Source organism: Palaemon carinicauda, chromosome 17 (genome assembly GCF_036898095.1).
Source record: "Palaemon carinicauda isolate YSFRI2023 chromosome 17, ASM3689809v2, whole genome shotgun sequence".
NCBI lineage: Eukaryota > Metazoa > Arthropoda > Malacostraca > Decapoda > Palaemonidae > Palaemon > Palaemon carinicauda.
This window is the reverse complement of record NC_090741.1, coordinates 102509674-102653852: the sequence shown is the minus strand read 5'-3', so window position 1 is coordinate 102653852 and position 144179 is coordinate 102509674. Positions and strand designations below refer to the sequence as shown.

The window sequence follows — 144179 nt, the reverse complement described above, 5'->3', positions numbered from 1 at the left end:
CCAGGTGTTGAGCAACTTTCCCTTCAATCAATTTTCTCGCTTGCGGGAAGAATTGCAGACAGCGGCAACAGAGGTTGGTCACCTTTCCCGTCCATGGGAGAGACTGCCTTCATCTGTGTGGTTTTTTCCTTCGTTGGATTTCTGATTATTCCTCCTTCGAGAATTTGATTCCTCCATGCCCTGCCCTTGCTCTTCGGATCTTGTCAACGAGTGAGTTAGGTGATTGCTTGCAGTTCCAACTCATCGCTGCCAGACCCTCATGGTACAATCTTTTTGCAACTCCCTCTGCTATTGTTGCCTCAGATGGTGATGACTGCTGGCTGCTTGTGTCCGCATCCTCTCCCATCGACAAGTTTCGTAGGCCTTAACGCTTCAGGATTATTTCCACATCATGCCTTTGGGCATAACAAAGCTCATGGATCTTTGTGAGGCCAAGCCCTTCGGGACCTGTGCCTCATGGTTTCAACCTCTGATGAGGGAGAAATGGCTGGTCTTCAAGTCCAGCATGGCCTTTATTGTTCCCTCCCGAGGGGATGACATAAGGCTACTCACCTCCTGCTTTTGGCCTGGTAGGATGTTAGCAGGAGTACTTACCAAGGACCTTAGTTTCGCAGAGAAGTCATGTGCAGTGTTGCGCACCCACCCACCCACTTAGCTCTAGCGAAGTGGATGGGCGAGCTCTTCTGGCCGACGAAAGTCTACGAGCAACCCAGGTTGTTCGCCTTAGTACCCATGGTGAAACCTACTCACCAGCTTCCACTACTATTTCAGCTTGCTGTTTTCTCTAGTGCTCTCTACTTCGGTAGCTCGCAGACCTTCAGCTTACTGTTACCACAAGTGAGTACTACTTTAGTAGGGCACACTTACTTGGTCTAGCTGTAAAGTTAAGATTCAAAGCTCTCCTAGCCAGTGCTCACTGGCGTTCGCTAGTAGCAGATAGCGTTCGCTGATTCTTGCCAACGAACAAGCGTTCGGTGGCAAGCCTATATGTACCTTCCTAGTGTTTAGGTTCTTTGCGTTTTGGCCTAACAAACCCTTACACGCGAGACTACGCTTCTTTACTGGAAACTATTCCCTGAGAAGGTTTACAAAACTACAGGCGTTCGTAAAAACTCCATGAAAAGGATGAAACGAATTTCTTCGGTGGCGCATTCTCTCGCCAATACAAAATCTCAGGGTTATTGCCACAAATACAGTTTACTACCAATGGCTTGAGTCTGCCGCATGCGGTCATTGTGCTCCTGGGTACTACGAGTTTTTATTAAATGCCAAGTTTCATGAAACAACTCTTTTATGGTTATTTTCTCTGGCTTTGTTTCCTTACGGAATGGATAGCATTTTGGAGCACTTGCACAAAGAGATGGTGAGACATAAACTTGGAAGGTTATTTTCTCAAGCCTCTAGTTCCAAGGGAACAGTATTAGGTCATGCTAACGTTTACGAACAATAGCAAGCCGCTCCCACAAGGTGGCTAGCAAATGATGTCAGCTTCTCAATTCGTTTAGAAACGTTAACAAGCCCCACCCACAAGGTGAGCAGGCAAGCCGACGTAGGTATGATCGCTGTCTTGACGGTATGTTTTTCTACTTGTGGCCCATGCTCACATCTTAAAAATGCTACAGCTAGTCGACGATCAAAGTCCATGGGCAATAACGTAGCAATCCATTGCACATACATTATTCCCGCAACCGCAGACGAACAGCGAGCAAGCGATCTGTATGCCGACAGGGGCTATAGACCATCTTACAATTAGAACTTAGTTCTAATAAATCCTTAGTGTTGATGGCTGTATGCCTTACAGGAAATCAGGTTATGCATTACCCTTCTACCTTCCAGTAACCAGACATTGGCAGTCTACCAGCAAGTAGTTTCTGCCTTCATTCCAGCCAGTTCCTTCCTAACTTTCCGATCTGATGTCTTAGTCTTCTAAAATATACTTAGACTCCAAAATTTACACATAAGTGAATCTGTTTCCAGGAAGAAACCCTCCAAAACTTATGCCAGTTTTTATGATTGGAAATAAAGAAATGTAAATGTTTTCGTCTTTCATAGGAAGGAGGAGGTTTCGATTGGGATCGTTGATCAGCGTTCTCCAACCGAGTTCCGGACACAACTAATAATTCGGGCTACGTTTGTATATTTGTCCGTCTCCCTGGTCTGTGTTACTGATTTGTAGATGGACTTAAGCATACATAACTTGTCCAACAACAATTACATTTCGGATGTAGTTATGTGCGATTGGTCGTTACCAACCGGTCTCTTACCGAACAGTGATTACTGTACTAAGGAGATTTTCTGTAATAACATCCTCCTCTAAGGAGTACTGGCTAACCTGGTATTACTAATATGTAAGCATACTTCCTTGGCCAACTCCCACTGGATTGGAGGCAGTTGGAGGACAGGATCTTTCCCCCCTGTCATAGCAGGTGCATGCAACTGGTTGCTCGTAAATAGTTTCTTATAACTGCTTGCATGTCTGGATATCAACTTGAAATGTCGCTTGCTATGCAATCTCTTGATCCCTGTGGAGTAACCGAGGAGAATTGACTTTTCTCTTGAGAGTCAAGGTCTCTTGTTCCACCCAGTGGAAATTGCTAACCCGTAGGGGTAACAACAGTCACAGTCCCTGGGAATTATTGACTATCCTACTGGGTAATTGGTTAACCAAGTAATTCAGAGCCCTTCCCATTTTCCATAGGTGCTGGTAAAACCCATCTCAGCAGCCTTAATAGCCTTTTACCAGTAGGAGCGCATAACGCTACTCACCAGGCTGGTGTGGGAGACAGGTTGTACAAAAATACTCTGGTCCATCCTATCTGGGCATGAAGCACAGACCCGAGTTTCGCAAGGAAATTTTGTCCAGCGTTGCGCAACCATTCACCGAGCACTAGTGAAGTGGGTGGGAGAGTTCCTAAATCTGACGGAGGGTTGTGTGCGATCTAGGTCGGCCGTTATTTTAACGGTAGAGCTGGATTTTTCACAAGGACCAAACCTCAGTCCATCTCCGCACTCAAAGAGGGATATATCCTCCTCCTACCCTACATCAGATTATGTCAGATTCCTTCGCGAGGCAGCACGCTATTCGGAATGTAGCAGACAACCATTGCGTAGCATGGTGCACCCGACCACCTATCAAGCTGGGTCGGCGAGCTTGTTTGCCTGACTAAGAGGCGCGCCTCACTGCTGCTAGGCGCTTCTTGCTCTCTTGGGTGAGTCTTTCCATCAAGACCCGCACACACAAAAAGCATTGTCAAGATTGTAGAATAAAGGGGAGTTCTACCTCATGAGCGTGCGCAGGGAGACAGATGCATACAGGTAGACTACTACTTACCTGCGCGAGCTGAGAAGAGCGAGCATGCCAGCGCGCTCTATCAACCCTCGCCTCGCCAATGTGCACTGTCCCCTTGAAAGCACACTCTATCAACTCTCACCTCGCTAATGCGCAAAGGTAGATTGGTTGCCTGTGCAAGCAGGCTCTCCCAGTTGAGCGAACTGAAAGGGCCGCACTTTACCAGCTCTCTCCCCACAAACGTGGACACACTCTTAGCAAGTGCACACAAGTAGCAATTACCTGTAAGAACTTAGAAAGGCGTGTAAGCCGGTTCTCCCCTCACGAACACACCCTCCCAGCAGGACGAACTGGAAGAGGTGCGCTAGCCAGCGTACCTTACCAGCCTTTGCCTTGCCAATGCGCTCTGTGCAGTCGGTCTGCATTGCAAAGAGGAGTGGCAGGTTCCTTTGCAAGGTAAGATAGCCTCTCCTTCACAGACCCACCATCCTCAGACAGTTTCACCTTTGGTCAAGATCACAATAGACAAGGTCTTTCCATTAGGGGATTGAGTACTGTCTGAGGATTGGATAAAGAGACTGAAAGAGATAGTCAGAGCTTTCTTTCGAGAGACAAATTGTCAGCACACCAGTGGCAAAGCTGCTGGGGCACCTAACATCTCTTGAGAAGTTAGTGCCCCACATCTGTCTCCACATTTGGTCTTTACAGTGGTGGTAGCTGAAGATGTTCGGGTCAGCACAGAGACCCATCGAGTACCCTAGTACTGGTGGGACCCAAGTGGAAGAGAGACCTGAGATGGTGGGTGTTAGACACCAACCCTCTCAGAGGAGTAAATCGCCTCTCTCCTTCCCTGGATTTGTTGCTCTTCACAGACACATTCAAAGAAGGGTGGGGGTTTCATCCGTTACACCTGACGGCATCCAGGCTTTAATCCGAATCCAAAAGGCGATGCCACATAAGCCTCCTGGAAATGAGGGCAGCCTACCAAGCCCTCAAGCACTTCTATCGACTTCAGGGCATTATGCATTGCTGATGAGCAATTAACACTACAGTAGTGTCCCACATAAACAACCAACGAGATAACTTTTCACAACACCTGTGCCAGCTAGCTGTAAAAATCCTCAGAGGGACAGAAGAAAATTTGCTAGTCATAACAGCCCGCTTCATCTTGGACAAGAAGAACGTGCTAGCGGACAATCTGAGCAGGAGGACTTGGATAGTTGGCTCCGAATGGTCCTTGAATCAATAGACAGTCAACAGAGTCTTAACTTTGTGGGGTTTGCTGACAATCGACCTGTTCACGATTTTCCTCAATCAGAAACTACCAGGGTACTGCTCACCAGTACCGGTCCTACAAGCATTCTGGCAGGATGCTTTCCAATACTCCAGGGACAGGATGGACGTATATGCATTCCCCCCCTTCTGCCTAGTAAGGCGGTTATTGAAGGTGAGAGCTTCGCAAGATCTAGCAATGACCCTCATAGCTCTGCTGTAGCCACATGCAGAATGGATTGGACCTTCTGCATCTGCTCACAGAGGCACCAAGAGAGCTCCCTCCACTTTCCAAGCTACTGACACAACCACACACGAAGATATTCCATTAATCAATACCATTGGTACGACTTTACGCCTGGAGGTTATCCAGCAACTCCTCGCAAAGTGAGGCTTTTTTAAGCCAGTTCCTAAGGACATGGCAGGATACCTCCGGAAGTCTTCATCTGCAGTGTAAGAGCTGAAGTGGTCCATCTTTTGTGGTTTGTGTTGTGAATGGGGTATCTCAACACTCAGTGCCTCTATACTAACAGTAGTGGAGTTTCTACTTTACCTCAGGTAGGAAAAACTCTTCGGTGTTGGTGGTGAGAGGCTTTTGCTCAGCCTTGAGCCTTGTCTTTGAATTGAATGGAGTTATCATTTCCTACTCTGTGGAATTGTCACTCCTCATACGGAATTTTGAGCATTCTTACCCTCAGGTGGAAGTTAGACCACCCCTTTGGAACACTGTCAAGGTCTTACGTTCATTGAAAGGAGCCTCTTATGAGCTCTGTCAAGCCTCAGACAAAGACTTGACCTTAAAGACAGCTTTTCTTCTAGCTTTGTCCTCTAAAAAGAGAGTCATCAAGCTACACGGTCTTCCGTCCGATATCGCCCATGCAAGGGGATGTCAGCAGATCACACTCATTTTCGTTCCTGAGTTTGTTACAAATACTCTAAATCTGTCTGTAGTGGATCCTGAATTTTGGCCCTTTCGGGCTGAGAGCCACTGATCTATAACAGTCAATACTGATCAACTGTTACTATACCCCGTAAGGGCATTGAGGTTATATCTCAAGAGAAGGAGAAGAACTTGTCCCCATATCAATAGGCTCTTCGTTAGCATGGGGAAGACCAAGAGGAGAATCACGAAAAACTCGATGTCCTCATGGATCAGACGGGTAACAGAAAGAGTATTGGCTTCAGACTGCTCACTGTCTGGCAGATGCCCCCATGCATACGATGTCAGGGGAGTAAGTACTTCCCTTGCATTCCATAAGAATTTTTCTGAGGCAGGTACTACAAGCGGACAAATGGAAACTTCAAACAATGTTCACTGCCCACTACCTGCAAGCCATGACCCACAGGAGCCTAGACCCCTTTTTAATAGGTCCTGCGGCGGCTCTCTCAAAACGTGACCTAAATGCCTTGCCTCCCATGTAGGACAAGTAGCATAGGGTCGAGGGCGGATGTTACTCGCGAGTAAGTCTATGGTGAATGTGTGAGTGACTGGCCACTTCCTACTTCCTCTTCCCCTCTCTTTGGAGGGCAGCATCCAAGGGACTGAACAGCTGACCTTGTCTCTATGTGGGCTAGTATCACACTCTTTGGACAACCTGATATATATGTATATACAGTATTTATGTCCCCATCCTCCTGTTAGGGGGGAGTTCGGAAAAAGCGTGAATTAGTAAGGGGCATGGCCCGAACGTGTACTAATCCCCTTGCACAGAATGTTCTTTATTTCCGGCAATGATTGCCCAGGCCGTCATCCTACGGGATAACGTGGTGTGGGTTCCATCAAGGTCAACTTGTACAAGAGGCTATCCTGGGACAGTTACCAGTCAGTTGGTTCACAGACTTCCATCCACCTAAAGGTTAGTCTCCATAGTAAAGAGCGGAAGTTTTGTATTTTGCGCAGGAAGAAATGACAAATTTGGAAATAATTTGTATTTTTAAATATTAAACTTAGCCGGTGAATATATAATAGCTGACGTCTCCGACGGCTCAACAGATTCCAAAAACTCGCGAGCGATCGCCGTGAAGGTTGCGGGTGTGACCACCAGCGCCGACTATAGGCCAGATACCGCATATACTTGTCAATTTCTCCAGTTCTTCTCTGTCGGTCTTGTCGACAAGTTAGTTCCGCTCGCTTTATGACCTCGAGTTTTCGACCAAATTGGTGAAGTACTCGGTTTTGGTTTTATTGCTTTCGCCGTGTTGGATTATTCAATACTATCTTCAAAAGAAATGCTTTTGAAAGGAGAGGAAAAGTGTTTTGCCCTTGCTTTTTTTTTTTAATCTCTGGTTTTTCCATAGAGAAAAGATGGCCGACCCTTCCCTCAGTGTACGGAAGTGTGTTAAAGGCTTTTAGTAATTATTTTATCACTTTATAAATTATTGTTGATATTTATAGATTTACCTCCATATATTTTATATTTTATATCTCACCCGCCTTTATTAGGCCTCTTCGATTAGCTTTCCATTTATACTGAACATCAAGATAAATTTTGTTTTTGTTTATATGCGGCCTTTACCTATTCTTTGTAGGCGGTCCTAACTTGGAAAACGAAGTTAAACAACGTCGAGCCCATTCAACTTTTATTTTTGTTTAGTTTAAAACAGTTGCTCTGTAAGAGTGATGAGATGAATATTTTTTAGAAAATATTTTAAGAAATATATTCTTTGAATAGTCTTCGTGCTGTTTTTTCAAAGATGAACTAACGTTTGGTTTATTTATGCTACGCAGTTTGCGCTCTATCGTTACGATAGAGAAAGAGAGAATCACGGTTTCACTTTGCAGAAAGAGTAAATCGATTTTGACGTTTTGTTCATTCTTCTTTCAAACTGAAGTGTTTTAGATACTAATTTAAAGGAACTTGTTAATTTTCAATTTCTTAGTCCTTTCAGTTTTTTCCTTTAGTCAAATAACCTGTTATTGACGAAGGGTGAGTGGGCCATTCTCTTGTGAGTGACAAGAGAGAGAGAGAGAGAGAGAAAGAGAGAACGATCCGATTTTTATTCTCGTCCCAAGTCTCTGTACAAGGAGTTTGGGAGCGAGTAACGTTGTTCTCGATTCAGTTTTTTACTCTCGTCCCAAGTCTCTGTACGGGGAGAGAGGATAAAACGTTTTAGTTTTTATTCTCGTCCCAAGGCACTGTACGGTGAGAGATTGAAAACGTAGTCCTTAGTGAACTAGTGTTTAGTCTCCTCCCCAGTCACTGATCTTTTTAACTTTATATATTTCCGTTTTATTCGATATATATGTATATGTTTATTGATTTTTGCATGTGTGTTTCATTTTGTACTAATGTGCTTACATTATACGACTCTTTTTAAATATTAAACTTAGCCGGTGAATATATAATAGCTGACGTCTCGGACGGCTCGACAGAAACCCAAAAACTCGCGAGCGATCGCCGTGAAGGTTGCGGGTGTGCCCACCAGCGCCGACTATCGGCCAGATACCGCATATACTTGTAAACAGCTCCAGTTCTTCTCTGTCGGTCTTATCGACAAGTTGATTCCGCTCGCTGTTGACATTGAGTTTTCGTCATTTTTGGTGAAGTACTTTATTTTGGTTGTTTTGAGCTTTCGCTGTGACGGGTGTTTTTCTCTTCAATTAAAACTCTTGAACCCTATTTTGGCTAGTGTTTATTGTTGATGACTTTGGATTTGTTTTGGATTTTTCTCTGATTGTTCAATATGGCTGACCCTTCTATCCCTGGACCTAAATTTCGCAAATGTAATGCTAGGGATTGTAACAAACGTCTTCCCAAGGCCTCTCTTGACCCACATACCGTTTGTTCTAATTGCCGGGGTAAATCCTGTCAATTAGGAGATCGGTGTGATGAGTGCGTGGTCTTGTCGGAATTCGACTGGCTTGAATTTGATAAATATTCACGTAAGCTGGAGAGAGATAGGGTGAGGAGAAGCTCCTCTAGGTCATTGGAATTTTCCTCCTCCCATGCCCCTGAACCTAATCCTTTCCCTGTAGTAGTTGTTCCTGAACCCTCTACTAGCACTCATGAACCGTCCATGCGGGATATGTTTCTAGCGATTCAAGCTTTAGGCGAGAAAGTTGAATCCTTAGCATCGGACCATAACCAACTCATGTCAGATGTGAAGTTATTAAAGTGTCAGAGTGGCAAATCAGAAAATCGTAGTGACAAAGTGATAAGTGCGCAAAGTGTTTTTAGTGTTGCGACCGAGGGTTCGTCTGTTCGTGTTTGTCGCTCCCCTAGTCCGAGACCTCTTTCAGGCTCCCCTGCACCAGGGAGAAGTAATGTCGTAGGACTTAAGGGGACGAGAGGCTTTAACCAACGTACAGACGTTCCCTCTTTGGTATCGGGCGTTTCTCGTCAAGAGCGCCCTTACCATAAGATGAGCGAGGCTGTGTTCTCCTCGTCATCCAAAGGCTTTTCACAAAAGAAACCTTGGCGCAAGGTTTCTAGACCCTTGAAGCGAAAGTCAGTCCCTTCAGGACAGGTCCAGCGTCCTGGCTGTAGCCGTTGGGACAGCTCTGACCCTTTGCAGTCGTCGGAAGACTGTTCGCCTATTAAACGTAAGCGTAACACGGGCTCCGAGAGTCTCGGTAAAGGCAATGTTTTGCCGACACAGACGTTACCGTCGTCTCGGCCCGTCCCGACTCCCGTTGATCCTAAATGGGTTGTCCTGCAGGACATGCAGACTAAGCTTGCCTCCCTTATAGAAGAGTATAAAGCTGAGCAGGTTCACGATGATCCTTCGCTCCGTTACGCTGATCGAGACTCTGGCCGTCAGCCGCCCAAACGAGCTTTTACTCGTCCTTTTGACGTTAGCACTTTGAAACGTGATGTCGGTAGTTTGTCACGTCAGTCTCGTGACATGGATCCTCCCTCGCTGCAGTCCCGTGTTGACTTTCAGCCGCTGCCGTAGTCTCGTGTTGACGTTCAGCCGCTGCCGCAGTCTCGTGTAGACGTTCAGCCGCTGCCGCAGTCTCGTGTTGACGTTCAGGACGTTCGCCAACCAGCTCAGTTGCCTCGACTTGACGTTGAGCGTCAAGCACCGCAGTCGAAGGTTGTTTTGACTGCTCAGTCTAGGCAGTCAATGCAGTTTCGACGTGACGTCGAGCGTCCATCAACTCCTGTTGTTGTTGTTGGTCAGTCACAAGGTTTTCAGTCCTTTCAGCAGCGGCATGACGTCGCTTCCTCGACTGCTACTGCTGCTCCTTTGCTTGTGGACATTGCCTGTCAAGCATTGCCGCCGCGGCAGGTCTCTCCTTTTCATGAGACTCGACAATTGTCGGACGAGGTTCCTTCAGATGAGGAAGTTGCTGATCCTCCGCCTACTGATATTCCTTTGGGCATTTTGTCAGACGGAGAAGAGCCTAAAGCTGCTTAGCCCTCTATGGACTTTAAGAAAATCATGATGATTTTTAAGGATCTTTTTCCAGACCATTTTGTAACTTCTGCTCCTCGTTCGCCTCCGTCAGATTTTGCGCTAGGCCTAGCTGCTTCAAAGCCTTCGTTTACTAAGCTAGTGCTCTCTCGCTCTTCTAAAAGGGCTTTACGTTTGCTAGGCGACTGGTTGATCACCAGGAGGAGTTTGGGGAAGACAGCCTTTGCTTTCCCTCCTTTTAAACTGGCTTCTAGAGCGAGCATCTGGTATGACACGGGAGAAGTTCTCGGCTTGGGAGTTCCTGCCTCTGCCCAGGGAGACTTCTCAAGCCTAGTAGACTCTCCCCGTCGCCTGGCCATGAGATGCTCTAAAGTTTATTGGTCCTCCTCGGACCTTGACCATCTTCTTAAAGGGGTTTACAGGGCCTTCGAAGTTTTTAACTTCTTAGATTGGTCGCTAGGAGCCTTAAGCAGGAAGATCTCGTCGGCCGACCAGGATGTTTCCGTGCTTATTATGTCCTGCATGGACAAAGCCATCCGTGATGGCTCCAATGAGCTCGCCGCTACCTTTACGGCTGGAGTCCTGAAGAAGAGGGAGACTCTTTGCTCGTTCCTTTCGGCAGGAGTTACTCCCTGTCAAAGGTCGGAGCTCCTCTTTGCCCCGTTGTCATCTGCCTTGTTTCCTCAGCAGTTGATCAAGGATATTGCGGCTTCTCTGGTGCAGAAGGATACCCACGACCTGATGGCTACGTCTGCTCGTAAGGGTGCTCCTTCATCGTCTTATGTCGTAAGACCCAAGATCGATACCCCAGCAACGAGGTTTATCCCGCCCTTTCGTGGCAGAGCCCCTAGTAGGGGAGGCGCTCGTGCCGACAGTAAAAGAGGCAAGAGGAGAGGCTCCAAGTCCTCCCGTGGCAGAGTCTGACTGCCCACGTCCTCAGACAGCGGTAGGGGCCAGACTGAACAACTTCTGGCAGGCCTGGGAGAAGAGGGGTGCAGACCGAGAGTCTGTGTTGTTGCTCAAGGAGGGGTACAAAATACCTTTTGTACGCAGACCTCCTCTAGTAACGGTTCCTTTAGACCTCTCTCCCAGGTATCGAGAGGAGTCAAGGAGACAAGCTCTACATCAGCAGGTTTCTCTGTTGCTAGAGAAGGGAGCGGTGGTGAAAGTCTCGGACCTTCAATCACCGGGATTTTACAACCGTCTCTTCCTAGTCCCAAAGCATACAGGAGGTTGGAGGCCAGTGCTGGATGTCAGTGCGCTCAATGTTTTTGTTGTAAAAACAAAATTTACGATGGAGACCACGAAGTCCGTCCTAGCAGCGGTCAGAGAGGGAGACTGGATGGTCTCTCTCGACCTGCAGGATGCGTACTTCCACATTCCTATTCACCCGAATTCTCAACCGTTTCTGAGGTTTGTTTACAGGAATGTGGTGTACCTGTTCCGAGCACTGTGCTTCGGCCTCAGCCCTGCTCCTCTCGTGTTTACAAGGCTCATGAGGAATGTGGCAAAATTCCTTCATTTATTGGGAATTCGAGCCTCCCTGTACCTGGACGACTGGCTTTTCAGAGCGTCGTCCCGTCATCGCTGTCTGCAGGACCTTCAATGGACGTTGGCTCTTGCAAAGGAGTTGGGACTGTTGGTGAACTTAGAAAAGTCTCAACTGAATCCCTCCCAGACGATTCTCTATTTGGGGATGGAGATTCGCAGTCTAGTTTTTCGGGCTTTTCCGTCTGCCACCAGGATAGAGCAAGCCCTGCTCAAAGTCCGCCTCATGCTGAAAAAAGACCGTTGCTCAGTGAGAAGTTAAATGAGCCTCCTAGGGACTCTGTCATCCCTGGAACAATTTATCTCACTAGGGAGACTTCACCTTCGCCCTCTCCAGTTCCATTTAGACTCCCATTGGAACAAGGGCAAGACTTTGGAAGCTGTGTCAATCCCAATCTCCGAGCCAGTAAAAACGTGCCTGAACTGGTGGGACAGCAACATAAGTCTGCGAGAGGGTCTGTCCCTGGCGGTCAAGAACCCAAACCACGTGTTGTCCTCAGACGCGTCGGATTTGGGTTGGGGAGCGACTCTGGACGGTCTGGAATGTTCGGGTCTTTGGACGTCGGATCAGAGGAGCCTGCACATCAACTGCAAGGAGCTGTTGGCTGTTCACTTGGCCTTAACGAGTTTCGAGAGACTTCTACGAAACAAAGTGGTAGAGGTGAATTCGGACAACACCACAGCCTTGGCGTACATCTCCAAGCAAGGAGGCACTCACTCCCACACACTGTTCGTCATCGCAAGGGACCTCCTCATCTGGTCAAAAGATCGAGGCATCTCACTGTTGACAAGATTCGTCCAGGGGGACTTGAACGTCTTGGCGGACTGTCTCAGTCGGAGAGGTCAGGTGATCCCCACAGAATGGACCCTCCACAAGGACGTGAGCAAGAGTCTTTGGATGACTTGGGGCCAACCCACCATAGACCTCTTTGCCACCTCGTTGACCAAAAGGCTCCCGACCTATTGCTCTCCAGTCCCAGATCCAGAGGCGGCCCACATAGATGCTTTTCTGCTGGACTGGTCTCACCTGGACGCGTACGCATTCCCGCCGTTCAAGATCATCAACAAGGTACTGCAGAAGTTCACCTCTCACGAAGGGACCAGGTTGACGTTGGTTGCTCCCCTCTGGCCCGCGAGAGAGTGGTTCACAGAGGTACATTAATGGCTGGTAGACGTTCCAAGGAGTCTACCTTTAAGGATGGATCTCTTACGACAGCCTCTCGTAAGGAGTCTTCATCAAAGCCTCCCCGCGCTTCGTCTGACTGCCTTCAGACTATCGAAAGACTCTCAAGAGCTCGAGGATTTTCGAAGGAGGCAGCCAGAGCGATTGCGAGAGCTAGGAGAGCATCTACCATCAAGGTCTACCAGTCGAAGTGGGAAGTCTTTAGAGACTGGTGCAAGTCATCATCCATTTCCTCTTCCAGTACCTCTGTAGCCCAAATTGCAGACTTTCTCCTGCATCTGAGAAATGTTCGCTCCCTCTCTGCTCCCACTATTAAGGGCTGCAGGAGCATGTTGGCTTCTGTGTTCAGACATAGAGGCTTAGATCTGTCCAATAATAAAGATCTCCAAGATCTCCTTAAGTCCTTCGAGACCTCTAAGGAGCGTCGTATGGCAACTCCTGGATGGAACTTAGACGTGGTCCTAAGGTTCCTAATGTCCGACAGGTTTGAGCCATTACATTCAGCCTCCCTGAAGGATCTCACCCTCAAGACGCTTTTTTTGGTGTGCTTGGCTTCGGCTAAAAGGGTCAGTGAGATCCATGCCTTTAGTAAAAACATCGGCTTTTCTACAGATAAAGCCACATGTTCGCTTCAGCTTGGTTTCTTGGCCAAAAATGAACTGCCTTCTCGTTCTTGGCCTAAATCTTTTGATATACCTTGCCTATCAGAGATCGTAGGCAACGAGCTTGAAAGAGTACTGTGCTCAGTTAGAGCTCTTAAGTTTTATTTAGCTCGTACCAGATCTTTACGAGGTGGATCTGAGGCCTTATGGTGCTCCGTTAAGAAGCCCTCATTGCCTATGTCTAAAAATGCTTTATCGTATTTTATTAGATTTTTAATCCGAGAGGCTCATTCTCACTTAAGTGAAAAAGATCGTTGTTTACTTAAGGTCAAGATGCACGAAGTAAGAGCGATAGCAACTTCCGTGGCCTTTAAGCAAAACAGATCTCTGCGAAGTATTATGGACGCGACCTTTTGGAGGAGCAAGTCGGTGTTCGCTTCATTTTACTTAAAAGACGTCCAGACTCTTTATGAGGACTGCTACACACTGGGTCCATTCGTTTCAGCGAGTGCAGTAGTGGGTGAGGGTTCTACCACTACATTCCCTTAATCCCAATATCCTTTTAATCTTCTCTTGAAATGTTTTTAATCTTTTCTTGGGTTGTACGGAAGGCTGAGAAGCCTTTCGCATCCTTTTTGATTTAGCGGGTGGTCAAATGTCGTTTCTTGAGAGCGCCCAGATTAAGGGTTTTGATGAGGTCCTGTTGTATGGGTGGTCGCCCCGGATACAACAGCTCCTGGGAGTCTTTCAGCATCCTGAGAGGATGGCTGGGCTTCGTGAGGAAAGCGGACTAATAAGGCAGAGTAATCGTCAGAGTCAGCTTCCTTACCAGGTACCTATATTTAATTGGTTTTTTTTTATGATATAATTGTCAAAAACTCTAAGCATATACGCCTTTATTGTATTAATACTGGTCTCTACCCACCACCATGGGTGTGAATCAGCTATTATATATTCACCGGCTAAGTTTGATATTTAAAAATGATATTTTGATTATAAAATAAATTTTTGAATATACTTACCCGGTGAATATATAAATTAAAGGCCCTCCCTTCCTCCCCGATAGAGACCCAGCGGAATGAGAAGAACTGGAGCTGTTTACAAGTATATGTGGTATCTGGCCGATAGTCGGCGCTGGTGGGCACACCCGCAACCTTCACGGCGATCGCTTGCGAGTTTTTGGGTTTCTGTCGAGCCGTCCGAGACGTCAGCTATTATATATTCACCGGGTAAGTATATTCAAAAATTTATTTTATAATCAAAATATCATTTTTGCAATTCTAACCTTTTGATGTAAGGGAGAATTGCGTGCTTCAGGTAGAAATCAGTTTTATTCATGTCTAATGTGAAATTATTAAAAAATACGATATCAGTGAAGTAAGTGCGAAAAACATGTTCTGTGTTGCGGAGGGTTCGTTTGTTCGTGCTTGTCACTTGCCTAGTCCGAGACCTCTTTCAGGCTCCCCTGCACCAGGGAGAAGGAATGTCGTAGGACCTAAGGGAGTTAGGAGTGTAAACCAACGAACAGACGTTCCCTCAAAGGTATCAGACGATGCTCGGCAAGCACGTCCTTGCCATAAGACAGGAGAGACGAAGTTTCTCCTCGTCTTCCGATGATTCGTCTCTTTAAAAGCCTGGGCGTAAAGTTTCGAGACGGTTCAAACGTTTCTTAGTTCCTTCAGAACAAGTTCAACGTCCTAGCTGTAGTCATATTAAGAGTCCCGTTCATAGCGATGACGTTCATGTACAGACGTTTCTGCCACAGACTCGACGTGACGTTGAGCGGTAGACACCGTAGACACAACGTGACATCGAGTGTCAGTCACCGTAGTCTCGATATAGCATCGATCAGCAGTAACTTCTGTTTACTACGTGACGTTTGAACGTCAGCCACCGCAGTCACAGGTTGATCCGAAGTTAAGTGTTTTGCAAGATATGCTGTTAAAGCTTTCCTCTTCAATAGAAGCTTTCAATCCTTTTCCTGTGCGAAAGGATCCTTTGCTTTTTGTACGTCACGGTTCTGGGATACGTGATTCGGGTCTTCAACCTTCTAGACGAGCTTTGTTATGCCACGCTGACGTTATCTCTAGTGACAGCTTTGCTGTTAAGCGAGATGCGGAGCATAATCTCGATGTAACTTTGATCGCTTTGAACGTCAGCCACCGCAGTCACAGCGTGACGTTGAGATGCAGACACCGCAGACACGACGTGACGTTGAGCGGTAGACACCGTAGACATGACGTGACGTCGAGGGTCAGTCATCGTAGTCACGATATAGCATCGAACAGCAGTCACCGCTGTTACTACGGGACGTTTGAATGTCAGTTACTTCTGTCACGATGTGTAGTAGAATATCATTCTCTGCAGTCACAACGTGACATCGACCCTCCAACTTTAACTTCTGTTCATATACAAGTTGATGTAGCCTGTCAGGCTTTTCCTTCACGTCATTCTGAATATAAATCTCCTTCTCGCAAGACTTTAGATTTATCAGATGATGTGCCTTCTGAAGAAGTTGATGACCCCCTTTCAACTAATGTACCTTTGGGGAGTCATTCAGAAGAGGAGTAACCTAGGGTGGTCCAACAATCCCTTGTATTTTAATTATGAATTTCTTTAGTGAAATTTTGTCCTACTCGTTTTGTAACGGCTGCTCCGCCGTCTGAGTTTACTCTTGGCATGACTTTCTTCGACTCCTACTTTTACGAAGTCAGTTCTCTCTTGTTCTTCCAAGAGGGCCATGCTCTTACTGGGAGACTGGTTGGAATCCAGGAGAAGTTTAGGAAAGTCTGCTTTTGCTTTTCCTCCTTCTTAATTAGCTTCTCGCTCGGGCATCTGGTGTGACACAGGAGAAGCTCGAGGAGAAGTTCTCGGCTTGGGAGTACCTGCCTCTGCCCAGGGAGACTTCTTAAGCCTTGTGGACTCTCCTCGTCGTCTAGCCATGAGACGCTCCAAGATTTTATGGTCGGCTTCAGAGCTAGACCATCTCCTGTTAGGAGTTTTTTTGAGCGTTTGAAGTTTTTATTTGTTGGATTGGTCCCTGGGAGCCTTAAGTAAGAAGGTCTCTCCAGCTGTCAATGTATTGCTGTACAATTATGTCATGCATGAACAAGGCTATCAGGGATGGCTCCAATGATCTGGCAGCCACGTTCACTGCAGGAACAAGGCTATCAGGGATGGCTCCAATGATCTGGCAGCCACGTTCACTGCAGGAGTACTTAAGATGTAAGTGCGCTCAATGTGTTCATTGTCAAGACAAACTTCACGATGAAGACTACCAAATCTGTCTTGGCAGCAGTAAGGGAAGGCGACTGGATGGTCTCTCTCGACCTTCAGGATACATACTTCCACATCCCGATTCATCCAAACTTTCAACAACATCTGAGGTTTGTGGACGGGAAAGTAATGTACCAATTTCGAGCACTGTACTTCGGCCTCATTCCTGCTCCTCTTGTTTTTACAAGGCCCTTGCAAAATGTAGCAAGCTTTCTACATTTTTTGAGGATTCAGAGCCTCCCTTTATTTTGACGACTGGCTAATCAGGGCGTCGTCATTAAATCCCTGTCTGGAGAGCCTCTAATGGACATTAGACCTAACCAAGGAGCTAGGTCTCATAGTGAACGTAGAGAAGTCGTAACTTACAGTACCCCATCCCAGGCTATTCTTTATTTGAGAATGGAGATACAGTGTCGGATTTTTCGGGCCTTTTCGTCTCCCACAAGAATGGAACAAGCTCTGTTAAAAGTCCTTCACTTGCAAGAGAAAAACAGTTGCTCTGTAAGAGTTTGAACTAGCCTCGTGGGAACTCTTTCATCACTGGAGTAGTTTATCTCTCTGGGGAGACTCAACCTTTGCCCTCTCCAATTTCACCTAAACCATTGGAACAAGGAGAAGGGCTTAGAGAGTATCTCTTTCCCAATCTCCAACTCAGTCTAGACATGTCTGACTTGATGGGACAGCAACATCAGACTTCGAGAAGGTCTTTCTCTTGCGATCAAGAACCCAAACCATGTGTTGTATTCAGATGCATCGGATTTGGGTTAGGGAGCTCCACTGGACAGTCTGGAATGCTCGGGTCTTTGGTCCACGGATCAGAAGGAACTCCATTTAAGGCAAGTAACATCCCTCCTTTGGCGAGATTTGTGCAAGGAAAAATGAATGTCTTGGCGGACTGCCTCAGCAGAAGAGGGCAAGTCATCTCCATGGAGTGGACGTTGCACAAGACTGTGTGCGAGAAGCTATGGATGACATGGGGTCAACCCACCATAGATCTTTTTGCGACTTCACTGACAAAGAGGCTCTCGACTTACTGCTTTCCAGTTCCAGATCCAGAGGCAGCCCACATAGACGCTTTCCTGCTGGACTGGTCTCACCTGGACGTTTATGCCTTTCCACCTTTCAAGATCCTAAACAAGGTGCTGCAGAAGTTCACCTCTCACGAAGGGACCAGGTTGATGTTGGTTGCTCCACGCTGGCCCGCGAGAGAGTGGTTCACAGAGGTACTTCTATGGCTGGTAGACGTTCCTAGAAGTCTGCCGTTGCGGATGGATCTCTTGCGACAGCCTCACGTAAAGAGATTTCATCAAAGCCTCCCCACGCTTCGTCTAACTGCCTTCAGACTATCGAAAGACTCTCTTGAGCTCGAGGGTTTTCGAAGGAGGCAGCTAGAGCGATCGCGAGGGCTAGAAGATCCGCTACCATCAGGATCTATCAGTCGAAATGGGAGGTATTTAGAGACTGGTGCAAGTCCTCCTCTATTTCCTCTTACAAGTGCCTCTGTAGCGCAGATTGCGGATTTTCTGCTTTATCTGAGAAACGGTCGCTCCCTCTCTGCATCCACCATTAAAGGCTACAGAAGCATGTTAGCTTCTGTTTTCAGGCATAGGGGTTTGGATCTTTCTAATAACAAAGATCTCCAAGACCTGCTTAAGTCTTTCGAGACTTCCAAGGAGCATCATATTTCGACTCCTGCTTGGAACTTGGACGTGGTCCTACGGTTCCTTATGTCAAACAGGTTTGAACCATTAAATTCAGCCTCCCTGAAGGATCTTACCCTCAAGACACTTTTTTTTTGGTGTGCTTGGCTTCGGCTAAAAGGGTTAGTGAGATACATGCTTTTAGCAAGAACATCGGCTTCTCCACTAATAAAGCAGTATGCGCTCTTCAACTTGGTTTTTTGGCCAAGAATGGACTTCCGTCTCATCCTTGGCCTAAATCATTTGATATCCCCAGTCTTTCTGAGATTATGGGGAATGAAGTTGAAAGAGTGCTGTGCCCCGTTAGAGCTCTTAAATTTTATTTATCCAGAGCTAAACCGCTACAAGGTTGTTCAGAGGCTTTATGGTGCTCCGTTAAAAAGCCCTCTTTGCCCATGTCTAAGAATGCGTGGTCTTATTTTATTAGACTTTTGATTCGGGAGGCACACTCTCATTTAAGTGAGAAGGATCGTAATTTACTTAAAGTCAAGGCTCATGAAGTCAGAGCAATAGCAACTTCAGTAGCGTTTAAGCAAAATAGATCCATTAAAAGTATTATGGACGCGACCTTTTGGAGAGGCAAGTCGGTATTCGCTTCGTATTACTTGAAAGATGTCCAGACTCTTTATGAGGACTGCTACACACTGGGACCATTCGTAGCAGCGAGTGCAGTAGTGGGTGAAGGCTCTACCACTACATTCCCTTAATCCCAATATCCTTTTAATCTACTCTTGAAATTTTTAATCTTATTTTGGGTTGTACGGGAGACTAAGAAGTCTTTCGCAATCTTTTTGATTTGGCGTGTGGTCAAAATGTTGATGAGGTCCTGTTATAGGGGTGTTCGCCCTGGATATAACAGCTCCTGGGAGTCTTTCAGCATCCTGAGAGGATGGCTGGGCTTCGTGAGGAAAGCAGACTAATGAGGCAAAGTAATCATCAAAGTCAGCTTCCTTTCCAGGTACCTATACTTAAGTTGGTTTTTTATGAAATAATTGTCAAAAAACTCTTGAGCATAAACGCCTTTATTGTATTAATACTGGTCTCTACCCACGACCATGGGTGTGAATCAGCTATTATATATTCACCTGCTAAGTTTGATATTTAAAAATTATATTTTGATTATAAAATAAATTTTTGAATATACTTACCCGGTGAATATATAAATTAAAGGCCCTCCCTTCCTCCCCGATAGAGACCCAGCGGACTGAGAAGAACTGGAGAAATTGACAAGTATATGCGGTATCTGGCCGATAGTCGGCGCAGGTGGTCACACCCACAACCTTCACGGCGATCGCTCGTGAGTTTTTGGAATCTGTCGAGCCGTCGGAGACGTCAGCTATTATATATTCACCGGGTAAGTATATTCAAAAATTTATTTTATAATCAAAATATCATTTTTCCTAGCAATACAAACCTGAAGCTCTTTACATATACTGTACCTGCCAGCACCTACCCCTAGAAGTCCTGCCGCAATTACAAACGATACGGTTAGTTGCTAGTGCTGGTTTGAGCAGGGGTCTAGCCTACCCGCTAACTAGTGGTGGGTAGTTATACACTGACAAAAAAAATTTATTGGGTGGTTTCAGCTTTGCCGAAATAGATATTCCATAGTAAAGAGCTCCAGGTTTGCATTGCTAGGAAAAATACAAATGATTTCTGAATTTATAATGTTGCCCCAGTGCTGGGGGGGTTACCCCAATCCCTGACCCAGCTCCAGTGTTGTCCATGTCTTCCCCTGTACCTGGGGATCTTGGATTGGTACTACCTGCTCCCTCTGTGAGTGTGCCTTCTCTCTTCCCATGACAGTGTGTCCCAGTGTTGTGGCTTCTTTTAGAAGCAACCTGTGTGGTTTCTCCTTCTTGGGCAAAGCGTTGCTGTGAAGTCACTCGAACCTCAACCGTACTGCTTGCAGAGCTTGGAGCGAGTGCCAGGAAGAGGTAAAAGTGTGCACTCTGCTCTTCCTCCCCATTGTATTCTGACTCTGATTCTGATGCTTCTTCCAAGATGAAGAAAAAAAAAAGAGGAAGAAATCAAAGAAGTACACAAATAACCTGGCCACCCTGATAGCCGGCTAGTAAAGGAGTGTACGTCCCCGTACACTGTCTGTTCACAGGTTGATGAAGAAGCTTCAGCAACCTCCATCTCCCTTCCTGCCAGGACTTTGGATGTCCACTTGTCTCTCATCCAGCAAGTTGTCACTTGACTGGGTTCGAGAGGATGGCACCATTCGGGGCTGTCATTGTGAGATTGCTAGCATTGGAAAACCTTGAACTTACAGCTGTTCTCCTTCCCCGATTCGCAGACAGAAAGATACCTCCTTACTTCATCCGTGCTAGGAAATCTCCTCTTGTTACCGGGTTCTGTCAATGGGACGGAATGGGCATAATAGGGTGTGGGAAGCAGAATTTCCTGAGCTTGCTGCAACAACGTCAGCCCTGGAAAGGCACTGTGTTAGTTGCTGGGTTCTTTTGATTTAAATCAATTTAAATCTCTAAAAAAAATCATGATTTAAATCAAAATTAAATACTGTCAGAAATTACCTGACAAAAAAACTTCCAAAACTAGTTACAATTTATAAGTATTGCAACAAATGGACAAAATCCTAGTTAAAAGGTATAACATTTCAGGTAAACTTGGCATTCTTAAGAGTTAAAGTTGCTGTTGCAATTATACAAATTGTAAAGATCTTGATTTTTTTAACAGCATTAATAGGAATTAAAAATTTTATTGGCAGTACAGTACGCACATGAAGAAGTCCTTAATGTGTTTTTAGTTTTATTTCTTACTGTGTACTGTATGTTGAAATAAAACTACTGTATATTTGTATTTTTATTTGATTGAAGTTTTACTTATTTTTGTGTATGTACAGTATGTACTAGTTACTATAACTTGTATGCTCTGATTAAATCATTAGTTTGAATTTTGGTTTCTAAGATTAAGAGAAAACTCATCTTGAGTAATGCATATTAAGCTATGGTTTCATTTAACATTGATGAAGTTTAAAATAAAAAATTCCCCTTGAAACTGAAACAAATAATCATCAGAAGGAAATAAGTGTTATTGAAAAAGAAAAATAATTTAGATAAAAAATTGATTTAAATGAGGAAATCTGGTTTAAATCAAATAAATTGTTTTTATTTATTTTTTAGAAAAAAATATGATTTTTTTCAACCCTGGTGACCTGCCATCAGGAGGAACGACTTCATCCATTCCATGGTTTTGAAAGACGTACATAGAGATTCCAATTTTTCGATTCAACAGAAATTCCTTGATAGGGAGGTATGTATAATAGTTCAAAGTCCTTTGCTTTGGACTAGCTACCATACCCCAAATGTTCACTCGAGTGTTGACAGTCATCTTGCCTGGTGCTCACGCCAACAGCAATTGTTTGCCACGATACCTTGACAACTTTCTTATCCTGTTCTCTCAGAGGCAGTTGCTTCCACAATGAGACATATTTTTTGCTTTTTGTAATGATCTTGAGCATTCTGGTAAATAAGGAGAAGTCCAAACTATGGCTAAGCAGAGGATGGAGTAAAGTACATTACCTGTGAATACCCTGTACTGATATACAGCAGAAGTAAGTTTCTTTCCATCAGATAACAATTTTAGCAGACTCAGGAAAGTAGTGCGATCTTTACTTATTCAGCAAGAACTATTGGCTTGACAATGGCAATAACTGCTCTGAAATCTCTGGACTTTGGAGAAGTTTACTTCTCATGGGTGCCTCCACCAGCTGTCCCTTCACTGGTGTCTGAGAAGATGCTGGTTAGTAGCCAACAATCCCTAACACCATCTTGTTCTAGTGGAGCATGAGTTATGGGACAATCTAGCTTTGGGGTTGGAAGATGAAAAGAGACTCCTCTAGATTGTCGTCCTCCAGAAATGTTGCTGTTCACATACATGTCTAAGGAGGGATGGGGTGCAAACCTTAGGAACGAGACCGCCTTAGGTTGCTGGTCCAACGAAGAAAAAATGTCTTCACATCAATCTTCGGGAGATAGAAGCAGCACTCCTGGCTGCTGCAAGCATTCCAACAGGCATTGATGAGTGACAAAAGAACAGTAGTGGCTTATGATAAGCAAGGAGGTACTACACGAGACCTCTGTGCATTGGTGAAGCAGGTGGTCACATGATTGCTCGACAGTGCAATGGAACTGGCTCAGTCACAAGGGACAAGTTGCAGGAGCAGAATAGTCCTGTTATCCCTTAGTAGAAAAGAAGCTTCTGACTTTTGGGGGTTCTCCCTTGATTGACATGTTTGCGACCCAGCTAGACCTAAAAATCCTGACCTGCTGTCCAGTGCTGGACCTGTCACCAGTCCTAGAGGATGCCTTTCAACATCCATAGGACAATATCGATTTCTATGCTTCCCCCACATTTTGCTTCATTCACAGAGTAATCAACAGTGTTGACTACTCTGTGTCTCAGAGTAAACCTAGTACAGTGGCTCCTTGATGGCCATGCAACGATGTTACCCAGACCTACTAACACTTTGTCGAGGTACCGAAAGAACTACCCCTGTGGTCAAACCTGCTTAGGCAGCCCCACCTGCAGAGGCACCATAACTCAGTAACATCCCTGTCACTTCAGATGTGTACACTAGCCAGTATTTCCTCCGAGCGAAAGGCTTTTCATGAGACACGGCACAAATGTCTGGATATTTGCATACATCCTCTGATGTCTACCAAGCACAGAGGGCCATCTGCTGATATTGGTGTCATAGAATGGGTGTTTCTCCGGTTGGAGCCTCTGCAGCTGATAGTAGATTATCTTGTCTACCTTCACTGGGAGAAGCTCCTCTCAGTTTTATCACCCAGACTGAAGTGTTTAGACCTTTCCTCTCTTTTGGAGCAGTCTATTTTCATGAGGTGCTTCGAGCACTGTTGCCCTCCTAGGACGCTCAAGTGTGGGATGTCACCCAAGTGCTTGGGTACCTCGAGGACATACATTATTTCTGCAAAATATTGAAATGTGTCTAGTCTGTCCTCACTACTTATGTGGTAGTAGCAGAAGTTCCTTGCTGAAATATATCTTATGGAATTAAACATGAATAATTTCTTCTAACAATGATATGAATTTATTTGGTAGATCAGTCCTAACTAATAGAAATTTTCTTGTCCTGAATTTTATTCATTGTAAACATTTACAAGTAAATTTATAGAATATTCTCATTTTTCTTTTAGATTACGCATGCAACAAGTCAAAGGCCGCTGCATAACAGATCCTGAGTACGAGAGTGTTAATAATACATTTGAAAGAGCTTTAGTTTTCATGCACAAGATGCCTCGTGTGTGGATTGATTATTGTCAGTTTCTCATAAACCAGAAAAAGATTACAAGGACTAGAAAGGTACGTTTAGATTTTCTAGTTAGTGTGCTGATAATGTTTTATATAGTAACAATATATTTTCATTTCCTTCTAAATATATGAACCATGATTTTCTAACTGGGTATCGTGTTTTTAAATATTAAACTTAGCCGGTGAATATATAATAGCTGACGTCTCAGACGGCTCGACAGATTCCAAAAACTCGCGAGCGATCGCCGTGAAGGTTGCGGGTGTGACCACCAGCGCCGACTATCGGCCAGATACCGCATATACTTGTCAATTTCTCCAGTTCTTCTCTGTCGGTCTTGTCGACAAGTTGGTTCGGCTCGCTTATGACCTTGAGTTTTCGACCGATTTGGTGAAGTACTTTATTTTGGTTGTTTATTGGCGTTCGCTGTGACGGGTGTTTTTTCTTCAATTAAACTCTTGAAACCTTTTTTTGGCTGGTGTTTATTGTTGATGAATTTGGTTTTGACTTGGATTTTCTCTGATTGTTCAAAATGGCTGACCCTTCTCCTGTATATCGCAAGTATGCGAGGGATTGCAACAAACGTCTTCCCAAGGCCTCTATCGACCCACATACCGTTTATTCTAATTGCCGGGGTAAATCCTGCCAATTAGGAGATCGGTGTGATGAGTGCGTGGTCTTGTCGGAATTCGACTGGCTTGAGTATGACAAATATACTCATAAGCTTGAGAGAGATAGGGTGAGGAGAAGCTCCTCTAGATCTTTGGAATTTTCCTCCTCCCATGCCCCTGAACCTAATCCTTCCCCTGTAGTAGTTGTTCCTGAACCCCCTACTAGCACTCATGAACCGTCCATGCGGGATATGTTTCTAGCGATTCAAGCTTTAGGCGAAAAAGTTGAGTCCTTAGCATCGGACCGTAACCAACTCATGTCAGATGTTAAGTTGTTGAAGTGTCAGAGTGGTAAAACAGAAAATCGTAGTGATAAAGTGATAAGTGCGCAAAGTGTATTTAGTGTTGCGACCGAGGGTTCGTCTGTTCGTGCTTGTCGCTCCCCTAGTCCGAGACCTTTTTCAGGCTCCCCTACACCAGGGAGAAGTAATGTCGTAGGACTTAAGGGGGCGAGAGGCGTAAACCAACGTACAGACGTTCCCTCTTTGGTATCGGGCGTTTCTCGTCAAGATCGCCCTTACCATAAGACGGGTGAGACTATGTTCTCCTCGTCCTCCGAAGACTTATCGCACAAGAAACCTTGGCGCAAGGTTTCTAGACCCTTGAAGCGAAAGTCAGTCCCTTCAGGACAGGTCCAGCATTCTGGCTGTAGCCATTGGGGCAGCTCTGACCTTTTGCAGTCGTCGGATGACTGTTCGCCTATTAAGCGCAAGCGTAACACGGGGTCCGAGGGTCGCGGTAGAGGCAATGTTTTGCCAACGCAGACGTTACCGACGTCACGGCCCGTTCCGACTCCCGTTGATCCGAAGTGGGTTGTCCTGCGGGACATGCAGTCTAAGCTTGCCTCCCTTATGGAAGAGTATGACTTTGAGCAGGTTCGCGACGATCCTTTGCTTTCGAGTCGCCAGTGCGCTGAACGTGACTCTGGCCTTCAGCCGCCCAAACGAGTATTCACTCGTCCGTTTGACGTTAGTGCTGACGTTTCTAGTACTTTGAAACGCGATGCCAGTCGTGTGCCTAGTCTTTCACGTCAGTCACGTGACATGGATTCTCCCTTGCTGCAGTCTCGGACTGGCGTTCAGCTGCTGCCGCCGCAGCCCCGCACTGACGTTCCCCGACCGGCTCCGTTGCCTCGACGTGACGTTGAGCGTCAGTCACCGCAGTCGGAGGTTGTTTTGCCTGCTCAGACTTTGCAGTCAATGCAGGTCCGACGTGACGTCTAGCGTCAATCAACTTCAGCTGTTGTTGTTGGTCAGTCACAGGAATTTCAGTCCTTTCAGCAGCGGCGTGACGTCGCTTCCTCTTCTGCTACTGCTGCTCCTTTGCTTGTTGACATTGCCTGTCAAGCGTTGCCTCCTCGGTATGTCTCTCCGTATCATGAGACTCGGCAGTTGTCGGACGAGGTTCCGTCGGATGAGGAAGTCGCTGATCCCCTTCCAACTGATATTCCTTTGGGGACTTTGTTGGACGGAGAGGAGCCTAAAGCTGCTCAGCCCTCTCTGGATTTTAAAAAGATCATGCTGATTTTTAAGGAACTGTTTCCTGACCATTTTGTAACTTCTGCTCCTCGTTCGCCTCCGTCAGAGTTTACTCTAGGCCTAGCCACTTCGACGCCGTCGTTTACTAAGCTAGTGCTCTCTCGCTCTTCTAAGAGAGCTTTGCGTTTACTAGGCGATTGGTTGATTACCAGGAGGAGTTTGGGGAAGACAGCCTTTGCTTTCCCCCCTTTTAAACTGGCTTCTAGAGCGAGCGTCTGGTATGACACGGGAGAAGTTCTCGGCTTGGGAGTTCCTGCCTCTGCCCAGGGAGACTTCTCAAGCCTCGTAGACTCTCCCCGTCGCCTGGCCATGAGACGCTCTAAAGTTTGCTGGTCCTCTTCGAACCTTGATCATCTCCTCAAAGGGGTTTACAGGGCCTTCGAAGTTTTTAACTTCTTGGATTGGTCGCTGGGAGCCTTAAGCAGGAAGATCTCTTCGGCCGACCGTGATGTATCCGTGCTAATTATGTCCTGCATGGACAAAGCTATCCGTGATGGCTCTAATGAGCTCGCTGCTACCTTTACGGCAGGAGTCCTTAAGAAGAGGGAGACTCTTTGCTCGTTCCTTTCGGCAGGAGTAACTCCCTGCCAAAGGTCAGAGCTTCTCTTTGCCCCGTTGTCATCTGCCTTGTTTCCTCAGCAGTTGATTAAGGATATTGCAGCTTCTCTGGTGCAGAAGGATACCCACGACCTGATGGCTACGTCGGCGCGCAAGGCTGCTCCTTCATCATCTTATGTCGTAAGACCCAAGCTCGATACTCCAGCAACGAGGTTTATCCCGCCCTTTCGTGGCAGAGCCCCCAGTAAGGGAGGCGCTCGTGCCGACAGTAAAAGAGGCAAGAGGAGAGGATCCAAGTCCTCCCGTGGCAGAGTCTGACTGCCCACGTCCTCAGACAGCGGTAGGGGCCAGACTGAACAACTTCTGGCAGGCCTGGGAGAAGAGGGGTGCAGACCGAGAGTCTGTGTTGTTGCTAAAGGAGGGGTACAAAATACCTTTTGTACGGAGACCTCCTCTAGTAAAAGTTCCTATAGACCTCTCTCCCAGGTATCGAGAGGAGTCAAGGAGACAGGCACTACAACTGCAGGTGTCTCAGTTGCTAGAGAAGGGAGCGGTGGTGAAAGTCTCGGACCTTCAATCACCGGGATTTTACAACCGTCTCTTCCTAGTCCCAAAGCATACAGGAGGTTGGAGGCCGGTGCTGGATGTCAGTACGCTCAACGTTTTTGTTGTAAAAACAAAATTTACGATGGAGACCACGAAGTCCGTCCTAGCAGCGGTCAGAGAGGGAGACTGGATGGTCTCTCTCGACCTGCAGGATGCGTACTTCCACATTCCTATACACCCGGATTCTCAACCGTATCTGAGATTTGTATACAGGAATGTGGTGTACCAATTCCGAGCACTGTGCTTCGGCCTCAGCCCTGCTCCTCTTGTTTTTACGAGGCTCATGAAAAATGTGGCAAAATTTCTTCATTTATCGGGGATTCGAGCCTCCCTGTACCTGGACGACTGGCTGCTCAGAGCGTCGTCCCGTCATCGCTGTCTGCAGGACCTTCAATGGACGTTGGATCTTGCAAAGGAGTTGGGACTGTTGGTGAACTTAGAGAAGTCTCAGCTGACTCCCTCCCAAACGATTCTCTATTTGGGGATGGAGATTCGCAGTCTAGCTTTTCGGGCTTTTCCGTCTGCCACCAGGATAGATCAAGCCTTGCTCAAAGTCCGCCTCATGCTGAGAAAAGACCGTTGCTCTGTGAGAAGTTGGATGACCCTCCTAGGGACGCTGTCATCCCTGGAACAATTTATCTCTCTAGGGAAACTTCACCTTCGCCCTCTCCAGTTCCATCTAGACTCCCATTGGAACAAGAACAAGACTTTGGAAGCTGTCTCAACCCCGATCTCCGAACCAGTAAAGACGTGCTTGAACTGGTGGGACAGCAATATAGGTCTTCGAGAGGGTCTGTCCCTGGCGGTCAAGAACCCAAACCACGTGTTGTCCTCAGACGCGTCGGATTTGGGTTGGGGAGCGACTCTGGACGGTCTGGAATGTTCGGGTCTTTGGACGTCGGATCAGAGGAGCCTTCACATCAACTGCAAGGAGCTGTTGGCTGTTCACTTGGCCTTGACGAATTTCGAGAGTCTTCTCCGAAACAAAGTGGTAGAAGTGAATGCGGACAACACCACAGCCTTGGCGTACATCTCCAAGCAAGGAGGCACTCACTCCCACACACTGTTCGTCATCGCAAGGGATCTTCTCATCTGGTCAAAAGATCGAGGCATCTCACTGTTGACGAGGTTCGTCCAGGGAAAATTGAACGTCTTGGCGGACTGTCTCAGTCGGAGAGGTCAGGTGATCCCCACAGAATGGACCCTCCACAAGGACGTGTGCAAGAGTCTTTGGATGACTCGGGGTCAGCCCACCATAGAACTCTTTGCGACCTCATTGACCAAAAGGCTCCCGACCTATTGCTCTCCAGTCCCAGATCCAGAGGCGGCCCACATAGATGCCTTTCTGCTGGACTGGTCTCACATGGACGCTTACGCATTCCCGCCGTTCAAGATCATCAACAAGGTTCTGCAGAAGTTCGCCTCTCACGAAGGGACAAGGTTGGCGTTGGTTGCTCCCCTCTGGCCCGCGAGAGAGTGGTTCACAGAGGTACTTCAATGGCTGGTAGACGTTCCAAGGAGTCTACCTTTAAGGATGGATCTCTTACGACAGCCCCACGTAAGGAGTCTTCATCAAAGCCTCCCCGCGCTTCGTCTGACTGCCTTCAGACTATCGAAAGACTCTCAAGAGCTCGAGGATTTTCGAAGGAGGCAGCCAGAGCGATTGCGAGGGCTAGGAGATCATCTACTATCAAGGTCTACCAGTCGAAGTGGGAGGTCTTTAGAGAGTGGTGCAAGTCATCCTCTATTTCCTCTTCCAGTACCTCTGTAGCCCAAATTGCAGACTTTCTCCTGCATCTGAGAAATGTTTGCTCCCTCTCTGCTCCCACTATTAAGGGCTACAGGAGCATGTTGGCGTCTGTGTTCAGACATAGAGGCTTGGATCTGTCAAATAATAAAGATCTCCAAGATCTCCTTAAGTCCTTCGAGACCTCTAAGGAGCGTCGTATGTCAACTCCTGCTTGGAACTTAGACGTGGTCTTAAGGTTCCTAATGTCCGACAGGTTTGAGCCATTGCATTCAGCCTCCCTGAAGGATCTCACCCTCAAGACGCTTTTTTTGGTGTGCTTGGCTTCGGCTAAAAGGGTCAGTGAGATCCATGCCTTTAGTAAGAACATCGGCTTCTCTACAAATAAAGCCACATGTTCGCTTCAACTTGGTTTTTTGGCCAAGAATGAACTGCCTTCTCGTCGTTGGCCTAAATCTTTTGATATACCTTGTCTGTCAGAAATCGTAGGCAACGAGGTTGAAAGAGTACTGTGCCCAGTTAGAGCTCTTAAGTTTTATTTGGCTCGTACTAAACCATTACGAGGTGGTTCTGAGGCCTTATGGTGCTCCGTTAAGAAGCCCTCATTGCCCATGTCTAAAAATGCTTTATCGTACTTTATTAGATTTTTAATCCGGGAGGCACATTCTCATTTAAGTGAGAAAGATCGTTGTTTGCTTAAGGTCAAGACACACGAAGTGAGAGCGATAGCAACTTCGGTGGCTTTTAAGCAAAACAGGTCTCTGCGAAGTATTATGGACGCGACCTTTTGGAGGAGCAAGTCGGTGTTCGCTTCATTTTACTTAAAAGACGTACAGACTCTTTATGAGGACTGCTACACCTTGGGTCCATTCGTTGCAGCGAGTGCAGTAGTGGGTGAGGGTTCTACCACTACATTCCCTTAATCCCAATATCCTTTTAATCTTCTCTTGAAATGTTTTTAATCTTGTCTTGGGTTGTACAGAAGACTAGGAAGTCTTTCGCATCCTTTTTGATTTGGCGGGTGGTCAAATGTCGTTTCTTGAGAGCGCCCAGATTAAGGGTATTGATGAGGTCCTGTTATAAGGGTGGTCGCCCCGGATATAACAGCTCCTGGGAGTCTTTCAGCATCCTGAAAGGATGGCTGGGCTCCGTTAGGAAAGCGGACTAATAAGGCAGAGTAATCGTCAGAGTCAGCTTCCTTACCAGGTACCTATATTTAATTGGGTTTTTTTATGATATAATTGTCAAAAACTCATGAGCATATATACGCCTTTATTGCATTAATACTGGTCTCTACCCACCACCATGGGTGTGAATCAGCTATTATATATTCACCGGCTAAGTTTAATATTTAAAAATGATATTTTGATTATAAAATAAATTTTTGAATATACTTACCCGGTGAATATATAAATTAAAGGCCCTCCCTTCCTCCCCGATAGAGACCCAGCGGACTGAGAAGAACTGGAGAAATTGACAAGTATATGCGGTATCTGGCCGATAGTCGGCGCTGGTGGTCACACCCGCAACCTTCACGGCGATCGCTCGCGAGTTTTTGGAATCTGTCGAGCCGTCGGAGACGTCAGCTATTATATATTCACCGGGTAAGTATATTCAAAAATTTATTTTATAATCAAAATATCATTTTATGCATTTCTAACTATTATTGTTGATGTAAACCTCTGGTATTTGTTTCCCCATCCTTTTAGATAAATTATTAAGTGGGATAACTTGTGGGTAAGCCAAGGTGTTTGTGTAGGAAAATTGTATTACAAAAGAAGTTGAAAACAATGGTTCATGTGTGCCATCAGTAATAATCTTGCCGGTATGCATTAAACACATAAATAACAAGGTTGTGCTCTATCCTAATCTTGTCATGGGCTTTCGGGTACTAAGACCAGAATGAAACACAGTTTGTTCCAACACAAATACTTACCTCGAATTACTTTCTTAGGAGTTACCTGTAATCTCCTCTCTACCGACCAGAGTTTTGTGTAGTATACCCTACACCCGTTTTCTATGGAGGGCTAACCCGGGAGTGAGAGAACGTGCCTCGAGGGTAGCCTTGAGCTAGGTCGAGGTCCGCTTGAGTCCCGTTAGCCAGTAAGTTCTCTGGTCGCGACGTGATACCATACTCTCACGCCGCTCTCGTCTCTCCCGACCCTTTGTGTCCGCCTTGTGTGTCCCGCGTGGTTACCGCGTGGTATCTTTGTGCTTATCCCTTGTGTTCTTGCGTGTTCATTACCCTTCCTTGTGCTTCCCAAGTGTATTCCTTGTTGATTCCCTTCGTTCCTGTGCCTTGTGGTTGTGTGCTATGGAGCAGATCCGCCGTTGTCCTGGGCCTAGAGCCGGAAAGTCGTGTGGAGCGTTCCTTTCCAAGCCCGAAGTAGACCCTCACTCCCTTTGCTCTTCCTGTAGGGGCAGGATGTGCTCGCCATCGGATACGTGCATTGAGTGTGTTAATTGGAGTGAGATACAGTGGGTGCGTTACGGCACTAAGAAGAAGAAGTCGTCGAAACGTTCGCCCAGGAAATCTAGCATCTCTTCGCCGTTACCGTCACCCAGTGGACGGTCCGACGGGGCTTCTGTCTCGACTTCCCCTACCCAGAGTAGGGGACGAGGTAAGTCCGTTGCGGGGAAAGAGCCGAGGGTTCTTCCCCAGGAGTCTAATATGTGTGAAGTGGGGGTTGCTGGGCCTTCTCAGGCTAGTGGGGGCCTGGTAGTGCTGTGTCTGGGGGTTCTGGAGACTCTGCCCTTGTGCTTGGGGGGCACGTTTCCTCCGACGACCCCTTGTGGTGTAGTAATGTTGTGCCTGTTTCTTCGCCCGCTTCGTGGGCCTGTTTCAGGTTCTTCAGCGGCTGGTGACGCCCAGGGTAAATTGGACTCCACGGTAAGTGAGCCCTTTGGGTGGAAGCTCCCTAAAACGCCAGGTAGGTCCCCAATGCGGATGGAAGAGGGCCTGGATACCTGGTTCCCTAGTGTAGGGCGGCAAACCTCTTTTCCAGCTCCTCTGACGGCGGTTCCAGGAACCTTCCTTCAACCCTCGACCTCTGGTACGCAGCAAGTCGCGAAGCCCTCTTTAGCCCCTGCTTCTGCCCGTCGTGCGGGTGGTACAGTTTCGTCGGGCTCTTCGGATGGTGGGGCTTCGTTCTCTTCAGAAGAGGAAACGAGGAGGAGACATCGGCAACGGAGGGAGCGGTCCAGGAGCAGGCGTTCCCGCTCAAGATCCCGTTCGAGGTTCAGTAGGAGACGGTCCCGCTCTCCACAGAGGAAGTACAGGAGGAGTAGGTCCCCCGATGGTGATTGGGTCTTCGTTCCCCGTAAGTCTGAATTGCAGCGTTCCCTGGACCGGCAGTCCAGGGATTTCTCGCCACGAAGGCCATCCTCTAGACGCAGATATGACCCTCGCAGGGAGAAATGCGAGAAGGCCGCTTCAGGCAGGCGTAAGGCCGCGAAGCTTCCGGTTCACCCCGCCCAGGGGGGGAACCGTGCTTCCTTACGGGCAGCCTGGCCGAATCAACACAGCTGGTTCGGCCCTCGGACTTAAAGGAACGGTTCCCTCCGTCGGGTCAGCCCACGGGATCCGCGTCCTCGTCCTCCAGAGAGAATACACGAACGGTAGTCCTCGCCAGCACGGCGATGCTAGTTCTGACCCCTGAACCTGGTGCGGAGGCTCCCACCGGGGAAGACCGGTACCACCGCAGGGGAGTGCCTGTTGTTCCAGAACCGAAGAGCCCGGTGGGAGTGCCCGGTGACCCGGCTCCTCGGGATCAGGCGGAAGGTACTGCTGACGGTAGAGAAGGTTCCCCGACCGAGGACTCGGCCTATCGGAAGGTTATAGGCCTGATTCGAAGGCATCATAGGATTGAAGAACCGGTTCCAACCGATGAGGACTACTGGAGGTCCAGCCTGACCCGCTTGATGCAGGCACCCGTCCAACAGAAAACCTCCCTGGCCCTGCCTGTGGCCCGAGATCTCGTCCTGGGACGGGCTCATGTCGATAGAGTTGTGGCAGGCAATGCCGAAGCTCCCAAAACGCAGAGCTTCTCGAAGTTGCTCCAAGGGCTCAAGGTACAGAGTAGGTTTTATGTGCCAGAGGGACAACGACCGGGAGCCTGCAAGGTGGAGCCTGCCCTCGACGTTCTGGGACAGGGTGCCACGGAGGACAGAGCCTCTTCAGCCCCGATTTGCTTTTTGCAGTCGAAGGCTGCGATGATGGAGGAGATGTCGAAAGACTTGGTGCACGTCTCCTCTTGGTTGGACTGGTGGGCTTCCACACTGGTAGGTGTTCAAGCCACATATGACTTGACGGACCCGGAGCAGCAAAACATCCTGAGGGAACTTATCATCTCCGGGGGCGAGACCCTGAAGTTCCTCACGTATCAGTCCCTTGCCCTGTCAGCGAATTGGGTTCTTCGCAAAAGGGACACTATTCTGGCGAAGCTTTCCCGGAAGGTCCCAGACAGGGAGGCGAGGGCCATGAGGAGCCTTCCTGTGTGGGGTGACTCCTTGTTCCCTTTGAAAGAGCTAGAAGAGATTATGGAAAAGGTGGCTAAACGAAAAGAAGTGAACGCTCCCAGGCCTCAACCGGTAAGGAGGCCCCCCTACAAGAGATCAGTATCAGACGGCCCCTCTACTTCTCAGGCCCCGCCTAACCTGACGAGGAGAGAAGCCCCTTCCTCCTTGTGGGCTTCAGCGCCACAGCCCCCCCGTTGAGGAGCTCCAGCAGCATCTGTCTCGTTTAGAACAGGGTATTCTGCCTCCAGGAGAGGCCGTTCAGGCCGCTCCTCCAGGAGGAGGTAGAGTGGGAGGCCCCCTACTCCTGCCCAAGCCTCAGGTTGGGGGATGCCTTAGACTACATTGGCAAGCATGGAAGGCTCACGGAGCAGAGCCCTGGACAGTATCCCTACTGAAGGAGGGTTACAGGCTACCGTTCTTAACGGAACCCCCGCCTTTAATTCCGGCCAGCCTGTTGGAGTGGCTGGCACCCAAGGACCCGTTGAAGAGGGCGGCTCTTCAAGAAGAGGTGTCCACGATGTTGGAGAAGGGCGCCATGGAGGAGGTCCTGTACCCAGGGCCAGGTTTCTACAGCCGCCTGTTCCTGGTAGAAAAGGCGACGGGGGGTTGGAGACCGGTGATAGACCTGTCAGCTCTCAACAAGTTTGTGCGAAAGACAGATTTCAAAATGGACACTCCGAAGTCGGTCTTGCTGTCCTTGAGGGAGAAAGACTACATGATGACCATAGACCTCAAGGACGACTACTTCCAAATCCCGGTCCATCCCTCAAGTCGGAAGTTTCTCCGGGTGAAATGGGGTACCCAGATCCAGCAATTCAAGACCCTCTGCTTCGGGTTGTCGACAGCTCCCCAGGTATTCACAAGAGTCTTCACGACAGTCTCGGTGTGGGCTCATGAGCGGGGCATTCGCCTCATCCGGTACCTGGACGATTGGTTGCTTCTTTCCTCCTCAGAGGATGTTTTGAAGGAGCAGGGTATAAAACTTCTCCAGTTTTGCAAGGGTCTGGGTATCATGATCAACCCAGAAAAATCGAACCTATCTCCCTCCACCAGAATGACCTATTTGGGGATGACACTGGATTCCCTACTAGTGAAATTTTTCCGTCAGAGGAGCGGGTAAGCAATCTTATGAAGATCTTTCTCCCTTTTCTGTCGGGGCAACCCAGGAGGGCGAAGGATTGGCAAAGGCTAATAGGTCATCTGGTGTCGTTGGAGAAACTGGTTCCCCAGGGGAGACTCAGACTCAGGGCCGTCCAATGGAACCTGAAGAACTTCTGGAACCAACTGGACTCGCCCCAGAAATTAGTTCCATTCCTGCCAAACACAATACCCTCCCTGGAATGGTGGCATTGCCGGTCGAACTCGCTCAAGGGGATGCCCTTCGCGACCGAACCTCCCGAGTTGCTCCTATTCACAGACGCCTCCAACCAAGGATGGGGAGCCCATCTCCTCAACGGGACGGCGAGAGGAACCTGGATGGACGGGTAGAAAGGCCTACACATCAATGTCCTAGAGTTGAAGGCAGTCCAGAAAGCTTGCCTGCACTTCATCGATCTACTAAGGGGAAACACTGTGGCGTTGATGTGCGACAACGCCACAGTGGTAGCGTACATAAAGAAGCAAGGAGGCCTAAAATCAAGGGAGTTGTGCGATCTCGCCCTAGAGATCCTAGATTGGGCGGAAGCGAACCAGATAGTGTTATTGGCAAGGTTCATCCCCGGGAAAAAGAACGTCCTAGCCGACGGTCTCAGCAGGATGGGTCAGATAGTAGGAACAGAATGGTCCCTCCTCCCAGAAGTAGCCAGGCTCATCATTCAACGGTGGGGTTCCCCGGTGATGGACCTCTTTGCAACCAAGCTGAACGTACAACTCCCCGTGTATTGTTCTCCTGTCCCAGACCCAAAGGCAGCCTTGGAGGATGCCTTTCAGCACAAGTGGGACAACCTAGACGTGTACGCTTCCCCCCCCCCCCCTTCACGTTGATCAGGCAAGTGCTCAACAGAGTAAGGGCTACCCGGAATTTAAGGATGACTTTGGTAGCGGCCTGGTGGCCGGAGAGAGAGTGGTTCGCAGACCTAAAAGACCTGACAAAACATCCTCCGTGGCCACTCCCCGACAGGCCAGATCTTCTACAACAGCCACACTTTCTCAGGTTCCACGACAACCCACAGTCTCTACGCCTTCACGCCTCCTGAGGAAGGAAGGATATTCGTCAGGAACGGTTAAGAGGATGTCGCAATACCTGAGAAGGTCGTCGGCAGCGGTCTACCAAGCGAAGTGGGCCTCTTTCACGAACTGGTGCGCTTCGAAGTGCATAAAACCCCTCAAAGCCTCAGTCCCAGATATCGCAGACTTTCTAGTATATCTCAGAGACGAGATAGGGATGTCAATCCCAGCTATAAAAGGAGTACGAGCAGCCTTGGGTCAAGTCTTCCTTCTGAAGGGCATCGACCTGGGCTCCTCTAGACACATCTCTATGCTTGTCAGGAGTTTTGAACAGTCCTGCCCCCCTCAAACTGTTAGGGTGCCTCAGTGGGACTTAGCTAGGGTCCTGAAGATGTTAAGTAGCCCCCCGTTCGAACCAATGAAGGATATTGTAGACAGGGATCTCACTCTCAAGACAGTCTTTTTGTTGGTCTTGGCCTCTGCGAAAAGGGTAGGTGAGATCCATGGGCTGTCTTATGACGTCTCTCATTCGGAGGGGTGGAAAGAGATCTCTTTCAAGTTCGTCCCTTCGTTCGTGGCGAAAACCCAGAACCCAGCAGTCTGGGATCCTAAATTCGAGGGGTTCTCTCTGCCAGCTATTCCTAGGACTGGGAATCCTGAGGATTTGAGGTTATGCCCTGTCCGTGCCATTAGAAAATACCTTGAGAGGACTGCACATCTCCGGCCAGGCATCAAGAGCCTTTTCGTCTCCACAGGTGTTACAAAGAAGCAGGTATCGAAGAATACCATATCCTTTTGGTTGAGACAAGTTATTGCCAGGGCCTACAAGGAGGAGGGACTAGCCTTGCCAGGTACTCCCAAGCCCCATGACATCAGAAGTCTGAGCACTTCCTTAGCCTTTGAGAAGAACATGGCAGTGGGCCAGATCCTTCGAGTGGGCACCTGGTCGAACCAGTCGACCTTTACTGCCCATTACCTCAAGGATTACTCAAGAAGGTCCTTAGACGGGTTCTCCATTGGGACAGTCATATCCGCGCTCCAAGTGATTTAATGGTGAAGCCCCAGGCACAATTGTGGATAGCAAAACCAGGAGAAACAGGTTCGTTCCTTGTCACCCTAATCCCCGTTTCCTATCCCTATCGGAGATAACCACACTTAAGTAACCAATGAAGAACACGCCTCTGCAACTTTGTTACTGGACTCAACATCAGAAGATTTTTCAAAGGGTGAGTACTTAGACACTAACGTGAGCTCTTTGTGTAGTTTACCCTACTGTCCGTTTCCCAGTTTTTTTTTTTTAGAACCTAGTTCATATCTAGGCTTCTTGGCGTCCGCTTTGCTGGGTCTGAAGGTCAGGAAGCCACTCCCACCTCCTAAAGTGTAAGTCTCCTAAGAAAGTAGTTCGAGGTAAGTATTTGTGTTGGAACAAATCAAAAATTTTAAGTAATTTTTATTTTTCCTAACATACTTACCGAGAACTACTTTCGGGTAATGGCCCTCCCTACCTTCCCTGAGTGTCTTTCTGCCCTTGCAGGGACTTTTTGCAACATCCGAGGAACTTACTGACTAACGGGACCCAAGCGGACCTCGACCTAGCTCAAAGCTACCCTCGGGGCACGTTCTCTCACTCCCGGGTTAGCCCTCCATAGAAAACGGGTGTAGGGTATACTACACAAAACTCTGGTCGGTAGAGAGGAGATTACAGGTAACTCCTAAGAAAGTAGTTCTCGGTAAGTATGTTAGGAAAAATAAAAATTACTTAAAATTTTTGATTTTGTGTATATTTTACTTTATTCACTATATATACACAGACATACAATCACGTACATTCACAGTTTTACCTAAAATACTCATCTAAACCTTGAACTTATCTATTTTAGAAAATAATTCTATGCCATTAACTGCTAATTTTTTACTGAACAATGAAAACATAATTTGTTCCTACACTGATAAACCTCAAGCTTTTTAACAAGGATTATCTTTTGGTGAGGCTGGAAGACTAGCCATCAAGACTTTAATGCGAGTTGGCAACCACCCAACCACTAGTTAGTGGGAGGGTGGTAGGGGTACCCTGGGTAACTGGGTCACTCACACAGCGGTAGTATCTTACTACTATTTCTTTTGCATTGGTAAAGGACGGATGTGTCCACTCTCTGCTCCTAAAAGACTTGGCCATTTCTTTCATATCTGCTTTTTCTCTTTCAGGTGTGATTGCTCCTGATGCTCCTCATGCATATGTGTTCAGTGTCTGAAGGGTGCTTCTTGTCCTTGGTCAAGACCGACCTCCTCCCTCTTTGTGTCTGACCTGCAGAGGGTGTCATTGTGAGCAGGGCTCCACCTGTGATGAGTGTAGGGAGTGGCTTGCCTCCCAATGGGAGAGATTTAGGCGGTGGCGTAAGAAGTCTAAGTGAGACCTTTTGCCCTTAGGGTCCTCCTCAAGGGCAAAGAGACCTCAGACTTCTTCCATCACTCACCGACCTCTTCCTGAAGCTCCTCCTCATTCCGACTCTTCTGAGGGCTTGACGAGTAGGAGTACAGACTGTTCAACTCCTTGGCAACCTCTGGGTTCTGGGGACATTGTTGCTTCCCCTATAGGGGCACCTTCGTTCCGCCCTCGGGCAAGCCTTTTTCCCTTTCAGATTTGCTGCAGGCTTGGCTGTTGGTGGGGGTGGCTGGACCTTCTTCCAAGGAAATCCTCCTAGATCTCCTTCAGCGTTGTGCCCAGACGGATCCTGTTCCTGATGTTCCCGTCTCCCCTGTGGACACAATTTTTGTTCGCGAAGTCCATCTCTCGCTCTTGCCAGGTAGTGTTTGTGACCATCGCAGCCTTTAGCCACCCCTTACTACGTCCTCTTGTTGACGATGAGTCCTCCCACCATCCTCTGACCTCTTCATCTTCCAGAGATCCCAGTTGTCTTTGCGTGGCTTCCAGCAGGCAGTGCTCCTGTTCGCGAGACCGACGAACTTCTTGTGGTTCTCCTGTTCGACATTGACAATCTCCTCATGCTCGTCAATCGCTGACTCGTGATCGTCACTCCCCACCGCTTTGTTGATGCTCCTTTGATTGTTGGTCTGCTGATTATCGTCACCCTTCAACTTCGCGCTTGCCGCTCATCAGTAGGAGACATTCCATTCCCACGCATCGTTCACCGTCTCATCATACTAGACGACGCTCCACATCATCCACGAGACGGTCTTCTGCTCGCCGATCACTGATGCGACACTCCCCAGCATATCATTCCTCATCTCATCGTGCTGATTGTCATCGTGCTAAGCGACACTCTCCAGCTTATCGCTCACCAATGCATCACTCGTCATCTCATCGATCTCCCAGACGATGCTCCCCCACACATTACTCGCTTACGCAATGCTCTCCTACGTGTTCTCACTCATGAGCATATCCTACGGTGTGTCCGTCGCCGACGCGTCATGCCACTTCTAGAGTTTCTCCCAGACGCTTGCCAACTCGCTGATTACTGATGCGTCGCTCCCCATTGCCACATTCTACTCCTTGACGCTCTGTTGCCTTTTGATCTCCTGATCATCGTTCCCCAGAGCGTACTTGCCGCTCTCCCTCTCATCTAAGGCCCTCGATCACCGTCTTTGACTCGTGAATTGCGCATGTTTGCTCATGAATCACGCTCGCCTGCCTGTGAACTAGATGTTCCGCTTGTGCAATCATGTGCATTTGTGATTACTTCATGAGTTTTCTCGAGTGAAGAAGCTTCTCAAGCTCCATCGACCTCAGTAGCTTCCAGTGGATGTCCCGTTCCTTTCATAAACGGCTTCCAACATCTGCCAAACAAGTAATCTAATGTCCCGATCTCTCCATATCGCCCCTGGAAGTGTTCAAAAGAGGACCAGATGATGCCTGTCCCTTTCAGTTCCAGGTTCCGAGGCCTCTCCTTCAGAGGAAGCGCTCTCCACTTCCTGGTTTTCCCAAGGACACCCCGGACCTATCAGCTGTGGGAGGACAGTTGTCGTGGTTTGACAGGCTCATTACGGTATTATCAGTCGCCATGGCAGAACCTTCTCCTAGACATACCGATTCCTCTGGTAGAGACTTAGCCTTTACAGTGGCCTGAGGTTGCCTCTACTCCAGTCATCTCATTGGAGAGTTTGGCTTCCCTCTCCTCTTCCTCGGTCTTTCCCGCTGACCCCAGGAAACGACCTGTTCCGTCGAGGGACCCAGTTCCTCCACTGCCCCTCTTTCCCATTGGGAGAATGAAGAGAGGTGTTAAGGGTGCCCTTGTTTTGGTTTAAGACCTTAACACTCTTCAATTCACTCCGGTTATGATGGCTAGATGGAGGAGGAGGATGCTGAAAGAGACTCCGCCAAACGCAGACATCCTTCTCCTTAGGGTGAGCAGAGATATTCGTTCTCCGCGTGTGGTGTCTCACATGTCTTCGTTTAGACCCTCTCCTATCGAGGTAGTTCCCCCCGAACTACCGCCTCCCTCCAGACCATCTCCGGAGGAGGAACGTCTAACGAGAGGTTCAGGTCCCTAAGGAACATCAGGCACTCTCCAGACCTTCCCTGCTGGAAGAGTATTTTCCAAGCCATAGGGAACCTAAGGACATGAAGACTATCCCAAGGAATACTAATGCGTGTGAGGTGCTTAGACAGGAGAAGGCTAGAGACTCTCCTGTGGTGGGTCTGTCTTGAGGTGTCCCTTCTGTTGCCGACCCCGACCCCGACCCACTCCAGGCTTTTATGGGTGACACCTTGGAAGTAGATGAGTCCTTGGAATCAGATGATGACAACTTCCACGAGGCTGAATGTTCGAAGATCCAGCCTCAAGATGAGCAACAGGAATCCGAATCTGCCTTCCGGCAGGTCCTTGCCTACATGAAGGTTGTGAACGGACTGTCTAACCCAGGTGTAGCTCCTCGTGAATGTAGGAACACAGTCCTGTACCATGTTTTTGGTACGTAGAGACCCCCTAAGACCAGTTCTGCCATGCCCTGGTCTAAAGGCCTAACAGCAGCCAGGGAGAAGGCATTCTCTCAGGTCACTGGCTCCTGTAGCTTCCTTCGTGCTGGTTCATCGTCTCTACTCCTCCACCTCCCTTTGTCCAACAAATGAGGCACTACATAGTCGAAGGTGAACCTCTCCCAGCTTTGACGTTGGATCCCTCTGTGGATTCTTGAGAGGGATCCCCATAGAGAGGCTTGTCAGTCTTCCATGCTCCTTCTCGACCTCTGAGCTGATCAACATAGAAAAGGTCATAAAGTACGCCATGCAGGCTGCTTCATGGCTGACCTATGGTGGAGCTCAGTAGGTCACCTTGTACAAACTGAGGACTGGTCCAAGGAATCTACAAGGAAGTCTACAGAAACTTTTCTCTTGTCCGTCACTTGCACGTTGGAGTTCCTTTCCCGCATGGTAGTCAACCTGTGGGCAGATGTGATCCCCAAGAGACGAGATGTGGTGATTGAAAGGTTCCATAGACAAGTTCCTAGAGGCGAGCTGTCTAAGCTTAGAAACTACTTTCTAGAAGGAATCTCTCTCTTCAGTCCGGAAGCCGTCGAGAGGTCGGCTGACCGCTGGAGAAAATCTACCAAGGATTCTCTTCTCCAAAGGACCTTGACAACTAGGTCCTATGGGAAGGCTCCTCCACCTCCTAAGAAGCTGCCGCAGTCCAACAAACCCTTAACCAGTAGGACAGCAGGGTCCTCTAAAAAGGTGTCATGATAGCCCTTTCCTGCTAAAGACCAAAAGGGCTCTAGATTCCCCAGAGGAGGTAGAAGTAGCGTTAGAGGCACTCCTGTTAAGGGAGGCATTCCTCTTACTAGCCCACTGGGGAGGGGTTGCCTGTAACGCTGCTGGCAGAGGTGGATGCATCTCGGGGTCAATCCTTGGACAATCTCAGTGATTTGTGTAGGGTATCGCATCCTGTTCACACACTCTTTCCCTCCACTGACTCAGGATCCAGTCCCATCAAGCTCTTATGCAAAGGGATCCAAAGTCCAGACCATGTTGGAGAAGGGTACTCTCCAAGAGGTCCTCGATGGGTCCGCAGGCTTTTTCAGTTGACTCTTTCTTGTAAAGAAGGTGTCTGGAGGCTGGAGACCAGTCATTGATCTCTTGACCTTGAAAAAGTTTGTTCTACAAACTACGTTTAAGATAGAGACGGCAAACATTATCATTCAGGCAGTAAGGCCTCAGGACTTCATGTGCACCCTGGGTCTTAAAGACGCATACTTCCAAATCCCAGTCTATCCGTCATCAAGGAAGTATCTTTGGATCATACACGAGAACAGGCAATACTAGTTCAAAATGCTGTGTTTCACCTTTTGACAGCACCTCAGGTCTTTACGAGAATATTCGCCCTAGTGTCATCTTGGGCTCACAAAATCGGCATACGTCTTTTTCGGTACCTAGAGGATTTGTTGATTCTAGCAGACTCACTGACGACCCTTCTTTGCCACAGGGTCAGGTTGCTCGAGTTTTGTCAGGATCTGGGGATCGTGATAAATCTCGAGAAGTCATCTCTGCAACCCTCTCAAACACTGGTATACCTGAGTATGATAATCAACACTAATCTTCAGAAACTCTTTCCATCAGATGACAGAGCACACAAGCTGAGGGAAGTGCCAAGCCCCTTACTCAGACAAGAGGAGCTTCCAGCCCGACAGTGGTTGTGTCTTGTAGGTTACCTGGCATCCCCGGTCCGTCTAGTGCCCAATGGTTGCCTCGGTACGATCTCTCCAGTGGCAACTGAAATCTAGGTGAAACCAGTACACTGGTTCCCTTGATACTCCCGTTCCCATAGGATGGGATCAAGGACGGATCTTCAGTGGTGGCTGCCAGTGGAGAACATCCGCAAAGGGATAGACCTTCTCGTCCCTCCAACGGAATTGATGCTCTACACAGACACATCAAAAGAAGGGGCCACATGCTGCACCACATAGCCTCCGTTCTTTGGTCCCAGTCCTAAAGGTACCAACATATCAACCTCCTAGAGATGAGAGCTGCCTTTGTAACATAATTGATAGGCATATCCCTTCTCTTGTGCTAAGGTACCGAGTGAAGGACAAACCATGGTTCAATGAAGATTGTAGACGTGCTTATTTGGAGAAGCTGGAGGCCTCTCACCTTTGGAAGGGTAATAGATCAGATTTGACCTGGAACAATTACAGTATACTCAGCTTCGAACTTTTGCTCAGAGAGTTTATGCCTCAACTGAAAAGTACAATTTAACCATAAAAGAAACCCTTTCTGGTACTGCTCAGGAACATAAATGGTGGTCTACCCTTAAATCTGCACTCTTTGGTGTAGATGCAACAGTTCTTCCTTTACTTAAACCAGATGGCTCAGTCACTCACTGTCCAAAGGAAAAGGCAACCCTTTTGGCTGATGTTTTTGACAGTAAACAGAGTAATGAAAAACTTGAACTTCCTCATTCCTGTTTTCCTGAGGCTAAACTAACTAGTTTAGCTTTTCGATCTCGTGAGATTAAAGCTCTGTTGATGGACCTTGATGCTTATAGAGGTGTAGACCCAAATGGTATTTTTCCTTTGTTTTTTATGAAGACAGCAGATTTCTTAGCTCCAAAGTTATCTGTTATTTTGTGCAAATTAACAAGAAGAAGAGCTTTTAGCACTTGTTGGAGAATTGGTAATGTTACTCCTCTGTGTAAATCTGTTTGTGGTAGCTCAAGTCCCACTGATTACCACCCAATTTCCATAACTCCCATATTATCTAAAGTTTTTGAACGTCTTCTGGCAAAACATCTTAATAGGTTTGCTGAAGGTAATTATCTACTCCCTAGTTTGCAATTTGGTTTTCGTAAAGGCCTTGGAGCATGTGATGCCCTTCTTACAATCTCCAATGCTGTACAGAAATCCCTTGATTGTGGTCAGGAAGTTCGTATGATTGGCCTTGATTTTAGTGCTGCCTTTGACTGTGTTAATCATGAGGCCCTTGTTTTCCAACTGAAATAGTTGGGAGTGGGTGGGTCGTTTCTTAGCATTATTATTGATTTTTTAAGTAATAGATCTCAAAGAGTTGTTGTTGATGGGCACCATAGTGAGTATAGGAATGTGATATCCAGTGTTTCACAGGGTAGTGTTCTTGGTCCATTACTTTTCATACTATATACACATGACATGTGGTTTGGCCTAGAAAACAATCTTGTTGCATATGCAGATGATGCTACTCTCTTTGCATCAATTCCATACCCTGAATGTAGATCTGGGGTTGGTGAATCCCTTAATAGAGATTTAGCTAAAATTAGTGCATGGTGCAAATTATGGGGTATGAAGTTGAATCCTAACAAAACTCAAAGTATGATTGTAAGTAGGTCAAGGACGGTGGCTCCTCAACATCCGGATCTCAGTATTGATAATGTTTCTTTAAATTTGTATGACTCTTTTAAAATTTTAGGTGTGATTCTCGACAGCAAATTTACTTTTGAGAAACATATTAGGTCTGTGTCTTCTTCAATTGCATAAAAAATAGGCTTATTGAGAAAGTCTTTTAAGATTTTCGGTGATCAATCTATTCTGAAGAAGTGTTTTAATTCTTTCATTCTACCTTGTTTTGAGTATTGTTCTCCTGTCTGGTGCTCAGCTGCTGATTCTCATCTTAATTTGTTGGACAGAAACTTACGGTATATTAGATTTCTTATTCCTGATCTAGATATTAATCTTTGGCTCTGTCGTTCAATTAGTTCATTATGCATGTTGCATAAGATTTTTCATAACTCTGACCATCCTTTACATTCAGATCTCCCTGGACAATTCTATCCTGTTCGTAATACTAGGCAGGTAGTTAATTCTAATAGCAAGGCCTTCTCCATCATGAGACTCAATACTGCACAGTATTCTAGAAGTTTTATTCCAGTTGTCACCAAGTTGTGGAATGATCTTCTTAATCGGGTAGTTGAATCAGTAGAACTTCAAAAGTTCAAAGTTGGGGCAAATGTTTTTATGTTAACCAGGCTGACATGAGTCTTTTTATTGTTTATATAGTACATATCTGTTTTTTACTTTAATAGTTTATATAGGACATATCTGTTTTGACGCTGTTACTGTTTTTAGAATGATATATTGTTAATTTATTCTCATCATTTATTTATTTCCTTATTTCCTCTCCTCACTGGGCTATTTTTCCCTGTTGGAGCCCTTGGGCTTATAGCATCTTGCTTTTCCAACTAGGGTTGTAGCTTGGCTAGTAATAATAATAATAATAATAATAACAGTTCCAACAGTGCCTGGTGGGTCACTCCCTGGTGTTGATAAGCGGCAACACCATGGTAGTGTCTTACATAAACAAACAAGGTGATACCTTATAAACAAACAAGGTGGTACCTTTTTGCAGCTCTCATGCCATCTAGCTGTAAAGACACTGCGATGGTCAGAAAAACATTCGGTGTTTCTATCAACACGCTTCATTCCGGGCAAGATGAATGTGTTCGCTGACAACCTGGGTAGAGCGACTCGGATACTGCCCTTCAAATGATCTTTGAATCATCTGATAGCCATTATAAGTCCTGACTTTGTGGGGTTTACCGACTGTGGACCTGTTTGTAACGTTCCTGAACTTTAGGCTCCTGCTTTACTGTTCTCTAGTCCTAGACTCTCAGACTCTCTAGCAAGATGCATTCCAACCACGGTGGGGCAACATCGATGTGTACACATTTCCCCCCTTCTGTCTGATGAAACAGGTGCCCAACAAGACCAGGGCATCCAACAATCTTTGCATGACTCATAGCTCCACTATGGCACCACCCAGAATGGTTTCCAGATCTTCTGCAGCTCCTGGTAGAGCTACCAATGGAACTTCCTTCACAACCAGATCTACTCGGACAACCACACGTTAAGATCTTCCGTAAAGCAGTAACTTCCACGTGTCTTTATGCGTGGATACTATCGAGCATTTCCTTTCTTAGAGAGGCTTTTTGCAATGAGTTGCAAAAACAATGTCTGAATACTTCCAAAGATCTTCGTCAATCTACCAGGCAAAGTGGACAGTCTTGCATGGTTGGCTTTGTGGAAGAGATATCTCTTCCCTCGATGCCACTATTCCTATGATAGCCGAGTTCCTTGTTTCCCTTCGCGAGGAAAAGCTTCTCTTGGTCTTGGCAGTGAAAGGCTATCGCTCAGCCTTAAGCATGACGTATAGACTGAAAGAAATTAACCTTTCCTCTTCGTTGGAATGGTCTCTCATACGAAGCGATGAGATCACTTGTCACCAGTCGGAAGTTAGACTTCCTCCTTGGAACGTGGTTTGAGTCCTTCGGTCACAAAGGGCCCTCCTTATGAACCATTGTGCCAGGCAACAGATCTCCATCTCACTTTAAAGACGGTGTTCCTTCTTGCCTTAGCTTCAGTAAAGAGAGTTAGCGAACTTCATGGTCTTTCCTACAACGTCTCCCATTCAAGGGGATGGGGAGGGGGGGAGATGACACTCTGCTTTGTCCCCAAGTTTATTGCAAATTCAAAATCCATCCGTCAAGGATACTAGGTTTGGGGCCTTTCGGATATCAAGTCTCCGTTCTGTAACTGATTTCCCAGATCAACAGTTACTATGCCCAGTGAGAAATTTAAAATATCTTTAACGCACTGCAGCAACTATTTCCTGCGTGCCAGCCCTTTTTGTTAGCACAGGGAGGGTCAAGAGGAGGATCACAAAGAACGCTATCCCTGCCTGGATCCGTATAGTCATTGACCTTGCACTGAATAATCCTCCTACTTGTCGACCTAGAGTTCATGATGTCAGGGGCATAAGCACGTCCCTGGCGTTCAAATGTATCTATGAGCGGGCGTGTGGAAATGTCAAACCACTTTCACTGCCCACTACCTGCAAGACGTGACCTGAGGAGAATGGATACTTTTTCCATTGGTCCTGTGGTGTCTGCACAACAGGTGGTTTACAATACCACAGTCTCCTTGCTGGACAGGTAGCAGATGGTTTAAGGTATTAGTTACCTGGGATTAGTCTGTATAAATGTTAAGAATGACTGGCTCTTTTCATTTCCTTCATCTGCCCCTCTCTTAGGGAACAGCACCATGAGTCCTCCGCACGCTGGCCTCATCGATCTGGAGGTAATAACCATTTCTCTAGTGTAACATGGTATAGTCTTCATACTTGTACACGTCTATGTTTGAACCACATTCCTATTTACAAACATGAAATATTCTTACGTAGACGGCCACATTGCTAGTTCCTCACAACCACACAGGTTGCTCAGGCCACTATGGGCACATTACACAATGTCTCCTTTTAGTGAGGTGTCAAGGTTTTTTGATGCCTGAAAACTTTAAATCAATCAATCAATCAAGGTTTTTTCCTAATTACACTCTAACCTGTACAGATTGAAACCTGAGTAATAAGCAAGCCAGAGGTCGGACTACCGCCCCACTAAAGGGCGAGTCATACCTATTAGATAGGGTTAGGTTTGTCAGCGTAGGAACAAAAGACAAATTTGGAAGTGATTTGTATTTTTCCTAATGTACAAACCTTTAGCTATTTGATAGGGATTATTTTTCGGCCATTAAGACTTAAATACGAGGTGGCAACCACCCAATCACTAGTTAGTGGGAGGGTGGTGAGGGTACCCGTGGTAACCGAGTACTCCCACTCGCTCACGCAGCAGTAGTATCTTACCCCTTTTGATTGTAGGAAGGACTTATTTATGTTACACTTCCTGCTTCAACCACCCCAAGCACAATTAAAGGTCAAAAGTGCTAAATCATGCCGACTGACAAGTGAGCTGGACTTTCTCCGCACAGTCTGTCGGTAGTTATAACTACGCTGTTAAGTTTTAATGACCGTTCCTGTTAAGAAAAATACAGTTTATTTAAAAAATTTGTGGTATTGTGCTGTGCTTGTTTGCTTTTCATTAGATGTCAAGACATCAGCAAAAATAATTCATTTTTTATTTTTTTTAAGGTATTGATCAATATACTGTACTATAATTACTATGAATTTGCAATTATATTTCAGATTTCAAGTGTTCCTTTTTCTCTTGAGGATAAATGCACCAAATTTATTTTACTTTGTTTGAAAGTAATACTAAAACAAAAAACAAACAGATATAAGTCTCAGTTTTCTTATAAGAAGTGTTGAATGTTGCATTTCTGTTGCCAAATCTTTACCCTTAATGTTGAAATTATCACTTATTAATTGCATTTTTTTCAATATTTAACTTAGCCGGTGATTATAATAGCTGCAACTCTGTTGCTCGACAGAAAAACTCTACGTAAAAAATTCGCCAGCGATCGCTACACAGGTAGGGGGTGTACTCAACAGCGCCATCTGTCGTTCAGATACCCATTACTCATTGTAAACAAAGAACTCAATTTTCTCTCTGTCGGGCTACCGGCAAGACCTACTAATTCGCTGTTGCTAACTGGATTTGTTTTCACAACTATTTGGTGAAGTACACTATTCTAGTTTTGAGCTTTCGCTATGCAGGTGTTTTATCTTCATCTTAAAAACTTGAACTCGTTTTGGATAGATTTAATTATGGTGACAAAGAGAGTATGGACTTTCTTTCACTTTTAAATGGCCGACCCTTCCCTTAGACGGAAGTGTGTTTAGGCTTTTAGTAATTATCTTATCACGTTATAGATTTTCCTATATATATTTTATATCTCTCCGCCTTTATTAGGCCTCTTCGATTAACTTTCCATTTTTTATAAACATAAAAATAAATTTTAATGCTTTGTTTATATAGAACTTTCCTGAGAGTAGGCGGTCCTAACTTGGAAACCGAAGTTAATCAACATTGAGCCCTTTATATCGTCTTTAGCTTTTAAAGAGCTAAGGATTTAAAACTTTTTAAATGTAATTTTTTATGAAAGAATTTCTTTGATAGTCTTCATACTGTTTTCAAAGATGAACTAACGTTTAGTTTTTTATGCTACGCAGTTGTTGACGTTCAGGATGTTCAACATGCGCTCTATCGTTATGATAGAGAGAGAGTGTATCACGGTTTCACTTTGCAGTAAGAGTAAATCGATTCTGACGTTTTGTTCATTCTTTCCTAGCTTAAATGTTTTAAATTCTATTTTAAAGGAACTTTTTATTTGAAAAACCTTTCAGTTTTCCTTTAGTCAAATAACATGTTTTTTTTTTACGATATATAATTGGGCTCTTCTCTTAGGTGCGAAATCAAGAGAGAAAGAGAGAGAGAGATAGAGACGGAGGGAGAGAGAGGAGAGAAAACGTTCCGTTCAAGCGGATAACGTTGTTCTCGTGTTACTCACGTCCCTAGTCGCTGTACGGAGAGGAAGGATAAAACGTTTTTAGGTTTTTATTCTCGTCCCCAGGCTATGTGCGGTGAGAGATTGAAAACGTAGTTATATGAACTAGTGTTTAGTCTCTTTCCCAGCCACTGATTTTTCTTTTTATCTTAAAATATGTTTTCTGTTTTTTGCTGGTATTATGAGCTTGCATTATACGACTAATTTCGCAATTACTACCTTTTAATGAAGGGTAGAATTGCGTGTTTCAGGTAGAAATAAGTGCAAAACAGAAAATCGAAGTGATAAAGTGATATGCGCAAAGTGTTACAGTGTTGCGTCCGAGGGTTCGTCTGTTCGTGCCTGTCGTTCACCTAGTCCGGGACCTCTTACGAGCTCCCAAGCCCAGGGGAGAAGTAATGTCAAACGACTTATGGGTTCGAGAGGCCTTGACCAACGAACAGACGTTTTTCCCTCTATGGTATCAGGTGTATCTTACCAAGATCTCCCCTACCATAAGACGAGAGAGACGTTGTTTCTCCTCGCCATCCGTAGGCTTTTCGCATAAGAAACCTGTCACAAGGTTTTGGAGCCCTTGAGCGAAAGTCAGTCCTTTCAGGACAGGTCCAGCGTCCTGGTTACAGCCATTAGGACAGCTCTGACCCTATGCAGTCATCGGATAACTGCTCGCCGCCTAACAAAAGCGTAACACAGACTCCGAGAGTCTTTTTTTGTAGGCAAAGTGTTGCGGTCACAGACGTTACCCTCGTCTATTACCACAACCATTTCCGTTGATCCTTAAGGGGTTGTATGGCAAAACATGCAGTATATGCTTGCCTCCTTTATGGAAGACTATTCTGCTGATTAGTCCGTTGAGTCTAGCCGTTTATCTCATCGATATCCTGGCTTTCAGCCAACCTAACGTTCCTTTGTGCTTACTGTTGACGTTGGCGTAGCTTAGTCACGTCAGTCAGGTTGTTTAGAACCACACTCGATGCAGTCTAGTGTGGTTTTTCAGCCGCATTTGGACGTTAGGCCACTGGCTGATGCTCCTGTTGACGTTCAAGACGTTCACTAACAATCGGAGTTGACTTGTTTTGACGCTGTGCGTCAACCTCTGCATTCTAGAGTTGTTTTGACTGCTCAGTCTAGGCAGTCAAAGCAGTCTCGAGTGGACGCTGTGCGTCCTCACGCACCTATTGTGGTTGACAGTTCAGTTGTTGACAGTTCACAGACTGTCAAGCAGTTACATGACGTTGCGTTCTGGTCCGCTACTAATGCACCAGTAAGAGACTCAGCTTTTATCGGACAAGGTTCCTGTAGATGAGGAAGTTGCTGTTCTCCCTCCTACTGATATTCCCTTGAGGACTCTGTCAGATGGAGAGGAGCCTAAAGCTGCTTAGCCTCCTATGGACTTTAATTAAATCATGATGATTTTTTTTAAGGATCTTCGTCCGGATCTTTTTGTAACTGCTGCTCCTCGTTCGCCTAAACGTCAGAGCTTACACTAGGCCTAGCTACTTCGAAGCCGTTGTTTTTAAGCTAGTGCTCTCTCGCTCTCCTAGAGAGCGTTACGTTGGCTAGGCGACTGGTTTTTCACCAGGAGGAGTTTGGGGGATACAGCCTTTGCTTTCCCTTCTTTTAAACTGGTTTATAGAGCGAGAGTCTGATATGACACGAGAGAAGTTCTCGGCTTGGGAGTTCATGCCTCTGCCCAGATAGACTTCTCAATTCTGGTAGACTCTCCCTGGCGCCTAGCCAGGAGACGCTCCAAGTTGTTTACAGGTCAACTTCACAGCTGTTGTCGAGCCTTTGAAGTTTTGCTGTACTATTATGTCACGCATAACAAGGCTTTCAGGGATGGTAAACGGTTCCGCCTCAGTCGCTAACCCCGTCTGTTGCCACACCTGCTCCCGTAGACCCTAAATGGGCTTTGCTGCAAGAAATACAGTCCAAGCTTGCGTCCTTGATAGAGGACTTAAATGTGGAGAAGAACCTTCTGGCCAACAACCTTCCAACCGGTCGGTTGTGTGCCCTGTTGACGCTGAGGTAACCTACTCGCGTCTGCCAGTTGAGGTGGTTACTCCACCGATGCGACCCAGTGTGGGTTGCTAGCCGCACGTTGACATTAAGCGACGCTCGGAGGTGGTTTTTGACGTTCAGGACGTTCAACAACCAGCAGAGGTGACTTGCTTTGACGCAGTGCGTCAACCTCAGCAACCCGGTAGGGTGTTGACTGCACAACCCAGACGGTCTAGACAGTCTCGGGTTGACGCTGTGCTTCCTCGCGCACTCATGGTTGTTGACAGTTCACAGACTGTGCAGCAGTTCCATGATATTGCGTCCGGCTCCGTCACGCATCCACCAGTGCGACCGGATTCAGCGAGCCAGACGTTGCCTACTCCGTTGCCGTTTCCTCATCAGTTTCGGATGAGGAACCCTCTGATGAGGACGTTGCTGAACAACAAGACGATCAGCCCCCAGCCCTGCTATCCATCCAGAAGATGCTGAAGAAGGAACGCTGCTCAGTCAGGCTGTGGATGAGTCTGATAGGGACACTGTCATCCGTGGATCAATTTGTGTCACTAGGAAGACTACACCTCCGTCCTCTTCAATACCATCTAGCTTTTCACTGGAAAAAGGACAAGACGCTAGAAGCGGTCTCGATCCCGGTTTTCCGAAAAGATAAAGTCTTGTCTGACTTGGTGAAAGGACAATATCAACCTAAGAGAGGGTCTTCCCCTGGCTGTTCAGACTCCCAGCCACGTTCTCTTCTCGGACGCATCGGACGTAGGCTGGGGTGCGACATTAGACGGTTGGGAATGCTCGGGGATATGGAACTCGAGTCAAAGGACAATGCATTTCAACTGCAAGGACCTACTGGCAGTACGTCTGGCCTGGAAAAGCTTCAGGTCTCTCCTTCAAGGCAAAGTGGTGGAGGTGAACTCGGACAACACCACGGCTTTGGCGTACATCTCCAAGCAAGGAGGGACCTACTCTGACGTTGTACGAGATCGCAAGGGACCTCCTCACCTGGTCAAAAGGTCTAAACATATCACTAGTAACGAGGTTCATCCAAGGCAACTTGAATGTCATGGCAGATTGTCTCAGTCGGAAGGGACAAATAATTCCAACAAAATGGACCCTCCACAAGGATGTATGCAAGAGACTTTGGGCCACCTGGGGCCAGCCAACCATAGATCTCTTCGCAACCTCGATGACCAAGAGGCTCCCAATATTTTGCTCTCCAATCCCGGACCCAGCAGCAGTTCATATAGATGCCTTTCTCCTAGATTGGTCACATCTAGATCTATATGCATTCCCTCCTTTCAAGATTGTCAACAAGGTACTGCAGAAGTTCGCCTCTCACGAAGGGACAAGGTTGACGTTAGTTGCTCCCCTCTGGCCCGCGAGAGAATGGTTCACTGAGGTACTTCGATGGCTAGTAGACGTTCCCAGAACACTTCCCCTAAGGGTGGACCTTCTACGTCAGCCACACGTAAAGAAGGTACACCAAGGCCTCCACGCTCTTCGTCTGACTGCCTTCAGACTATCGAAAGACTCTCGAGAGCTAGAGGCTTTTCGAAGGAGGCAGCGAGAGCAAGGAGAACATCCACCCTTAGAGTCTACCAATCGAAGTGGGAAATCTTCCGAAACTGGTGCAAGTCAGTATCCGTATCCTCGACCAGTACCTCTGTAACTCAAATAGCTGACTTCCTCTTATATCTGAGGAAAGAACGATCTCTTTCAGCTCCCACTATCAAGGGTTACAGAAGCATGTTGGCATCAGTCTTCCGTCACAGAGGCTTAGATCTTTCCAACAATAAAGATCTACAGGACCTCCTTAAGTCTTTTGAGACCACGAAGGAGCGTCGTTTGGTTACACCTGGTTGGAATTTAGACGTGGTACTAAGATTCCTTATGTCAGACAGGTTCGAGCCGCTACAATCAGCCTCCCTAAAAGATCTCACCTTAAAGGCTCTTTTCCTGGTATGCTTAGCCACAGCTAAAAGAGTCAGTGAGATTCATGCCTTCAGCAAGAACATCGGATTCTCATCTGAAACGGCTACATGTTCTCTACAACTTGGTTTTCTAGCCAAAAACGAGCTGCCTTCTCGACCTTGGCCAAAATCGTTCGATATTCCAAGCTTATCGTATGGTTGGAAATGAACTAGAAAGAGTCTTATGCCCTGTAAGAGCTCTTAAGTTCTATTTAAAACGAACTAAACCTTTACGAGGCCCGTCTGAAGCTTTATGGTGTTCAGTTAAGAAACCATCTTTGCCTATGTCAAAGAATGCTTTATCCTAGTTTATCAGACTGTTAATACGAGAAGCTCATTCCCATCTGAATGAGGAAGACCAAGCTTTGCTGAAGGTAAGGACACACGAAGTTAGAGCTGTCGCAACTTCCGTGGCCTTTAAACAAAATAGATCTCTGCGAAGTATAATCGACGCAACCTATTGGAAAAGTAAGTCAGTGTTCGCGTCTTTTTATCTTAAGAATGTCCAGTCTCTTTACGAGAATTGCTACACTCTGGGACCATTCGTAGCAACGAGTGCAGTAGTGGGTGAGGGCTCAACCACTACAATTCCCTAATTCCATAACCTTTTTAATCTTTCTCTTGAAATGTTTTTATTGTTGTTTTTGGGTTGTCCGGAAGGCTAAGAAGCCTTTCGCATCCTAGTTGATTTGGCGGGTGGTCAAAGTCATTTCTTGAGAAGCGCCTAGATTAGAGGTTTTGATGAGGTCCTGTTGTATGGGTTGCAACCCTTGATACTTCAGCTCCTAGGGGTCGCTCAGCATCCTAAGAGGATCGCGAGGCTCCGTAAGGAAGACGTACTTAAAAAGGCAGAGTAATTGTTCAAGTCGACTTCCTTACCAGGTACCTATTTATTTTGTTTAGTTATTTTTATAACTTCTGAAATGAAATAAAAATTCTTAGCTCATATGATGTAAACATTTTTTGCTGGTCTCTACCCACCCCCCTGGGTGTGAATCAGCTATTATAATCACCGGCTAAGTTAAATATTGAAAAATGTTATTTTGATAATAAAATAAATTTTTGAATATACTTACCCGGTGATTATAAATTAAAGGACCCTCCCTTCCTCCCCAATAGAGACACAGTGGACCGAGGAGAAAATTGAGTTCTTTGTTTACAATGAGTAATGGGTATCTGAACGACAGATGGCGCTGTTGAGTACACCCCCTACCTGTGTAGCGATCGCTGGCGAATTTTTTACGTAGAGTTTTTCTGTCGAGCAACAGAGTTGCAGCTATTATAATCACCATGTAAGTATATTCAAAAATTTATTTTATTATCAAAATAACATATTTTGCAGACATTTGACCGTGCTCTGTGTGCTTTACCCATCACGCAGCATAACAGAATATGGCCTCTGTATCTGAAATTTGTTATGTCATATATGATACCTGAAACTGCCGTAAGAGTGTGGAGGAGATATCTCAAGGTATGTGTGACAATACTGTACTCTGTTAAAATAGTATTAGGCTGAGAATGTAAATGATGTACTGTACAGTATTTTATATCAGTATGAGGTTCTTGGTGGAACTATGTTTATCATTTAATGGGAAGGGAAATATTTATATAGAACTGCAATGGGTAATGCAGCAAGATTAGTGGCAGTTGAAAAACTAAAATTATTAGACATGGCTCAGATATTACTTAAAAAAATAGGATTGAATTTTACAGTTTTTTCTTTTTATAATAATGTAACCTTGATTTTGCCATGGATTTGTGGTATTTATTAATAGTTATAATTCCTGTACTGTACTTGATTAACTTATTCATTTGAGATTTTTTTCCTATAGCTTTGTCCGGAGGACACTGAGGATTATATTAACTACCTAATGTCCATTGGAAGGCTGGAAGAAGCTGCCAAAAAATATGAATGGTGTGTAAACACAGACACTTTTACCTCCAAATATGGTAAATCAAAGCATCAACTATGGTCTGAGCTTTGTGAATTGATCTCGAAAAATCCCCAGGTAGGTAAAGTTCTCTTATTCCTTATTTTAATTTTGAAATTGTATCTTGTTGCACTATTGAAAAGCTGAGTTCGTGTATTAAACTTCACTTCCACTTTGGAGCTTTTCAATGTTTCCTCCATTTGTTATTCTTTTTCATTAAAGTTTTTGTATATTTACGGGTAAAGTTTGGATGGTGACCATATCACCAACCTTCTCAAACCTTTGACTGTACAATAGCCACTTTACTCTAGTCATTTGCCATCTTGGGTTAGAATACCCCTACTTGATGGTACACTCAGGTCTTTCTTTCGTTTTAGTTTATTTGGAGTAGCAGGTCTCATCTATTTGTGTTCAGTATTACTTATCTTACACTTTTTTCATTGGTTTTCCTTATATATAATTAGTATTAATTACATGGATCTTACCTCTAAGATATATTGCTTGTATATAGGAATTGCTAGCTTTCAACAATTAAAAGAATATATATACAGTGCTTTACAGTATTCTGGAATTTCCAGCTTGGTATCACTAATCCAGGGCTGTTGAGCCTTGTTTTATACGACACTTGGTGATCAATCCTCCTCCCCATACTCCTCACAATATTTTCATTGCAAATAACTTATCACGTTTTAATGAGTATTGGTCTTTTTACTTGTTATAGTAATAGATACTATATTTACCTTTACGAATATTTGTTTGTTACAGTATTTTAAATCACTGGTATCAGGCTTATTGCAGTAGGCTCTATGTCTTTACCTACCATAGTACAGTATTTGTTAAAATTTTTTAACATACAGTGTAGTCATCCCGTGGTTGTCGTGGATTTCTTCTTCGTGGTTTCGATGATACAGTACTGTACCCATGTTTAGATTCACAAAATTTTAAGTACTAGTTTTGATTCTTCACAACCCCACCTCAGTTAGGATTGCTGCACAGCTGACGTTTCTGTTTCCCCACTTTTTCAACTTTTACTCTCCTCTTGTTTACTTTATATTGTTATTGTAATAACTTGATTCTATCCAGTCTAACATTGATTATAGTAATAATAATGATACTAGTAGTAGTAGTAGTAGTAGTAGTAAAACAGTAATACATAAACAAACAATTAAGTTTTGACAAAGGAAAACTTATTTTGGGGGGAAATTGTGCGTGGTCTCCAAGGACTAGATCAGGGATTGATTGATTGATTGATTTAAAGTTTTCAGGCATCCTGACATCTAAGGTCATTGACGCCGCTAGATTAGGGAATCCAATACAACATGAATACCAAAGAAATATTGTCTCCCCTGCTGTAAGGCCAGTATATCAACATGCAAAACACATACTCAGTATGTATAATGGAGACCCACGAGTTCAGGCTCATTTGAATTCACTACCGCATCTCAGCAGCTGAAATTTGTCTACTGTCTTTCTCTCCCCTTAGGAGATAAAATATGGTGGAATGCTCAGAGATCTTGACAAAAAGTTGACAGTCGAGCAAGAACTGGGCACTGGGCACCACCCCTTGATTTTTTACTGGGCAAGGGGACCCAGCTAGAACCTTAGAATTTCCCTATCTCCTTTTTCTTGAGTATCCGTGTTTCTTCCACCAGTACCCAGTACCAAGTTCTAGATAAATGGAGCAGTATGCTTTCCAGGTAAAATTTTTTTACTTATGCATGGCTACCCTTAAAAGATAAAAAAAATCTAAAGGCTGGTTCTCAAGGAATAATACGTAAGGAAATCCATACTACAGTAGATCTATATAAACAATGGTTTATTTCAAAATGAGAGAAAAAAAAGTTATTAGAAATAATGTGCTACAATATTGAATGAGACTTGACCTGCGATAACTAGACTTAGAAAATGATTAAAAAAAAAAAAAAAAAAATCCAAACGTTGGGCACTTCCGTGCCAATACAACCACCCAATCTCCTCAATAAATACATCTTGGTTCATCACATCAATTCAAATCCCATGGCCCACTTTTATTAATTTGTTCCGTAACTGAAATACAAACCACGCTATTTACATGGGGTAATTACTTCGGCGTAGCTGAATGACGAGCCATAAAAGTTTTAACGAGGGTTTACTACCCTGCCGCTAGTTAGCGGGGGGTAGGGATGGGTAGCTAGCTACCCCCCCCCCACACACTCACACACTGGTGAATGCTTCACTTTACTTTTGGCTCGGGCAGAGAACAGACCTGTCTGCTCTCTCCCTCGCTTTGACTGCCATATTTAATCTGTTTTTGCTTTTTCTTTTCCAGTGTGTTTGAAGTTGGCCTCTACTACTATGCGTACTTGCCCTGGACTTCCCGGCCGCCCTTGTGGAACCTTTATGTCGGCGGTCGACACCGATCCCCACACCTTATGTCCTCACTGTAGGGGCCAGCGGTGTGATAGTGGTAATGTTTGTATAGAATGTAGGGAGTGGTGTACCTCCCAGTGGGAGAGGTTTGCCCGGCGCCGGAAGGAAAAGTCTAAAAGTGATCTTTCTCCTTCAGAGGCTTCTTTGAAGAGAGAAAATTCCAGGACTACTACTTCCGTAGCCCTTTCCTCCTCCGAAGCTCCCCCTCGAGCGGTCTCTTCCGAGAGGCCGGCGAGTGGTAGCGTAGACCGTACTGCTGTTGACCGATCCCAGGGTGTGGGAGAGGTAGTCGCCTCCCATAGCGAGGCGGCTGCCCCTCCTCCCCTGGAGGAGGATTTGAATATGTCTAATCGTGATTTGTTACAGCTTTGGGCTTCCTTGGTGCTGCAGGGTTCTCCCTCCATGGAAGCCCTGTTTGACATGATCAAACTTGATGCAGCTGTCAAACAATCGCCAACTACAGCAGGGATAGATCCTCTGTCTGTGGTTGACGTTGTTGTGACGGAGACATCTCGTGGGTCTAGTCAAACCCCCGTTCCTGTTGCTGAGGTAGCTGACGGCTTAGATTCCCCCTCCGAACACCTTTCAAGGGAGGATCTAAGTCCCACGGTCTCTCCTGCCGGTGATTCTCCTCCTCGGGGGAGTTCACTTACAGAGACTCCTCTGCGGAGGCCCCTTGATGGTCAGCTTGCTGATCCAACGGCCCCTCGTGGGCGTATAAGGCGGAAGGCTCGTCCTCCCCTTCGCCGTAGAGGCTTTCCTTCCCCTCACAAGGGAGTTAGGAGGCGCCTCTTCGGCTCGTTGTCACCACAGTCCTCTGCGGAGGAGACGACTCGCCGTTTGCCAATCCTGCCAGCTACCACCTTAGACCTCTCCGGGGATCATTCGCGATCCCCTACGGATGATGGTTGTCCTTCGGGACCCTGTGACCAGTCTCCCTCCAGACCTGCTGACTTGCCGTCACCCTTTGATGTTGCGGATGCGCGTTGCGCACCACCTGATCCTGCCACTACGCAGGCACTGGGCCCTTCGTGGCTTAAGGGCCTTGAGTGCAAAACAGCGCCTCTTGCCCCTCAAGCGCCAGGTTCTTCCTGCGCGCCCTCCTGCTGCTGCCGCTGTTCCTGTCTTAGCGCCACAGCGCTCACCTGCGCGCGAGTGCGCCCCTGTTCCTGCTACGCACCAGGGTTCCCCTGCGTGCCCACATCCTTCTGCGCCCCGGCGCCCACCAGCAGTTCCTGTTCCAGCGCGCCAGCGCCCACCTGCGCCCCAGCGTTCCTGCCTCGTCACGCGCAGTTCAAGAGGTTCCTACGCTAGCGCACAGGCGCTCACAGGTTCCTCTGGACTCGCAGTTCTAGTCCCAGTGCTCACGCGCTCGCCAACACGCTGTGGCGGGATGTTGCAAAATAACCCCCACACCCTTGAATCACTCTAAACAGACCAATGTCTCCTCAATACAACCTTTCCCCTTACGTTATCAGCAGCGGGACTCTTGGACAAAAGGACAAAAACAAAACAAAACATAACCTTAAAACTATATATTTCTTACAAACTATAATAAATCCAACCAAAATCAACAGCATCAAAAACTTACACTACATATACTATAAATACCATTCAAATAAACGCAAAAAAAAAAAACCTAACAAACTTGAATTACACCGCACACCAACACCAAAAATAAATATATATATATATATATATATGAATTATCTTGTATAAATATTATGGGACACCAACACTGTCGCCACACACAAGCCGGACTGTCTTTACGGCACACTAACACAACTCTGTGTTTAAGAGTTTACTGGGTGGCAGTTTGCCACAACTACTTCCCTGATTGGGATTGTGGTCATTATTAGCACCACCATCATCATCACCATCATCATCATCATCATCATCATCATCATCATCATCATCATCATCAACAGCAATCTGGATTTGATTCGGTCCGGGTCATCAACAATTGTACAAATCAGAGTGGTCGTATCAAATTCCTTATTACAAGCCAATTCGTCAACAATCAATAAATCCACTTTCAAAAATCGCTCTCCAAAGGAGTAAGCTTATCCAAGGAGGAATCACAGCCTGCAGAAATAAAAAAGAAAAACACTTACGAACACTCCTAACTAACTAAACTATCGCACTACAGTAGGGTCCCGAATTAAACGTGTTCGAATTACACGATTCCCCTTTTCCGCGATCGCTATTTTTCAAAAATAAATTTTCTGTATCTGCGAGGCTGTTCAAAGTTCGCGAGTCTAGCACTACAAAATGTATCAAATCTATTGTCTTTCTAAGTATATTGGTAGCCCTAAATACGGTGATTTATAATAAATGTTACAAAACAATATCAACATTACATTTCATTAACATAATTTCATAATGAATAGCCTATTTAAGGATAAAATTCCACATCAACAATGAAATCAACTGTTAACTGTGCGAGTCCAGCTGACAAAATGTAAACAGAAATGTGGTTACGTTCTCGGCAATCTTTATCTTTCTCCAACCTTACGATAATTGTAATGGTAGTGTTAATGATGGTATATTAAAGCATTATTTTTGTTTAGTACAGTATATTTAAAAGCCTTATTTTTCCCTCTGGGCGTTCAAGGTTTTCACGAGTAAACTGGGTTCGTTTATCGGCAGTGAATAGCCTAAACTTCGGTAACGAGTCGTCAATATTTTGTCATATTTTAAACAGTATACATTTGATTTGCAAACATTGGTTTTGTAGAATAGACGGTAAAATAAAATCGAGAGAGAGAGAGAGAGGGGAGAGAGAGAGAGAGAGAGAGAGAGAGAGAGAGAGAGAGAGAGAGAGAGACAGAGAGAGAGAGAGAGAGAGAGAGAGAGAGAGAGAGAGAGAGAGGTTCTCTCTCTCTCTCTCTCTCTCTCTCTCTCTCTCTCTCTCTCTCTCTCTCTCTCTCGATTTTATTTTACCGTCTACTCTACAAAACCAATGTTTGCAAATCAAATGTATACTGTTTAAAATATGACAAAATATTGACGACTCGTTACCGAAGTTTAGGCTATTCACTGCCGATAAACGATAACAAACCCTTTAATGCAAACTAACTGTATCCTTTGATATTCCTCTATATTTATCACGAATTCCTTCTATACCTCCTCAGACACTCTTATTTCAAATATCTAAATTATTCTTATCACAACTAACACCATCTAGTCATTTTCATTCCATTATATCTATTATTCCTCTGGATCTTATTCCCTTTCCTTATTCTGTTTATTCGATGGGATTCGTTTTTCCCTTTACCGTCTTTCAGAATCTATTTTTAGCCACTGGCAACCAAATCCCCCCTTCCCCCGTCTCCTACCGTCTCCCCTGCGAGTCCACCCAGCCTATCTCATCACTCCCCCCACCTTCATCCTCCCCTGTTCTAGGTCTGTAACCTTCTGCGTCATAATATCTCTCTCTCTCTCTCTCTCTCCTCTCCTCTCTCTCTCTCTCTCTCTCTCTCTCTCGTTATACAATACTTACAAATAGATGAAGAAACCAAAATCGGTTTTCTTGAAGTGTCAATTAAATACAAAACGAAAAAATTATACCGTGTATACATCCATTTCAATCATAGCTTAAAATACGGTAACCGATTTCGTCCGCAAACCACTATTATTTAGGAAACACCATTCTATTCCAGAAAATTTTTACTCTTTAAATGTCAATTGCGCTATAACAAAACATGTACTTATGTTGTTAAATTTCGGGTGTGTTTTAAAAATCGAGTATTGCTAACTTATTTTTGTTTTACTTTTGGCTGTGATCACATCAGCTGATGTCTAGCTTCCGCACGAATACAATAACAAAGAATTGTTTACACCATTTCTTAACTTATTCAAACCATCTATACAGTTAATATTACATAAACACCAATGTGTTATAACCTATCATATTTATTGTTTAGTACTTTAAAACCATCCCTCTCTCTCTCTCTCTCTCTCTCTCTCTCTCTCTCTCTCTCTCTCTCTCTCTCTCTCTCCTCTCTCTCTCTCTCTCTCTCTCTCTCTCATCGAACGTTATAGCGGTAACCTAATTGTTCGGTGACTTTAAAAATAGGCCTAGTACTTTCTTCTTTTACCTTTTTTGTATATGGATCCATAATTGAGGTTGGTACAAGTTGACTTATAACTGAAGTTAGGAAAAGTATTTTGGATATGGAAAGGACAATTATCTTTCGTAACAGTTTAGAATTATCGTAAGTTATCGCTCTGTCATTAGCGGCAGTTTGCTATTGTGGATTAAACGCATAAGGAAAAAAGAATTTCCAGCTTTGCTACGAATTTAGGAATTTATATGGATACGGTAAGTAAAATATTTGTAATAACATAATGTTTACTAAATGTTTGTAATATCATTAGTTATGACTTAGATCATGTGTGTTTAATGCATTCGTTTGTTTATTATGATCGAAGATGGAGCGTAAACAAATGGAAGGTTTCCGTTTCAGGCGGCATCATAAAGAAAAACATTTCATAAATGGCATTCATTTCATTTGAAAGTTCTAATAAAAAATAATTAGAACATTGGTAATAACAAATTCAACATATAATCTATACTTGGTAAAATTGCTGTCAATTCAAAAACACAGATGTATAAATGCGTCTGTTTCTTCGTTGTGATCAGAGATAAACGTAAACAAAACATTGGTTGTCGTTTTCTATTGTGCTTTTTAGCGTGTTTAGGAAACGCATGATATAAAATCGCCTTTATTTTGATAATTCTGGATTTTCAATCATACAACAAGCTAGTCTATAGAGTGATGGTTTTGCTATTCACCAGTTGTATTATACAATAGATATGACAAACATTAAAATTTGTCTGTATTTTGGGTTGTGTTATAACGGGAAATATATGGTGTTTACACCTATCCTGGTTGTAATTTTAACCATTTTTCAAGTTATTAGAACTTTAAAGTATATTAAATGTTTTATTTATTTACAAGAACAATTTGATATTATAAAGAAATACAGTATAGTACAAAGAAAGTATTGGAAATGGGTAGTAAACACATTTGAATAGGCAAATTGCTGGTTGCCATGGCCGCAATGGAATTATTTCTGTTAGTTGTGTGTTTCGAAATTCGCGATTTTCCATTTACACGAGGTCATTAATCGACCAAATTCTCGCGTAATTCGGGACCCTACTGTATAATCAAAGATAATTAATAAACTGTTCCTATCATTCACAATCATGACAAGCAAATATACTGTAAACAAAACTGTACTTAATGTTAAAATAAATAATCACTTCCTTGCTGGTAATAAAGAATAATAGTAAATCCAGCAATCACACACACAACCACCTCTATCAGCAGTCAATCAAAAAAAGCATTCGCTCCGAAACATTTACCATTCTCCTAACCTAACTAAAAGTAAACAAACAACCTCATTTATACCAACAGTCTTTCTCACTACAAACAATCGATACAATAACTCTCTCTCTCTCTCTCTCTCTCTCTCTCTCTCTCTCTCTCTCTCTCTCTCTCTCTCTCTCTCTCTCTCAGGATTTGGCAAACAAAAAATAAATAAAAATAAAACAAAAATTAATCCTCCACAACGCCAGCTCGCTTCTACATCTCGGCGTGCTACCCAGGAGGCGCCTAAGCTAGCGCACGGCCGCTCACAGGCACCCCAGGGCTCTCCTTCCAGACCGTGCGATCCTGCATGCGTTCCAGCCGCGCGCGACGCTCCGGTTGCGAGCCCAGTTCCAGTTATCAAGGCGCCCCATGCAACCCTCTAGCGCACACCTGTGCGCCCTAATCTAGCCACGCGTCCTGCTCGCCCACCGCAGCAGCGCACACCAGTGCATTCACATCCTGATGCGCGCCATGTGCGCCCACAATCACCTGCGCGCCCACAAGCTAGTATGCTTGTCCTTTCGGACTAGCGCCTACCTACGCGCCAACGTGCCATCCTTTCCTCGTGCTATCCTGAACCGGCACTCTCGCGCCCTCACCTGGTTCTTCCGGATACGCGCCCAGGCGCCACTGACCTCTTGCACCCTCCAGTGCCGCATCAGGATGCTGCGCATCCTCGTATCCGGCCGCCTCCCGTTCCAGCTCCTGCGCGCCACACGCCCTCGCCATCTCCTACGCGCGACCCTAATCAGGGCCCATCACGCGACCTCCAGCGCAAGCGTCGCCAGGCGGACAGGTCTTCGTCTCGTTCCCCTCCCCGCAAGCGCAGAACAGCGTGCTCGCCGGAGGAGGGGCTGTTCCCGGACAGGTCTAAGGACTCTTCCTTTTCAGCTTCTCAGGTGAACCCGCATTTGTCGACTCCTCCAAGGGATCGAACGATCCCCTTCCCTCCAGAGGGAGTGTCTGACAGCGCGATTGTCAGCCAGCAACCCTGGTTCGGTACCCTGGTCAGAGCTCTTGTGCAGGCGATGAAGCCTGCCCTCTCTGACATGGGCCACAAATCAGTGGCAGCTTCCTTCCCCCTGAAGAGGAAGAGAGGAGTCTCTCCCGTGGAAACACCTCCAAGGCCTATTTTGTTTCCTAGCAGATCCTTGCGCAAGGCTCCTTCCCCCCCCCAGACTTTCTCTCCCTCCCCTGCGGACGAGGATTACCCATCCTCAGGAGATTCGGACGAGCCGGACCGTTCCCCCATCGCACCAATGGGGCGAAATTCCGCCTCTCCCTGAGAAGTCTTCTCATCCAGGGGTGGAAAAGAGCCTGCACCCATCGCTACTCGAGTCCTGTATCCCGCCCAGAAGGGAACCGAAGGACTCTTAAGACGATCCCTAAATCATCAACAAGGATCAGGCAGGAACCATCTAGACCTTCCGAGGATGTCCACGTGTCCCCCCAGGAAGAGCCACTGGGGAAGGAAGACTTCGCTGCCAGTCCTTCAGGAGGAGAGCACCAAGAGTCAGAACACGCCTTCTGGCAAGTCCTGACCCTCATAAGGAACCTCAACGGGATCCCAGACCCTGAGATTCCTCCTCGTGAAGGTAAGGACACGGTCTTGGACCGCGTCTACGACACCCAGAAACCCTCTAGGGCCAGTGCAGCTTTACCCTGGTCTCAGGGGATGAAGAGTGCCAGGGACAAGATCGAGGGCCAGCTCTCTGAGCTTGCTTCCTCCAGCAGATTCAGCGCCTGTAACAAGCTCCTCCTTCCTCCTCGAGTCCATCAGAGGAGGTACTTTGAGATCCTTGAGGAGTCTTGTCTGGGTCTTCCGATTCATCACTCCGTGGAAGAACTCACCGGGGGAGTCCCTCTAGAGAGACTCTCCAACCAGCACGTGTCCTACTCAGCTACTGAGATCCTAAGCCAGGAGAAGGTCGCTAAGTGTGCCATGCAGGCAACTTCGTGGCTTGATATCTGGCTGGGGTCTCTGGGCATCCTGGTGTGGTCTGAGGACCTGTCCAAAGAAAGCACCAGGAAGGCACTGGAGACGCTCTTGCTCTCAGGCACACGGACCATTGAGTTTCTGGTCCACCAAGTCTCGAGCTTGTGGGCCAATACGATTCTCAAACGTTGGGACGCTGTGGCTGAGAGGTTCCACCAGAAGGTTCCCAGTTTGGAGATTAGCAGGCTCGACACTCTTCCGTGTTCGGTAAGAGTTTGTTTGAGCCTAAGGACGTGGAGCTTACCGCTGAGAGGTGGAGGAAGTCCAACCAGGATTCCCTCATCCATAGGGCCCTGACATCGAGGCCCTACAAACCTCTAGCGGCTCAACAGCCCCGTCCAGCTAAGGACACGAAGAAGACCACTGCAGCGAAGCCGAAGGTGTCTAAGCCCTTTCCTGCCAAGAGCAGAAGGAGCAAGAAGTCCTCCAGGGGAGGCAAGAACCCTAGAGGTAACAGCCGAGGCCGTAAACGCTAGGGTTGGCAGTCCCCCGGCATGTCCACCAGTGGTGGGATGCCTACAAAGTTGTGCGACAAGGTAGCAGCAACTCGGGGCAGATACCTGGACGATTTCCGTGATCGCTCAGGGTTATTGCGTCCCGTTCACAGCCTCTCTACCTCCCCTGACAGCGAATCCAGTGTCATTGAGCTCTCTTGCCATGGGATTGGCAAGAGGGCAAGCCCTTTGGGCAGAAGTCCAGACCATATTGAAGAAGGACGCTCTCCAGGAGGTTGTAGACGGGTCCCCAGGCTTCTACAGTCGACTCTTTCTTGTGAGAAAGGCGTCTGGAGGCTGGAAACCAGTCATCGACCTCTCAACCCTGAACGGGTTTGTCAAGCAGACTCTGTTCAGTATGGAGACGGCAGACACGGTCAGACTCGCAGTGAGACCACAAGACTTCATGTGTACACTGGACCTGAAGGACGCATACTTCCAGATCCCAGTCCATCCGTCTTCACGGAAGTACCTAAGATTTTGCCTAGACAACAAGATCTACCAGTTCAAGGTGCTGTGCTTCGGTCTCTCCACAGCCCCTCAGGTGTTCACCAGAATGTTCACTCTGATCTCTTCGTGGGCTCACAGGATCAGCATCTGTCTCCTTCGTTATCTGGACGACTGGCTGATCCTAGCGGACTCGGAGGCAACCCTTCTTCGCCACCGAGACAAGCTCCTCAAAGTTTGCCAGGATCTAGGGATCATGGTAAACCTCGAGAAGTCCTCTCTGCAGCCCTCTCAGAAACTGGTATTTCTAGGCATGATCATAGACACCAATCTCCACAAAGCCTTCCCATCAGACGACAGGATAGCAAGGCTGAGGAAGGTCACGAGGCCTTTCCTCAATCGAGAAGAACTCCCAGCCCAATCGTGGCTACGTCTCCTCGGCCACATCTCCTCCCTGGCCCGTCTCGTTCCCAAAGGTCGCCTCAGAATGAGATCCCTCCAGTGGCGACTCAAGTCGCGGTGGAATCAAGGTCATGATTCCCTGGACACTTTGATCCCTATGGGTCCTGCGGAACGGACGGACCTCCAGTGGTGGGTGGCGGACAAGAACCTACGAAAGGGAGTGGATCTTCTCGTCCTTCCCCCAGATTTGATGTTGTTCTCGGACGCATCAAAGAAAGGGTGGGGGGCCCACGTTCTGACCCACAGGACCTCAGGCCTGTGGTCAGAATCAGAAAAGTACCTTCACATAAACCTGCTAGAAATGAAAGCCGGGTTCCTGGCACTTTAGAAGTTCCACCAAGTCCTGGCGGGCCACTCTGTAGTGGTGATGAACGACAACACCACGGTGGTGCCTTATATCAACAAGCAGGACGGTACCTTTTCGGAACAGCTATCCCATCTTGCAGTAGAGATCCTGAGATGGTCCGAAGTCCACTCGATCTCGCTAGCGGCTCGCTTCATTCCAGGCAAAAGGAATGTGCTCGCCGACAGTCTGAGCAGAGCGACGCAGATAGTGAGTACCGAATGGTCTTTGGATCCTCAAGTAGCCAACAAAGTCCTGACTTTGTGGGGTTCCCCGACGGTGGATCTGTTCGCTACAGCGCTGAATTTCAAGCTCCCGCTGTACTGCTCCCCGGTCCCAGACCTCAGGCTCTCTGGAAGGATGCCTTCCAACAACGGTGGGACAACGTCGATGTGTACGCCTTTCCCCCATTCTGTCTGATGAGGAGGGTGCTCAACAAGACCAGAATATCGGTCAATCTTTCAATGACCCGGATATCTCCACTATGGCATCATGCAGAATGGTTCCCGGAGGTTCCGAGAGAACTCCCTCCACGTCACGAGCTACTCAAACAACTACACGCTAACATCTTCCACAAAGCCGTAGCTTCGCTTCGACTTCACGCCTGGAGACTATCCAGCATCTCCTCACAGAGAGAGGATTTTCGCAACAAGTTGCGAACAGGATGTCTGGTCACCTGCGCAAGTCATCCGCAGGGGTCTACCAGGCGAAGTGGCGAGTCTTCTTTGGTTGGTGTCGTGGAAGGGGTATCTCTCTCCTCGATGCCACTATTCCAGCAATAGCGGAGTTCCTCGTGTATTTGCGGGAGGAAATGTGCCTTTCAGTCTCGGCAGTGAAAGGCTATCGCTCAGCCTTAAGTATTGCCTTCAGGCTTAAAGGAATGGACATTTCTTCCTCGCTGGAACTTTCCCTTCTCATATGGAGTTATGAACTTACCTGGCCTCAGTCGGAAGTTAGACCCCCTCCATGGAACGTGGTTCGAGTTCTCAGGTCTCTGAAGAGACCTACCTACGAACCATTACGCCAGGCTTCAGATCGCCACCTTACCTGGAAGACGGTTTTCCTGCTAGCTTTGGCCTCGGCCAAGCGAGTCAGTGAGCTACATGATCTCTCGTACGAGATCGCCCATTCAAGGGGATGGGGGAGGTAACGTTCAGCTTCGTCCCTGAGTTTGTTGCCAAGACTCAGAATCCGGGAGTGCCGGACCCTATGTTCGACTCTTTCCAGGTTTCGAGTCTCCGTTCAGTAACAGATGACCCAGACCATCTCCTACTTTCCCCAGTGAGTAGTCTGGGGTTGTATCTTAAAAGAACAGCTGCAGTTCGTCCCCAGGTGCGAGCCCTGTTCGTGAGCACCGTGAAGACGAAGAGGAGGGTCACCAGGAATACCATCTCGGCCTGGATTCGCAAGGTGATACATCTGGCCTTGAATCCTGACCCTCCTCCGTCACGTCGCCCTAGAGCCCACGATGTCAGGGGCATAGCTACGTCCCTGGCCTTCAAGAAAAATTATTCAGCGACGCAGGTCCTTCAAGCTGGGGTGTGGAAGCGTCAGACCACCTTCACGGCCCACTACCTGCAAGACGTGACACACAGGAGGCTTGATACGTTCTCTATCGGCCCTGTGGTGGCTGCACAACAGCTGGTCTAACCTCAGGCTCCTTAATGGACAAGTAGCAGAAGGTTGAGGGCATTGTTACCTGGTTTTAGTCTGCGTGAATGAAAAGATCTGTCTGGCCCTTATTCTTTTCTTCATCCTCTCCTCCCTTGGAGAAAGCAGCATCCTGGGTTCTTTGCACAGCTGACCTCGAACCTCTGCAGGTAAGCCATGCTCCCTTGTGTTCCTAGTATTAAATGTAATACTGTCATGTCCCCATACCCTGACGAGGTGGTATTGGGAGAGTCCTAGCCTAGATTTCCATTTGAAGAACTCCAGGTCAACTTCCTAGGGTGAGTCACTTCTCACCTTCACACACAGCTTATGTAGGTCACAGCAGTTTCACAGCATGCCAGCAAGGTGCAGGGACCCCTTATTTCTTGAGTACTTACACACTCGAATTTGGGGTCCCTGGGCAAGCCAAAGCCAGTATGGCAGGGACTTACCTCCCTTCTTAAGGGTTGAGTCACCCCATGTAAATAGCGTGGTTTGTATTTCAGTTACGGAACAAATGACAAATTCGTAGATAATTTGTATTTTTCCTAACTATACAAACCTTAGCTATTTACACATATTTGCCTGCCAGCCCTGTCCCCCAGGATAAGTCCTATCTCTAAGCAAAGTGAAGCATTCACCGGTGTGTGTGAGGGTGGGGGTAGCTAGCTACCCCTCCCTACCCCTTGCTAACTAGCGGCGGGGTAGTAAACCCTCGTTAAAACTTTTATGGCTCGTCATTCAGCTATGCCGAAGTAATTACCCCATGTAAATAGCTAATGTTTGTATAGTCAGGAAAAATACAAATTATCTACGAATTTGTCATGTTTCCCTAGTGTAACAGAAGTGGCACAGTATTTAGGCTTACAACCATTGAGGGCAGAACTCTAAACAAATATCTAAAAAGAGCAGCTGTTGAGAGAAGCTCCTAAACAAATATTCATATAAAAATCAGCTGCTGAATGCAACATTAAAGATAGAAAAGCACTGTGAGAGTGAAGACCACCACGCCAGCTTATTTCTTGAAACCAGTGTGCCTTTCCCTGAATCAATTAATCATTTCCAGTTCTTTACATAACAGTTTAATATCCCAGAAAGTTTCACTAATTTATGATTAATATTGTGGCTGTATGCTTGATGAATGGAATTTGACATTTTGCTTGACCTTGTCCTTTGACTCGACCTTGACCTTCAACCTTAGCATGTATGAATTGGCGTAGATTTTCATACTCTCAAATATGAACCAAGTTTGAAGTCTCTGTGACAACAATGTCTAAACTTATGGCTGATTACGTGAATTGGACATTTTGCTTGACCGTGACCTTGACCTTTGACAAAAAATCAGCAGGGTCTGGACATTGGCTACCCTTAAAGTTTGACTGCCACTGAAACGTTTTATCTGCCACCACATGGTCCCTTGTTTCTGGGGATGAATATTTGACCTTATTCCTGGGATATTTGTTTCGATATATGAAAAGAACCAATTACACTGACGGGAAAACATCTTTCAGTGAAAAGTCTAATACATGAAGGAATACTTGTCTTTTTTTTCTCACTGGAACACTTAGAAGTCTCTAGAATGCTCCTTTTTCAAGGTTTTTTTTTTCCCAGGATCAAAATGGTGATCATTAGACTAACACTCGCTGTCTAGTTTCTTGTACTCTATGAAAATAAAAATAAAAATTATGAGACAATTGAGATGAACAAGAGCACAAACAGCCTGACATAACTAAATAGATTTAAAAGAAATAAAGTTAAATCTTGTTTAATACTAAATTATAAATAATTTGTATTTTTTCTAAATGGTCTTTTTTTTCACACTGTAAATAGAAAAGTGTATGATGTTTATTAGTTATACAATACAGTATTTTCACAACTATCCAGAACATAGAGATTATATGATAAGTGGATGAAAATGTTTACTGTTGGTTACAAGGTCTGTGATAGAAAAGAACTTTTACATCATGAAGATTTCCATGGAAAGACTTGAAATCTTAGCACAAGCACTTATTCTTGTGATTAATCTAATAGGAGTTATAGATACTTTGATTTAGGTTGTTAGAGGGCAGACGCCACAATTATTGCGATTGTTAATTGTTGATTCTAGTGCAAGCAGAAAGTTCTTCAGGTAGTTATTTACCAGTATTTTAAATAGGTATCTAGTATTTGTAAAATCCAGATTTATTGCTTGTAATATCACAACTAAATGTTATGGAGTAATCTTTATTATACAGAAGGCTTTTTTACACATACAGTACAGTATACTGTACTGCCTTCTTTTCAGCACAGTGTGGCTCATATAAGTAGTGCAATTAAGTGAGCGACACAGCAGGTGAGATGAGGAATTCCAAGTGATAATGTAGATCATACCTATTTATTGTTTATTAATTTTACATTATTTAGTTTTGCTTAATTTTTGTATCCCTCTTATTTAGTACATTGTTTCAATTATTTGCCATATACATAATGTAGCTCTCCCAGCTACGACCATTGTAATTGTGCATCTGATTTTCTAATTAGTGTTGCAGGTTGGTTTATTTTGATAATGATGATGATAGTAAATCTTACTTGACACTTCACTCCATTCAAATTGTGGGGTGTCATTAAGGGAATTTGATGATTTTGGTAATATTTTTGTAGCATGGAACATTAAATAGTTTTAGATAATTTCTGATGTTTCATATAAATTTTCTTTATCCAAATAGGAAACCAGTTTAAAAAATGCTGAGGCTATCATTCGTCATGGTCTGCAGCGGTACACGGACCAGGTCGGCATGTTATGGAATTCACTAGCTGAGTACTACATAATTAGTACTTTGTTTGAAAGAGCCAGAGATGTTTATGAAGAAGCTCTGAGAAGTGTCATGACCGTGAGAGACTTTACGCAAGTTTTTGATGCTTATGCCCAATTTGAAGAACTGATGTTGAAGCAGCGCATGGAAGAAGTTGCTTTAATGGATGGAGATGAAGAGGAGGAAACTGAATTAGAGCTAAGGTAGGATTTCATATGATCTTGCAATGTGGTGATTATTTATACTCTCAATGCAACAAATCTAAAGTAGCATCATTTATAGTTTCAATGATAAAATATGCAAGGATTTTCACAGCTCGTTTATAAAGAGGTGGATGTTCCAGTATCTTTGAGAGTTGAGGTGATGCTGCTTCAGATTTGTTGTATTGCGATTTTCTTTGAAAAAGTCACACAAACTTCTGCCTATACAGTATTACTCATAACATGAATGATAGTTACCAATAAAATCAAATGATCTTGGTTCAATTATATGTTTACAATTTTGATAGTGTGAAGAATTTTCCTTTCAGTATTAACAGTTCATATATAACTTTATGAACCTAAGGCCAAAGAATGTTTTTGGGTAAGGGTATAAGTAGTCTAGCAATGGATAATGCTTAACTTCTTTTTCTGCCTTGGATTATTTTGATTATTTTTGAGGTTAGAACAGAAATAGTATGTTATTCTCTGTTCATTAATCAGTTACTTTGACCTTATAATAGATATAATCTATTTCATGGTTGATATAATTTTTTGGTACTGTAATTGATACTGGAAGTTGTAAATGATTAGGGAAAAATTTTAACATGTGGCAATGGCTTATGTAACATTGCACAAGTAAAAGCCCCCATAGCCTAGCTTAGACTACCTCTGCACATACTGAAATGAAGACACTTGGCCTACAAGTTGAAGAGCGCTTGGAAATGCAATGGCAAAGCTTAAAGTGAATACTGTATGCATAATTCCTGTTAGAAAAGGAGTTTAACAATAAATGAAAAAATTTACTTAGAGTTGATTTATAATAAGTCTAAGGAAATATTAATTGCATATTATTGTTGGTCTTTTGAGATGTAGTTAATACTGTTTGTAGGCTTATGACTAGATTAACATTGAAACTTTTCCAGTCTTCCATAATCATTTATTCAAAACCATAAAGTTTTTTTGCTATTTCAATGCCATGGGCCAAATTTGCCAAATATCAAGCTTGTGCATGGAATTTAGTTGCTGAATCTCAGGAGGGCAAGTGACTTTAATAACATGCAAATATTATTTTTTGGGGTTAATGTTCTGTGTGGTCTCCAGGGACATTTTTCCTGTGAAAGTGTAGAACAAGGAATCCAATGCAACATAAATGCCAAAGAAATATTTCCTCCCCTGCTCTAGGGCCAGTGTAGCATCATGTAAAGTATGGATTCATACATTAGAGAGACCATTGAGTTCAGTATGGATTCATACATTAGAGAGACCATTGAGTTCAGTATGGATTCATACATTAGAGAGACCATTGAGTTCAGGCTCTATTGAACTCGTCAGAACACCTTTAGTTTGCTGAAAACTGTATGCTTTGGGTGATGCCATTATTAAGTCATCACCACATAGACAGCCAATCGCCATGTCTTATTTTGTCTTTCTAGAAAACTAACATTATGGTCCCTGTGAAGTGAGAAATCATAGGTACGGTTAAGTAAAACGAATCAAGTTTGATTGGTTTTCCTCTATTTTTTATACTAGTGTTAACACAATATGTGTTTAGATTTGGTCAAATGCATCGACAATGGAGTAATTGTGCGTCTGTAATTCCAATTTGTATGGCGTTTGTAGCCGTTACCCTCAGCTTCAGGAAACATTGAAGAGTCTTAGTTCTCCACCCTTCTTAGTATTAAAATTTCACATCCCTTTTTAATTGAATATTTAGAATATTAAATTGCCAGCATAATTTGTTTTTCCATCTTGGTTATTATGAGCTTAATTAATGAATAGTTATTTTATTAATACAGATGTAAGTAACTGTCAGTAGTTAACTATTTTGTAGTAACAAGACGATACCTTGACTTATTTAATTTATGAATAACAAAATTGGTGGATAGTATTCAGCCTTAGTGAGGTTAGGCCAGGGGAGAAATTGTCAGTTATTCAGGCTCTATAGTATCATTGGGTTATATAGTAATATTTAGCAATAAGATTATTTTGAACAAGTGAATAACTCGTCAATCCGCATTTAACTAGTATTTTCTTGTACAGGAATATGTATGTAAACATGAATAGTTGTGAAAAGGTATCTGTTCCCTCCTATACCCCAAGGGTCAAGAGTGAGGGGGAGAAAAACTAGCCAGGAGCCTTTCCCCTTAATAGGAAGTTTTGTCCTCAACCTTCCATATTCATCTGATATAAGTATTGGAGGGATAGGAGGGGTTACGAATGAACCGTATATGGTTAGCAAGATCTCTCTCACTAGTAACTTTGTAAACCACTGGTTCAACTACAGAGTAGTTAAGGAGAAGGCTAATCTAGATGACCCCCTTTGCTTACCAGCCCCGAGAAGTTGACTGTCTATGTGATAGATAGGAGAAGGGGTAAGTCGTCTATGTTTGCTAAATAATTTCAGTTGAGTACTTCCCCATAGTAAAGAAATTATCTTCCTATTTGAAAACTTGATAGGCTCAAGTTAATGTGTTGACTATTGGTTTGGTAAACCATAAAGTTAACTACAATGTACTGTACTAGGGCAATAAGAGTATAACCCTTGGCCTTCTCACTGAAGACTGCCCATATATGATTGTTAGGGGAAGGGTCCAATCATTTGTTGAGCCTATCTTTTAGAAATGTGGCCATGATAATTGAGTAAGGGATGGGAGATATATGCTTCTCTTGGATGATATAGAAATAATTGAGGTTTTCAAATAACAAAATATTGTTACAGATAAATGAAAGTAAAACCAAGAGTGTGTGTGTTGGATGTGATAACCCAGCTATCTCTAAGTGGGTTCACAAGTTTTATTGCTATCATAGTGTCTGTTTTGCTTCTTGCTTCTCTGTCAATTGCATTTTTTGTTTGCAGTGGATCCATTCTGCTTGGATTCAGGATCCACTTGCAAAAGGCTTGAAAGATAAGGTTGTTTTTCTCCTTTCAGAGTGAGTGAAAGGATTTGCTAAGATTTATGAGTCTGGTGGGACCTTAGGGATCTCATGTACCCTGCAATTCCAGATGTAGCAGTTAAGGGTTGTGGAGATGGGGTTGTAGTGGACCAGGCTCTTTTCCAGGTAATAGACTTTGTTTCTGAGGACTCTTAGATGCCAAAGAGAATACAAACTTACCACAGGGGCCCTTAGAGGTTTCGGTCTTCCCTGAGAGGTATACCTTGGGAGCTTCCCCAATGTCTAGGCTGCTCTCTTAAGTCTGCTACAACCCAGGGTTTTGCTAGGCAGGTTACTGGTCCACCCGGATTTGGTACATTTGCATCTCCCGTGGATGCGTTGGTTATCTCTAAGATAGTCAAGTCTTCTATCCGCTCTCTCTCTCTACAGTCAGACCACTGAAGTTGCTGGCCATCCAGGGATTTTCTGCCCTCTATCTGCTTCCTTTCTGTCCCAGACAGTGGTTGGGCCTTCCAATTATCAGTGTCCTGGGAAGACTCCAGTGGGGGCTCTTAGTTTTGTTCCGAGTATTGCGAATTTGATGGCGGGGGAGGTGGCTTCTTCCATAGATGTAGAGGAGGGAACTTAGTATGAAACCCCTGGTGATCCTGTGATGGATGTGCCACTTGGCCGGAGATGAATAATTTTTTGGTGTAAAAGTATGCAGTTGCCATTCATTGATATCAAATTTGAGAACCTTTTGGCATTTCTCAAATCATGATGGCGGTTCAAGGATTCGTCTCTTAAGGCGTGGGCCCAGTTAACCCCAAAAGAGGTAGTCCTGATGCCCTTTAAATCTGCCTTGAATACTAAGGGCAGTTTCAGAGGCTGGAGGTTTCCCTTTAGACCACTGTTTGCTCGATGCTTTTGAGGTCAAAATGACTGCCTTTCTCAGAAATCTAAATTTTTAGCCAAAATGATGATGATGGTATCTGAGTTAATGAGGGCAATGCTGATGAGAGGAGATTTTACTTAAGCATAGAATGTAGTCCTTCTTAGGGGGCTAAAAAATAGGATGCTTGAGTAGGCACCAACCAGTTGGATGACCATTTTTCCTTTTAGTTCCAGACCATCTTAGGACTGCAGAATTCAGTATACTGCAAGACACTTTTGAACCTAGTGTCTGTCTTGTTTTCTTTGGGAGTGGGAGTTATTTAATTTTTTATTTATATATTTTTTTCTTCATTAAATATACTGTAAGAAATAGTAGGCCTATATTTTTCTTCAATTTTACTAAAGGTAGGTATTAAAATGGTGAGGAACTGTTATGTCCATTATGCGAGCAATGTGGTTTTGAGGCGGCATGATTTATGAAACACACTCGTATTTCTTTGTTCTACAGATTTCGTAACTTATGAGATAATCAGCCAGGACTTCTGCAGTCCTGATTCCATTTCTTAGTTATTCTGTCTTGAACAGGGTGAGCAGCAATTTTTCTCTCAACTGTCCTTTAGTAATTGTGGAAGGCAGAGATGTAAAAAAGGAAAGCCAATTGATGAAGATAATCAAGATACAGAAAATGGCAACATATTCGTGTCTATGTAAATTGTCTCGGGTTCCTTAAGTGACAAAGGTTGGGAAGCACTAACTGAGCACTGAGAGGCGCTCTAAGCCTGCATCATTCGCTCTTTTTAGGTAATAGTCAATTTCTGTACACATCTGAGCATCTCCCGTGTTGTGTTTGCGTTATTAACATGATTTTTACTGTATTTGTGAACATTTTTTGTAATACATGATGGGTCCTAAGAAAGCAAGTATAAGGTTGGTAGTGAGGAGAAAAATGCATGATAACCATGGAGATGAAGCATGAAATTATTGAGAAACATAAGCGTGGTGTCTGAGCGAGTGAGTTGGCATGAAATTACGAGTGGAGTATATCGACGATCAAAAAAAAAAAAAACCAATAAAAGAAACAAGTAGAAAAGAATAAAATGTTTTTAAAAAATCAAGCTAAGTCCAGCTAAGTTAATTTTGAATTAAAGTATTATGTTATGTGTAAGGAACAGTATTAATATGGTGCCAGAGGTTAATATCTAGATCAGGAATAAGAAATTCAATGGAATGCAAGTTCCTGTCTAAGAAATTAAGAAGAAAATCAGCTGCTGAAGACCAGACAGGAGTACAATTATTGAAACAAGGTAGTATGAAAGAATTAAATACTTCTTCAGAATAGAGAAGATTTTGGGCCTAATTCAGTTTGCCTCAGTAGTTGACCCAGTGTTAAAGATCAGGTTGAAAGACCTCAATTAGAGGTGGAGAAGAGCAGTAAAAGAATTTTCAGTCCATGCATGACATCAAATGCCTTTTCTATGTCAGTCCTATGGATCCCTCCCCTGATTTCCATGGTCCTTCATACAGACGCATCCCAGTCGGGATGGGGAGATTATTCAGAGGAAACCTCTGTGTTCAGGAAATGGTTTTCTCAGTTTATAGCATTTCACATAAATATGTAGGAACTAATGGCAGTCTTCCTGACGTTGAAGAGACTTGGTTCAAGAAGTAACTCAAATAGATATTTCCATACTACAGTACCAGGTAGTTATCTGTTGCCTCAGAAGGGGGGATCCAGCTTGAGAAGTCTCAGCTTGGTGATTCTTCCCATAATGAAGTTCCTTTGGAAGAAAAATGTGTTACTCTCACCATTCTATCTGCATGGATCTCACAATGTAGGGCGGGATGTGTCTAGACAGACGGTCTTGCATACAGAATGGGCCTTGGTTCATAGCTCTTTTTAGGGAATTTTAAAGTTAGTTCAAAATCTCCAAATAGACCTGTTTGCAACAAAAGCAAACAGCCCCAATTGTGGATTCTCAGCCAATGGCAAGAGATGATCTGAATCTGGATTGGAAAAGATGGTCATCAATCAGTCTGATTTCAAAGGCTTTGAATATCCTTCAGAGTCTGCTGTGCTAATAGCTCCACTGCTTGTGACTGAGACAAAGGTTACACGCACTTTGGTCTGCACGACTGCATCAGAAAGTAGAATCGTATTATCTTTGATTCTTCTTTTCTGAACCAGAAGCTTTACACTTGGATTTTCTCCCGTCATTACAAGAGGGATTTCTCAGTCCACGACAGGACTCATTAGATGAGCTGTAACAGGTCTTCCTTCACGAAACATTACCAATCTGTTTGGAAAGCTTTGATGGCCTTTCTGAGAAATAGGTTACCTTGTCTGATAACCCCTGACTTCTTGTCTTCCTTTTTTGTCCATCTCTTTGAGGATAGGAAGCTTCAACCATCAACAATCTTGTCATATAAATCAGCATTGACAGAACCTCTCAAGTATGCTTTGGACATGGATTTAGACTGACATTTTTCATAAGATCACTCAGCCTTTTGCTTTGCATAAACCATTTCCAGTAATACCTGCAGTATCTTGGTTATGGATAGGGTGTTTGAATTTTTGGCAGAGTTAAATAATCCTCAATCTCCATTAAAGAACTTGCAGAAAGCCATATTTTTAATAGCTGAAGCCCCAGGAGCAAAAGCCAATGAACTTGCAGCCTTTCGGAGAGTTAAGGAACTCATCACAATAATCCCGAGTCTTCTGCTAATCCTGACCCCAGGCTTCCTATTTTTAGCCAAAAACAAAAAGCCTCTTCAGAGACAAGATCCATTTTACATGTTGGCTCCTGAGTCAGGAGATAATAACCTCTGTCAGGTGTCTACCCTGCAACTATACATATAGAGATCCACACCTTAACAATGCTGATCCTGTCTCCATCCCCCAAACCCACTGCGAGACAAATTGCATTTTACTAGAGCATTCTTTGGTAATAATTGATTTCAGGACATCCAGAGCACCCAGTGTTCATTAAAGAATACTGGAAACAAGTCCAAGTAGTAAAGCATTTATTTGTGGTACTGTACTTGATTTGATCAGGACCCCTACAGGGGTAACCTGGAGAGTAAGACCAATCAGCCAAGTCCTTCAGGAGGAGTGGAATGACAGGCATCCATTAATCTTCTGTCACCTCTTATGAGGTAAGAGCCAGAATTATTAGTTTTTCTTTTTATCCATGAATGTTGTTACCTGGCAGTAGATGATTTTCTTTGATGATGCACAAGTCTGCTCTATGATCTGGTAGTAGTCCTTGGAGACTGCACAGCACATTAACCCCAAAAAAGGGGATTTTGATGAAAATAACTATTTTTGGGGCTGTAAGGTTTCCAAAGCCTCCCTCCTCACAAGCCTCATGCAGGGGAATAGGACAATCGGTTTTCACTTGGTGCATGTTGATGTGCAGTTATCATTTTCACAACTGTAGTGTTCTTTAGTCTTACTTGGTGCATGTTGATGTGCAGTTATCATTTTCACAACTGTAGTGTTCTTCGGTCTACACGGTGAAGATGCAGTATTGATGTCACCCTTAGGAGATGGTGTTTAGCACTGTAGGTGCAATGGGAAGCTCAATAGTGCCTGAACTCAAAGGTCTCTTATACACACAGAGTTCATCCTTTGTACATTGATACACTTGCTCTAGAGCAGGGAGGACAATATTTCTTGGGTATTTATGTCATATTATATTTCTTGGGTATTTATGTCATATTAGATTCCCTGTTCTAGCCTTTCACTAGAAAGTCTTCGGAGACCACATAGCACATGCCCAAAATTATGTTTTTCCTTTGTCAAAACCCCTTTTCTTTAGGGTATTTTAAATTACAGTATTATTTTAAACTTTTATTTTATATAATGCATACACGTAACACAATTTATTACTGATTACATAAACCTACTGTACATGAGTTTGTTTCATTCTTGAACATAAGCTTTGTATCAGATTTCAGTATTATGAATTACATTATTGTAAATGTAGATATTATTCGATGTTGAACTTCAATTAAAAACCTTGTTATTCCTGAATTTACAGGCTTTTGGATTTGTTAAAGTTATATAAATGTGTTTTTTTTTAGTTCCTTTATATGAGGATTTTGAATCTTCTAAATTTGGATTTGCCTCTGTACAAATTCACCATGTTTGTATCTTCACCTGCTAATTTTGCATATTTTACAGATTAGCAAGATATGAAGATCTCATACAAAGACGTCCATTGTTACTCAACTCGGTAATGTTGCGACAGAATCCCCATAATGTCCTGGAGTGGCAAAAACGAGTCACTTTATATGAAGGGAAGCCAAAAATGGTGAGTGTGAAATCAAAACTGTTTACTGAATCATGTGGTAAAACTATTGTATTGACATCTACTCTGTAGATGAAAAAAAGTATTCTGCTGCCTTTCAGATTTATGCTTTTGATTACTGAACAATTATTTTGGAACAAGAATTCTTCCACAGAAACTTTTCACTCCTTAAAAGTGGAGCAATGCCAACACTTCAATATAAAAAGATTTTGGATGTAATGAAGTGCAAATTTACCACTCCCCATTAGCATCACTGTTCTCAAGTGCTAAAGGTCCACAGAAATAGCTCTGTTTTGCCATGTATTTCTGTTATCTGCTGGTCGACTTGAGAGAGAGAGAGAGAGAGAGAGAGAGAGAGAGAGAGAGAGAGAGAGAGAGAGAGAGAGAGAGAGAGAGTGTGTGTGTGTGTGTGTGTGTGTGTGTGTGTGTGTGTGTTACAAGGATTTTGGATGTCTCAAAGACTTTTTAGTCCATCTGTGAAGGCTTCATTTGCTCTTGGGGAGAGCAAATTAGTTTAAACATTTAGTTTCTATGATCTTGTTTAACTTATTCTTGAATTTATGTGCCATGTAACTGTTCACTATATCCACTGGAAGTCTGTTCCATGTACTTGCTATTTTGTATGTAAAAAAGTACCATATTGACTAGTGTTGTATCTTTTAAATTCCAGTTGTTCCGTAACCGAAATACAAACCACGCTATTTACAAAGGGTATTACTTTTAGCGCAGCTGAAATGACGAGCCAATAGTTTTTAACGAGGGTTAATTACCCCCGCGCTAGTTAGCGGGGGGTGGGGAAGGGTAGCTTGCTACCCCTCCCCCCTCCACACACTGGTGACTTGCTTCACTTCACTTTTGGCTCGGCGGTGATCAGACGTGTCTGCTCATCGCCTTCGTGACAGCCTTTAATTTTCTGCTTTTTCTTTTCAGCGTGTGTGATGATTGGTTGGAAGTTGACCTTCAGTTATTTTCTTTACTATGCGTACATGCCCTGGAGTTGCCGGCCGTCCTTGTGGGACTTTCATGTCGGATGTTATTACGGATCCACACACCCTCTGCCCTCAATGTCGGGGCCGACGGTGCGACCAGGATAACATGTGCCGTGAGTGCAGGGAGTGGTCTGCCTCCCAGTGGGAGAGGTTTGGCCGTCGGCGTAAGAAGAAGTCCAAGAGAGACCGTTCTCCTCCGGGGTTAGCCTTGAAGGAGGAAGGTTCTCGGGACTCTTCTTCCGCCGCCCAAACCTCCTCCGAAGCTCCCCCTCGTCCGCCTCCTAAGGAGAGTCGTCCGAGTTGGAGCGCAGGCCCTTGTTCTGTTTCCCTACCTTCGGTGGGGGGAGAGGGCGTCGCCTCCCATAGCGAGGCGGTTCCCCCTCCTCCTCCGGGGGAGGTTATTGATGATGATGCCTTATCCAGTGATGATCTTTTACAGATTTGGTCGTCCCTGGGGCTTAAGGGCTTGCCCTCCAGGGTCGCTCTTATTGACCTTGTCTCGTTGGGGGCCGCTGTTAAACAGTCGCCAGTGGTAGCGGAGGTAGACCCTCTGTCTATTGTCGACGTCGTGGTGACAGAGGCCTCCGACGTGGCTGGGCCTTCCGCCGCAGGTGCTGTTGCTGGTGATGGTGCTCAAGGCTCTCCTCCTCCTTCCGTGCATCCTTCAAAGGGGGAAGTGAGTCCTTCGGTCTCGACTGCTGCCCAGCTTCCTTCTGAGGGAAGTGTTTTGACGGAGACTCCTCTTCGGAGGACCGATGGTCCCGACGATCTCCCCCGAGGCCGCCTCCGCCGTAAGGCTCACCGCCCTCTACGCCACAAGGGCCTCCCTTCCCCTTACAGGGGGACTAAGAGGCACATTTTTGGGTCTTCCTCCTCCAGGGGGGACTCTCCTCGTCAGCCTCAACCGACTGCTCCGCCCTCCTTGAACCTCTCTGCAGACCGCTCACCATCTCCTGCCGGATCTTCGCCTTCTGGAGAACTCGTCACCCGACGGGCAACGGTCCCTTCGGGGCTAAGGGATTCTTCCCTTACGCGAGCAGTGCTAACGCACAAGCGCTCTCCTGCTCGCCAGCGCTCTCCTGCTCGCCAGCGCTCACCTGTTCGCCAGCGCTCTCCTGCTCGCCAGCGCTCTCCTGCTCTCCAGCGCTCTCCTGCTCGTCGACGATCTCCTGCTCGCCAAGACTCTCCTGCTCGTCGGCTCTCTCCTGATGTTCGCCCCCCTCGCCAGCGCTCTCCTGCTCGTCAGCTCTCTTCCGAGCGTCAGCGCTCATTTGAGGACCATCGCCCTGCGGTCTCTGACCACCCTTTAGTTCCTGCTGAACTCCCTGCTCACCATCTGCCTGGTCCTGTGGCTACGCAACATCGTGCTGCGCGTGTGTCAGAAACACATGTTCGCCAACGCGCCAGCGATCTTCCCGTTCCTGCTCGTGAACGCGCCGCACCAGCTGTCCTCTCACAGGACACGCGTCGACCTTCTGCTCGCCAGTGATCACCAGCTCGCCAGCGATCACCTACACGCCAGCGATTACCTCCTCGCCAGCGTTCACCTGCTTGCCAGCGCGCACAGGCGATCTTAGTATCGCCTATTCAACAGCGACAACGAACGCACCGACGTTCGCCAACGCTCCTGAAGGAACATGGTTCGCCAGCTTCTAGCTCGCCATCGCGCGATCGCCCGCCTGCACATGCCGCTCGCCATCGCTCGCCATTGCACGATCGTCCTCCTGCGCATGCTGCCCACCATCGCACGACCCTGCACGATCGTCCGCTTACGCATGCTGCTCCTCATCGCACAACCCTGAACGATCGCCCTCCTGCGGATGCTGATCACCATCGCACCCCATCACGCGATCATTCACCTGCGCATGCTGCTCGCCATCGCACAACCCTGAACGATCGCCCACTTACGCATGCTGCTCCTCATCGCACAACCCTGAACGATCGCCCTTCTGCGTATGCTGATCACCATCGCACCCTATCACGTGATCATTCACCTGCGCATGCTGCTCGCCATCGCTTACCATTACGCGGTCATTCACCTGCGCATGCTGCTCACCATCGCACACCAGTGCGTCGACATACCACATCGCGACATCGCCAGCGATCTTCCTCACCTACGCGGCAGCACGATCCCTCGCCGTCGCGCCAACGCTTGCGTTCGTCGCCTCGGACACGTGTTCATTCACCTGCCCACCCTCGCGCCCACTCGCCTGCGCGCCCGCGCGATCGCTCGCCTGCGCAACCGCTCGCCTGCGCGCCCGCGCAACCGCTCGCCTGTGCGCCCGCGCGACCGCTCGCCTGTGCGCCCGCGCGACCGCTCGCCTGTGCGCCCGCGCGATCATCCACCTGCGCGCCCGAGCGATCGCTCGCCCGCACTCCCGCGCGACCATTCGCCTTCGCGCGACCATTCGCCCTCGTGCGACCATCGTTCGCGGCGAATTCCACAACCGGTGATAGCAGCAGGGACGCGTGCTCCTAGACGGCACTCGGGATCACCTCCATCCAAGCACAGGTTGGTAGTGCAGGACGAAGACAGGTCAGTACAGCATTCTTCCCCACCTTCTTTTCAGGCAGTTACCGTCGTGTCCACTCCAAAGGATCGCCCGATCCCTTTCTCTTTAGCGGGGATTTCGGACTCTGTGTCCTTGGAGCAGCAGACTTGGTTTGGTCCTCTGGCACGGGCGTTAGTGAGGGTTATGAAACCAGCACTCGCCGGCCAGGGTGACAAACCAGTGGCTGTCTCTCCTATGCTGAAGAGAAAGAGAGGAGTGGACTTCGTGGTGACTTCCCCTAGGGCGAAGTTGGTTCCCAAGAGGTCGGTCTCGAAGGTCCCTTCTCCTGCACGAGTACTCTCTCCTTCTCCCGTGGACGAGGCCTTTCCGTCCTCAGGTGAGTCCAGTGGGGCGGTAGTCTTCCCCTCGGCACCAGGGGGGGAGACTTCGCTTCAGGCAGGAGAATCGTCTCGTGAGGAAGGGGCCCCTCGAACCTCGTTGTTGGGATCCTGTATCCCTCCCAGGAGGGAACCCAAGGATTCCAAGACCGTCCCTAAATCCTCTGCAAGGATTCGTCAGGAACCCACGACTACCCAGGGGAATGTCCACGTGTCACCCCAGGAAGAGATTCCTGGGGCAGGAGACTTAGCTGCCAGCCCTCAGGGAGGAGAACAGCAAGAGTCCGAACATGCCTTCTGGCAGGTCCTAAGCCTGATAAGGATACTTAACAGACTTACGGATCCAGTCATCGCCCCCCGTGAAGGCAAAGACACGATTCTGGATGAAGTGTTTGACGTTCGGAAGGCCCCTAAGACCAGTGCGGCTCTGCCCTGGTCTCGGGGGCTGAAGAGTGCCAGAGCTAGGGCCAACGCTCAGCTCGCACTTCTTGCCTCCTCCAGTCGTTCCACTGCCGGGAACAAGCTTATCCCTCCTCCTCGCCTTCAGCAGAGGAGGTATTTCGAGATCCTGGGTGAGCACAACCTCGCTCTTCCTCTCCATCACTCTGTGGAGGAGCTGGCGAAGTGAGTTCCCCTGGAGAAACTCTCTGCCCGGCAGGTGTCGTTCTCGGCGGCGGAGATCCTTAACCACGAGAAGGTCGCTAAGTGTGCCATGCAGGCCACTTCGTGGCTGGACTTCTGGCTAGGATCTCTGGGCATCCTATTGCGATCGGAGGACTTGTCCAAGGAGACCAATAGGAAGGCCCTAGAGACCTTCTTGCTCTCGGGCACCCGCTCCATCGAGTTTTTGGCGCACCAGGTTACCACCCTGTGGGCCAACTCGGTGTTGAAGCGTCGCGATGCTGTGTCCGAGAGATTCCATCCGAAGGTCCCCGCCGTGGATGTGTGTAGGCTCCGACATGCTTCCCTTCTGGGGGAGAGCCTGTTTGAGCCTCAAGACTGGGAGCGAACGGCTGAGAGGTGGAGGAAATCCAGCACGGACTCCCTCCTCCACAGGGCCCTTACAACTCGGCCCTATAAGCCTCCAGCCCCGCCACAACAGCAGCAACAGCCTCGTAAGGCTCCCAAACAGGCACCGGCAGCTAAGAAAGTGGTGTCTAAGCCCCAGCCCTTTCCAGCCAAGGTCAAGAGGGGCGGTAAGTCCTCCAGGGGAGGCAAGACTCCTAGGGGTGGCGGCCGCAGCCGCAAGCCCTAGGGGTGGCAGTCCCCCTGCGTGTCCACCTGTGGGGGGATGCCTTCAGCGTTGCGTCCGCAGGTGGCAGCAACACGGGGCCGATGCTTGGACGGTCTCAGTGATCGGCCAAGGTTATCGCATCCCGTTCACGTCATCTCAACCTCCCCTGACAGCGAATCCAGTGTCGTTGAGCTCCTATGCCATGCGATCGGCAAAGGGGCTGGCCCTTCAGGCTGAAGTCGAGACCATGTTCGAGAAGGGTGCTCTCCAGGAGGTCGTGGACGGCTCCCCAGGCTTCTTCAGTCGACTCTTTCTTGTAAAGAAGGCTACTGGAGGCTGGAGACCCGTCATCGATCTCTCAGCTCTGAACAGGTTTGTCAAACAAACCCGGTTCAGCATGGAGACAGCAGACACGGTCAGACTTGCAGTGAGACCACAAGACTTCATGTGTACACTGGATCTAAAGGACGCGTACTTCCAGATCCCAATCCATCCGTCTTCCAGGAAGTACCTGAGATTCTGCCTAGACAACAAGATCTACCAGTTCAAGGTGCTGTGTTTCGGTCTCTCCACAGCTCCTCAGGTGTTCACCAGAGTGTTCACCCTGATTTCATCTTGGGCGCACAGGAACGGCATTCGTCTCCTTCGTTACCTAGACGATTGGCTGATCCTAGCAGACTCGGAGTCGACCCTTCTTCGGCACCGAGACAGGCTTCTGGATCTTTGCCAGGATCTGGGGATCGTGGTAAACCTCGAGAAGTCCTCTCTGCAGCCGTCCCAACGACTGGTTTATCTAGGCATGCTAATAGACACCAATCTCCACAAAGCCTTTCCATCAGACGACCGGATAGCAAGGCTGAGGAGGGTGGCGGAGCCTTTCCTCAGGCGAAAAGAACTCCCCGCCCAATCGTAGTTGCGTCTCTTAGGCCACCTATCCTCCCTGGCCCGTCTGGTTCCAAACAGCCGCCTCAGGATGAGATCCCTTCAATGGCGGCTCAAGTCCCGGTGGAATCAAGGATCCGATTCCCCGGACATTCTGATCCCAATGGGGTCTCTGGAACAGACGGACTTGCGGTGGTGGCTGGCCGACGAGAACCTGCGAAAGGGAGTGAGTCTTCTCGTCCTCCCCCCGGAATTGACTCTGTTTTCGGACGCGTCAAAAGAAGGGTAGGGGGCGCACGTTCTGAACCAGAGGGCCTCAGGCCTTTGGTCAGAATCAGAAAAGTGCCTACACATCAACCTGCTAGAATTGAAGGCCGTCTTTCTGGCTCTTCAGCAGTTCCAACGGTCCCTGGCGGGTCACTCCGTGGTGGTGATGAGCGACAACACCACGGTAGTGGCTTATATCAACAAGCAGGGAGGCACGTTTTCGCAACAGCTATCCCATCTTGCAGTAGAGACTCTGAGGTGGACCGAAACCCACTCGATAACACTATCGGCTCGCTTCATTCCTGGCAAGAGGAATGTGCTCGCCGACAGTCTGAGCAGGGCTTCGCAGATAGTGAGTACCGAGCGGTCTTTGGATCCTCAGATAGCCAACAAAGTCCTGACTTTGTGGGGTTCCCCGACGGTGGACTTGTTCGCGACAGCCTTGAACTTCAAGCTGCCCCTGTACTGCTCACCAGTCCCGGACCCCAAGGCACTCTGGCTAGATGCTTTCCAGCAACGGTGGGACAACATCGACGTGTACGCCTTCCCACCATTCTGTCTGATGAGAAGGGTGCTCAACAGGACCAGACTATCGGTCAACTGTTCCATGACTCTAGTAGCTCCGCTATGGCATCACGCGGAATGGTTTCCGGACCTTCTGCAACTCCTGACGGAACTCCCAAGGGAGCTTCCTCCACGACACGAGCTTCTCAGACAACCCCACTCCGGTGTCCCTCACAGGGCTGTAGCCTCGCTTCGGCTTCACGCCTGGAGACTATCCAGCGTCTCCTCGCGGAGAGAGGCTTTTCGCAACAGGTTGCGGAGAGAATGTCTCGGCACCTGCGAAGGTCCTCTGAGGGAGTCTACCAAGCGAAGTGGAGAGTCTTTTGTGGTTGGTGTCGTGGAAGGGGTATCTCTCCACTCGATGCCACTATTCCAGCAATAGCGGACTTCCTTGTGTATCTGCGAGAAGAAATGCGCCTTTCTGTCTCGGCGGTGAAAGGCTATCGCTCAGCCTTAAGCTTGGCCTTCAGATTGAAGGGCGTGGATATTTCTTCGTTGCTAGAACTCTCTTTACTCATACGTAGCTATGAGCTTACCTGCCCCCAGTCGGAAGTGAGACCCCCTCCTTGGAACGTGGTTCGAGTCTTCAGGTCTCTCAAGAGACCTCCCTTCGAGCCATTACGCCAGGCCTCCGATCGCCACCTGTCTTGGAAGACGGCTTTCCTACTCGCCTTGGCCTCGGCCAAGCGAGTTAGTGAACTTCATGGTCTCTCGTACGACATCGCCCATTCAAGGGGATGGGGGGAGGTAACGTTCAGGTTCGTCCCTGAGTTTGTGGCCAAGACTCAGAATCCTGGAGTGCCGGATCCTCGGTTCGACTCTTTCAGGATCGCGAGTCTCCGTTCTGTAACAAACGACCCAGACCAGCTGCTACTATGCCCAGTGAGGTGTCTGAGGTACTACTTGAAGAGAACGGCTGCAGTCCGTCCTCATGTGCGAGCTTTGTTTGTGAGCACAGGCAGGACAAAGAGGAGGGTCACCAGGAACACCATCTCAGCTTGGATTCGAAGGGTTATCCACCATGTCCTGAATCCTGACCCTCCTCCGTCACGTCGCCCTCGGGCCCACGATGTCAGGGGTATTGCTACATCCCTGGCCTTCAAGAGAAACTTCTCTGTAACGCAGGTACTTCAAGCTGGGGTCTGGAAGCGTCAAACGACCTTCACAGCCCACTACCTGCAAGACGTGACCCACAGGAGCCTCGATACGTTTTCTATCGGCCCTGTGGTGGCTGCACAACAGCTGGTCTAACCTCAGGCTCCTTTTTGGACAAGTAGCAGTAGGTTGAGGGCGTTGTTACCCGGTCTTAGTCTGCGTGAATGAAAGAGTATGTCTGACCCTTACTTCTTTCTTCATTCTCCCCTCTCTTGGGGAAGTAGCATCCTGGTCCTCGCATAGCTGACCTCGACCTCTGCAGGTAACCCATGCTTCTTTGTGCTCCTAGTATTAAGCTTAATACTGTTGCGTCTCCCATACCTTGACGAGGTGGTATGGGGAACGTCCTATCCTAGAATTCCTATCTGAAGGTCTCAAGGTCAACTTCATAGGACGAGTCACACTCTCCTCCTCACACTGCTTATGTAGGCCACTCGTTCCTAGCGATGCTAGGAACCTGTGAGGTACAGGGGCTCCCTCTCTCTAGTGCTGCTCACTGAGGGATTGAGCCCCCGGGCAAGCCGAAGTCAGTAAGGCTGGGGACTTTCCACCCTTCCTAAGGGGTAAGTCACCCTTTGTAAATAGCGTGGTTTGTATTTCGGTTACGGAAAAAATGACAAATTTGAAGATAATTTGTATTTTTCCTAACCATACAAACCTTAGCTATTTACACATATGTGCCCGCCATCCCTGACCCCCAAGTCAAGTCCTACCTCTAAGTGAAGTGAAGCAAGTCACCGGTGTGTGGAGGGGGGAGGGGTAGCAAGCTACCCTTCCCCACCCCCCGCTAACTAGCGCGGGGGTAATTAACCCTCGTTAAAAACTATTGGCTCGTCATTTCAGCTGCACTAAAAGTAATACCCTTTGTAAATAGCTAAGGTTTGTATGATTAGGAAAAATACAAATTATCTTTGAATTTGTCATTTTGTATCCGTTACCCCTGGACTGGTTTGTGCTAAGCATGAAGAAGTTGTTGTAGTCTACATTTGTTATTCCTTTTAGAATTTTGAATGCCTGTATTAGCTGTCCCCTTAGTCATGGAGTTTGTAGATCAAATAAGTTCCAACATTCTATTCTCTGTCTATACCCAAATTGTTTTAGTGTTGGAACTAGTTTGGTGGTCCTAGCTTGTACTGCTTCCAGTCTATATATATCTTTCTGAATATTTGGAACCCAGAATTGGACTCGGTATTCTAGCTGTGGTCTTATTAGTGATGTGTACAGCTACAGTACAGTATCTTTATTTCTGTATTTGAATTGTCTCTTTATGTAACCTATTAGCTCTGTTTGGTGAACTTTAAAAAGAGAGAGAGAGAGAGAGAGAGAGAGAGAGAGAGAGAGAGAGAGAGAGAGAGAGAGAGAGAGAGAGAGAGAGAGAGAGAGAGAGAGAGAGAGAGAGAAAACCTTTGTTTGCTAATGTCATTTTTCAGCTAAGGACATATGCGCAGTACTTCACCCCGACTTTAGTAAGGGCATAAGCGCCAAAGGGTAAATATATTTGATGTACTGCATTAATTTTTTACTTAATGTTCTTGTGGCTTTACCCCTGTCTTAGACTGAACCTAAAGGATTGGACCCTACAGCCTTGCCTCCTTACGGGCTGCTAAAACCTTCCCTAAATTGTCCACATATGACTTTTTCTCATACTTATACATAATTGTAACTATCAAAGAGAGAGCGAGTACCTCTCAACACAGGCTTCCCCCCACCTAAGGAAGACTCCCATTTAAATAACTCAGAAGTTTGTATCCATGTAGGAATACGCTACAAATTTTAAAAACAGTTTGTATTTTCCTTAGCTATACAAACCTAAGTCATTTAATGAAAGGTGCCGCTTCATCTGCTCTGCCAGTCATTGACCAGAAAAATGTGATGTAAGCCATGCAGCAGCGTGTTACACTGCTATACAATGCAATTGCCTAGCATCCTGTTGTGATGCAATTGAACCCTTTTTCTTATTGACTATCTTGTCATAGAAAACGAGTCTAGGAGTAACCCATTTAAATTAGGTTTGTATAGCTAGGAAAACATACAAATTGTTTTTAAAATCTGTGCTGTAGTCCTTTTCTCTTCCTCTGTGGCTTTGCAAGTTTCACTGATATACTAGTGTTTTAGTTTTACTTCTGTCTGAATTAATATTTCTAAATTGTTTGGTACATTTTCTTTGTTTATTGTTGGAGGATTTTCAAAGGGTTAAGTTTGTCCTTTGTCGATTGGTGTTCCTTGAGTAATTGTACAAGTTGAAATTAAGTTGGTTTCTGGATACTCTCTTACCTTCTTTACTAAAGTGTATTCCATCTTTTGTATAACTTTCTCTTGTCATATAAAGTGTCCCAAGGATCTATAGATGTAACTCTTTTGCTATTATATAGACATTGATCTTACATTTATCCCTATGGCTTTACTGAGGGTGAAGTGGCTGACATCGAGTCTTGAGGAGGATACCTATAAGTATTGTACAGTATTTTTGGTCTTGTTCCTAGCCGTTTCAACAGTTTTTTTTTAGCTGTTTAACTAAAGGTTCTTTTTGATCTGTGGTGTCCTTTCTTAGGAACAGATCGTTTCCGGTTGCCTGTGAATAATAGTAGTCTGACCTTCCTCTTGTTTTTGAGGCCGTAGTGGTCCTTTACCATGGAGTTTCAGATTAGCAGTCTTGTCTTCATCTTCCTCTGCTAGGAGAGAGAATCTTTTTCTCATAACAGTCACATTTTTAGGCTGTTGTTTCGTCTTGCCCTTTTCTACCCTTCCTCTAGTGGGTTTCATGAACTCGGTTTTTGTTAGTAATTATTTCCTCTAAATTTTGCCCTTAATTTTACCTTGTTTTGTATCTCTTGGAAACTAAACCCAATTTCTACAACATTGTCTATGACTTTTTTGTTTCTTATTTCCAACTGATGAAACTTGGTCGTAACTTCTACCATTTGTTTTGTTACTTCTTGGTTATAATTTTTCAGTTTTTATCTTTCCTGTTCTTGCTAGGAGAACAGGTGTACAATATTACGTTGCAGGTTTGCAGCACACTCATCTCTGAAGTTGATGCACTATTTGTTTATTTGGCACTTTGAACATCTATGCTTTAACTTACATTTGTTCCAACACAAAATACTTACCGAGAACTACTTTCTTTTGGAGTCACTTGGTGATCTCTCTTTCTCGACCAAGGTTTTTCGTGCCGTTACCCCCCTACTCCGTTCTCTACATAGGCCTACCCCCCCGCCAAGGAATGCGCCGCGAGGGCAGGATTAGGGCAGGTCACTGCTTCTCTGGGTCTTTCTCCTCATTAAGTTCCTTGGTCGTGAGGTGTTCACACCTCACTCTCGTCTCTCTCGATCCTTTGTGCGCGTTTAGTGTTCCACGTGTTCCCAACGTGGGGACTTGTGTTTTTTCGCAGTGTGCTTTCCCAAGTGTTCCTGTGCGTTCACTTTTCAACCGTGTGCTTACCCGGTGTTTAATTAATTTCCTTAAGTGCTTGTGTCATGCGTTGTGTGCGTTATGGAACAGTATTCCTTGATTTCCTTCAAGGAATTAATAGCTGAAGGGAACAATTTTACAATAAATCATTCTTCCTCCCCTTATCCTCGGTGTTAGTCGTGTAGGGGCAGCTTATGTTCCCCTTCAACCACGTGTCAGGACTACTAGTCCTGGAACGTAGTGCAGTGAGTGCACTTCGGCACCAAGAGGAAGAATACATCCAAGAGGCTCATAGGAAGACGAGCCTCTCCTCGCCACTTAATTCCCGATGTTTCGTCGAATAGAGATTCTTATACAGCCATCTTCCCCTACCCAGAGTAGGGGACGAGGTAAGTCAGTTGCGGGGAAGTGCCCATTGCTCTTCCCCAGGAGTTTGAGTGGGTGCGGTATAGCACCAAGAAGAAGTAGGCGACGAAGGGTTTGCCTAAGAAGACTAGTGCCGGGCGTCTCGCCTGACAGAGCTTCCCTACCACCCTCTCCTACCCAGAGTAGGAGACGAGGTTGGTTTATTGTGGAGAAGATAACTCTTAAGAAGTAGTTCGAGGTAAGTACTACTTTCGAGAGTGTGTGGGGAGACGGAGTCCTGGTGCAAGCAGGCCACGTCTCCTCTGATGACCCCGTGTGGGGGAAAAATTTCCCTAATTCTTCTCCAGTCTCTTAACGTATTTTTCAGTCTCTTCTGCAGCCGAGGGGCTCGCCGAGAAGGAGCCTCCCAGGTCTGTATTGCAGCGTTCCCCGGACCGGCAACCCAGGGTTTTTCTCACCACGAAGGCCATCCTCCAGACGCAGATATAACCCTCGCAGGGAGAAATGCGAGAAGGCCTCTTCAGGCAGGCGTAAGACCGCGAAGCTTCCGGTTCACCCCGCCAGCGGGTGTAACCGGGCTTCTTTACGGGCAGCCTGGCCGAATGAGCACAGCTGGTTCGGCCCTCGGACTTAAAAGGAACGGTTCCCTCCGTCGGGTCAGCCCACGGGGATCCGCGTCCGCGTCCCCCAGAGAGAATACACGAACAGTAGTCCTCGATGGTACGGCGATGCCGGTTCTGACCCCCGAACCTGGTGCGGAGCTCCCCGCCGGGGAAGACCGGTACCACCGCAAGGGAGTGCCTGGTATTCCAGAACCGAAGCGCCCGGGGAGTGCCCGGTGACCCGGCTCCTCGAGATCAAGCCGTAGGAAGGACTCTACAGGTAAGCGCAAGTCCCCGAAGCCTCCGGTTAACCCCGCCCAGCGGGGGGAAACGCGCTTCTTGTCCGGCGGCCTGGCCGAACCAGCCCAGCTGGTGCGGCCTTCGGGTCAGAAGGAACGGTTCCCGCTGTCGGGTCAGCCCACGGGAACCGCATCCTCGGCACCCAGAGCCCTTGGGCGGACGAGAGTCCCCGCTGAACCAGCGTTGCCTGCGTTAACCCAGGCCCCTGGTGCGGACGTCCCCACAGATGAAATCCAGTACCTCGGCAGGACGGCGCCCCTGGCCCCAAAGAGCTAGACGTCCAGTCGGCGTGCCCGGTAACCCAGCTCCCTGGCCCCAAGCCGAGACCTCGGCTGACGGAGAGGAGGGCTCCCTGACGGAGGACTCCGTCTATAGGAGAGTGGTTAGCCTTTTCAGAAGGCACCACAAGTACTGTACCGTAACCTGCGACTACGGATGAAGTTTCCTGGAAGTCAAGCCTTTTGAGGATCATGCAGACTCCCTCCCAACCTAAGACGTCCCTAGCACTTCCTCTAACCCAAGATCTAGTCCTAGAGCAGGAGTATGTCGGCAAGGTAGTGGCCAGCAGTGCCGAGGCCCCCCAACCTTTAAGGTGGAGTCAGCAGTAGACATCCTTAGTCAAGGCGTTTCAGACGGTAGAGCCTCTTCGGCCCCAGTCTGGTTCTCGCCAGCAGAAGCCTCCATGATGGAGAAAATGTCGAGTGACTTAGTAAACGTCTCCTCTTGGCTGGACTGGGGGGCTTACACTTTGGAAGGTGTACAAGCCTCCTTTGACCCCGAGGACCCTGTCCAGCAAGGCCTACGGAGGGACCTCATTACCTCCGGGGGTAAAACCCATAGGTTATTGACATATCAGTCTCTCGCACTAACAACTAACTGGGTGCTCTGGAAGCGAGACACTGTTCTGGCGAAGGTGTCTTGGAAGGTACCAGACAGGGAGACGCGAGCCATTCGCAGCTTTCCCTTGTGGGGAGAGTCTCTGTTTCCTCGGAAGGAACTAGAAGCCATAATGGAGAAGGTCTTGAAAAAGAAGGAGGCTAACGTCCCCAGACCTACGACTCCTAGTAGACCGCCCTATAAGAGGTCCGTCTCGGATAGTGCCGCGACACCCCAAGCCTCTACCAGCACTACGAGGAGAGAAGCCCCCCTCTTCCTCCTGGTCTGCAACGCCTCAGCCCCCCCGCAGGGGAGCTCCAGCGCCCTCAAGCTCCTTCAGGTCGGGTTACTCCGCCTCTAGGAGAGGCAAATCAGGCTGCCCCTCTAGAAGAAGATAAGAGTGGGAGGCCCCCTATCCCCGCCCAACCCTTGGGTTGGAGGATGCCTCAGACATCATTGGCAAGCATGGAAGGCTCAAGGAGCAGAACCTTGGACAGTGTCCGTACTAAAGGAGGGCTACAGACTTCCGTTCCTAGCGGAACCACCCCCGCTTTTTCCGGCCAACCGGATAGAATGGCTAGATCCCAAAGACCCGTTAAAGAGGACCGCCCTTCAAGAGGAGGTGTCGTCCATGCTAGAGAAGGGTGCCATGGAAGAAGTTCTTCTCCCAGGGCCAGGTTTCTACAGTCGCCTGTTCCTGGTGGAGAAAGCGACCCGGGGGTGGAGACCGGTTATAGATCTGTCAGCTCTCAACAGGTTCGTCAAGAAGACGGACTTCAAAATGGACACTCAGAATTCAGTTCTGCTGTCCTTGAGGGAGAAAGATTATATGATGACCATCGACCCCAAGGACGCATACTTCCAGATTCCGGTCCACACCTCGGGCCGGAAGTTCCCCCGGGTGAAATAGGGTTCCCAGATCCTGCAATTCAGGACCCTTTTCTTTGGTCTGTCAACAGCGCCCCAAGTGTTCACGAGAGTCTCCACGGCTGTCGCAGTGGGGGCTCATGAACGAGGCATCCGCTTTATCAGATACCTGGACGACTGGTCGCTTCTTTCCGCCTCAATGGTCCTCTTGGAGGGACAAGGGAGAAGTCTCCTCCAGTTTTGCAAGGATCTGGGGAGCGTAATCAACCCGAAGTAGTCAAATCTATCCCCATCCACCGGAATGAACTACTTGGGAATGACATTAGACATCATTCGGGGAAAATTTTCCCTTCGGAGGATAAGGTAAGAAACCTCAGGCACATTAGTCAGCCGTTCCTGTCAGAACACCCCAGGAGGGCGAAAGACTGGCAGAGGCTGATAGGTCACCTGGTCTCATTGGAGAACCTAGTTCCCCAAGGGAGGGTAAGGCTCAGATCCATCCAATGGAATCTCAGGAACATCTGGTGACAGACGGATTCACAGCAGGTGCTAATCCCAGTCCTTCCAAACATGAGACCCTCCCTAGAATGGTGGCATTGCCAGTCGAACTCACTCAAGGGGACGACCTTCGGGACCGGCCCTCCCGAGTTCCTACTGTTCACAGACGCCTCCAACCAGGGATGGGGAGCCCTTCCCCTCGACGAAACGGCACGAGAGACCTGGTTGGAAGGGGAGGGGCAACTCCACACAATGTCCTGGAGTTGGAAGCAGTCCAGAAGGCGTGCCTACACTTCGCAAGTCTGCTAAAGGGGAACACCGTGGTGTGGATGTGCGACAACGCCACGGTAGTGGCATACATAAAGAAGCAGGGTACTTGTAATCGAAGGAGTTGTGCGATCTCACCATAGAGAGTCTAGATTGAGCGGAAGAAAATCAAGTGGTGATGTTAGCAAGGTTCATTCCCGGGAAGAAAAACGTTCTGGCCGACGGCCTCAGCAGAATGGGCCACATAGTAGGGACAGAATGGTCCCTTCTCCCAGGAATAGCCAAGCTCATCATTCAACGCTGGGGTTCCCTGGTGGTTGACCTCTTTGCAACAACCTCAACGCCCAACTCCCAGTCTATTGCTCCCCTGTACCAGACCCGAAAGCATCCTTAGAAGACTCTTTTCAGCACAAGTGGGACAATCTGGATGTGTACGCCTTTCCCCCTTTTCACGTTGATAAGACAAGTGCTCAACAGAGTAAAGACGGCCCGAAACCTAAAGATGACTTTGGTAGCGCCCTGGTGGCCGGAGAGAGAGAGTGGTTCGCGGATCTAAAAGACCTATCGAGTCAACCGCCATGGCCTCTGTCCGCCAGGTCAGACCTTCTGCACCAGCCTCACTTTCTCAAGCTCCACGACAGCCCACTCTCCCTACGTCTTCACGACTGAAGACTAAAGAGCGGCTCCTGAAGAAAGAAGGATATTCTTCCTCCACGGCTAAGAGAATGTCTCTATTCCTGAGAAAGTCGTCAACCGCGGTCTACCAGACAAAATGGACCTCCGTCACGAAGTGGTGCTCTGAGAGGCACATTAGACCTCTTAAGGCCTCTGTCCCAGACATAGCAGATTTGCTGGTGTTTCTCAGGGACAAAGCAGGGATGTCAATCCCAGCCATAAAACGGGGTTCGGGCTGCCTTAGGCCAAGTCTTCCTCCTGAAGGGCATCGACCTGGGGGCCTCGAGACACATAGCGATGGTTGTCAAAAGCTTCGAGCAGTCTTGCCCCCCTCAGGCGGGAAAGGTGCCCCAGTGGGACTTAGGCAAGGTCCGGAAGATGATATGTCGTTCCCCCTTTGAACCCTTGAAGGATATCGTGGACAAAGATCTCACCCTCAAGGCCGTCTTCTTGCTGGCCTTGGCGTCCGATAAGAGAGTGGGAGAGATCCATGGTTTGTCATTCGACGTCTCTCACTCCGACCAGGTATCAAAAACCTCTTCGTTTCCACAGGTGTTAATAGGAAGCAAGTTTCCAAGAACACCATTTCCTTCTGGCTGAGACAAGTCATCGCTAGAACCTATGAAGAGGATAAAATGGCAGTGCCAGGCACTCCCCGGCCCCATGACATCAAGAGTCTGAGCACCTCCTTGGCCTTTGAGAGAAACATGGCGGTGGGGCAGATCCTACAGGCAGGCACTTGGTCGCACCAGTCAACCTTTACTGCCCACTACCTCAAGGATTATTCAAGGAAATCCTTGGACGGGTTCTCCATTGGGACAGTCATGGCCGCCCTCCAGGCTGTGTAGCGGTAAGGCCAGAGGCTGTCCCCAACGATGAACACATTCTTCGCGACTACATCCGGAGGGAATCGTCAGAAGAATTTTTTTCCTTTAAGAGGTAAGTCTTAGATAATAATGTAAGGTTGCGCAGTTACCCTCACTCCCGCACTCTGATAGGCCCCCGCATTCCATAGCCCTCTAGGCCCTACGTGCCGAGTCAAGTGTCAGAATAGCACTCCCGCCTCTTAAAGTATAAGTCTCCAAAAGAAAGTAGTTCTCGGTAAGTATTTTGTGTTGGAACAAATCAAAAATTTTAAGTAATTTTTATTTTTCCTAACATACTTACCGAGAACTACTTTCGGGTAATGGCCCTCCCTTCCGTCCCCGAGTGCCATCCTTCCATTGCCAAGTTGGGCTATACGACGAACTTAATGAGGAGAAAGACCCAGAGAAGCAGTGACCTGCCCTAATCCTGCCCTCGGGGCGCATTCCTTGGCGGCGGGGGTAGGCCTATGTAGAGAACGGAGTAGGGGGGTAACGGCGCGAAAAACCTTGGTCGAGAAAGAGAGATCACCAAGTGACTTCAAAAGAAAGTAGTTCTCGGTAAGTATGTTAGGAAAAATAAAAATTACTTAAAATTTTTTATTTCTCACTCGTCTTTACTTTCTTTATGATAGTCTGATATATATCTATTTGGAGATCTTTGCTAATTACTTTTATACTTACTTGCTTTGTGACCACTTAACCCTGGATAGGTACGCTCCTCGGACACCCCTTTAAGGGTATACTCGGACGCGAACGACCCCGACGCCAAAAAAAATTCTTGAAAAATCAGTTTTTGCAGTAACCTCCTTTTTTCTTTTGCCAAAAAAAACTTCAATGAATGCTTAAAACAACTGTAAAGATAAATACTACTCATCTGCAGAAAAACTATTTATTATAAATATTTTAAAAAATTAAGTAGAAAAAAAAAGACCTGACATAAAAATTCATAAAAAAAAGTTTATACATATATACACAAATCCTTTTAGGAATTGATTCTTGAATGTTTAGGACACATCTTGATGTATTTTGGATGAAGTCAGACCCATGGAGGTGAAGATCTGAAATGAGAAAAAAAGGGTAACTTTTTTTGGCCAAAAAAATTTGTCCAAATTTCATGAATTTTTTGGGGTACCCAAATGAAATAGGAAGTGGCTAATTTTTTTAGGGAATAAACATATGTTATCCTAAAATAGAAATATGTAAAAAAATCTTCATTATTTTGTAAATTACATTTATATCAGGGGCCATATCTAAAGGCAATTTTTTGAGTACTTAGAAATTTCGTAAAAAAAAATACATATATTTAATATATAATATGATATTTATGCAGGTAAAAATATACCAAAATATCACAAATTCTATAGGGAACAAGAATATATATAGATAGGGCAGCTTACGCTTCGGATATGTCCACAAAATGGCCGCCAACCACACTGACTCAGACTCCCTAATCTGCCACTTGAAATGTAGGAAGGGTATGTCAATTTCAAGGTGTTATTTACTAATCTAATTATTATTGGATATGCATAAAAATTGTATGGTGGGTTGCTGGATAATTGACGATTATTTTACGACTATAAAATTAAAATTCTGACCCAAAAAAATTTTTTTGAAGGGAAATAAAATCGAAAAAAAAAAAATGTAAAACAATATAATATTTTAGCTAAAAAAATTTGATGATATTCAATCAAAAAAAAAGTAAACAAAATTTTCCGACAAATAAACATCTAGAGGAATCATTACTCTGTGATAGTTCCTTAGTACGTAGTAATTTTGAAAGAATTGGGAAAAAACGAAAAAATGGCAATCACCGAACACATACCTATATATACGCCATATCTGGCTAAAAAAAAGATAGGCATGGGTAGCCAGATCATCTAGAAACACTTTCCAACACTATAAAAATATAAGTTTTGCGACACTACTTGCCAATTCCTTACGGTAACATGACTAAGCAAAAAAATGCAAAACAAATAAAAAGGGGCACTCGCGGAAAAATGGCTAAATTCTAATATACGGCATTTCAGAAAAAAAAAAATTCAGCCACGTGCTAGGCAAACCATCAAGGCACATTTTCCGACAAATAAACATATAAATGAAATATTACTCTGTGATAGTTCCTTAGTACGTAGTAATTTTGAAAGAAATGGGAAAAAACGAAAAAATGGCAATCACAGGAAAATCGAACACATACTTATATATACGCCATATCTGGCTAAAAAAAAAATAGGCATGGGTAGCCAGATCATCTAGAAACACTTTCCAACACTATAAAAATATAAGTTTTGCGACACTACTTGCCAATTCCTTACGGTAACATGACTAAGCAAAAAAATGCAAAACAAATAAAAAGGGGCACTCGCGGAAAAATGCCCAACATTCTAATATACGGCATCTCAGATAAAAAAAAAAGACATGCACGTGTTAGCCCAACCATCAAGGCACACTTTCTAACACATAAACATGAAAAAAAATCAATAATATACGGCAATTCCTTACTACGTAGTAAATTTTTACAAATATTGAAAAAAAACAGAAATTGGCAACCGCAGTTAAATACCCAATATACCAATAACTACGTCGTATCTGACAAAAACAAAATCACGCATGGGTAGCCAGATCATCTAGACACACTTTCCAACACTAAAAAAGCAAAAGTTTTACGACACTATTTCGCAATATCTTACGGAAAAATGACTTGGCAAAAAAATGAAAAAAAATGAAAAAGGGACACTCGCGGTAAAATGCCCGACATTCTAATATACGGCATCTCAGATAAAAAAAAAAGACATGCACGTGTTAGCCCAACCATCAAGGCACACTTTCTAACACATAAACATGAAAAAAAAAAATGAATAATATACGGCAATTCCTTACTACGTAGTAATTTTTACAAATATTGAAAAAAAACAGAAATTGGTAACCACAGTTAAATACCCAATATACCAATAACTACGTCGTATCTGACAAAAACAAAGTCATGCATGGGTAGCCAGATCATCTAGACACACTTTCCAACACTAAACAAGCAAAAGTTTTACGACCCTATTTGGCAATATCTTACGGAAAAATGACTTGGCAAAAAAATGAAAAAAAATGAAAAAGGGACACTCGCGGTAAAATGCCCGACATTCTAATATACGGCATCTCAGATAAAAATAAAAGACATGCACGTGTTAGCCCAACCATCAAGGCACACTTTCTAACACATAAACATGAAAAAAAAAATGAATAATATACGGCAATTCCTTACTACGTAGTAATTTTTACAAATATTGAAAAAAAACAGAAATTGGTAACCACAGTTAAATACCCAATATACCAATAACTACGTCGTATCTGACAAAAACAAAGTCATGCATGGGTAGCCAGATCATCTAGACACACTTTCCAACACTAAACAAGCAAAAGTTTTACGACCCTATTTGGCAATATCTTACGGAAAAATGACTTGGCAAAAAAATGAAAAAAAATGAAAAAGGGGCACTCGCGGTAAAATGGTCCTCGTGGTGATGAACGACATTTTAACTAAAAAAAAAATCATGCACATGGTAGCCAAACAATCCACCAAGACTTTCCACAACTGATAACCTATACAAGTTGCACCATTGTACGACAATTTCATAATACGTAATAACTTTGATAATTATGCAAACTACCTTAGAAGGGTAAACTCGGTCGCGCTCGACCCCGACGCGTCTCAGAAATCGGGGAAGGAGTACAGCTACAGCAATGCACATCTGGACACTACTAGAGCGTGTAGGGGAGACACCTCCTGCAGGTCGATCACCCACAAATTCAGTCACGGGGGTGAGTCACGTGAGAAAAACCTGTTTTTTTTTTATGCTCGGGGTCGCAAACGACCCATCGTACCTATCCAGGGTTAATATAAAAAAGGGGTGTGGCTGAAATTTACCCACCTGCTGCCACATCCACTTAGTCCCTGATGACTTTCCATCTTTTATGTCCCCAACTGCCTGTAAGTGCCTTTGAACCAACAGTTAAGTCTGCTTAATGTTGGGCTGTCCCTAACATGCCACTGCTCCCAACTGAGCACCACAAGGCAGAAGCCTATTTTCTCTCCAGGATTGACAGTGGAAGGCTTGTGATTACTGGGATTTCTGGACATCCAAGAACAGCCTGACTCTTAGGTAAAACTGATTATTAGAAAGCAGCAGCAACTGGGCTTTTTAGTTGGCCAGGACTCCAACAAGGCTCAAAAGCCCTTTCATCCTCAAGAGCATGTACTGTCAAAAGTAGAGTCTGCTCTGGATGTTCAGAGTGATTGTGGTTTTTAAGGAAACCCAATGACTAGCACTGATAATTATCTTATGATATACAGTAGTGAATGCAGCCTAGTCTCTGAGGTTCACATTCTCCTGAAGAGGTTTCCTATGTAATGACAGACGAACTGATGGTCATTGATGAAAACTTTCTAATCCTGTGCATCAAGATTGAATGTCCAAGCAAAAATGTATTTGACTTTGGATAGGTTATGATGATGTTCACTGCAAATGTTGGTTAAGCAACAGCACATTGCCATTGGCTATGTTCATAGAAGTGATGGGATGGCATCTTCAGGAGCACCTCTGGGGAAATCATGGAGATAAGACTATACCTAATTGAAAACCACCAGTGGGACAGATACAGGAAATTGTATTATCAAGCTGTGTTTAAATCTATTGTTTGCTAAGAGAATTAATTGAGATATATTGTACTTTTAAAAAATATGTTTTTATTTAGTAGTTGGTAGAAAGATCATTTTTAAAACTTTCACTTGTACCAAATAATTTTTCTCTTAAATTTGCGACATTTTGATGGGTTCTCAATTTTTTATGTTTTAGCAAATATTTTCATATAATATTTTGACAGTCAACTTTAACAGTTTGTATTTTTTTGTAGATTTTGATATGACTTACGTAAAGTAGAGTTTTTGCTATGTTTTCATGTTCTTTCTATAGTAACAACTTCCTAGTTTTTTTTTTTAAGTAATTCCCATCCCCCTTTCAAAGTCAAAGTAGAATTAGAAAATGACATTGTATTACACTTCCTTGAGTGTTTTTAATCTATTATTAAGCCGGCTTTATGAAATTCTAAATCTTACGAAAAAGGTATGTAATCACACAAAAGCTAAAAATTTTTTGAATGATTTCAAATTTGTGTGTGAGGGCTTACAGTTTTGGGTTTACAAATAAAGCTCACAAAAAGCATGGAACTCATACAAATGGCTATGTAATAAAAGAACCTTTTCTCCATGGTGATTGTCTTTTTGTTATGCCCCAAACATGCTAAGACTGCATCTTTTCAAATCTTACATAAAAAGTAGTAAAGCAGTCGGTGTATACAAGAGTATGTTAACCTTTTATGGACTTAATTTTTAATTTCTTAACTTTTGTGATCTGAAGAGGGATGGAGTTGGTCTCTGTGAAAAGCTTATGAATATTTTGTTGTTGTTTATTAATTTTATCTTATAAACTCAGGAAACATGTACAGTATTGTGTATTGTATTGTCAATTTTTTTTTATTCAATTGCTGTACAGTATTCTAAAGAATAACAGTATCAGTGGCAAATATTAAGTAAATATCTGGTTCATTGCAGATAGTGGCAACATATATGGAAGCAGTCAAGACTATTGATCCTAAACAAGCCACAGGTAAACTTTATTCTCTGTGGGTTGACTTTGCCAAGTTCTATGAAGATAACGATCAGATCATGGATGCCCGCATCATCTTCCAGCGAGCTACTGAAGTTCTTTATGTGAAGGTTGATGACTTAGCAAGTGTTTGGTGCGAATGGGCTGAATTGGAGATCAGGCATGAGTAAGTTAACCTAATTTATATAAGCACCTGCAATAAATAAATAACAGAAGCTGTACAATTATTGGAAAATCATTCAGCCAAGAATGTATGCATTTATGATGGACTTAACAAGATGGGGATTCAAGTCTAATATAATCATTTACCCCTCCTCAGTAGTAGTTATTTAGTTGAATGTGATAGAATTTTTACTGTAGCTATTTGTGTACTCCAATTCGGTTACTAAAGGCAACTATGAATATTTATGCATAAGTTGCCTCAACCTAGATGCCACCAACTTACTTGAATTGCAAAACATGCTCAATATTTTTTTAATCCCTGAATTTTCCAAAACAAAATTTAAATTTGTCAGGTACTGAGCAAAGTTGGTGTATTAAGAATCCTTGACATATGAAAACTTTAGGGTTGCATGTATCACTATCATTGCCTTATCATTAATGTGCCATTACATTAGCAAGACTTGAAACTGGAACTATTACATTACTAACCTATTATTTATTGGAGACATACTTGATTGGGTAATAACAATTTTTATATTGGCCAGGCACTGGTACTGGTAAGGTTATTGTTATGGAGTACTGTATTGAATGCCAGACTTACTTGACTAAATCTATCATTCTGTAATGAAAAATCAAGCAATGGGGAAGGCTATAGAATTAATTCATATTTTCTATATTCATTGATTTATATTATGCACTTTATTGAATTATGGGAATACAGTATATCTCTCAGGCAATTAAGGGAAAGTGCTTCTATATTTAAGCTTTTCTTAGAATGAAATGCCTACTCTATTAAAGATTATTTCACAATACCCATAATGATTCAGGCAACTGATATTAATGCTTTGTCAGAAGCTAGCCACTTCTGTTGTAAAGTTCTGTCTTTGTATCAGTTTAGGGTATAGTGAGAAGTGCAACATAGTTTCTCACTTGGTATTTTTGCCTCATCCAGATATAAAACTTAGACATAAGTATTTTCATCTTACCCAATTTTTTACTCTGACTAATCTGAACTTAGGCTCTTTTTCAGGTTTCACGCTTGGGTAAATATAAATGCCTCTTTCAAGTGTATTTCCAGTTTTGGGATCAGGCTATACTGATGATAGTGAATCCTGCCTTTGGGGTCTTTGCCCTACTAAAGATTTTGGTTTGACCCTCTGAATATTTTATTTTAGATTTTGGCTTTTTGGGTTCTCAGGCAAATTTTGAAGAAGAAAAGCTTACTTAAGTAACCTAGTACAAAAGAAAAATATTAAGACCCGCTTTGGCCACTCAGGTTTTTACTCCTTATTTGGTTTTCAGTCCACTTATTTCTCCTCCAGTGTAAGTGAAGGTGGAATAAATTTTCACTAAGAATAATGCAACTAATGCCTTTCATATGGTTTTGGGATTTACAATGAATTCTAAATGCATGTTGGGTTGTCATTCAAATCAGTTACTCACTTTGAAGAAAGAGATAACATTGTCTTCTGTTATACAGAACTTAGATTCAGTAAACAATCTGTAGTATCTAAGGACAAATTGGTTTTGTTACCTAAAGAGTTTAAAGATCTTTTAGACAGTCCTTTATAGTATAATGCTTTAGTAGTATTTGCCATTAAGAATGAGGATTATATTATGAAGGAATTGCTAAAATTATTAGATTGTCTGGCTAAGACTATTTCATACTCCGCTGTGGAGATTGGACAGTTGTACGGCAACTTTAGGAAAGGGAACAACTATGTTTTCAATAGAGTAAAAGTATTATATATGATGATAAAACAATATTTAATGATAACCCCATATTTTATTTTGTTTAAGAAGCTTTTAGCACAAATACCTACTTAGATGTCGGCTAAATCTCACTTTGTTTTGATAGCCCAGGCTATCAGAGCCTCCAAATCACCAGCCTTTCAGTATGCTTCCAGAGAGAGGCTTAGGTGTCACTCCCATTCTGCCAGCAATCTCAATCTATAGGCCTCCTGAGTAACCAGGGTTTTGTACAGAATTCTTAAATTTCAGAGAACAGTGTACCTATAATGAGAAAAACCTGCCTTTCTGGCAAGTATGTCAGAGGTTGTAAGTTCACCAGGTTATCATGATCTTGATAATGTTTATTAATCAAGTATATTTGAGAGCCTTGTATCTATGAAACAATAGCTGTGCAATTCTGTTTTGCACTATATAATACTTGGACACAAAAATGCACTTATAGTAAACTACATGGGTATGTTGTGTTATATTTTCTGGAATTGTTTATTATAGCTTTTTTCAATTTATTTGCATTTTATTTTGACACCTCATTCACCTTTCAGCAATGAAGAAGAAGCTCTTAAACTTATGAAGAGGGCTACAGCACCACCACCACATAAAGTAGCTTACAATGATGAATCTGAGCCTGTTCAGCGACGGGTGTACAAGTCTCTGAAATTATGGTCCATGTTTGCAGATTTAGAAGAAAGTTTAGGAACTTTCAAATCATGTAAAGCTGTGTATGACAGAATTATCGACCTTCGAATTGCCACTCCACAAATTATTATAAACTATGGAATGTACCTACAGGTAGAATATTATGTTCACTTTAATCTTGAATGAAGATTCTTTGGTATCATAGAAAAGAAATCTAATATATTTGTAAAAAGACATTTTATTTCAAGATTGATAAGATCACCATCAAAATTTCTTAGCCTCACTTAAAGTTAGCTTTACTTCAATTAAAAAATTTAGCCATAGTACTATACTGTATAAGTCAACTTGATTATGGTTTTGAAATGTCTGGTTTAGCCATAGTAGTGTACAGTGTAAGTGAACTTAATTATGGTTTTGAAATGTCTGGTTTAGCCATAGTGCTGTATATTACAAGTGAACTTGATTATGGTTTTCTAATGTCTGGTTATTCTTTTATATGTTTTGTCTTTATTGCAGGAAAACAATTATTTTGAAGAAGCATTTAAAGCCTATGAAAAAGGGATTGCTCTTTTCAAGTGGCCTTATGTATATGATATTTGGAACACCTATCTTACAAGGTTTTTAGAGAGATACAAAGGAACAAAAATTGAACGAGCAAGAGATTTATTTGAGCAGGTAAGCTGTTTCTTTGATAGTTTACCTCGCCATATTTAAGAAACTTACAATAAATGGGTATGGCTGTAGTTTTTTGCTTGACTTTCTTGATTTTATTATATATTTTTTAAGATTAGAGGTTTTGATTGTGCACATGGTCTGACATGGATTATTGTATTGATCTATAAGAAACTTTACATATTTTAAAGTTGTAACATAACACCTACTGTATAGGCAAGATTTTTGTTCATTTACTTAATATGCTAATTTTGATAGCATCCAACAGTTTGTAGATGAGACTTCATTGACTTGATTTGTTTTTAATTTAAGTGACAGTATATAAAACTTGCTAATCTTTTTTTTCCACAGTGTTTAGAGAAATGCCCACCTAAATATGCCAGAAATTTGTACCTGTTGTATGCCAAAATGGAAGAGGACCATGGCTTGGCAAGACACGCAATGCAGATCTATAGCAGGTCCACTAAAGCTGTTCCACCTGAAGAGAAATTGTCAATATATAACATATATCTACAGCATGCACAGCAAATATATGGTGTGACTAAAACAAGAGAGATTTATCAGGTATGTATAAAAATTGATAATTCTTTGCTATTTAAGGTATGCCTATGATATTAGTTGGTGTGAAGATGGTAAAGGGGAATTGAGTTATGCCATTTTATAAAGATGTTAAGGCTGTATTGTGTTACAACATTCATTAGAATCAATTGCTACTTTTCTGTTTTTTGTTTTTGTTTCCAGGAAGCAATTGATGACCTTCCAGATGAGGGAGCAAGAGAAATGTGCTTGCGTTTTGCAGAGATGGAGTGCAAGCTTGGAGAGATTGATCGGGCGCGTGAAATTTACGTCTACTGCAGTCAGATTTGTGATCCACGTGTTACTGCTGATTTTTGGGCCAAGTGGACCGATTTTGAAGTGGCTCATGGAAATGAGGACACAATGAAGGAACTTTTGAGAATCAAGCGTTCTATGCAGGCTAAATATAATACACAGGTCTGAATTTATAAGCTAGGATTCTTTTAGGAGTTTGAACATACTGAAGACTGATTTCTGAGTTTACCTATATTCCTTTTATGGCTTTATAAATTATTTCTTTAACGTTGTGCTTTACTGACATCATAAAACTTGGCAGGTAAATATGGTTAGAAGCTTACCAACTCATGGAGACACACTCACTCTTTTTTTTTTCGTTTTACTCATATGTATGTAACCTTTTTTTTCAGGTGAACATGATGTCAGCGCAGATGTTGGCCTCAGCCGGAACAGTGGCTGGCACAGTATCTGATCTGGCACCTGGTGCTAAAGATGGAATGCGTATGCTTGAAGCCCGTGCCTTTGCCATGAACAAGCCAGATGAACAAAATCCTTCATCTGCAGCTCCAGCTGCCCAAGGTATAGTTATTGTTTTCAAACTTAGTTGACTAAATGGTAATAACTATTCCAGATATTATACTAATCTTTCTTGCTGAGCTGAGTTAAAGGTAATAACCCTAACCAAATAATAAGATGTAAAATAGAAATACCCCAGTCCTCTGTTCATTGTATATTTTTTAACTTATGGGAAAGGATACTTGAAAGGAAACAGGTATTTATCCTAAATAGAATTGTTACTCACCCCCTTAATAAAACCAAGGGATTGCAGTCATCTGTTGCTGTATTACTTAGCAGTTATATGGTGAATTAATATGATAGAGTAAGGTGTATTAAAGCAATCATCATATATTTTTTATTGGTTGTGGAATTAAAATTTAAAGTAGTTGCCATGATTCAGTATTTCAGCAATGAATATTATGAATTTGTAGTGTAAAAAGGGGAATCTGCCTTCTTGTATGGAGAAGTAAGGGAGCATAGATGTACAGTAGTCAAGAGTATCAAAAAGGATGCATGTTCACGGTCAATTTGGGAATAGCTGATGTAGTCAGAGTTGGGGCTTAAGTGATGACATGTTCATAGTCAGTTGGGGAGTAGCTGATGTACTGTAGTCAAATTTGATAAACAAGACATGTTCATAGTCAGTCAGGGATAGCTGATATAGTCAGAATAGGAAAAAAACAGGTGTTCTTAGGCAGTCATGGCACAGATAATAAAGTGTAATTAGGGAAAAGGATGTGTATTCATAATCAGACAATAGCTTGTGTAGCCAGATTAGGAAAAGGACAGATGTCTAGTCAGTTAGGGCATAGCTAATATGGCACAATAGATAATAAAGGCACATGTTCATAGTCAGGGCATAACTGATGTAGGAAGATTAGGAAAATTGTGATTAAAACCAATCAGGCCATAATTGTAGGACTATTAGAAAATTTTTTAAATGTTCACTGTTAGTTGGGTATGACTAATGTAGACATTAGAGTGAAGGGCATGTATTCATTGTTTGGTGGGGGGGAGTTATAGCTCATGTTCTTTGTATAATTGTTGGCATTATGTGGAGTTGAGGTATATGTGAATAATTCTATTCAATCAGGATAATTTTTTAATAATGTAGTCATTTAAAGAAATAATTTTTTTAGGGAAATTCTGTGTTGTGGAATATTTTATTAATAGGTATTTTTTAGTTGAGAATATGGAATTTTTAGTTGTTTGCTCTTGCTTTGCAGGAGGAGGCTCGAAAATTCTCTTTGTACGAGGAACTACCACAAAGAGGGATGAAGAGGTTGCCGATACTGCACGTACTACGAATCCTGATGAAATTGACCTTGATGAGGAGGATGACGATGAGGATGATGATGAGGAGGATGACACGGGTAAGAATGAGGTGTCATGTTTCAGCAATATTTTTTACCATTTTTTTTTTCTTTTATAAAAAGGGTACGGTATAGTGCTTTAAAAAATTAAATCCATACTGTATTTTGTTTAGGTTTGGTAGCCTGAAGAGATTTACTAATTTTTATTTCAAACTATTTGTTTACACTTTTATATAATCATAGTTTGTTTTTATACAAGTACAAACCATCGTCCTATATAGAGGGAGAATGATAACATGTTGCGAAGTTGGAATACAGCAGTCAAAACTTCATAATGAGGTGTAGGTAGTTGGCCAGAGGTAAGCTTACTCACTGAGTAGTCACATCGATAGCAGCTGTCAGTTGAGACAGAAATTCTCCAACTTACTGGAGATGTATGGCAGATTTTCAAGCTTTTTTTTTTTTTTTTTTTTTTTTTTTTTTTTTTTTTTTGTGGTAATCTTAGACTTTGTTCCCAACATGACACTATTGCGTCTTGGGGTATTGTCCTCGAGTTAAGAGACATGATTAACTCTATCATGTCTCCCACAACACTTAGCTTGGCCAAAGGTGAACGTAGGATTCACACCTTTGCCTCCTTTGAATTAGACTTTCCTCAAGTCAAAGAATTAGGTTCCTATCCGAAGGAATTCAGTTTCCTTTTTTGTTACAACACATGCAAGCAGCAGGTATCCTTGCGAGTGCTTTTAATTCAATATTCTCAACCTCGCCTATTGGTAGCCGATTGCTTTGCTTGCTAAACTTTCTCTGCGATCAAGCGACTTGAGATTGCTTGACAAACTTGCACACTCAATCCTCGGCAAGGTTACGATTCAGATGTTGCTGAACCAATCTTTATAAGTTGGATGGCCAGGAACAACAGAAATGCACCTTAACCTCAGACTTGCTTCCACCAGATGCACCTCTACCACAAACATGCCTCAACTTCAGACATCCGTCAACCACAGACGCGCAACGACACGGATATGTTTTTCACCCAACGCCTAGAAACATTACCAGATGTAATAGCCTAAATACGTCCCCTCAAGGTGAACACAGGACTCTCATCTGGGCATTCATTTGCTCTCGCCGGAGCTTGCTAGCTCTTTGGAGCGTTTGCTTTTCCTTCAGATGCACTGATATGGCCACGCACTTAAGCATTTAACGCATTGTTTAAGAACGCCTGCGTAGAAAGACTATCTTTATTAAATTGTTGGCGTTCGCTGAGGCCAAGGGTTTAGAATAGGTAGTTGTTCCAACACGGTTACTTACCTAGAACTACCTTCTTTGTATAGTTTACCCTCTTTCCGTTTTCTACGGGGTCAACCTCAGGCAGTGTGATATGTGCCCTGAGGCGACCCAGGGTCGGGCAGTGTGCTAGCTCAGGTCAAATTGTCAGTAAGTTTCTTGTCGCGGCGTGATCAGCATCTCGCCGCGCTCTCTCTTACCTTGTGCGACCCTTTGTCCCCCCCCGATCCTTTGTACTTACCGCGTGTTTCCCTTACACTTTCCCTTTGCATCCTTGTGTCTCTGGGTGTATTAGCGTTGCGTTATGGATCAACTTGAGATTGATCCCCACTCCTTGTGCTCCACGTGTAGGGGGAAAGTGTGTTCCCCTGCCTCTACGTGCCCGGAGTGTGCTAACTAGAGTGAGATCCAGTGGGTGCTCTTTGGGACTAAGAAGAAGAAGGCGGCTAAGAAGTCGCCTAAGGAATCCAGTGTCTCGTCGCTTGTGGTTTCGCCAGACGTCTCGGCAGACCGTAGCTCCCGTCCTTCTTCCCCTACCCAGAGTAGGGGACGAGGTAAGTCAGTTGCGGGGAAGAGGCCCATTGCCCTTCCCCAAGAGTCTGATATTCCTGTGGGGGAAGTGTCTAGTGTGGGGCAGGCATGTGTGGGGCCTGAGAGTAGTGCGGGAGTGTGGGTAGGAGGCGAGGTCCTGGTGCCCGCAGGTCCCGTCTCCTCGGAAGATCGTATGTGGGGGAAATCAAGTGTGGATTCTTCCCCAGCATCATGGCGTATTTCAGGTACTTCAACCGCTCCCTCGTCTACGCTACCCCCCGTGTTTCTGCAGCCTCCCACATCTGGGAAACGTCAAGGATTTCCCCCCGCAGTCTTGGACGTTTCCTCTAAGAAGAAAGCCAAGAAGAGCAAGTCCAAGGAGTGGGTGAACATCACAGTGCCCCGGAGCAAGCTGTTTGTGGTTACCACAGCCGCTGCCACTTCCGGGTGGCTCCCTAGAGCCTCGCCTTCTGTGTCTCATCCTCCTACCTCCTCCTTCGGACCAGTTGCCCGGCAAGAGGGGTCGAACCAGGCCCCCGTGTAGTGACTAACCCAACGGTAGCCTCTGCTTCTTCTTCCCTTAAGAAGTACGTACGTCTTATGAAGGAAGGCTTAGCGTCGACCATGGGCACCTTGGAGGCCTTCCTAAAGCACTAAGGGCGCCCGTCGGTCCGCATGGATCCCCCATCCACGGGGTTCCCCGTGGAACAAGGTACTCCCATGACAGATACCTTCATCCCCACAGGGCAGCCCATACCACGGGTATCTTATGAAGGAAGGCCTAGCGTCGACCACGGGCACCTTGGAGGCCTTCCTAAAGAACCAAGGGCGCCCGTCGGTACGCATTGATCCCCCCCCCATCCACGGGGTCCCCCGTGGAACAAGGTACTCCCATGACGGATACCTTCATCCCCACGGGGCAGCCCATACCACGGGTATCTTATGAAGGAAGGCTTAGCGTCGACCACGGGCACCTTGGAGGCCTTTCTAAAGCACCAAGGGCGCCCGTCGGTCCGCATGGATCCCCCATCCACGAAGTCCCCCGTGGAACAAGGTACACCCATGACGTATACCTTCATCCCCACGGGGCAGCCCATACCACGGGTATCTTATGAAGGAAGGCTTAGCGTCGACCACGGGCACCTATGAGGCCTTCCTAAAGCACCAAGGGCGCCCGTCGGTCCGCATGGATCCCCCATCCACGGAGTTCCCTGTGGAACAAGGTACTCCCATGATGGATACCTTCGTCCCCACGGGGCAGCCCATACCACGGGCAGACTCGTCCAGCGTTGCCTTTCCCACCGTCACGGAGTACCCCCGTACGGAGGAACTGGTGACGAACGGCCTGGTGGAAGGAGGGGAGTGCTCGTCTGACGACATCTCCTCCTACCGTAAGGTTCTGGCCCTAATTCCTCGACACCACCGATTAGACGAACCTAAGCCCTCAGCAGCAAAGGCCGTGCTCTCCGGACTGTCCATAATGATCGTCAACCCTGTGCAACAAAAGCCTTCATTGTCTCTACCTCTCGATCCGGACGTGAAGTTGGGGATGGAGAAAATAGATAGCTACCTGGCAGGACTGGCGGAGGCCCCCAGAAGCCAGAGTTCCTCCAAGCTGCTTCCGGGGCTGAAATCGCAGAAACGTTTCTATGTCCCAGTAGGGCATCGCAGCGGACCCCGTGCTGTAGAACAGCGGTGACCTCACTAAACCAGTTAGCCTCGGAAGACAGGGCCACCACTGCTCCCGTGTTCTTTTCCCCATCAGAAGCCTCTATGATGGAGGACATGGCACAGGACCTTGTCTACGTGTCCTCCTGGTTGGATTGGCGGTCTTGCGACTTGGTGGGGTTTCAGGCGTCCCACGACCTCTCCCTTCCAGACAATCAGGCCACGCTGAAGGAGCTAGTTAGTTCGGGAGGCAAGGCCTTTAAGTTTTTGTCGTCCCAGTCCCTGTCTATGGCTACGAACTAGGTACTTAGAAAGAGGGATACTGTCCTTAGCAAGTTGGTGCAGAAATTACCGGCCAGAGAAGCTAGGAGACTGAGGAATTCCTCCGTGGGGGGAAACGACATTTTCCCCATCAAATTGGTGGAGGATACTATGGAGAAAGTGAGGAGGGTGAGAGACACGGACCTTAGGACCCCCCCATGAGGAAGCCCATGTTTAGAAGAGCCTCAGCGGACGTCCCTCACTCCTCCCAGTCCTCCCCTTTGCTGCCTCGAAGAGACCCACCGTCAGCTCCTTGGCTTCAAAACTCTCAGCACCTAGTAGGGGGATGCCTCAGACATTTTTGGCAAGCACGGCGGGATCTCGGGGCGGATCCCTGGACGGTGACGGTCCTGAAAAAGGGCTACAGACTCCCTTTCTTAGAAGAGCCTCCCCCTCTCATCCCAGCCCACCGGGCCAAGTGGCTGGTTCCAAAGGACCCCTTGAAGAGGTCGGCACTACAAGAGGGAGTAGCGTCCATGATCGCCAAGGGAGCTTTAGAGACAGTGGAGAACCCCAGCCTGGGTTTCTTCAGCAGGCTTTTCCTTGTGGAGGAATCGACAGGAGGCAGGAGGCCGGTCATAGATCTCTCAGCCCTCAACAAGTTCGTCTCAAAGACGGACTTTAAAATGGACACCCCCAAGACAGTGCTAGCAACCTTGAGGGAAGGGGATTTCCTCATGCCCCTCGACCTCAAGGATGCCTATTTTCAAATCCCCGTGCACCCCTCCAGCAGGAAGTTCCTCGGAATCAAGTGGGAGTCCAGTGTCCTGCAGTTCAAAACCCTGTGCTTCGGCCTTTCGACGGCCCCGCAAGTGTTCACGAGGGTGTTCACCACATTCTCGGCATGGGCACACGAGAAAGGCATACGACTGCTCAGGTACCTGGACGACTGGTTGCTTCTTTCTGCCTCAGGGGAACAACTGAAGGAGCAAGGCGTTATGTTGCTCAACCTCTGCAGGGTATTAGGGATCACGGTCAACCTAGGGAAGTCCCAACTAGTCCCCAGCACCAGAATGACTTACTAGGGGATGGTCCTGGACACCCAGTTAGTAAGAGCCTTCCCCTCAGGGGAGAGGTTAGCCAACCTGGAACATATCCCTCAACACTTCCTGACGGGACAACCCAGGAGGGCCAAGGACTGGCAGAAGTTACTGGGTCATCTGGTTTCGCTGGAAAAATTAGTACCGCAAGGGAGACTCAGGCTCCGCCCGGTACAGTGGAATCGGAAGGAGTCGTGGACCCAAGGCAAGGAGCCCCACAAATAGTCCCAGTCCTCCCGAAGACGAGAGAGACCCTTCTTTGGTGGAACATCAGGTCGAACACAGAGAAGGGAATGCCCTTCGCCCCCGATCCCCCGGAGATGCTGTTGTTCACGGACGCATTGAAGGAGGGTTGGGGAGCACACCTGCTAGGGGAATCGACAAAAGGGCAGTGGTCCAGCGAGGAGGCGTCTCTCCATATAAACATCCTGGAGATGATAGCGGTTCTGAGGGCGTGTCGACAGTTCGTACACTTCCTGCGAGGAAACTCTGTGGCGTTAATGTGCGACAACGACACAGTAGGGAGTATGTAAAGAAACAGGGAGGCATGAAGTCAAGGGTCCTATGCGCCCTAGCCATGGAACTGTTAGAGTGGGCGACAGAAGAAGGGATAGAACTGATGGCAAGGTTCATCCCAGGAAAGAGGAACGTGATGGCCGACGGCCTCAGCAGGGCGGGTCAAGTGATAGGTTCAGAGTGGACCCTACACCCGGAGATAGTTCTGGCAGTCATCCTAATGTGGGGCTCCCCAGTGATAGACTTATTCGCCACACGTCTGAACGCCCAACTCCCCGTGTTCTGTTCTCCGATCCCAGACCCGTCAGCAGCGTTCGAGGACGCCTGCCAACATCCCTGGGACGACCTCGATGTGTACGCCTTCCCTCCCTTCAGTTTGATCAGGCAAGTGTTGAACAGAGTGAGAGTGTCGTCCAACCTGTCGATGACTTTGGTAGCGCCCTGGTGGCCGGACAGAGACTGGTTCGCAGACCTAAAAGAATTAGATCTTCGTCCTCCTTGGCCGCTTCCGAACAGGCCAGACCTCCTGCGTCAACCTCACTTTCACAGGTGGCACGAAAACCCTTGATCCCTCCGCCTTCACGTGTGGAGGTTATAGAGAAGCTCCTGAAGAAAGAAGGATACTCATCGAGAACCGAGGCGAGGGTGTCGGGTTATCTACGGCGTTCCTCGGCAGTAGTCTACCAGGCAAAGTGGGCAGTCTTAGTGAAGTGGTGTGCGAACAAGAACATCAGGCCCTTAGGGGCGTCGATCCAGGACATTGCAGACTTTCTGGTGTACCTGAGAGACGACGTGGGTTCGTCCATTCCGGCCATCGAAGGAGTTCGAGCAGCCCTAGGTCAAGTCTTCCTTCTTAGGGGCATTGACTTGGGAGCCTCAAGGCACATCTCTATGCTCATCCGCAGTTTTGGACAATCATGTCCCCTCCAGGAGGTACGGGTTCCGCAGTGGGACCTTGCCAGAGTTCTCGAGGTTCTGTCAGAGCCACCCTTCGAACCTCTCAGGGAAATACTAGACAGGGAACTCACCCTTAAAACAGCATTTCTTTTAGCCCTGGCCTGAAAAGAGTGAGAGAGTTACACGGCCTCTCTTACGAGGTCTCACACTCCAAAGGGTGGAGAGAAGTTACCTTTAGGTTCGTCCCTAGCTTTGTGGTGAAGACGCAGAACCCGGCATGTTGGGATCCTCGGTTTGATGGTTTTTCGGTGCCAGCCATCCCTCGCTCCGGCAACCCGAAAGATCTACTCTTTATGTCCCGTGAGAACAGTAAGAAAATACCTGGAGAGGACCGCAAAATTCCGCCCTCAGATCAAAAATTTATTCATCTCAACAGGCCGGGTGAAGAAACCGATCTCGAAGAACTCTATCTCTTTCTGGCTGCGACAGGTGATAAAGAGGGCCTACAAGGCTTCTGGGACTCCTCTCCCAGGAAAACCAAGGCCACATGATATTAGAGGTCTGAGCACCTTCCTGGCCTTCGAGAAAAACATGGCTGTGGGAAAGATCCTCAAGGCTGGGACCTGGTCTAGACAGTCCACCTTCACGGAACACTATCTCAAAGGTTGCTCGAGGATATCCTTGGACAGGTTTTCCATTGGCCCAATCATTTCGGCCCTTCAAGAGATCTAAGGTCATAGTTCCAGGGTAACCGAGGGTGTTAATGCCAAGAGACACTAGTTCCTTCCTTAACCTTACCCCCTTTTCTTCCTTCCCCGGACCGTGTAGGCCAGGAAGATGTTGAAAAGACCTTAGTCACTTAAAGGAACGCCCTTCAAGAGGACATGTATCGGAGTTGGTTTTGAAAGGGTAAGCCATTAGACACTTAAGTGAGTTTTTTGGATAGTTTCCCCTACTTTTCGTGCAGTTTTCTGGTGGTCGTGGAACCAAGACCTCCTTAGAGGTTCCCTCTCTCGCGTGCATCCCCGTCGACTTCTGATCCCTGCAGGACACTCCCACCTCCTAAAGTGTAAGTCTCCTAAGAAGGTAGTTCTAGGTAAGTTTTGGAACAAATCACAAATTTTTAAGTTGTTTGTATTTTTCCTAATATACTTACCTAGAACTACCTTCGGGTTATGGCCCACCCATCCTTCCCCGAGAACCTGCAGGATCAAGTAGTACCTGTTCCAACGAAACTTACTGACGATTCGACCTGAGCTAGCACGCTGCCCGACCCCGGGTCGCCTCAGGGCACGTATCACACTGCCTGAGGTTGACCCCGCAGAAAAAGGAAAGAGGGTAAACTATACAAAAAGCTGGTCGGTTAGGTAGAGTTACCAGTAACTCCTAAGAAGGTAGTTCTAGGTAAGTATGTTAGGAAAAATACAAATTACTTAAAAATTTGTGATTTTACTCCACCTCAACCTGCATACATTACCCTAAAGTTATCTTTGACAAGGGATTAGCAACTGCGAGAGCTAAATGCATGCACAGTGTATTTGCTCTTCAGTGCTTTCACACAATTATAATTGGTAGGTCTATCCAGTAGACCTCAAGAGTTGTGACCATCGACCTACAATTATGCATGGAGTGATCCTCACATTTGATCCCATTGTGGATCAGAATCACCTATAGTAGTTTCCTTTCACCGACGATTGTTGCCAATAGAATTTAGGTCAACTTCAGCAGGTATTCTTCAATAAATCTTAGGAATGAACCAAATCCATCCAGACCCGGAGTCTTTCTACATTGCAAGAAATAGGATTAACGTAAGATAGGACATTGCCTGATCTCTCTTAAAAAATTTTATTATTATTATTATTGTTATTATTATTAGGTAAGCTACAACCCTAGTTGGAAAAGCAGGATGCTATAAGCCCAGGGGCTCCAACAGGGAAAATAGCCAAGTGAGGAAAGGAAACAAGGAAAAGTAAAATATTCTAAGAACAGTTACAACATTAAAATAAATATCTCCTATATAAACTATAAAAGCTTCCACAAAACAAGAAAAAGGGAAATAAGATAGAATAATGTGCCCGAGTGTACCCTTAAGCAAGAGAACTCTAACCCATGACAGTGGAAGACCATGGTATAGAGGCTATGGCACTATACAAGACTAGAAACCAGTGGTTTGATTTTGGAGTGTCCATCTCCTAGAAGAGCTGCTTAAGATAGCTAGTCTCTCTTCTACCCTTACCAAGAGCAAAGTGGCCACTGAACAATTACAGTGCAGTAACCCCTTGGGCGAAGAAGAATTGTTTGGTGTTGTCACTTGTATGAGGACAGAGGTTGGTGCCCTGACCAACCTACTACCTAGAAAACTTATAGCATACCTGTAAGGTTTCTCAAGTTTTTTGGACAACTAAGACCAGTTGGAAGGAGTTTTAATATAAGTAGCTCCTACTGTTTTTTCTCTTTCATTGGAAAATATAAGGTTATCTTGTCCTCTATGAATTACAAAGAAAACAACAAGGGTTTGAACAGTATTATGTTTTCTCCTCAGCAGGCCACAATAAATGGGACCGCTACCCATCCGTTTTCTTTTTGAACTAGTCTTTAAAGTTAAATTCATAGGAGTTTCATTTAAGTCACTCTTACCATTTTTTTCGCTTCCAGTGGGAGAATTAGGGTTAGCTGCCCTCCACGGAGGACGAAGAAAAGGACAAAAGTTTGAACGCTATAGTGTTTTCTCCTCAGTAGTCCACAACTACGATCATCTTTGGTACGATTCTGCTCTTGCTCATTTTGCAACAACGCCCTAGGAGCAGCTTTAGAACATTGCCCCTCTTGCTCGTTATTGCTAATCTATTTAGCGATTACTCGCCCTCACAATAGTTCCATCTCTCTAGTTTTCTCTCTTATTGGAGCTATACTAGATATATTACTAGGGGTTTACACTTTATTAAGAAAGTGACTTTGCATAAATGCAAGATCGTAAGTCGCAACTCAGCTGCTCAAGTTGTTGCTTGCAACCGATCGCACACCCTCTCAACTGCTTGCGATTGGTCACATACCTTCTCCACTACTTGCGATTGGTTGTACACCTTCTCGTTGGCCTGCTAGACTGCGTTACCATAGGAGTACCACTTTTAACCCTTTTTTTTGTTCAGACAAGAATAAAACCTGAAGCAAGGAAACAGGTTAGATAGTGAAAAGAATGTAAGTGACTCCTACACATATGAATCTGAGCAAAGTGCTCAAATTTGTATTGTTAAAAGATATACAATTGCTTCCCAAAGGCTCTAGCAGGTAGGGCACCAATCTAGTAGTTACACTCAGGCATATATATCAGAGCTGTCACATGCTGGTGCCCTCCTAGCCTTAGCGTGTTGTCCCTGCCGGTTAACCTGCGAATCCCAAACCTCTTGGTCTCCCCTCCCCCTTTTTTTCTGTTTTACTACCGAATATGCATCGGACAAATAGTAAAGATATGGACAGGCATACCAATCATGTACTTTGTTAGTACAGTCCATGGATGCATGCTGACCCCGGACCAAAGGATGTTGGCCTAACAACGATTATGGCAGAGCAGTCACAGTCAAAGGCTCAACAGACGTGCCAGGAACCTGCTTTGAAAATTTACGGCTATACCGTGATGAAAACATCGATTCTCTTCTCTTCAGCGAAGTTAAACAGTAGTTGAGAAAATGAAATAGAGGGGCACTCAGTAGAGCAGACCATCGCCCTGGCAGCTTATTTCTTGACCTTTTGTGCAACCTTGACCTTAACATGTATTAATTGGCATGGATTTTCATACACTCAAATATGAACCAAGTTTGAAGTCTGTGAGAACGATGTCCAAACTTATGGCTGATTACGTGAATTGGATATTTTGATTGACCGTGACCTTGACCTTCCAAAATTTAATCATTTCCAGCTTTTTACATAACAGTTAATCCCTGCAAATGTGAAACTTTTGGACAAGATTTTCATACGGGCTGAAACGGTTCCATGACCTAGATCTTCCAACTTATTTGTGTGGTAGGAGGACTTCTCAGGTCCAATCTGGGCTCTTATACAAGCATTGAAAGGCCACAATACTCATGCAGCCTTTGGCAAGGATTCTCCCCAACCAAGGACAGGCACTCAATCACCCTATTCTGTTTATAGACCGTATGGAGAGTATCGTAAGGGAAGAGGGATTCTTTAAGATGTCATCAAAAAAGTCTAAGAAGACTGATCGGATAGTACGAGTCATGTACACGTGAGTTGATACGTACCGGGAAAGTACTCATCCCAGAGTAGAAGTATCACGTGAGTTGATACGTACCGGGAAAGTACTCATCCCTGAGTAGAAGTATCGGTACGGGTGCTCACGCACCCACTACTTGTTCTTGGTTTCTTTTGAGATTGAGAACACACTGACAGTATGAGTAAATGGCTCCATCCTTCTTTCCCCTACCTGGGCATTCTAATTCTCTCATTGGGAAATAGTATCACTGCATGCTGCTACCACTACCTGTGCTTTTTTCTGTCCAAGATGGGTTTTTAACAGAAACTATCCCAGGAGGCTAAGATGAAGGGCGCCATCCGTCTTCCATTTCCTAGTAGAGGAGGTGGACCTTATCCACCATCTTTTGATTCAGCCACTGCAGTGCTGATAATAGAGACCAGATGGAAGACTCAGACACAAGCTACATTGTTCAGAGGTTTGGAATCTTCTTATATGGAATACACTTCCTGAAGCAGCCTAAGTAGTTGCATGTTGGACCACTTGTTGGGTACAGCCATATACTTCATCTCGCCCCAGAATTCGACATTTCTGAAACCCAGAAGGAGTAATTTAGACTTGGCTCCTCTCCTCAGTCAGAAGGCAACGACCTTCATGACGCTGCAGCCAATTACCAGTGAGCCTTTGGGTCCCAAAGGAACACGAAGAGCACACCTTAAAGTCTTCCATATAGTTTTCCAGGTCTGTAGGGTCAACTCTTCCAGTGATCAACCTTCTTCCCCTTTTTGACTCTGTTCAAGGTGAAGACAGCAAGTACTGCCCAGTCTGCCATTAGGAAGAAGACTTCTCTGTGAACCAATTCAAGCCTTGAGCTTCAAATTTTACCGCTCCTGAGCGTTGAGGCTCACCTTTTCTTGTGCCCTTTCAAACGAGATTCACCCCTTTTGATTTTCTCGATGATCAACCTGCCTGTCTCAATCCAGGAGGTAGTGATCTAGGACCAAGACAATCTGCTTTCATTTGACAATAATCTGAGAATCATGTTCAATCAGTAAGCACAGGCCTATGGCCGAGCAGAAGATAGATGACGACCAGAGTATGCTGATAACGCATTGAACAATTGTATCAGCAAATGTATGAGGTAATGCAACTGCTCCTACATGGCCAAGAATTTCCATCTTGTTGGTGGCAATGTCTTCTTGTCTTTGAAGAATTTGTGCTACTCGGTCCTACACCAGCGATTGCTCTAGGGTTGTTAGAAGCATCTCTGGGTGGCAGACAAAAATTTCTCTTCCCCCAGGTTTCAGTGAAATTACGAGTTAATTTAATTGTTATTTCTATGCAATTTATGGAACAATACAGTATCCTCAAACTGAAAATAGTGCTATTAATAGAATCTGTACCCTCACAAAAAAAAAAAGTGGAACAGAAACAGAGGATGTCTGGTCTAGTTGCTGATAGACGAAACCCCCTACAATATACTGGACTACCCATCACCAGGGATCCTTCTGTATTCAAGGAAGAGGGGCACACCTGAGAAACCGTAACACCTCAGGGATGTGGTTCAAAAAAAGTAAAATGCCTGCTTATCAACCTATAGGAAGTCCAAGCAATGCTCTTAGCTTGGCAAGCTTCCTAACAGTTTGATTGGAGACTGGGTAGCATTTAAGAACCACAGTGTCGTGACTTATGCCTACAAGCAAAGGGGTACGTTGACCCTTTGCAATTGGACTAGCAGGTTTGCATTGGATCATCTGACAATGTGATAGAGATGTCAGAAAGGTCCATTCAAAGCAAGGGAACTGACATGCTCAGTCATCAGGGGTATGGGGTAGTACTACAGGGGTTCCCACATTCATGCATGATAGAACGGATTCTTGCTCTTCAGGAATCACCATCGAAGGACCAATTTTCCTCTGGTTGATCCAGAAATTCCAGTATACTGCTCTCCTGATCTAGAACATCTTCTATTAGACGCGTATCCAGTTTCAGGAACGTTGCCATCATTCAGGACACATTCCAACTTACCATTTTCTTCTGGATGCCTTAGCCTTTCCGCCTGTTGATACATTCTCAAAAGTTTGTTAATGACATAGGTACCACAACTCTATCGGGTTTCTACAGTCAACTATTTGTAGGTCTCAAAGCTTCAGAAGGTTGAAGACACGACTCCACCAGGTTTCTGCAGTAAACGATTTGTGGGTTTGAAAGCCTAAGAAGATTGACAGTTGAAACTGGTTATCATCTTTCAAGATGGTCCTCATTCCACCCTTCCCAGATGTGAACCAGGTCTGTTGCGGTGGAACTGCCAAGATGGTCGTAAAGCTGGAGTTATTCTATAAATGTGGAGTAGCAGATCTTACTATATTTTCTTAGGTGTCTAGTTCTTGGTTGGGGAAGCAACCCTAGGTAACGTCTGCCAGGTTTGTGGATCTCTAGCATAAAACTTAGTAGCAGAAAACTTTACCTCTTTACTCGAACAAAACAAAAGTTATGGAGAATTTGGGGAAGCCCTAATATTAGAATAAAAATTGGACATATTTTTTCAATCCTGTGGCCGCTGGGGCATAAAAACAAGAATAGCGCCAACGTTATCCCTGCGTGTCGTAAGAGGCGACTGAAAGGGACGGGACGAGGGGGCTAGGAACCTCCTCTCCTGTATCTACATCCTGTGAGACATCGACAAAGAGATGGAGCTGGGGGGAGAGTGACTGCTCCCCGCACTCTAGTTTTGGGGTGTTTGAATGTGCGTGGATGTAGTACGATAGAGAGTAAAAGATGTGAAATTGGAAGTATGTTTAGGAATAGAAGGATGGATGTATTGGCCTTGTGTGAGACGAAGATAAAAGGAAAGGGTGAAGTGATGTATGGTGAAATGTCTGGTAGAGTGTCTGGGATTGAAAGGGGAAGAGCGAGAGAGGGTGTGGCTTTATTGCTGAGTGAATGGATGACAGGTAAAGTAGTGGAATGGAAGGAGATATCATCTAGGTTAATGTGGGTAAGGGTTAGGTTGGGTAGGGAATGTTGGGCGTTTGTCAGTGCGTATGGGCCAGGTAGTGAGAAAGGTGAAGAAGAGCGGAATGAGTACTGGAATGAATTAACTAGGTGTGTAGAAGGACTGAGTAGAAGGAATTATGTAGTTGTCATGGATGACTTAAATGCTAGAGTGGGCGCTGGAGAGGTAGAAGGTGTCATTGGGAACTATGGCATACCAGGTGAAAATGAGAGTGGTGAGAGACAGGTAGATATGTGTGTTGAGCAAGAGATGGCGATAAGTAATAGCTTTTTCAAAAAGAAAGATAAAAATAAGTATACATGGGTAAGAGTGGCAAATGGAAGAGTAGTAGAAAGGGCATTAATGGATTATGTGTTGATAACTAAAAGAATGTTTGGAAGATTGAAAGACGTGCACATGTTTAGGGGTATGGCTAACGGTATGTCTGATCATTTTTTGGTGGAAGGAAAATTAGTTGTAGCAAAAGAATGGGGGAATAGAGTAGGTGGATGTAAAAGGGAGGTAGTGAGGGTTGAAGAGCTAATAAAACCGGGGGTAAAAAGTAAATATCAGGAAAGGTTGAAAATGATATATGACGAAGTGAAAGTAAGAGAAACTGGCAATTTAGAGGAGGAGTGGAAGTTAGTAAAAGAAAATTTTGTTGGAATTGCAAGTGATGTGTGTGGAAAGAAGGTTGTTGGAGGCAGCATGAGGAAGGGCAGTGAATGGTGGAATGAAGGAGTGAAGGTAAAAGTGGAAGAGAAAAAGAGGGCTTTTGAAGAATGGCTGCAGAGTAATAGTATAGAGAAGTATGAAAAATATAAAGAGAAAAATGTGGAAGTAAAGCGCAAGGTACGTGAGGCAAAGAGGGCAGCTGACCTGAGGTGGGGTCAGGGATTGGGTCATTCATATGAAGTGAATAAGAAGTTGCTTTGGAAAGAAGTGAAGAGAGTAAGGAAGGCTGGCTCAAGAATTGAAGAGACAGTGAAAGATGGAAATGGAAGGTTGTTAAAAGGAGAGGAGGCAAGGAAAAGACGGGCAGAATATTTTGAAAGTTTACTGAATGTTGAGGATAATAGGGAGGCAGATATAATTGCTGTTGCAGGTGTTGAGGTGTCAGTGATGGGAGATGAGAATGAGAGAGAGATTACAATAGATGAAGTGAGGAGAGCACTAGATGAAACGAGAGTAAGAAAAGCATCTGGTATGGATGGTGTGAGAGCTGAGATATTGAAGGAGGGGGGTGTGACTGTACTTGAATGGTTGGTGAGATTGTTTAATATGTGTTTGTTCCGACACAGACACTTACCTCGAAACACTTTGCTTAGGAGTCACTGGTGGCTCCTCTCTAACGACCAGAATTTTGCGTAGTTTACCCTACTATATCCAACGTGACCCGTTAGCGGAAGAGAACGTGACCTGGGGCAATGCCCGAGGTCAGCCATGTGGCGACGATCTCTACCTAGTCAGTATGTTTTCTGGTCGCGTTGTGTTCACACACACCGCTCCTCATTCTCTGTGCGACCCCCTTTGTGCGCGTTACTATGTAGTTACTACATGGTATCGATTCCTTCACGAGTGATTAGTGCCTTATCTGTGTTCTTTTAGGATCGTTCCTTTGTGCTTTTTTTGGCGTTTTAGTGCTTTGCCTTGCTTTATGCTTGGGTCTAGCGATCTCTGTGTGTGCTTTGGAGTACGATCGCCGTTGTCCTGGGCCTAGAGCCGGGTATTCGTGTTGGGCTTTCTTGTCAAAGCCAGTTCGCCGTCAGACCCGTGTCCCGGATGTGCCGGTTGGCGCGAGGTCCAATGGGGGAAATGCGGCGCGATGAAGACGGATTCGAAGAGGTCTCCGAGGGAAACTAGCATGTCTTCCCCTGCGACGTCGGCAGGAGAGGGGGCAGGTTGAGTGCATTCTTCTCCCCTACCCAGAGTAGGGGACGAGGTAAGTCTTTGAAGTGTAAGAAGTTGGTGCCTCCTTCCCAAGGGAGAGATGTTGTAGGGGGAACCTTCTTTGTTCAGGGCAGATCAGGCGCCTACAGGTGAGTGTGTGGGGGTCCGAGGGACACGTCCCTCTCGTAGGGACGGCGTCTCGGCGGAGGACCCCATGTGGCCTAATAATGTTCCTTTTTTTCTTATCACCAGATTCATGGGTAGAGGCCTCAGGCGCTTCAGCTGCGGAGGGATCCGCTGGCGTGGGATGTACCGAGGACGCCGTTGAGGTCCCCACTGGACATGGAGGAGGTCCTATGCTAGTCCTTCACCCTGGATCCGCATCGGGGCTCGATCCTTCGGGCCCTTCAAGCGAGGAACGTCGGAGACGACACAGGAGGAAGAGAGATCAGTCTGTGTGGAGGAACTCCCCTTGCGGTCTCCCACAAGATCTCGGGACGGGAAGTCCCCGTTCCCCTCCATACAAGCCAAGAGCCCCGCCAGAGAGTCAGCTGATGGGCGGAGGACCTCGTCTTGTAGGCCTAAGTCCCTTCCTAGAGCCAACCCATCCGCTCAGTGGAGGGAGCCGTCTTCTAGGATGGGCAGCCTAGACGGGTCTCCCCATCGGGATGATAGACAGGGACGGGCACCCCCGTCGATCTGTTTCACAGAGGAGCCGTCCCGGTTCTCGAGGAGAATGGGGACCAGTCTGTGTGGAGGAACTCCCCTTGCGGTCTCCCACAAGATCTCGGAACGGGAAGTCCCCGTTCCCCTCCATACAAGCCAAGAACCTCGCCAGAGAGTCAGCCGGTGGGCGGAGGACCTCGTCTTGTAGGCCTAAGTCCCTTCCTAGAGCCACTCCATCCGCTCAGCGGAGGCAGCCTAGACGGGTCTCCCCATCGAGATGATAGACAGGGACGGGCACCCCCGTCGATCTGTTTCACGGAGGAGCCCGTCCCGTCGTCCAGGTCCTCCAGGAGAATGGGGATCAGTCTGTGTGGAGGAACTCCCCTTGCGGTCTCCCACAGGATCTCGGGACGGGAAGTCCCCGTTCCCCTCCATACAAGCCAAGAACCCCGCCAGAGAGTCAGCCGGTGGGCGGAGGACCTCTTCTTGTAGGCCTAAGTCCCTTCCTAGAACCACTCCATCCGCGCAGTGGAGGGAGCCGACTACTAGGATGGGCAGCCTAGACGTGTCTCCCCATCGAGATGGTAGACGGGGCCGGGCCCCCCCGTCGATCTATTTCACGGAGGAACCCGTCCTGTCGTCCAGGGCCTCGAGGATAATGGGTCTCGTTCCCAGACAACAAGCTGAGGGACCTAACTAGGACCTCAGGCTTGATACCTAAGAGAGCAGGAGACAGTCCTCCTAGAAGGGCCTCCAAGAGCCTCGACAGGGAGACAGCCGAGGAGCGGAGGACCTCGTCTTGTAGACCTAGTCCCGTCCTAGAGCCACTCCATCCGCTCAGTGGAGGGAGCCGTCTCCTAGGATGGGCAGCCTCGACAGGTCTCCCCATCAAGATGATAGTCGGACTATTTCACGGAAGATCCCGTCCCGTCGTCCAGGACCTCGAGGAGGTATGAAACGTCGGCCTAAGGGGGTAGAATGAGCCGAGGGTCCCGTCAAGGTTCCCGTCGAATAGGTGTAAGACCGCTAAATAGACGGCTATACCCAACTCTCGCCTCTGCGGCAGTGCCCATCCTCAGTCCACAACCTAGGGCGGAGGCGCCCGTCGCCATAGCTCTTCAACCCCGGACGGAGTACCTGCTCTACGGCAATGAGGGCATGCCAACGGGGTAATCTGCTTACAGGGTGGAGGTCCTTGTCGCACGGCAAGACCCATCCTAGTGGAGGACTCCCCCTTTAGGACGGAGGCCCTCATCACCATGGAGATGCCCGTCATAACGGGGGCCTCGCCTACAGGACGGAGGCCCTCTCCACCATGACCATGCCCGTCATAACGGAGGACTCCGTCTAGAGGACGGAGGTTCTGGATGACATGGCAATGCCCGTCCAGTGTCAGATCAAAGTCCTGTCTACAATCACGAGCTCGGTTGGAGGCTCTCCCGGGGCCGCCTCGATGAGTCAGGCCGAGGAAGGAGTCTTCTGACACCTTCACGGAGGGGCCCGTCACCACCTCGAAGGCTCAAAATGACGGAGGCACCCTTCTCACCTGGAAGGGCTTAACCGCGAGACTCTTTCAGAGCGGGGAGGGCCCGTGCTGACTCTACACGTGCTCTGATCCCTCCGTGGCACCCCTCCACGGAGGAGCCTGTGCCTTTATCAAAGGCTCGTTAAGTGACAAAGGTGCCCATCTCTCCGGAAGGTCTTAGCCGCAGGTCCCGTCGGAGCGGAGGTGCCCGTGTTGAATCTACACCCCATCACGAATCTTGGAGGGTGATCTCCTTTATAAGGGGACACAAATTGAGCAGCCAATACCTCAAGAAGTAATTGACTGGCGAACTCGCCTTAACAGGGTTATGGAGGAACCTGTCTAGAAGAATTCATCTTTGGCTCCTTCCGAGGAGAGGGACGTAAAGTTGGGCATAGCCATTGATAAGGTGTTCACCCGAATAAGGACACCTCCAAAGGTCACAGTTCAGCCAAACTGCTACAGGGCCCAAGAGCACAGGGCAAGTATTAGGCCTTAGTAGGCCTTCCACTTGGGACTAGTGAGAAGGAGTCCTAGTAGGGGTAGGGCAAGGTGCCCCGGAAGACCGGCTAAATCTCAGTTGACCCAAACCAACAGAATGACTTACATTGGGAATAACCCTGGATTTGTCACAGGTCAAGACCTTTTCCATCCATAGGCAGTCTGAACAACCTGGACAAAGTTCTCCTTCCCTTCCTTCGAGGACATCCCAGAAGAATGAAGAAGGGGCAGAGGTTGGTAGGACATCTGGTGTCCTTAGAGAGGCTAGTCCCGCATGGGAGACAGATCCCAAGGAGGGTTCAATGGAACTTAAAGGAGAGTTAGAACCAGAGAAGTTCCCCAGACAAGTGGTGCCAGTCCGGCAAGAAACCAGACAAGCCGTAGAATGGTGGCAGGATCGGTCACGCACTCTAAAAGGAATGCCCCTGTCCTCCCAACCTCCAGAATCCGCCAGTTTACGGACGGGTAGAAAGAAGGAGGGGGAACGCACCTCCGGGGAAAAGACAGGGAATGGGACTTGGACAGAAAGGGAGAAGTCCCTGCAAAGCGATGTCCTAGAGATGAGAGCAGTCCAGGGAACCTGCAATTATTTCACGGAAGACTTGGAAGGGAATTCAGTGGCCCTGATGTCGGACTAGGCAACCTTGGTTGCATACGTTAAGAAGATACGAAGGGCCCGGGACCATGACTCTCCCCAGCGCAGGATGGAAGAAGTGGTTGGTGAGACGACGTCGGCGATGGAGGACTCCGCGTATAGGAGGGTATTCGACTTGATTAAAGGCTACATAACCTGGTGGAACCCGTCCTACAGGAGTTGGAGACGGGGACCTCCGGCTTGAACAAGTTCTAGCCTACACCGCCCAGAAGGAGTCCTCACTTTCCCTTCCTGAGGCCACAAAGTAATTACCACTCGAGGGAAAGTGGACCAAACGGGACTTACAAGACAGGGGAAACCCTGGACATCCTTTGCCAGGGCTTCTCAGATGGAAGGGCGACATCAGCAGTCACCTTCTTCTCCCAGTTCGAGTCTGCCCTTTCAGGGGGAGGGCCGAGATCAAAATAGTTGTGTAGACTGGCCCTTCAGATCCTGGATTGGGAAGGAAAAGAGAAAATCAACCCTACAGCAAACTTCATTCTGGGGAAGAAGAACGTCCTAGCAGGCGGCCTCAGCAGAACAGGACAAATAGTTGCATCGGAGTGCTCCCTGCATCCGCGAGTGGCAAGCGACATCATTCAGATGTGGGGGTACCCAGTAATGGATCGGTTTGCAACAAGGAGGACGAACAACTCTCCGTATTCTGTTCACCTGTCCCAGACCCGAAGGCGGCTTTGGAGGACGTGTCTCAACTCAGATGGGACGATCTAGACGTGTACGCCTTTCTCCCCCTTCTCCCTAAGAAGTCGAGTCCTCAACATGGGGGCAGCAACCAACCTTACAATGACTTTGGTAGCCCCTTTGTTGGTCGGAGAGAGAGTGGTTCGCAGACCTAATGAGTCTCGCCTCTCTCCCTCCCTGGACTCTTCCCAACATACCAGATCTATGGAGACGACCATATTTTCAAGGGTTTCACGAAACCCACAAGCCCTTCGTCTTCTCGCCTGGAGGTTATCCAGTTCCTCCTGAAAAGACAAAGGTACTCAAGCAAGACAGATAGGAGGATGTCCCTTTACCTGAGGAAATCCTCTACGGCCATCTACCAATCCAAGTGGACGATGTACGTCAAGTGGACAAGGACAAGAAGATAGAACCATTAAAAGTATCCATGCCCATTATGGAGGATTTCCTGGTCCATCTCAGGGATAAAGTGGCCGTGACAATCCTAGCGGTTAAGAGAGTGCGAACTGCCCTTGGTAAAGTTTTTCTCCTGAGAGGCATAGTTCTCGGTTCTTCAAGACAGGTGTCCATGCTCATCAAGACTTTCGAGCAATCAGACCCCTTCTGCCCCGAGAATCCCGAATTGGGACCTGGCAAGGGTTCTGGATATGCTCCTAAATCCACCTTTCGAACCCTTAAGAGACATTGTAGGCAGGAATCTCACATTCAAAGTGCTCTTCTTGTTAGCGTTAGCCTCAGCTAAGTGGGTGAGCAAGCTACAAGGGTTTTCGTATGAGGAGGAGTTTTCTAGAGGTTGGAAGAAGAGACCCCTTAAGTTAGTCTCCTCCTTCGTCGCCAAGACACAGGATCCGTCAGTTTGGGTTCCGAGGTGTGGGAGCTTTACGATCCCAGCAATCCCAAATGAGGTAAACCAGGAAGGTTTGGAAATTGTGCCTCGTCAGGGTGATTAGGAAGTGTCTTAAAGGAACGGCGAAGCCCCGTCCGTCTATCAAGAACCTCGTCGTTTCCTGGGGTCAAACGAAAAAGAACATCTAGAATACAGTTTCCTTTTGGGTCAGACAAGGAATTAGGCAAGCTCCCTAAAATGAGGGGTTTTCAGTGCAAGAGAACCAAGGGCTCATGATGTTAGGGTTCTAGGCACCGTCCTTTCATCTGTAAAGAACATGTCGGTGGCTCAGGATCTTCGAGCAGGGACTTGGTCTAACCGGTCGACATTTCACTGATCATTATCTCAAGGACGGTACGAGGAACTCCCCAGGATGGGCTTTCGGTCGGGCCGGTCATCTCAGCCTTCCATTCGGATTGACGAATTAAGTCCCGGCCTCGATAGGGAACCACAAATGTTCTAGACACGGGGAGGCTTATTTTTCGTTGTCACCTTTTCCCCCTTTTTCTCGTACTATCAGTTGTCCTCAGAGCTGTCGCTCATTAGACAAGCCTCAAGAATCGCCATTATGGAACAAGAACAAGGAAGAAAATCGCAGAAGGGTAAGTGTTACCACACTTAATGAGTTTTTTGTGTAGTTTATCCTACTGTCCATTGGGGTCTTGGGCTACGGGCACTCCCTCCTCCTAAGGTGTAAGTCTCCTAAGCAAAGTGTTTCGAGGTAAGTGTCTGTGTCGGAACAAATCACAAATTTTAAGTAATTTGTATTTTTCCTAACATACTTACCGAGAAACACTTTCCAGGTATGGCCCCCCCAACCGTCCCCGCAGTGCCTTACAGTCCTAGAGTATTGTTCCTTACATAAAACATACTGACTAGGTAGAGATCGTCGCCACATGGCTGACCTCGGGCATTGCCCCAGGTCACGTTCTCTTCCGCTAACGGGTCACGTTGGATATAGTAGGGTAAACTACGCAAAATTCTGGTCGTTAGAGAGGAGCCACCAGTGACTCCTAAGCAAAGTGTTTCTCGGAAAGTATGTTAGGAAAAATACAAATTACTTAAAATTTGTGATTTTGTGTTGTCAATGGTACCAGTAGATTGGGTTTGTGCATGTATTGTACCACTATATAAGGGTAAGGGAGAGGTGCATGAGTGTTGTAATTCAAGAGGTATTAGTTTGTTGAGTGTAGTTGGAAAAGTGTATGGTAGAGTAATGATTAATAGGATCAAGGATAAAACAGAGAATGCAATCTTAGAAATACAGGGTGGTTTTAGAAGAGGTAGGGGTTGTATAAATCAGATTTTTACAGTTAGGCAGATATGCGAGAAATATTTAGCAAAAGGTAAGGAGGTTTATGTTGCGTTTATGGATCTGGAGAAAGCGTATGATAGGGTTGATAGGGAAGCAATGTGAAATGTGATGAGGTTATATGGAGTTGGTGGAAGGTTGTTGCAAGCAGTGAAAAGTTTCTACAAAGGTAGTAAAGCATGTGTAAGGATAGGAAATGAAGTGAGTGATTGGTTTCCGGTGAGAGTGGGGCTGAGACAGGGATGTGTGATGTCGCCGTGGTTGTTTAACTTGTATGTTGATGGAGTGGTGAGAGAGGTGAATGCTCGAGTGCTTGGACGAGGATTAAAACTGGTAGACGAGAATGATCATGAATGGGAGGTAAATCAGTTTTTGTTTGCGGATGATACTGTACTGGTTGCAGACACAGAAGAGAAGCTTGGACGATTAGTGACCGAATTTGGAAGAGTGTGTGAGAGAAGGAAGTTGAGAGTTAATGTGGGTAAGAGTAAGGTTATGAGATGTACGAGAAGGGAAGGTGGTGCAAGGTTGAATGTCATGTTGAATGGAGAGTTACTTGAGGAGGTGGATCAGTTTAAGTACTTGGGGTCTGTTGTTGCAGCAAATGGTGGAGTGGAAGCAGATGTACGTCAGAGAGTGAATGAAGGCTGCAAAGTGTTGGGGGCAGTTAAGGGGTAGTAAAAAATAGAGGGTTGGGTATGAATGTAAAGAGAGTTCTATATGAGAAAGTGATTGTACCAACTGTGATGTATGGATCGGAGTTGTGGGGAATGAAAGTGATGGAGAGACAGAAATTGAATGTGTTTGAGATGAAGTGTCTAAGGAGTATGGCTGGTGTATCTCGAGTAGATTGGGTTAGGAACGAAATGGTGAGGGTAAGAACGGGTGTAAGAAATGAGTTAGCAGCTAGAGTGGATATGAATGTGTAAGGTGGTTTGGCCATGTTGAGAGAATGGAAAATGGCTGTCTGCTAAAAAAGGTGATGAATGCAAGAGTTGATGGGAGAAGTACGAGAGGAAGGCCAAGGTTTGGGTGGATGGATGGAATAAAGGAATCTCTGGGTGATAGGAGGATAGATGTGAGCGAGGCAAGAGAGTGTGCTAGAAATAGGAATGAATGGCGAGCGATTGTGACGCAGTTGCGGTAGGCCCTGCTGCTGCCTCCGATGCTTTAGATGACCGCGGAGGTAGCAGCAGTAGGGGGTTCAGCATTATGAAGCTTCATCTGTGGTGGATAATGTGGGAAGGTGGGATGTGACACCCTAGCAGTACCAGCTGAACTCGGTTGAGTCCCTTGTTAGGCTGGGAGGAACGTAGAGAGTAGAGGTCCCCTTTTTGTTTTTGTTTCTTTGTTGATGTCGGCTACCCCCCAAAATTGGGGGAAGTGCCTTGGTATATGTATGTATGTATGTGTAGTTCTGGAGCCTCTAGCATAGGCTGTATACATTAAGAAAAAGGACTAGTCGAATCTCAACTAATACATTTTCCCCACTATTTGCTCAAACAATGAGTCTTCACATTCAGGTGGTCAGACAACTTGGGGATAACATTCATTACCCTATTTTTTACCCAAATGACTGGTCTCCAGACCTTTGGTCTCTTCTATCAGATAATCCACTAGCTAGTATAGTGGTAACATGTTCGCCTGGCAATTGTATGACAACAGATCGATTGCAGACCGAGACCATAAGGTTAAGCTGTTTACTGGGGAGGCCACTGCTGTGGTTGGGCACCACAGTGGGTGGTTGAGCTTGCCCGGCTGATGGTGGTATGCATCTATTCTGATAAAACTGGAACTGAAACCAGACATCTTTAGTATCTTCCAAGAGAGATCAGCTCAAATAACCTCTTTCATTTGCTGCACCAAGACCCCTCTTACTTTGTGTGACTCTTCATCTGCTTAGAGCAAAGGGGTGTTCTAGACCATCTATGTTTTCTATAATTGCTTCTAAAAAGATGTTCCATGTTCCACTAGCTCTTTTAATAAGGTCAATGATTTCAAGTAGATTACATACTTTATAGAGGCATCTCGGCCACAAACATCTCTTCAGACACAATATCATTAGGTTCTTCCATTTTCTCCAATATGCAGCCATCAAAAGATGTAAATCTAAGAGGTAATTTCGGCCATGAATATCTCCAGACTATCTTCAAGTTCTTTAGTTTTCTCTGATAAGCTAAGGATACTATAGTTCTAGCCATAACAGTTTACAGGTGTGTGTTTGTTTATGTGCTTCAACATACTTGTGTGAATCTCAAACAGTCAGTTATTCACAATGTAATTTGCTTCTTTATTGTCGAGAATACCCATGAAAACCAGACTGATATCTTGGAATCTAGGAATAGAGATATTTGTTTTGTCCTCCATATAAACTTCTGGCAAAAACTGAGTGAAGGGGCTTTACTAGGGATGCATTTTTTTACCCTCTTACTGGAGTTTAGGGCTAAGAATGATTATAAGAACTAGAGCCTTCTTAGACACTTTCCTGTACTGGCTTTGAGTTCATTTGTGGGTAAAGGTCCTCAAGAGATTAGAATGACCATTTGGATTCAGGTAACCGTATTAAAAGAAATATACTTGCATGACAATGTTACAAATCTTTAATGTGAAATTAGGAATCATTCTTACTCTTAATCTAGGAATTACATGTTATATTTGTTGAACCTGATAAAAAATAAACCATGTCATTTTAGCTTAAGACCATGATTATTGATGCAAATTATAATTCAGATGAATCTTTACTAATTTATTGCTTCATTTCATTTGAGCTATAAAAATAGATTTTATTGTATACTCTAGGTCCTCTTGTCTCAGCAAGGGTCATACCAATTTAAGGAAGTTCTTTCTTTATTTTTTCTTATTTATATTGTTGGATTTTGGGGGAATGTAAAGATGTACATTGGTGTTTATAGGTATTGTATCTTTAGTTTTTAAATATTAAACTTAGCCGGTGAATATATAAATAGCTGATGTCTCCGACGGCCCGACAGATTCCAAAAACTCGCGAGCGATCGCCATGAAGGTTGCGGGTGTGCCCACCAGCGCCGACTATCGGCCAGATACCGCATATACTTCTCAACCACTTCAGTTCTTCTCTGTCGGTGTCACCGACAACATTAGTTCCGCTCGCTCTAGACCTCGAGTTTTCTACCGAATTGGTGAAGTACTTTGTTTTGGTTGTTTTATTGGCTTTCGCTGTGTTAGTGTGTTTCTTCAATAAAACTCTTGAAACCCTTTTTTGGCTTGTGTTTCTTGTTGATGAATTTGGCTTTAATTTGGATTTTCTCTGGTTGTTCATAATGGCTGACCCTTCCCCTGTATATCGCAAGTGTGCGAGAGATTGTAACAAACGTCTTCCCAAGGCCTCTATCGACCCTCATACTGCTTGTTCTAATTGCCGGGGTAAATCCTGCCAATTAGGAGATCGGTGTGAGGAGTGCGTGGTCTTGTCGGAATTCGAGTGGCTAGAGTATGAAAAGTATACTCATAAGCTCGAAAGAGATAGGGTGAGGAGAAGCTCATCTAGATCTTTGGAATTTTCCTCCTCCCATGCCCCTGGAACCTAATCCTTCCCCTGTAGTGGTAGTTCCTGAACCCCCTGCTAGCACTCATGAACCTTCAATGCGCGATATGTTTTTAGTGATTCAAGCATTAGGTGAAAAGGTTGAATCCTTAGCCTCGGACAGGAACCAACTTATGTCCGATGTTAAGTTGTTGAAGTGTCAAAGTGGTAAAGCAGAAAATCTAGGTGGTAAAGTGATAAGTGCGCAAAATGTGTTTAGTGTTGCGACCGAAGGTTCGTCTGTTCATGCTTGTCGCTCCCCTAGTCCGAGACCTCTTTCAGGCTTCCCTGCACCAGGGAGAAGTAATGTCGTAGGACTTAAGGGGGCGAGAGGTGTAAACCGACGTACAGATGTTCCCTCTTTGGTATCAGACGTTTCTCATCAAGAACGTCCTTACCACAAGACGGGTGAGACTAAGTTCTCCTCGTCCTCCGACGACTTGTCGCATAAGAAACCTTGGCGCAAGGTTTCTAGGCCCTTAAAGCGCAAGTCAGTCCCTTCAGGACAGGTCCAGCGTCCTGGCTGTAGCCATTGGGGCAGCTCTAACCGTTTTCAGTCATCGGATGGCTGTTCGCCTGTTAAGCGAAAGCGTGACACGGAGTCCGAGGGTCTCGTTCGGTGCGATGATTTGCATGCACAGACGTTGCCGACATCACGGCCCGTTCCGACTCCTGTTGACCCGAAGTGGGTTGTCCTGCGGGACATGCAGTCTAAGCTTTCCTCCCTTATGGAAGATTATAAGCATGAACAGGTTCACGATGATCCTTTGCTTGCGGTTCGCCAGTGCGATGAGCGTGACTCTGGCCTTCAGCCACCTAAACGAGTGTTTTCTCGTCCGTATGATGTTAGTGCTAACGTTTCTAGTGCTTTGAAACGCGATGCTAGTCGTGTTCCTCGTCATTCACGTCAGTCACGTGACGTGGAACCCCCTTTGCCGCAGTCTCCAACTTGACGTTCAGCAGCTGTCACCGCAGCCCCGCACTGACGTTCGTCGACCGACTCCGTTGCCTCGACGTGACGTTGAGCGTCTGTCGCCCCAGTCGGAAGTTGTTTTGCCTGCTCAGACCCTACAGTCAATGCAGTCTCGACGTGATGTTGAACGACAATCAACTCAGGCTGTTGTTGTTTGTCAGTCACAAGACTTTCAGTCTTTACAGCCGCGGCTTGACGTCGTTTCCTCAGCTGTTGCTGCTGCTCCGTCGCTTGTTGACATAGCCTGTCAAGCGTTGCCTCCTCGGCATGTCTCTCCGTATCACGAGACTCGGCAGTTGTCGGACGTAGTTCCGTCAGATGAGGAAGTCGTTGATCCCCTTCCAACTGATATGCCTTTGGGAACTTTTTCGGATGGAGAGGAGCCTAAAGTTGCTCAGCCCTCTCTTGATTTTAAAAAGATCATGCTTATTTTTAAGGAACTTTTTCCTGATCATTTTGTGACTGCTGCTCCTCGTTCGCCCCCATCAGAGTTCACACTGGGCCTAGCTGCTTCGACGCCGTCGTTCACTAAGCTAGTGCTCTCTCGCTCTTCTAAGAGAGCTTTGCGTTTACTAGGTGACTGGTTGATGACCAGGAGGAGTTTGGGGAAGTCAGCTTTTGCTTTTCCCCCTTTTAAACTGGCTTCTCCCGCGAGCGTCTGGTATGACATAGGAGAAGTTCTCGGCTTGGGAGTACCTGCCTCTGCCCAGGGAGACTTCTCAAGCCTCGTAGACTCTCCCCGTCGTCTGGCCATGAGACGCTCGAAAGTTTGCTGGTCCTCTTCTGACCTAGATCATCTCCTCAAAGGAGTTTATCGGGCCTTTGAAGTTTTCAACTTCTTGGATTGGTCGCTGGGAGCCTTGAGCAGGAAGATCTCTTCGGCTGACCGTGATGTCTCTGTGCAAATTATGTCCTGCATGGACAAAGCTATCAGTGATGGCTCTAATGAACTCGCTGCTACTTTTACGGCAGAAGTCCTTAAGAAGAGGGAGACTCTTTGTTCATTCCTGTCTGCAGGTGTAACTTCTTGTCAAAGGTCAGAGCTACTCTGCACCGTTGTCTTCTGCCCTGTTCCCACAGCAGTTGATTAAGGATATCGCAGCGTCTCTGGTGCAGAAGGATACCCATGACTTGATGGCCACGTCTGCGCGTAAGGCTGCTCCTTCGTCCTCTTATGTCGTTAGACCTAAGTTCGATACTCCAGCGACGAGATTTATCCCGCCCTTTCGTGGCAGAGCTCCCAGTAAGGGAGGCTCTCGTGCCGATAGTAAGAGAGGTAAGAGGAGAGGATGTAAGCCCTCCCGTGGCAGAGTCTGACTGCTCATGTCCTCAGACAGCGGTAGGGGCCAGATTAACCAACTTCTGGCAGGCCTGGGAGAAGAGGGGTGCAGACCGGGAGTCTGTTTTGTTGCTAAAGGAGGGGTACAAAATACCTTTTGTACGGAGACCTCCTGTAGTAAAAGTCCCTATAGACCTCTCTCCCAGGTATCGAGAGGAGTCAAAGAGACAGGCATTACATCTGCAGGTGTCGCAGTTGCTAGAGAAGGGGGCGGTGGTGAAAGTCTCGGACCTTCAATCACCGGGGTTTTACAACCGTCTCTTCCTAGTTCCAAAGCATACAGGAGGTTGGAGGCCGGTGCTGGATGTCAGTGCCCTCAACGTGTTTGTTGTTAAAACAAAATTTACGATGGAGACCACCAAATCCGTTCTGGCAGCAGTCAGAGAGGGAGACTGGATGGTCTCTCGACTTGCAGGATCCGTACTTCCACATTCTTATACACCCAGATTCTCAGCCGTATCTGAGGTTTGTATACAGGAATGTGGTGTACCAATTCCGAGCACTGTGCTTCGGCCTCAGCCCTGCTCCTCTTGTTTTTACGAGGCTCATGAGAAAATTCCTACATTTGTCGGGGATTCGAGCCTCCCTGTACCTGGACGACTGGTTGCTCAGAGCGTCGTCCCGTCATCGCTGTCTGCAGGACCTTCAGTGGACGTTGGATCTTGCAAAGGAGTTGGGCCTATTGGTGAACATAGATAAGTCTCAGCTGACTCCCTCCCAAACGATTCTATTTGGGGATGGAGATACAGAGTCTAGCTTTTCGGGCTTTTCCATCTACCAACAGGATAGAGCAAGCCTTGCTCAAAGTCAGTCTCATGCTAGAGAAAGACCATTGCTCTGTGAGAAGTTGGATGAGCCTCCTAGGGACGCTGTCATCCCTGGAACAGTTTATCTCCCTAGGGAGACTTCACCTTCGCCCTCTCCAGTTCCATTTAGACTCCCACTGGAACAAGGACAAAACTTTGGAGGCGGTCTCGATCCCGATCTCCGAGCCAATCAAGACTTGCCTGAGCTGGTGGGACAGCAATATACGTCTTCGAGAAGGTCTGTCCCTGGCAGTCAAGAACCCAAACCATGTGTTATTTTCAGACGCGTCGGGTTTGGGTTGGGGAGCGACTCTGGACAGTCTGGAATGTTCGGGTCTTTGGACGGCAGACCAGAGGAGCCTTCACATCAACTGCAAGGAGCTGTTGGCTGTTCATTTAGCACTGACGAGTTTCGAGAGTCTTTTTCGAAACAAGGTGGTAGAAGTGAATGCGGACAATACCACGGCCTTGGCGTACATCTCCAAGCAAGGAGGCACTCACTCCCACGCTCTTTTCGTCATCGCAAGGGACCTCATCTGGTCAAAAGATCGAGGCATCTCACTGTTGACGAGGTTCGTCCAAGGGAAATTGAACGTCTTGGCGGACTGACTCAGTCGGAGAGGTCAGGTGATCCCTATAGAGTGGACCCTCCACAAGGATGTGTGCAAGAGTCTTTGGATGACTTGGGGTCAGCCCACCATCGACCTCTTTGCAACCTCGCTGACCAAAAGGCTTCCAACTTATTGCTCTCCAGTCCCAGATCCAGAGGCGGCCCACATAGATGCCTTTCTGTTGGACTGGTCTCACCTGGACGCTTACGCATTTCCGCCGTTCAAGATCCTCAACAAGGTGTTGCAGAAGTTCGCCTCTCACGAAGGGACAAGGTTGACGTTGGTTGCTCCCCTCTGGCCCGCGAGAGAGTGGTTCACAGAGGTACTTCTATGGCTGGTAGACGTCCCAAGGAGTCTGCCTTTACGGATGGATCTCTTACGGCAGCCTCACGTAAGGAGACTTCATCAAAGCCTCCCCGCGCTTCGTCTGACTGCCTTCAGACTATCGATAGACTCTCAAGAGCTCGAGGATTTTCAAAGGAGGCAGCCAGAGCGATCGTGAGGGCTAGGAGATCATCTACTATCAAGGTCTACCAGTCGAAGTGGGAGGTATTTAGAGAGTGGTGCAAGTCCTCCTCTATTTCCTCATCCACTACCTCTGTAGCGCAGATTGCGGATTTTCTCCTGCATCTGAGAAATATTCGCTCCCTCTCTGCTCCCACCATTAAAGGCTACAGAAGCATGTTGGCGTCTGTTTTCAGACATAGAGGCTTGGATCTTTCAAATAACAAAGATCTCCAAGACCTCCTTAAGTCTTTCGAGACCTCTAAGGAGCGTCGTATGTCAACTCCTGCTTGGAACTTAGACGTGGTCCTACAGTTCCTAATGTCAGACAGGTTTGAGCTGTTAAATTCAGCCTCCCTGAAGGATCTTACCCTCAAGACACTTTTTTTGGTGAGCTTGGCTTCGGCTAAAAGGGTCAGTGAGATCCATGCTTTTAGTAAGAACATCGGCTTCTCAACGAATAAAGCTATATGTTCTCTTCAACTTGGTTTTTTGGCCAAGAACGAAATGCCGTCTCGTCCTTGGCCTAAATCTTTTGAAATACCTAGTCTGTCAGAAATAGTAGGTAATGAAGTTGAAAGAGTGCTGTGCCCCGTTAGAGCTCTTAAGTTTTACTTGGCTAGAACTAAACCAATACGAGGCTGTTCTGAGGCTTTATGGTGCTCTGTTAAGAAGCCCTCATTGCCCATGTCTAAAAATGCGTTATCGTACTTTGTTAGACTTTTAATCCGGGAGGCACATTCTCATTTAAATGAGAAAGATTGTAGTTTGCTTAAGGTCAAGGCTCATGAAGTGAGAGCAATAGCGACTTCGGTGGCTTTTAAGCAAAACAGATCTCTACGAAGTATTATGGACGCGACCTTTTGGAGGAGCAAGTCAGTGTTCGCTTCATTTTTCTTAAAAGACGTCCAGACTCTTTTTGAGGACTGCTACACACTGGGTCCATTCGTTGCAGTGAGTGCAGTAGTGGGTGAGGGTTCTACCACTACATTCCCTTAATCCCAATATCCTTTTAATCTTCTCTTGAAATGTTTTTTAATCTTGTCTTGGGTTGTACGGAAGACTAGGAAGTCTTTCGCAATCTTTTTGGTTTGGCGGGTGGTCAAATGTTGTTTCTTGAGAGCGCCCAGATTAAGGGTATTGATGAGGTCCTGTTATAGGGGTGTTTGCCCTGGATATAACAGTTCCTGGGAGTCTTTCAGCATCCTGAGAGGATGGCTGGGCTTCGTGAGGAAAGCGAGCTAATGAGGCAGAATAATCATCAGAGTCAGCTTCCGTACCAGGTACCTATACTTAAGTTGTCAAAAAACTCTTGAGCATATACGCCTTTATTGTATTAATACTGGTCTCTACCCACCACCATGGGTGTAAATCAGCTATTTATATATTCACCGGCTAAGTTTAATATTTAAAAATGATATTTTCATTATAAAATAAATTTTTGAATATACTTACCCGGTGAATATATAATATTAAAGGCCCTCCCTTCCTCCCCGATAGAGACCCAGCGGACTGAGAAGAACTGGAGTGGTTGAGAAGTATATGCGGTATCTGGCCGATAGTCGGCGCTGGTGGGCACACCCGCAACCTTCATGGCGATCACTCGCGAGTTTTTGGAATCTGTCGGGCCGTCGGAGACGTCAGCTATTTATATATTCACCGGGTAAGTATATTCAAAAATTTATTTTATAATGAAAATATCATTTTATTTGAATAACCCTTTCTGGCTTGCAAATAGAAATCCTTGCATAAAGGATTTGAATTTTTTTAGAATTATTCCTATTAGTTGCCAATATAGATCTTCGAAAGTTATTCTCACTGTGGTTTAAAAAAAAAAAAAAAAAATTCCAACGACTAATTTTTATCCATCTTGTTGCCAATGGTGTGTTTAAAAAGCTTGTAGTAATTAAATATTAGATAAGTATTGAAATGATTGATTTTAATATAAAAAAAAAAATACTTTTTATCAAAGTATATTTTGTCCAATGGTTCATTTTGATCACACAGTTTATTGTCTTTTTGGGGTAAATTTTTTTTCTGTCAAGTACTGTATATTCCACTGGTAAGGGATCATTGCCTGGAAAAAAAATAACTATAACTTAAACACTGTGCTTACACTTTTCAACAATAGAGGAGAGGACTTAATTTTAAGCATAGTAGAACATGGTGGCTTTAAAGGAAGCTGAAAAGAAAAATGCTGAAAAATGGTCATGATGAAGCTATGGCTGATAAAACCGTTAATGGTCCTGGGTAACAAGTGTAATAGATAATTGTTACAAAAGTTGATCAGTTTTGCCAAATATACACAACTAAGATGATGCAGTGATGCAGAGAGAAATTAGCAACAACACCACCACCACTGTGGTGTCCTACATTAATAAGAAAGGAGGTACTATGTCTGCAACTGTCAGATAGCAGTAAGGACTTTCACATAAATAAGAAAAGAGGTTCTATGTCTGCAACTGTGTCAGATAGCAGTAAGGACTTTCGAGTGGGCAGAGTTCAACTTGATTACCCTGTCAGCTCTTTTCACCCCAGGCATAAGGAATGTAGTAGCAAGTAGCAAACACATGGAGGAGGAATACTCAGATAGCTGGGCCAGAATAGTCTTAATGGGCCCCGGATAGCAACAGAGATCTTGAATTTGTGGGGTTCTCCAACAGAGATCTTGAATTTGTGGGGTTCTCCAACAGAGATCTTGAATTTGTGGGGTTCTCCAACAGAGATCTTGAATTTGTGGGGTTCTCCAACAGTGGATCTGTTCATGACCTCCCTGAACCCCAAGCTCCAGATTTAGTGTTCTCCAGTTCCAGACCCTAAAGCAGTGTTTGAGGATGCATTCCAGCATCCAAAGAACATCCTAGACATATGCTTTTCTGCTGTTTCACCATTTATGAAGAGTTTAATCGAGTTTGAGCAACTCAAACCTAATGAAGAGTCTTGTACCACGCCCTACCAGAAACCCAAGAGAATTGCTTCTTCTCCCCGACCTGCTATGCCAGTCACACACAAGGATCTTCCTTGGTGTAGCAAGATTCCTTTAACTTCATGAAGGGAGGTTATCAAGCATCTCTCAGAGAAAGGCTTTTTCCATGAGAGACTGTACAGCAGATGTCTGAATACCTCCAAAGATTTTCGGCAGCAGTCTACCAAGCCAAGTAGGCTATCTTTTATGGTTGGTGTTATAGAAGGGGTGGCTCTCCTCTCAGAGCCTCTGTTCCGTTTAAACGCTGATTTTTTTATGGGCAGAACTATGCTCTGGTTCAGCGGTAAAAGGCTATGCTCAGCCTTGAGCCAAGTCTTCAGACTAAAGGGAGTAGACATTTCTTCTTCAAAGGAAATTTCCATGCTCATACAGTCTTGAGCACCCCTGTCATTCAGTTTTAGTGAATCTACTATCATGGAACATTATTAAGGTTCTAAGTTCCTTGAAGAGGGAACCCTAACTGTTGAGGCAACTCTTTGACAGGGACCTTACCCTGAAAAAATTTCTTACTCGCTATAGCTTCGATTAAACGAGTCAGTGAGCTTCATGGTCTCCCATTCAAGGGAAATGGAGGCAGGTCTTGCTCTCCATTGTCCCTAACTTCATAGTTAAAACACAAAACCTGTCATTGCCTGATTCCAGGTTTGTATCAATTTCAGGTTATGAGACTTGAGGGGTGTAATTGATAATCCTGATCAGCTGTTGTGTCTTGTGAGAGCACTGAGGTGCTATCTTAGGTGGATGGGATCCATTAGACATCGCCTGCAACATTTCGTGAGTACAGGAAGATAAACAAAGAACATATCCAAGAACATGATTGTATTCTTGCTGAGAGAGGTTATTATCCAAGAACATGATCACATTCTTGATGAGAGAGGGTATCCCTCAAACACTCGCTTCCACTTTCTCAGTAGGAAAGTGTGAAAGCTCACACTGTACAACGAAGAGGTATTAGTACCTCTGTAGCTTTTAGTGTGAATTTCTCTGGGATGTAGGTTCTTCAGGTATGTGTTTGTAAGCATCAGATAATGTTCTGTGCTCACTACCTGCGGGGTGTGACCCATAGGTTCCTCTAACTGTTCTCCTTGTAGCAGCTCAGTAGGTAGTATAGCTGCCTCAGCTCTTCTTACAGGACCAGTAACTGCAGATTGAGGAACTAGGTTAAGAGCAAGACTGGTATGCAAGTAAAAAATGACTGGCCTTTTCTTTTCCTTTCAATCTTCCCCTCTCTTAGAGTATAACTTCCTTGCCAGCCGAACTCAATCTTAGGTAAGCTCACTCAGCATGTCTTTTCCCCACACTCCTTAAGTTGGGGAGTTTTATGTAACCAGGTAAACCTCTAATCTTAAAATGGCTTACAAGTTACAGCATCAGCAAACCCATTTCTATTGCCAGGTCTATGACACAGAGAATTCCATCTCGAGAACACCCTTTAAAAGAGCCAAGGCCGTAGAACCCGCTGGTAGAATGGGAACATCCTACCGTCTAAGGATGATTCTTCTAAGTAGAAGACGATGGTTTTTATTCGTGTAGAAACGAATTACAAATTTGAAAAAGATTGTATTTTTCCTAACTAACTTATACAAACCATGTTCTTTACTCAACACCCCCCCCCCCCCCCCCCCCCGCCAAACAATAACCTCCCGCAAAAATCCCATCTGCCAACCAAGTGGTTTGTCAATGCGCTGGATGGGTGGAGTGGTAGTTTCCCCGCTGCCAACAGATAGCTACCTGCCGGTCATTTACAACTTGTAATAATTTTAACTGCTATGTTTCAGGTCTTTTTAAGTAAAGGACTCTGGTTTGATTAGTTATGAAATATAGAAAATACTTGAAAAAATTGATATCATCATCATAAAGGTTCATTAATAATTTGGTAAATGACTATTAGCTGGTCTCATCTGAGATCCAGTTGATATTCTACTTGCATTAATACAGTATATTTCATTCTTTGTAAATAAATACATTAAAAGAATTCTATAGGTTATGTACAGAAAAAGACTTTTTCAATAAGACTTTATATTAACATTTTTAATATTACCCCATAGATGCTAATAGTACAAACTCAAATTTGACGCTAAACAATATGCTCTTTGTATTGCAGATATTCCACAGCAACGAGAAGTTCCTTCTGCAGTATTTGGTCAACTCAAACAAGAATAATTTTCTTGAATGTGTTTTGCAGATTTCTTGTAACAAACAGTTACGATAAATAGACAGGATGAAAGTATGCGTATAAAAAATTATATAGTCACATTTATATTTTATGAAATTTGTCTCACCCAGCTGACAATTTTTAAATGATTGTTGATATTTATTTAAATATTTGTCATGAGAATACAAATCACTATAATTTTATCAAGAGTATTAATGGTACCACCACCTGGAAACAGTCAAAGTCAGGTGATAATGGCATCCTCAATATTTAAGATAAGCCTATGTCATCATAGTTTGTGCCTTATTTTTAAATTTATACTTGTTCTCATACTAACAAACCTTCCGTTATTTATGAGGATTACTTTTCAGTGCCAGCTGGAGGTAGCCATTAGACGTTAATTGCGAGGTGGCAACCCTGCCTAACCGCTTGAGCGGGTAGGCTGTGGGTGGCGGGGGCACGTTACTTTTTCTTTTGGCTCAGTAGAGATCGGACGTGACCGCTCTCCTCCTGACTGTCATTGGACCTTTTCAATTTTGCTTTTCCTTTTCAGGTGTGCGTGTCTTCTCTTGCGATTGCCTTCATCATGCAAACCTGTCCAGGGCGCTAGGGTGCCGCGTGTGGGACCTTCATGTCGTCATTGGAGACCAGCTCGCACTCTTTGTGTCTTGTCGAGGGCATCGATGTGAGCAGGGTTTGCCCTGCGTAGAGTGTAGGGAGTGGTCTGCCTCCCAATGAGAGAAATTTGGGCGGCGTCGGAAGAAGACGACTAAGCATGACCGTTCTCCCTCTGGGGCGAGCAGGGCGTGTTCTTCCATTGCACCCCCAAATCTCTCTCTAAAGCTCCTCGCTTTCGCTCTTACGAGGGACGATTGAATTGGAGCGCAAATTGATTAACTCCTTGGCAACCCCAGGGTACTAGGGGGTTGTTGCTTCACCTTGAGGAGAAACTTCTCCAGCCGCTGGCGAGCCATTCTCTCTTATCAGTTTTGCTGCAGGTGTGCTCGTCCTTAGGGATTTTGGGACCCCCTTCCAAGGAGCTGCTGTGTCTACTTCAGCGTGGTACCAGGAAGGACCCTTCTCCAGAGCCGTCGACATCTCACGCTTGCTTTGAAGTTGTGCGAGGTCCATCTGTCGCCTTATACTGGCCCTTCCACGTGTGGAAGAGGTAATCGATTGCGTTTGCCTCTCCAACAGCCCCCTGCTGACGATGAAACCTGTCTCCATCCTGGGACCTCGTCTTCCCCTAACCATAGCTTTGTTTCTCCTCACAGGATGCCGCAGGTGTGGGATGCCGCAGGTGTGGGAATCTTCCGGGGACCAGCACTCCTACCATCAGCAGCGCGAAAGCATGAGCATCACCATCGCCTCATCCTTCTGGACTCTCTTCCTCTAATCGCCATTCGCGACAATCGGAAAATCTTAAGAATTGTAGGTCATCACAATCCGAGTGCTCTTCTTCTGAAAGGCGCTCATCCTCAAAAGGCTCGCGCTCACGAGAACGCAGCCCTCAACGCTCTCCTTGGAGGCATTCCTCTTTACGAGGATGAGTCTTGCGATTGCATTCTACACGAACACGAGCAAAGTCTAGACCTACAGTAGGTTCAGACGCTCTTTTTCTAGATCTATATCACAAAAACGGCGCTCGCGTGATGACGCTCCCATTCACGAAGGCGGCGTTCACGCTTGCGAGGGTACTGTTCATGTTCTCGATCGCGAGGCAAACGCTCACATTCGCGGCGTTCACACTATTATTGAATGAGAACTAGACACACCTTGTTCAAGATCAATGTCTAGACATTCCTCGTCTAGAGGTAGAGGTAGGCGTACATGCAGTCTATCAGCACGTAACCCCTCAACCAGACCTTCCAAACGACCTTGGACCGGACCTGAAGATGATAGTGACCATTCCTTTAACAGGCGTCCAGCTAAACTCCCAGTGAAGGTAAAGGAGTTCATCACTAAAAAGCAGAAGAGAAGGATGAGAGGCGTAACATCACCTCACGCTGATATCCATCCTAAGACGAGTAGGGACATAGGCTCACCCAGGGAGATTGTAATTTATCCCTTCAACCCTAAAGAAATTAAGGTAGTGCCTCCAGACCAACGTCCAGTTTCTGTACCTACTCTGGAGGAAGAGTCTTCAGCTCCTGCTGCCAAGGCTTTGTCTAGTGCCTCGAAGACCTCGTAGGTTCCCCCTCCTAAGACCGCTGCTGAGGAATGTCTTATGTGTAGAGAATCAAAGGACACAAAGACGAAACCTAAGAACACCCAGTGCTTCCGTTGATGACCCTGACCTACCCCAGGCTCTGGAGGTGGATGACCCCTTAGACTCAGAGGATGAGAATCTTCCAAAGGCGGCTAGTACAAACTATCATTCAGAACAGGAGAGACGCTAGTCAAGACATACCTCTTGGCAGGTACTTCCCTATATGAGGGCCATCAACAGGCTATCCACTCCTGGTTCCACCATCCAGGAAGGGAAGGATATGGTTCTCGATGAGATATTCGAGACCCAGAAGCTTTACAGGTCCAGTGTGAGTCAGCCCTGGTCTGAAGCTTTGACAGCCACCAAAAGGAAAACTATGGCCCAGATAGCTGGAACTTCTAGTTTTTGAGGGCAGGTTCATCCTCTCGGTCCCCTCCACTTCCTTTTGTTTTACAAAGGAAGTATTATGAGATCAAAG

The 144179-nt window shown here is 45.8% G+C and overlaps 1 protein-coding gene across 1 annotated transcript; it reads left to right on the top strand.

Moving 5' to 3' along the window:
* Window positions 1-23406: 23406 nt before the first annotated feature.
* On the top strand, window positions 23407-141695 carry LOC137656873 (pre-mRNA-splicing factor SYF1-like). Its single transcript, XM_068391243.1, has 13 exons — window positions 23407-23580; window positions 53869-53997; window positions 54359-54535; window positions 70342-70631; window positions 78580-78709; window positions 101015-101235; window positions 103526-103772; window positions 104136-104294; window positions 104643-104855; window positions 105033-105284; window positions 105515-105683; window positions 106889-107035; window positions 141442-141695. Exons 1-13 carry the CDS (start codon window positions 23422-23424, stop codon window positions 141498-141500), a joined length of 2352 nt encoding a protein of 783 aa, XP_068247344.1. The 5' UTR covers window positions 23407-23421; the 3' UTR covers window positions 141501-141695.
* The last annotated feature ends 2484 nt before the right edge of the window (window positions 141696-144179 follow it).

Coding starts and splice junctions, on each gene's coding strand:
- LOC137656873 (XM_068391243.1), top strand. CDS start 23,422: ATGCAACAAGTCAAAGGCCGCTGCATAACAGATCCTGAGTACGAGAGT. Junction 104,856..105,032: donor AAACAAGAGAGATTTATCAG/GTATGTATAAAA, acceptor TTTTGTTTCCAG/GAAGCAATTGATGACCTTCC. Junction 107,036..141,441: donor TGATGAGGAGGATGACACGG/GTAAGAATGAGG, acceptor TTTGTATTGCAG/ATATTCCACAGCAACGAGAA.